The sequence below is a fragment of the Ranitomeya variabilis genome, chromosome 4 (genome assembly GCF_051348905.1).
Source record: "Ranitomeya variabilis isolate aRanVar5 chromosome 4, aRanVar5.hap1, whole genome shotgun sequence".
NCBI classification, from domain to species: Eukaryota; Metazoa; Chordata; class Amphibia; order Anura; family Dendrobatidae; genus Ranitomeya; species Ranitomeya variabilis.
In genome coordinates, this window is record NC_135235.1 from 90,716,229 (window position 1) to 90,838,124 (window position 121,896).

The 121,896-nt window shown below is 42.7% G+C and overlaps 1 protein-coding gene across 3 annotated transcripts; it reads left to right on the forward strand.

The window, feature by feature from the left end:
* The first annotated feature begins 45,461 nt into the window (after nt 1-45,461).
* A1CF (APOBEC1 complementation factor) lies at nt 45,462-120,811 on the forward strand. Of its 3 annotated transcripts, none has more exons than XM_077258878.1 (12): nt 45,481-45,556; nt 76,840-76,983; nt 91,386-91,520; nt 93,735-93,865; nt 96,077-96,315; nt 96,615-96,779; nt 98,809-98,906; nt 99,904-100,180; nt 104,678-104,892; nt 113,581-113,717; nt 116,119-116,243; nt 117,469-120,811. In XM_077258878.1, the coding sequence occupies exons 2-12, from the start codon at nt 76,885-76,887 to the stop codon at nt 117,618-117,620; spliced, it is 1,773 nt and encodes a 590-aa protein (XP_077114993.1). In that variant the 5' UTR covers nt 45,481-45,556; nt 76,840-76,884; the 3' UTR covers nt 117,621-120,811. The 3 variants fall into 3 exon arrangements, with proteins under 3 accessions (XP_077114995.1, XP_077114993.1, XP_077114994.1); XM_077258879.1 differs by having other exon boundaries at nt 104,702-104,892; nt 117,469-119,666; XM_077258880.1 differs by lacking the exon at nt 76,840-76,983 and having other exon boundaries at nt 45,462-45,556; nt 104,702-104,892; nt 117,469-119,666.
* Nucleotides 120,812-121,896: the final 1,085 nt, after the last annotated feature.

Consider the following 121,896-nt stretch of genomic DNA (forward strand, 5'->3'; position numbering starts at 1 on the left):
CTACATGATGTGTTGGTGCTTGGATTGCCATGGCTGCAATCTCATAACCCAGTCCTTGACTGGAAAGCTATGTCTGTGTTAAGCTGGGGATGTAAGGGGACGCATGGGGACGTACCTGTGGTTTCCATTTCATCATCTATTCCCTCTGAGATTCCTGAATTCTTGACTGAATATCGTGACGTTTTTGAAGAACCTAAGCTTGGTTCATTACCTCCGCACCGGGAGTGCGATTGTGCCATAGATTTGATTCCGGGTAGTAAATACCCTAAGGGTCGTTTATTTAATCTGTCTGTGCCTGAACATGCTGCTATGCGAGAATATATAAAGGAGTCCTTGGAAAAGGGACATATTCGTCCTTCGTCATCTCCCTTAGGAGCCGGTTTTTTCTTTGTGGCTAAGAAAGATGGCTCTTTGAGGCCGTGCATTGATTATCGGCTTTTGAATAAAATCACGGTTAAATATCAATATCCGTTGCCACTGCTGACTGATTTGTTTGCTCGCATAAAGGGGGCCAAGTGGTTCTCTAAGATAGATCTTCGTGGGGCGTATAATTTGGTGCGAATTAAGCAGGGGGATGAGTGGAAAACCGCATTTAATACGCCCGAGGGCCACTTTGAGTATTTGGTGATGCCTTTTGGTCTTTCAAATGCCCCTTCAGTCTTTCAGTCCTTTATGCATGACATTTTCCGTGATTATTTGGATAAACTTATGATTGTGTATCTGGATGATATTTTGATTTTTTCGGATGACTGGGACTCTCATGTCCAGCAGGTCAGGAGGGTTTTTCAGGTTTTGCGGTCTAATTCCTTGTGTGTGAAGGGTTCTAAGTGCGTTTTTGGGGTTCAAAAGATTTCCTTTTTGGGATATATTTTTTCCCCCTCTTCCATCGAGATGGATCCTGTCAAGGTTCAGGCTATTTGTGATTGGACGCAACCCTCTTCTCTTAAGAGTCTTCAGAAATTTTTGGGCTTTGCTAACTTTTATCGTCGATTTATTGCTGGTTTTTCTGATGTTGTTAAACCATTGACTGATTTGACTAAGAAGGGTGCTGATGTTGCTGATTGGTCCCCTGCTGCTGTGGAGGCCTTTCGGGAGCTTAAGCGCCGCTTTTCTTCCGTACCTGTGTTGCGTCAGCCTGATGTTGCTCTTCCTTTTCAGGTTGAGGTCGACGCTTCTGAAATCGGAGCTGGGGCGGTTTTGTCGCAGAGAAGTTCCGATTGCTCCGTGATGAGACCTTGTGCTTTTTTCTCGCGTAAATTTTCGCCCGCCGAGCGGAATTATGATGTTGGGAATCGGGAGCTTTTGGCCATGAAGTGGGCTTTTGAGGAGTGGCGTCATTGGCTTGAGGGGGCTAGACATCAGGTGGTGGTATTGATTGACCACAAAAATCTAATTTATCTTGAGTCCGCCAGACGCCTGAATCCTAGACAGGCGCGCTGGTCGTTGTTTTTCTCTCGGTTTAATTTTGTGGTGTCCTACCTGCCGGGTTCTAAGAATGTTAAGGCGGATGCCCTTTCTAGGAGTTTTGAGCCTGACTCCCCTGGTAATTCTGAACCTACAGGTATCCTTAAGGATGGAGTGATATTGTCTGCCGTTTCTCCAGACCTGCGGCGGGCCTTGCAGGAGTTTCAGGCGGATAGACCTGATCGTTGCCCACCTGGTAGACTGTTTGTTCCTGATGATTGGACCAGTAAAGTCATTTCTGAGGTTCATTCTTCTGCGTTGGCAGGTCATCCTGGAATCTTTGGTACCAGGGATTTGGTGGCAAGGTCCTTCTGGTGGCCTTCCCTGTCTCGAGATGTGCGAGGCTTCGTGCAGTCTTGTGACGTTTGTGCTCGGGCCAAGCCTTGTTGTTCTCGGGCTAGTGGATTGTTGTTGCCCTTGCCTATCCTGAAGAGGCCCTGGACACACATCTCGATGGATTTTATTTCGGATCTTCCTGTTTCTCAGAAGATGTCTGTCATCTGGGTGGTGTGTGATCGTTTCTCTAAGATGGTCCATTTGGTTCCCCTGCCTAAGTTGCCTTCTTCTTCCGAGTTGGTTCCTCTGTTTTTTCAAAATGTGGTCCGTTTGCATGGTATTCCGGAGAATATCGTTTCTGACAGAGGTACCCAATTCGTGTCTAGATTTTGGCGAGCATTCTGTGCTAGGATGGGCATAGATTTGTCTTTCTCGTCTGCTTTCCATCCTCAGACTAATGGCCAGACCGAGCTGACGAATCAGACCTTGGAGACATATTTGAGGTGTTTTGTGTCTGCAGATCAGGATGATTGGGTTGCTTTTTTGCCTTTAGCGGAGTTTGCCCTCAATAATCGGGCCAGTTCTGCCACCTTGGTGTCTCCCTTTTTCTGTAATTCGGGGTTTCATCCTCGATTTTCTTCTGGTCAGGTGGAATCTTCGGATTGTCCTGGAGTGGATGCTGTGGTGGAGAGGTTGCATCAGATTTGGGGGCAGGTAGTGGACAATTTGAAGTTGTCCAAGGAGAAGACTCAGCTTTTTGCCAACCGCCGGCGTCGGGTTGGTCCTCGGCTTTGTGTTGGGGACTTGGTGTGGTTGTCTTCTCGTTTTGTCCCTATGAGGGTTTCTTCTCCCAAGTTTAAGCCTCGGTTCATCGGCCCATACAAGATATTGGAGATTCTTAACCCTGTGTCCTTCCGTTTGGACCTCCCTGCATCTTTTTCTATTCATAATGTTTTTCATCGGTCATTATTGCGCAGGTATGAGGTACCGGTTGTGCCTTCCGTTGAGCCTCCTGCTCCGGTGTTGGTTGGGGGCGAGTTGGAGTACGTTGTGGAAAAAATCTTGGACTCCCGTGTTTCCAGACGGAAACTCCAGTATCTGGTCAAATGGAAGGGATACGGTCAGGAGGATAATTCTTGGGTGACTGCCTCTGATGTTCATGCCTCCGATTTGGTCCGTGCCTTTCATAGGGCTCATCCTGATCGCCCTGGTGGTTCTGGTGAGGGTTCGGTGCCCCCTCCTTGAGGGGGGGGTACTGTTGTGAAATTGGATTTTGGGCTCCCCCGGTGGCCACTGGTGGAATTGAACTGGTGTGCATCATCCTCTCTGTTCACCTGTTTCCATCAGGATGTGGGAGTCGCTATTTAGCCTTGCTCCTCTGTCACTTCCATGCCGGTCAACATTGTAATCAGAAGCCTTTCTGTGCATGTTCCTGCTGCTAGTCAACTCCCAGCTAAGTTGGACTTAGTCCTTGTTTGTTTTTGCATTTTGTTCCAGTTCACAGCTGTAGTTTCGTTTCTGTGTCTGGAAAGCTCTTGTGATCTGAAATTGCCACTCTGATGTTATGAGTTAATACTAGAGTCTTAAAGTAATTTCAGGATGGTATTTTGATAGGGTTTTCAGCTGACCATGAAAGTGCCCTTTCTGTCTTCCTGCTATCTAGTAAGCGGACCTCAATTTTGCTAAACCTATTTTCATACTACGTTTGTCATTTCATCTAAAATCACCGCCAATATTTGTGGGGGCCTCTGTCTGCCTTTCGGGGAAATTTCTCTAGAGGTGAGCCAGGACTATATTTTCCTCTGCCAGGATTAGTTAGTCCTCCGGCCGGCGCTGGGCGTCTAGGGATAAAACGCAGGCTACGCTACCCGGCTACTGTTAGTTGTGCGGCAGGTTTAGTTCATGGTCAGTTTAGTTTCCATCCTTCCAAGAGCTAGTTCGTATGTTTGCTGGGCTATGTTCTCTTGCCATTGAGAACCATAACAGCCTCTCCCCTGATGATATTGCCACAAGAAACGCGTTGGGAGAAACTTGGAATGAGGGAAGAATAAGTATTTTGGCGGGATCCACAGGAGTGAGGTTTGGAACGGGCACGCAGAGTGCCACCTCACATATATGGATTTCCAGACCACAATATTCCGTGAAGCAACGTCCATCTTGGGTGAGATTGTTCTGATCATCAATAGCAATTAATGATTACTCCCCTTGATTTAAATTATCCTTTGATGACATGTATTATTTTGGGGGTTTATGAGAAAAGATACCTCCTGCACATTGTCAGTCTTTATGAATAAGGTGGTGGTGTATTTCCACCGTGCTGTGTGGTTTTTTTTTGTTTTTTTTTTTGGAGCGTTTTTATATAGCTCTTTGGTTGTAGCAGCCAGGTGGTGGTGTATTCCCACCGTGCTGTTTTTCGGAGCGTTTTGTATAGCTCATTGTGTCAGTATTCCGGGTTTTCTAAGTTACCTTGTGAATGTTTTTGCCCTTTGTTAAAATGGAGTTTGCTGTCTGCCCTACTTCCTGTTCATTTGTTTAAAACCCGGGTCAGGTGTCAGCCTCACTGCTGGAGTATTCTGCTTGGTTTCTCCATCAGCTCAGCTGCTTGTCTGCTGTACTTCTACCCGTGGCTCTGGACATTCTCTGCCTATGTAAGTTACGCTCTCAGTCTGTTGGCTTGGGGAACTTAACCCTTGGTTCTCTCCTCCGGGTAAGAACTCTGTTTGGAACTGTGTTTGGGGCTTTTGCTGCTGGACTTAGACTGTGTTTGCTACTTAATCCTTATTTACTCCCCCCGGTGGGAGCTACTGGAAATTACACCAGTATAATTCTTTATGTGAACTTGTTTCTGGACTTACCCGTGTTTATGCCACAACTGAGATAAACTTATGAACTTGTTTCTGGACTTACCCGTGTTTATCCCACACCTGGGATTAACTTGTGAACTTGCTTCTGGACTTACCCGTGTTCGTCCCACACCTGGGATTAACCTGAGGACTTGTTTCTGGACTCCCTGTGTTTACTTCATACCCGGATTTGACTCTTTCTGCACCAGCTGTGTTTGGATCTGCACGTCACCCGTCTCACTCACCTTGCCAAGGACTTTGGCTTAAGAACTCTTCTGTTTCGCTGTATATGGCTAAGGGACTTGTGTCATTGCAAGTTATCTATATATTGTTGGTGTGTTTTTGCTGTGTTACAAATACACTATTTTACACTAAAGAAACCCGTCTCTGTCTGTTCATTGCCCCATGCTACCAGAATCTTAAGAGTTCCTACAATAGTATTACAGGATACTCCAGCCTAAAAAAAAGATTCTGCTGGGGCAATGACAGAGACACGGGTAGACAAGATGTTTGCTATGATTAACTCCTTGCAGCAGGAGGTGGCGGCTGTACAAAGTAAAATTAGAGACATGGACTCCCGGGCTAACCACAATGCGCAGGTGTTTGGTCAGGCTCTCCAAGATTTACGTACCTTGATAGACGCCCAGGTTACACCACCTGCTCAGCATACACCACCTGTTCAGCATACACCACCTACCAGTATGCCTAAATTGCCTCCTTTTCGGTTTAATGGTGACCGAAGTCAATTCCGTGGGTTTGTAAATCAATGTATATTATTTTTTGATGTACATGCCTCCTACTATCAGTCTGATAGATCGAAAGTACTATGTATTATTATGTTGTTGACATCACGGGCACTGGCTTGGGCAAATCCTATGGTAGAAAGTCGCGATGTCCGTCTAAATAATTTGGATGATTTTCTGGCAGCTATGGCGCAAATGTTTGATGATCCCAACCGCCGTGCCTCCGCTGAAAAATCCTTGCTTTCCTTACGCCAGGGGAAACGTTCAGTCATAGAGTATATTACGGAATTTAAGAGGTTAGTAGTGGATACCAACTGGGATGAAAATGCTTTGTTACCAATTTTCAGGAAAGGGTTGTCCAGTACAATCAAGGATGAGCTAGCTCGCTCAGAATCTCCACAGGAGTATGAGTTATTCTTACAACACTGTGTGCGTATTGATATCCGCCTAACTGAACGCAGACAGGAGAAATGGGCAGCGGTAAATCGCATTACTAATTTTACTCTTCCGTCTAGGGAAACTACCAGTAAGAACCCGCGGGAAGCTGAGGAGGTGCCGATGCAAGTGGACTCACTACAGAAACGTGAAAGTAATGAACGCCGTGAATATCGCTTTCGAGAACGCTTATGTTTTTACTGTGGCCAATCAGATCATTTTCTTATTAATTGTCCTAAATGTCCCAGGCGACCTAACAAGGTATTGGCGGCAGTAGGGGATTATGACAATACGGACACTGAGTCAGAAGTTTCGGAGACCAGTTTACATCTAGATGCTGTGGTTCCCCTAACAGTGATGTCAACTTCCCCTAAGGATCAAGGGGAGAAATACTCACATTGTTCTCTTCCTATTCAGATTCTGTGGGAGGGACAGTGGATAACAAGTTCTGCTATGATAGATTCTGGAGCAGGTGGAAATTTCATGGATTCTTCTTTTGCCAGGGAACATGGTATTAAGACACAGCTAAGAGCCTCACCAGTCACCATGGAAACGGTGGATGGTTCTCCGTTAGTTTCTGGGCCAGTAGACCGGGAGACGGTGCTTCTGAAGTGTAAGATGGAACCAGACCATCTGGAAACCCTATCATTTATGCTAATATCTTCTCCTCATTTTCCTGTAATTCTAGGAATTCCCTGGTTACGGTCACAGAACCCAAATATCAATTGGGAAACTAAGGAGATATCCTTCCTTCCGAAGTGTAGCTCTACCATCAGTCCACAGGTAATGGCTCCAGTTACCCAGAATTTGGAGGAAACGAAACAGGTATCTACTCTCCCTCTGGTTTACCAGGAATTTTCAGACATTTGTGACAAGAGGAAGGCAGATCAACTCCCTCCACACAGACCATATGACTGCCCCATAGAGCTGCTTCCCGGGGCAGCGATTCCTTTCGGCCATGTTTACCCGTTGGCAGCTCCAGAATTAAAGACTTTACGGGAGTATATAGACGAGAATTTAGCCAAGGGGTTTATCCGACCATCTTCTTCACCAGCGGGCGCTCCCATATTCTTTGTAAAGAAAAAAGATGGCACTCTAAGACCGTGTATTGACTATCGGGAGCTAAACAAGGTAACCATCCGTAACAGGTACCCGTTGCCGTTAATTCCTGAATTGTTGGAGAGAGTTCGCCAAGCTAAAATATTCACCAAACTAGATCTTCGCGGAGCATATAATTTACTCCGTATACGTCCCGGAGATGAATGGAAAACAGCTTTCAGATGTCGGTATGGACATTTTGAATATCTAGTGATGCCATTCGGACTCTGTAATGCTCCTGCTGCTTTCCAACACTTGGCCAACGATATTTTCAGGGATTTACTGGATCATTATGTAGTCATTTACCTGGATGACATCTTGATTTTCTCTGATTCCCTACAGGAACACCAGGAACATGTCAAGACCGTGCTCAGACGTTTGAGAGACAACCATCTGTATATCAAACTTGAAAAGTGTGAATTTCATTGCTCCAAAATTCAATTTTTAGGCTATGTTATTTCTCCCCAGGGATTGAATATGGAGTCCAGCAAGATCCAGGCGATCATAGATTGGCCGGTACCAGGAAACGTCAAAGAGGTACAAAGATTCATTGGCTTTGCTAACTTTTATAGACGTTTCATCCGGAATTTTTCGGAAATTGTCCGTCCCATCACTCTCCTTACTAAGAAGGGGAGGAAGTTTGTATGGTCTTCGCAAGCCCAGGAAGCCTTTGATCGCTTAAAGGTTTGTTTTACCACGGCTCCGATATTGACACACCCGGACCCTGCACTGCCTTTTGTCGTGGAGGTGGACGCTTCTGACTGTGCACTGGGAGCAATCCTCTCACAACGAACCGGAGATAAAGGTTTGCTGCACCCGTGTGCCTTCTTTTCTCGCAGGTTATCATCTGCTGAACTGAACTATGATATTGCAGATAAAGAACTGTTGGCAATCATTTCCGCTTTTAAGGAATGGAGACACCATTTGCAGGGAGCAACTCAACAGGTAGTGGTGCTCACAGACCACCGTAATCTGGAATTCCTCAAGTCCGCCAGATGTCTCTCTCCTCGACAAGCTAGGTGGAGTTTGTTCCTAAACCAGTTTGATTTTGTCATCTCGTACCGCCCAGGTTCACGTAATGGGAAAGCCGATGCGCTATCCCGAATCCACACGATGGACTCCGTGCCTGGGACCCCGTCTAAGACCATCTTGTCGGATGCCAACTTCATAGGAGTGCTCCAGGACCGGGACCTGTGGGAGGAGATCAAGCTGGCCTATGATGGTGACGTATTTCTTGCTACCCCACCTGACAATGTGAATCTTGTCTTACAGAATGGTGTATGGCTTAGAGATCGCTGTATTTATGTCCCTGAGGCTGTGAGACTTCGAATTCTCAAATTGGTCCATGACTCCGTATTGGCTGGTCATCGGGGGGTACAGAAGACGCAGGAATTTTTAACCCGTTTTTTCTGGTGGCCTACCTGTTTGAAGGATGTGAATGACTATGTCCGCTCTTGTGAGGTTTGTGCCCGGTACAAAGTTCCTCGTGTTTCACCTACTGGCCTTCTTAAGCCACTACCCGTACCATCTCGTCCTTGGGGGTCTATTTCGATGGACTTTATTGTGGAGTTACCCACCTCCGGCGGTAAGAATACTATTCTGGTGGTAGTGGACCGTCTAACAAAGGCTGCTCATTTTATTCCTTGCAGTGGTCTTCCCTCAGCCACAGAGACAGTGGATCTGGTTATCCAGAATGTTTTCCGGCTGCATGGGGTACCAGATGAGATCATCTCTGACCGGGGAATACAATTTACCTCTAGGTTTTGGAAAGGATTTTGTTCTGCACTCCACATTAATGTTTGCTTGTCTTCTGCATACCATCCTCAGACCAATGGGCAAACCGAACGAACCAATCAAACCTTGGAGCAATATCTACGCTGTTACGTCAGTCATTTGCAGGATGATTGGCTGAAGCTTCTTCCGTTAGCGGAATTCTCGTATAACAACTCACAGAGCAGTTCCACGAAGGTAACGCCTTTTTTCGCCAATTTGGGATATCATCCAAATATTTTGCCTAGGTCTCCGGTTGCTACTTCGGTACCAGCAGTTCAAGACAGAGTGGCAGTGTTGCAACGTAATCTTGAAGTTTTGAAAGACTCCCTGACCGCAGCACAGGAGCGTTACAAGAAGTCGGCTGATAGATTCCGGAAACCGGCACCCATGTATAAGGTAGGAGACTCGGTTTGGTTGTCTACCAAGAATCTAAAATTGGGTGTTCCTTCGCAGAAGCTGGGGCAGAAGTTCATCGGTCCATTCAAGATCACTGGGATTGTGAGCTCTGTTGCTTGTCGGCTGAAGCTGCCACGAACTCTAAAGGTACACCCAGTATTCCATGTTTCTTTATTAAAACCAGTCTCTCTCAACACATTTCAGGGACGTATCGTACCTCCTCCTCCACCAGTGTTGGTTGATGGCGAAGAACAATTTGTTGTACAGGACATTATCGATTCAAGACTTCATAGGAATCGACTTCAGTATCTGGTTAGATGGCAGGGTTATTCTCCTGAAAACGATTCTTGGGAACCAGTAAGTAACATCAATGCTCCCCTGAAGGTTACTCAATTTCATCGTAGATACCCAGGCAAACCTGGTCCAGGATCGTCCTGAGGCCGTTTCTAGGGGGGGAGTAATGTCAGTATTCCGGGTTTTCTAAGTTACCTTGTGAATGTTTTTGCCCTTTGTTAAAATGGAGTTTGCTGTCTGCCCTACTTCCTGTTCATTTGTTTAAAACCCGGGTCAGGTGTCAGCCTCACTGCTGGAGTATTCTGCTTGGTTTCTCCATCAGCTCAGCTGCTTGTCTGCTGTACTTCTACCCGTGGCTCTGGACATTCTCTGCCTATGTAAGTTACGCTCTCAGTCTGTTGGCTTGGGGAACTTAACCCTTGGTTCTCTCCTCCGGGTAAGAACTCTGTTTGGAACTGTGTTTGGGGCTTTTGCTGCTGGACTTAGACTGTGTTTGCTACTTAATCCTTATTTACTCCCCCCGGTGGGAGCTACTGGAAATTACACCAGTATAATTCTTTATGTGAACTTGTTTCTGGACTTACCCGTGTTTATGCCACAACTGAGATAAACTTATGAACTTGTTTCTGGACTTACCCGTGTTTATCCCACACCTGGGATTAACTTGTGAACTTGCTTCTGGACTTACCCGTGTTCGTCCCACACCTGGGATTAACCTGAGGACTTGTTTCTGGACTCCCTGTGTTTACTTCATACCCGGATTTGACTCTTTCTGCACCAGCTGTGTTTGGATCTGCACGTCACCCGTCTCACTCACCTTGCCAAGGACTTTGGCTTAAGAACTCTTCTGTTTCGCTGTATATGGCTAAGGGACTTGTGTCATTGCAAGTTATCTATATATTGTTGGTGTGTTTTTGCTGTGTTACAAATACACTATTTTACACTAAAGAAACCCGTCTCTGTCTGTTCATTGCCCCATGCTACCAGAATCTTAAGAGTTCCTACAATAGTATTACACATTGGTTGTAGCAGCCAGTATATGTATATGTACGTTGTGATCCATGTCGTTTTATGAGCCTGCTAGGCTCTTTTAATAATATTTATTAAAAGTTATATTTTATTATTTAACTACAGCCTTACCTTGCTAAGAATATATTTAATTTTGATTGGTGGCATTATATTTAGAATTTTTTTCGATCTCAATTCCAGCCAATTCTGCGTTGAAAAAGTAAAACAGTGCTCCTTCCCTTCTGAGCTCTCCTGTGCGCCCAAACAGGGGTTTACCCCAACATATGGGGTATCAGCATACTCAGGACAACTTTCTTTTGGGGTCCAATTTCTTTTGATACCATTGGGAAAATATAAAATTGGGGGCTAAAAAATCATTTTTCGTGGGAAAAAAAGAATTTTTATTTTCATGGCTCTGCGTTATAAGCTGTAGTGAAACACTTGGGGGTTCAAAGTTCTCACAACACATCTAGATAAGTTCCTTGGGGGGTCTAGATTCCAATATGGGGTCACTTGTGGGGGGGTTTCTACTGTTTAGGTACATCAGGGGCTCTGCAAATGAAACGTGACACATGCAGACCAATCCATCTAAGTCTGCATTCCAAACGGCGCTCTTTCCCTTCTGAGCTTTGCCATGCGCCCAAACGGTGGTTACCCCCCACATATGGGGTATCAGCATACTCAGGACAAATTGGACAACAACTTTTGGGGTCCAATTTCTCCTGTTACCCTTGGGAAAATACAAAACTGGGGGCTATAATATAATTTGTGTGGAAAAAAAAAAGAATTTTTATTTCCACGGCTCTGCGTTATAAACTGTAGTGAAATGTTTGGGGGTTCAAAGTTCTCACAACACATCTAAACAATTTCCTTAGGGGGTCTACTTTCCAAAATGGTGTCACTTGTGGGGGGTTTCTACTGTTTAGGCACATCAGGGGCTCTCAAAACGCGACATGTCGCCCTCTCTCAATTCCAGTCAATTTTGCATTGAAAAGTCAAACGGCGCTCCTTCACTTCCGAGCTCTGCCATGAGCCCAAACCGTGGTTTACTGCCACATATGGGATATCAGCGTACTCAGGACAAATTGCACAACAACTTCTGGGGTCCAATTTCTTCGGTTACACTTGGGAAAATAAAAATTGGGGGCGAAAAGATCATTTTTGTGAAAAAATATGATTTTTTATTTTTACGGCTCTACATTATAAACTTCTGTGAAGCACTTGGTGGGTCAAAGTGCTCATCACACATCTAGATAAGTTTCTTAAGGTGTGTCCGCTGGTGTGTCCACCATCAGACTGCACAAAATGGCTATCAGGTATCCTATGGCTGTGGGCCTTAATAAAGGCCATAAATTAACTAAGAATGTTGCAAAGATCAGACACTCCCGCAGGAGAGGGTGCCTGACAAAGCACACCAAATTTGTCCGTGACATGATTCGTGAAGTTTGTGGCTTTGCTCCTTATGAGAGACGTGCCATGGAGTTGCTGAAGGTGTCCAAGGATAAAAGAGCTCTTAAGTTCATTAAGAAAAAGTTTCTTAAGGGGTCTACTTTCCAAAATGGTGTCACTTGTGGGGGATTTCAATGTTTAGGCACATCAGGGGCTCTCCAAACACGACATGGTGTCCAATCTCAATTCCAGTCAATTTTGCATTGAAAAGTCAAACGGCGCTCCTTCCCTTCTGAGCTCTGCCATGCACCCAAACAGTGGTTTACACCCACATATGGGGTATCAGCGTACTCAGGACAAATTGTACAATTTTTTGTGAAAAAAGTTAAATGTTCTTTTTTTTTTTCTTAAACATTCCAAAATTCATGTGAAACACCTGAAGGGTTAATAAACTTATAGAATGTGGTTTTGAGCACCTTGAGGGGTGCAGTTTTTAGAATGGTGTCACACTTGGGTATTTTCTATCATATAGACCCCTCAAAGTTACTTCAAATGTGATGTAGGTCCCTAAAAAAAAATGGTGTTGTAAAAATGAGAAATTGCTTGTCAACTTTTAACCCTTATAACTCCCTAACAAAACAAAAATGTTTGTTCCAAATTGTGCTGATGTAAAGTAGACATGTGGGAAATGTTACTTATTAAGTATTTTGTGTGACACATCTCTGTGGGCATAAAAATTCAAATTTGGAAAATTGCGAAATTTTCAAAATTTTCACCAAATATCCATTTTTTTACAAATAAATGTAGGTAATATCAAAGAAATTTAACCACTATCATGAAGAACAATATGTCACGAGGAAACAGTGTCAGAATCATCAGGATCCGTTCTAGCGTTCCAGAGTTATAACCTCATAAAGGGACAGTGGTCAGAATTGTAAAAATTGGCCGGGTCATTAACGTGCAAACCACCCTTGGGGGTTAAGGGGTTAATGGGCTTACCAGCTGATGTAAGAAAAGCTCTGCTTCTCCAGATAGAGCCATAATCAAGGATAGAAAGAACAACAAAAGAATCAATTTTGAAACAAATTAAGCCAGACATGTCACTCAAAGCAAGGAACACCAAGCTGCGACTTGCCTACTTTGGACGCTTCATATAAAGAGAGCAATCACTAGAAAAGGACAGAATCTTCAGAAGAAAAAGGAACCAGGTGAAGAGGAAGAACTGCAACCTGATGGCTGTGATACTATCAAAATAATGCTGGAGATGACCCTGATGGACCCATCTAGGTTTGCACATTGTAGATTGTAAGCTCTCATGAGCAGGGTCATCTCATTTTGTTTTAATTATTGTATCACTTCGAACGTTGTTACTTATGATTTGTGTATGAATTGCTAAACTGTAAAGTGCTGCGGAATATGTTGGTGCTATATAAATAAAGATTGTTATTATTATTGATCTCCTATTCATCCATCAAGTCACCATGGCTCAACATCGAGCTGAAGACTTAATAAAAAGGATTATATATAATATTTATGGCATTGTATCTTTCAATAATGCATAATTACAGCAAAATTATATGACTCCTACAGTATATAATGTCTATAACTGCAGTATTCATAAACCTATTATAAAAAGAGAATAATGCCATAAATCTTGTGCTTGATTTCACTGTAACTACATGTGACGAGCGTTTTCAACATTCCCACGCGCTAGCAAAATGTAACCATTTATCTTGGTGTCATATAGCTTCGTATGTATAATTAGAGTTTACCGTCCTGATTATCTCAGTAAATGAAACGTGATTTCAATTTTTGAGATATGCAGGTAAGGGTGGTGATAGATATCTTACAGAAAATTATTCTGTATAGAAAAGCCAGGGAGCCCTAATAGGATGTACAGGCAACATGACAAGACAAAGGGAAGGAGTGAAAGGATTAAAGGGGTTATGAAAGGGTCAGAGTTAAGTACATTGTTTTGTGGTGGACATGTCAGGGATTTAATTGGTTAGGGAGATGGAAGGGGTTGGGTTATATTGGACAATGTAAGAAGAGGAGTGAGCAGGTACGTCCTCTTGCCTCTTTGATCCAGCAGGAATTGTCATCATGCCTATAGATGAGCGAACCTTTCAAAGTTCAGTTTGGTTCGGCAAACATCCCATTGTTCGCTGAACATGTTTGCCGAATAATTCATCGGATGTACCGGAAACCCATTAAATTCAATGGGAGGCAAAACCAAACGTATACACAACACCTTAAGGGGTGACATAAAGCTCCCCAAACAGCTTAAGGGCAGAAACTATGAAAAGTGGCATCAATTGACCACAGTAGAAATTTGATAATGGCACAGCAGCAGTCACCCATGGGCCATTCATGAGGTATCAGGGTCTGGCCCAGCATTTACAGCTTGGAATTGAAGTTTCATTTAAGATGTGTGGGTAGGGGTGCAAGTAAGATTTCTTTGCAGGGAGCCAGGATACCTCATGCAACAGTTCAATTTTTTTCCCAGCCACACTCAACTGGCACAAACATCAGTTTCACAGAGTACTATTGGTAGAAAAATGTAAGGATGGTAATACAGGTAGATGAGTGAAAGTCCTGCCGGTCTCGGAGTCCTACTACTACAAGCAACACATAGGAAGGAGACACAACTTGGATTCTCCACATTTCAAAAAATTATTGTCACATGCCACTAAGGCTACTTTCACACTAGCGTCGTGCTCGGCCCGTCGCTGTGCGTCGGGCCGACGTTCCCGACGCTAGCGTTGTCGCCGCCGCACAACGGGGGCAGCGGATGCATTTTTCCAGCGCATCCGCTGCCCCATTGTGAGGTGCGAGGAGGTGGGGGCGGAGTTCTGGCCGCGCATGCGTGGTTGGAAAAGACGTTTATGACGGAGCAAAAAACGTTGCAAGCAACGTTTTTTGCTCCCGACGGTCCGCCACTGCACGACGCATCCGTCGCACGACGGGTGCGACGTGTGGCAATCCGTCACAATGCGTCGCTTAATGTTAATCAATGGTGAAAAAACGCATCCTGCAAACACTTTTGCAGGATGCGTTTTTTCGGCAAAACGACGCATTGTGACGGAATGCAGTTAATGCTAGTCTGAAAGTAGCCGAAAGTGGCATCAATTTCTACTGTATACTAGGCCTCTGACACACCTTACATGACAGGCAACCCACCAGATCGAGTCTCCACATTTCAAAAAATTATTTGCAACATCAGCAGCAGTAGCAACAGCAGGCACAGAAGCCACGATAAAGGTGTCACAGACTGCAATAATGTGAGATCAATACATGACACTAAAAACTACACCATCGCCTAGTCTGCCCAGTCTGCGACTGGGGTGCAAAAGTCATTGGAGATCAATTACATGTACATTTTAATGAAAGTTGATGAAAGTTAAGCAGTCTACGCTTTCAGAGGACAGCTGGATATGCTTATCCAGCTTACCTGGCCTTTGGTGCACTCTACATGGTGGCAAGTATGTGCTATGGTTGGGTTATTTGTTAATCCTATTTTGTTGTATGACTTTATGGATATATTTTTTGATTACCTCATGCACTTTGCACTTTATTTATAGTTTGCCATAACGGATATTTCTTTTCAATGCTTCATCCTTGCCTTCCAAATATTTCCTGCTCATATATCTCTTGAATTATATATATAGTTGAATATATATATATATATATATATATATATATATATATATACTAGATATTGAACCCGTTCTACGCCCGGGTGGCGAGTATTTATATTGGTATATGGTCTCCATTCTGTCATGTGCTGCTCCCATCTTGCTCTCCCATCCTGTCATGTGCTGCTCCATCCTGCGGCCCCATCCTGTTATGTGCTGCTCCATCCTGCGTCCCCATCCTGTCATGTGTGTGCCCCCATTCTGTCATGTGCTGCTCCCATCCTGTCATGTGCTCCCATCCTGCGCCCCATCCTGTCATGTGCTCCCATCCTGCGCCCCATCCTGTCATGTGCTCCCATCCTGCGCCCCATCCTGTCATGTGCTCCCATCCTGCGCCCCATCCTGTCATGTGCTCCCATCCTGCGCCTCATCCTGTCATGTGCTCCCATCCTGCTCCCCATCCTGAGTGCGGGCGGCGGTGCTGAGTGCGAGCGGCGGTGCTGAGTGCGGGCGGCGGTGCTGAGTGTGGGCGGCGGTGCTGAGTGCGGACGGCGGTGCTGAGTGCAGGTGGCTGTGCGTGGCTGTGGTGAGTGCGGGCGGCTGTGCGTGGCTGTGGTGAGTGCGGGCGGCTGTGCGTGGCTGTGGTGAGTGCGGGAGGCTGTGCGTGGCTGTGGTGAGTGCGGGCGGCTGTGCGTGGCTGTGGTGATTGCGGGTGGCTGTGCGTGGCTGTGGTGAGTGCGGGTGGCTGTGCGTGGCTGTAGTGAGTGCGGGCGGCTGTGCGTGGCTGTGGTGAGTGCGGGCGGCTGTGCGTGGCTGTGGTGAGTGCAAGACTTGGGTAGCAGTACCTTGACTGCCTGGCCCCACAGCCACCAGAGGCACCCAGTTGCCAGTCAGCAACATGTAGCGACCCTGCCCATGTTTGCTCATCCAGGTGTCATTAGTGAAATCCACCCTAGCAGACATAGATTTTTTCAAGAAATGAGTGATCTGTGCGACATGCTGGTGTAGTGCAGGCACACTTTCTTAGAGAATAGCGACTAGGCAACTGGTTCTGGGTGACTACATTGGCCATTGACTTTCAGAGACCATCTGTATCCACCAGGTGGAAAGGCAGCATTTCCATGGCCAACAGATTACAGATGGTGGAGTTCAAGCTCTTAGCTTTGGAATGTGTAGGAGGATACATTCTTTTTGTGACAACTGCAGGACCGAAGGGCTGACTGCTGTGCAGAGAGATGGTGGAGTAGGGTGAACAGGACAAACTGCTGGACTGTAAGTGAGGTGCAGGCCAAGATGTTATGGTGGATTGAGAAACATGTGTTGTGCTCAGTGAAACAAAAACAGCAGGTAAGTCCACTTCCATAACAGCTGATGGGCTGTCACACACCCCAACTGTAGGGGGTAGACAAGTAGAGTTTCTGTGGCTGGAGACCTGTGTGAGAACACTTGGCACAGTGACGAAGGAGGAAGAAGCAGCAGATGCAGTTGATGGGATGGCCGGTGGCTGGTGAGGCCCACTAGTCTGCATTTTAGAGCAGTAAAATTCACACACTAAGGCATGTTGATCGCGCATGTGTTGATTCATGCATGTAGTAGTCAAATTATTGCAATTTTTGCCTCTAATGCGTCTTTTTTGCAAATTTGGCATATATCGTGAGTTGGGTCATCCTTTACGATCCCAAAAAGGACCAGGCTAGGCAACCCTTGCCACCCCTGGGAACTGCAGATTCGTGACCGATGCTGGCAACAGATCAGTTTGGCTGAGGATACAGTGCTTGTCGTGATTGGATCACTGTCTGTGCGACAAGCCGCATCGTTACCTCCTCGTCTTCCTCCACCTCATCTGCTGAGCTACACAGCTGTGTGTCACTGGGTTCACACCAAGTGGGATCTAGAACCTCATGCTCTCTGTTCTTCCACTCCTCACCCTGAGAGTCAGTCTCCTCCTCTTCCTGCCCTGACACCCCAGTGCAGTCTGCGTGCACCTATCGTATGTGAGTCTTATTGGAATCACCTTCACTCCAGGGGTTAACGGCTGGTGATGAGGGTCTGGATTCTGCTCTGGCCATACTTCGTCTGGCTCTGGATATAACATAAAAAAGTTTGGGGCATCAGGGCAGATGCTTTCCTCCCATGGATTCTGTGATTCTTCGGAGCAGACCTCTGATGCCCATGAAATAGAATGTGTGAACAGCTCTGCAGAATGGTTCATCTGTGGTTCCCCACAGTCAGTTGGGGTTGGGTTGGAATTGGAAATTTTTGATGTGAGGGGAAACAAGGGTGATTGGGGTGACACCTCTGAGGACTGTACTGTGTGTGATGTTAAGGTGGAGGAAGAGGAGGAGAGGCCACTTTATGCAGCGCTTGTCATCCACTGGAGCACATGCTCTTTCTGAGGCTCATCTACAAGGGGTACCACAAAGAAAGGGAATAGAGTAGCCCATCCAGTAACAGATGTCAGTTGTCTTTGAATAGGACGAGAAGGTGTTTGTTCAGTTGAGCTTTCATTAACATTAACACCTAACCCATGTACATGTCAAACACCAAGCCTATTCCACCTTCCGCCATGACCTTGCATTTTCCCACTTATGTTGTATGTACCCTTCCCCTCTTTTAATTTGCTATTTCACATTTGCTATTAGGATTTATTAAGAGAAGCATAGAATCAAGAATACATGAAGTAATTATCTCCCTCTATTTGTCCTTGGTCAGGCCACATCTGGAATACTGTGTCCAGTTCTGGGCACCACATTTTAAAAAAAGACATTGGAAAACTGGAGCAAGTTCAGAGAAGATCTACCAGGATGGTGATCGGACTGCAAAGTATGTCCTACGAGGAACGATTAAAGAATCTGGGAATGTTTAGCTTGCAAAAAAAGAAGGCTATAAGAAGGCTTAATAGCGGTCTTGAAATATCTGAAGGGATATCACAGTGTAGAGGGGTCATCCTTATTCTCATTTTCACATGGAAGCACAAGAAGAAATGGAATGAAATTGAAAGGGAGAAGAAACAGATAAGATATTAGAAAAAACTTTTTGACAGTGAAAGTGATCAATGAGTGGAACAGGCTACCATGAGAGGTGTCGACTCGAGTTCTCCCTCAATGGAAGTTTTTAAACAGACGCTGGACAGACATCTGTCTAAGATGGTTTAGTGGATCCTGCATTGAGCAGGGGGTTGGACACAATGGTCCTTGAGGTTCCTTCCAACTCTAACATTCTACTATATAGCATATTATACACTGTGTGAACAATTATTAGGCAATTATTATTTTGACAATATCATTGTTGTGCAGATTTTCCAACTCCAAGCTATATAAACTTGAATGCTTACTGGGTGAAGCAGATCAGGTGATGTTTGTGTAATAACGAGGGTGTGGCCAGAGAATATAACATCCTTTATCTAAGTGGGCAGAATAAAAAAGGCAGCTTATTTTCCTCAAGCAAAATAAACCAAAAAGAGATTTAACTGGCTGTAATAAAAATCATGAATTTGTACATGTTTTACAGAGGAATGCAGCACTCTTGAAATTGCTAAGATATTGGGGACTGATCACAGAACCAACAAAAGTTTTGTTGCAAATAATCAACGGGGTCACAAAAAATGTGTTGAGGAAAAAAAGGCGCACATTAAGTGCCAAAGATTTGAGAAGGAACAAACGTAAAACAACCAGGAAGCCATTATTCTCCAGTTCTGCCAAAACCCAGAACACCGCACCCTGAAGAAGCAAACATGAAACGCGCTTTGGGGCTGTATGGCGAGTGTCCTGAACAGTACAGCATGGGTAAGCATTAGGACTTGGGTGATCTAGATCTTTATGGACACGGAGTGCACTGGCATGAGTACTATTTGATACAAAGCAATGTCCAACTGATCGGTCTAGTTCTGCCCCCTCTATTTTGCACTATGCACTTTATGATACAACTAGCGTTGCCTGGGCATAGTAAATATCTGTGGTTTGTTATAGCACCTCACTTTTCTTATTTTCCCATCATGCTTCTCATTTTCCCCCTCACATCTCTCATTTTCTCCCTTACACCTCTCATTTTCCCCCTCACTCCTCTCATTCAACCCCTATCTCTTGTCATTTTGACCTCACATCTGTCATTTTCCGATCACTCCACTATTTTCCCTCACTCCTCTCAATTTGAACTCACACCTTTTCATTTTCACCTCACACCCCTCATTTTCACCTCACACCTCTCATTTTCCCCTCAGTAGATACATATTTGTCATCTCCCTTATATATAGTATACACCTGTATGTCATCTCCTGTATATAGTATATACCTGTATGTCATCTCCCCTGTAAATAGTATATACCTGCTGTATGTCATCTCCTGTATATTGTATATACCTATGTGTCATCTCCTCCTGTATATAGTATACTGTATACCTGTATGTCATCTCTTCTGTATATACTATATACCTGTATGTCATCTCCTCCTATATATAGTATATACCTGTATGTCATCTCCTGTATATAGTATGTACCTGTATGTCATCTCCTGTGTATAGTATGTACCTGTATGTCATCTCCCCTGTATATAGGATAAACCTGTGTGTCATCTCCCCTGTATATAGGATATACCTGTGTGTCATCTCTCCTGTATATAGTATATACCTGTGTGTCATCTTCCCTGTATATAGTATATACCTGTGTGTCATCTCCCCTGTATATAGTATATACCTGTGTGTCATCTACCCTGTATATAGTATATACCTGTGTGTCATCTCCCCTGTATATAGTATATATGTGTGTCATCTCCCCTGTATATAGTATATACCTGTGTGTCATCTCCTCCTGTATATATTATATACCTGTGTGTCATGTCCCCTGTATATATTATATACCTGTGTGTCATCTCCCCTGTATATAGTATATACCTGTGTGTCATCTCCCCTGTATATAGTATGTACCTGTATGTCATCTCCCCTGTATATAGTATATACCAGTGTCATCTCCTCCTGTATATAGCATATACCTGTGTGTAATCTCCCCTGTATATAGTATAGATGTGTGTGTCATCTCCTCCTGTATATAGTATACTAGCTGAAGAGCCCGGCGTTGCCTGGGCATAGTAAATATCTGTGGTTAGTTATAGCACCTCACTTCTCTTATTTTCCCATCACGCCTCTCATTTTCCCCATCACATCTTTCATTTTCCCCCTCACATCTCTCATTTTCTCCCTCACACCTCTCATTTTCCCCCTCACTTCTCTTATTTTCCCCCTCACTCCTCTCATTCCCCCCTAACACTTGTCATTTCGACCTCACATCTGTCATTTTCCGATCACTCCACTATTTTCCCTCACTCCTCTCATTTTGCACTCACACCTTTTCATTTTCACCTCACACCTCTCATTTTCACCTCAGTATATACATGTTTGTCATCTCCCTTATATATAGTATACACCTGTATGTCATCTCCTGTATATACCTGTATGTCATCTCCCCTGTATATAGTATATACCTGCTGTGTGTCATCTCCCCTGTATATAGTATATACCTGTATGTCATCTCCTCCTATATATAGTATATACCTGTATGTAATCTCCTCCTGTATATAGTATATACCTGTGTGTCATCTCACCTATATATAGTATATATCTGTGTGTCTTCTCCTCCTGTATATAGTATATACCTGTATGTCATCTCCTCCTATACATAGCATATACCTGTATGTCATCTCCTCCTGTATATACTATATACCTGTAGGTAATCTGCTCCTGTATATAGTATATACCTGTGTGTCATCTCCTCCTGTATATAGTATATACCTGTATGTCATCTCCTCCTGTATGTAGTATGTACCTGTATGTCATCTCCTCCTCTATATAGTATATACCTGTGTGTCATCTCTCCTGTATATAGTATATATCTGTGTGTCATCTCCTCCTGTATATAGTATATACCTCTTATAGTAAGTGGTATAGTATATACCACTTACTCAGTGGTCCTCCTCAGCGACCCACACAGATGGACACACATTAGACCTGGTCTTCACCCGTTTATGCTCCCTATCTAACGTCACAACCTCCCCTCTTCCTCTATCCGACCACCATCTACTCACTTTCTCATCCCTGCCCTCCTCACCTGTCACCCATGTCCAGCACCATGCGCACCCACGCAGGAACCTCGCACACCTAGACACCCACACACTCTCTGACTCTATCCTACCACTGTCTTCTATATCCTCACTACAAGACACAGACACTGCCACTGCTTTCTACAATGCCACTCTTGCATCAGCTATTGACACGGTTGCCCCTGTCATGCATAGCAGAGCGCGACGAACCAATAGACAACCCTGGCACAATAACATCACTAAAAAGCTTCGGCAAGTGTCCAGAATTGCAGAACGGCGTTGGAAGAAAACGCATTCACAAGATGATTTCACTGCACTCAAACAAGCAACACTGGCATTCAAATCAGCTCTCACCTCTGCTAAACAGGCCTATTTCACAACCCTCGTATCTTCCTTATCCCACAACCCCAAACAGTTGTTCAACACTTTTAACTCCCTCCTCCGCCCACCACTGCCCCCTCCAACTTCCCTAATCGTTGCCGAGGACTTTGCCACGCACTTCAAAAATAAGATAGACCAAACAAGGCAAGTCTTTGTTGTCCAACCACCACTACCCCTTTGTATGAGAGATCAATGCCCAAACCCCATAACTTCACTCTCCAAAATCTCTGAAGGGGAGCTTGCTCATCTTCTCTCCAAATCACACCTCACCACTTGTGCACTTGACCCCATCCCATCCCACCTCCTCCCCAACCTCACCACCACACTAATCCCATCCCTAACCCATCTCTTCAACCTTTCACTAACTTCTGGTACCTTCCCCTCTGCCTTCAAACATGCCACAATCACACCTATCCTCAAAAAGCCATCCCTTGACCCAAGCGCCATGTCCAGCTATCGCCCCATATCTTTGCTCCCATTTGCATCCAAACTCCTTGAGCAGCACGTCCATGCTGAACTTTCCTCTCACTTTGCATCTAACTCTCTCTTCGACAACCTACAATCTGGCTTCCGTCCCCACCATTCCACTGAGACTGCCCTGACCAAAATTACTAACGACTTACTTACAGCCAAAGCTAACAGACAGTTCTCTATTCTCCTCCTCCTAGACCTGTCCTCTGCCTTTGACACAGTTGACCACTGCCTCCTACTACAGATCCTCTCTTCCTTTGGGGTCAAAGACCTCGCCCTATCTTGGATCTCCTCATACCTTGCCAACCGCACATTTAGCGTTTCCTACTCCCATACTACCTCTTCATCTCGCCCCCTCTCTGTTGGTGTCCCTCAAGGCTCTGTCCTAGGACCCTTACTCTTCTCAATCTATACACTCGGCCTGGGACAACTCATAAAGTCCTATGGCTTCCAGTACCATTTATATGCCGATGACACTCAGATCTACCTCTCTGGTCCAGATGTCACCTCCCTGCTCTCCAGAATCCCAAAGTGTCTATCAGCCATATCCTCCTTCTTCTCCTCTCGCTTCCTCAAGCTCAATGTGGACAAATCTGAACTAATTATCTTTCCTCACTCTCGCATATCTTGCCTACCTGATCTATCTATCAAAATAAATGAAATCACACTTTCCCCTGTCCCCAAAATCCGCTGCCTCGGAGAAACCCTTGACTCTGCCCTGTCCTTCAAACCGCACATCCAAGCTCTCGCCACCTCCTGTCGCCTCCAGCTCAAAAATATTTCCAGAATCCGTCCTTTCCTCAACCCACACTCTACCAAAATGCTCGTGCATGCCCTAATCATCTCCCGCCTCGACTACTGCAACATACTCCTCTGTGGCCTACCTTCTAACACTCTCGCACCCCTCCAGTCCATCCTTAACTCTGCTGCCTGTCTAATTAATCTCTCTCCTCGCTACACTCCTGCTTCCCCTCTTTGCAAATCCCTTCACTGGCTCCCAATTTCTCAGCGTATCCAGTTTAAATTACTAACACTGACCTACAAAGCCATCCATAATCTTTCTCCTCCGTATATTTCCACACTAATCTCTCAATATCTTCCCTCACGTAATCTCCGGTCCTCCCAAGACCTCCTCCTTTCCTCCACGCTTATTCGCTCCTCACCCAATCGCATCCAAGACTTCTCCCGAATATCACCCATCCTCTGGAATTCAGTGCCCCAACACATCCGGTTATCCACTACTTTTGGATCCTTCAAAAGAAACCTGAAAACCCATCTCTTCAAAGAAGCTTACAGCCTGTAAAGACTACACGGCCACCTCAACACCACTGGAGCTACTGCAACCCTTGACCTACTGTCTCCTTCCCCACAATCCTGTAGATTGTAAGCCCGCAAGGGCAGGGTCCTCTTCCCGCTGTACCAGTCTGTCATTGTTAGTTTTGTTTACTGTAAGTGATATTTGTATTTTGATGTAACCCCTTCTCATGTACAGCACCATGGAATTAATGGTGCTATATAAATAAACAATAATAATAATAATAATAATAATAATAATATACCTGTGTGTCATCTCCCATGTAAATAGTATATACCTGTATGTCATCTCCTCCTGTATTAGACCTCGTTCACACGTTATTTGGTCAGTATTTTTACCTCAGTATTTGTAAGCTAAATTGGCAGCCTGATAAATCCACAGCCAACAGTTAGCCCACCCCCTGGCAGTGTATATTAGCTCACACATACACATAATAGACTGGTCATGTGACTGACAGCTGCCGGATTCCTATATGGTACATTTGTTGCTCTTGTAGTTTGTCTGCTTATTAATCAGATTTTTATTTTTGAAGGATAATACCAGACTTGTGTGTGTTTTAGGGCGAGTTTCGTGTGTCAAGTTGTGTGTGTTGAGTTGCGTGTGGCGACATGCGTGTAGCAACTTTTTGTGTGTCGAGTTGCATGTGACAGGTTTGTGTAGCAAGTTGTGTGCAGCAAGTTTTGCGCATGGCGAGTTTTGCGCGTGCCGAGTTTTATGTGTGGTGCCTTTTGAGTATGTGCAAGTTTTGTGTGAGGCAACTTTTGCATGTGTTGCAACTTTTGTGCATGTGGCAATTTTTCCGCGTGTGCAAGTTTTGCGTGTGGCGAGTTTTCCATGAGGTGAGTTTTGCACGTGTGGCGAGTTTTGCATGTGGAGAGTTTTGCACGTGGCGAGTTATGAGCGGCGACTTTTGTGTTTCAACTTTTATGTGGCGAGGTTGGTGTATGTGTGGTGAAATGTGCGCTGAGGGTGGTATATGTGTTCGAGCACGTGGTAGTGTGTGGCGCATTTTGTGTGTGTGTTCATATCCCCGTGGTGGTGTGGTGATTATCCCATGTCGGGGCCCCACCTTAGCAACTGTACAGTATATACTCTTTGGCGCCATCGCTCTCATTCTTTAAGTCCCCCTTGTTCACATCTGGCAGCTGTTAATTTGCCTCCAACACTTTTCCTTTCATTTTTTCCCCATTATGTAGATAGGGGCAAAATTGTTTGGTGAATTGGAAAGTGCGGGGTTAAAATTTCACCTCACAACATAGCCTATGACACTCTCGGGGTCCAGACGTGTGACTGTGCAAAATTTTGTGGCTGTAGCTGCGACGGTTCAGATGCCAATCCCGGACATACACACACACACACACACACACACATACACACATTCAGCTTTATATATTAGATACCTGTATGTCATCTCCTGTATATAGTATATATCTGTGTGTCATCTCTCCTGTATATAGTATATATCTGTATGTCATCTCCTCCTGTATTAGACCGCATTCACACGTTATATGCTCAGTATTTTTACCTCATTTTAAGCTAAATTGGCAGCCTGATAAATCCCCAACCAACAGGAATCCCTCCCCCCTGGCAGTATGTATTAGCTCACACATACACATAATAGACAGGTCATGTGACTGACAGCTGCCGTATTTCCTATATGGTACAGTTGTTGCTCTTGTAGTTTGTCTGCTTATTAATCAGATTTTTATTTTTGAAGGATAATGCCAGACTTGTGTTTGTTTTAGGGCGAGTTTCATGTGTCAAGTTGTGTGTGTTGAGTTGCATGTGGCGACATGCATGTAGCAACTTTTGTGAGATGAGTTTTGTGTGGCGACATGCGTGTAGCAACTTTTTGTGTGTCGAGTTGCATGTGACAGGATAGTGTAGCAAGTTGTGTGCAGCAAGTTTTGCGCATGGCGAGTTTTGCGCATGGCGAGTTTTATGTGTGGTGCGTTTTGAGTATGTGCAAGTTTTGTGTGAGGCAACTTTTGCATGTGTTGCAACTTTTGTGCATGTGGCAATTTTTCCGCCTATGCAAGTTTTGCATGTTGCGAGTTGTCCGGTCTCATATTTGGTGGGTATAGTATAGCTCATCTATTTTCATTTGCATCCTCAGCCCTGCCTCCACAGCCGGTCTCATGTTTTCTGTATCACTGTTTCATTTGTGGCTATTTCGGCACATTTATCATAAGGTGCTTGCTAGGCTTTCATGACGTCTCCACGTGTGAGCAACTTACATGGGGCTGGGTGGGCTGGTTATACTTTGTTAGTATGATATTTAGGCCATTTGCACTTATGGGCATGTGTATTTCACTCTGCTTGGGTTTGTGCGGGTTTTTGCCTTATTTTGGGCTTTTGTGAGTATGGGGTTATTTCATATCCCCTTGTTTTAAATGTTTTTATATGTGTTTTGCCTTTTTGTATACATATTTGTCCAATAAAGCTGTGTTTTGGTATTCACTTGGTGGTGACTCCCATTTGTAAGGCCTACCTTTCTTCTTGTCTTATTTTCCTGGTAGTTTTCAGGCCAGGGTTGAGTCCCACAGACCGTGGTGCCCCCATTTTTCTTCTCTTTGGTACATTGTGCAACTTTTGTGCATGTGGCAATTTTTCCGCCTATGCAAGTTTTGCATGTGGCGAGTTTTCCATGAGGTGAGTTTTGCACGTGTGGCGAGTTTTGCGTGAGCCTAGTTTTGCATGTGGCGAGTTTTGCGCATGGCGAGTTTTGAGCGGTGACTTTTGTGTTTCGAATTTTATGTGGCGAGGTTGGTGTATGTGTGGTGAAATGTGTGCTGAGGGTGGTATATGTGTTCAAGCACATAGTAGTGTGTGGCGCATTTTGTGTGTGTGTTCATATCCCCGTGTGTGGTGAGTATCCCATGTCGGGGCCCCACCTTAGCAACTGTACGGTACATATGCAGCGCCCCAGAGTCCTGGTCGTTGCAGTAATGTCGCTCTGCCGCTAAGGGGAGTGATGTTACGTCTGATGGCACTGAAGGAGTTCATCTGACCAGGTATCACAGACACCAATACATTTCACAGTCTGGCCTCCAGGGGGAGCTAAGGGTACTATTCATTAGGCCACTCCTCACAGTCTGGTAAAACTGGGGGTTAGGCAGGAAGTTAGATCAGAAAGCTGACTGGGTTGGAACCAGGCAACACCTTGTGGCAGAGGGTGTTGCAGGGGAAGATTCAGAGGGGTCCCTGTCAGGGGTGTGATCCTGACAGAGGCCTAGCGAACAGAGAGAACGTAACGGGACCGCGCCTGCACGACATAGCGGCGGTGCCCCAAGAAAGGATAAGAAGCGAGATTTATTGTGCTGAGTGAGAAACGAGATCAACGCAATAAGGAGAATACCAGTAGGAGTCGTGCTGTTAGACGAGGCAACATCCTACTGAGGCGCATAACCGGTGGCCGGAACGCCGAGGAAGTACTAAGCTCCAAGCAATACTTCAAACCTATGGCAGGACAGTCAGTTAGAGGCGGGCTGTCTCACCCAATTGACCTAGGAAGACTCAGGGGGGTAACAACAGGAGTGGGGCGACGCTAGAGTCCCGGAAGAGCTCCGAGCCTCCCCGTCATACGGGTGTGTCCTAATCTTAACATCTGGGGACGAAGAAGAACATCAGAATCAGAATCGAGTTGTGAGGGAACACGAGAAACAGACACAACAGTTGTGGGGACTATCCCGTAAGCACAGCAGGGGAGGACCACAACACACTAGCGCTGGAAGGTAGGCACAGATTTCCACCTGTAAAGGGAACTCTGGACGTGCCATTGGACCGGCCGGACTTGCGCAGCCCGGTTAGCCGTATTCTGGACTGAGGATCCAGAAGCCTTCAGTAAAGAGGTAAAGAGACTGCAACCTGGTGTCCTCATTATTCACCGCGACCTGCACCACACCACAGCATCATCACCATTTAGCACCACCTTTCACTGGACGTCCCTCAGCAGGGTCACGGACCGGGTCTAGCCACCGTGACAATCCCAGAACAGAGACCCAGAGGCCCGGTACCGGGTACCCTTCGGCCCTGCAAAAGTGGGGGCGCTCCATTTTGGCGTCACGAACAGGATCTACTTAAGCCTGAAGAATCAGGTCATGTGTGCCTTGGAACTGTGATTTATTGTGCTTGGACTGTGCTTTATTGCAAGGACTGTGTATTGCCATGTACCGCCAAAATCCGCCATTACAGCGCCCTGAGGAGAGCGCAGGAGAAGAAGAGGGGCGTGGAGTGGGCGTAGACAAGCTGGAGAGCGCGAAGGACAATGGCCGCCCAGTCTAAATATTTCTGCACCGTGAGGACGTGTCCGTCAGCAGCCGAGATCCGCCTCCTAATCCTCAATGGAGGGCGGAGACAGAGAAAACGGAACCGCCCACGAAGGAGAGAGCGGGAAAAGGATCAGGAAGTGACCCACGTGGAGGACGCCATGGCCAGCAGCTCGGAACCCGAAAGTGGGGTTGAAGCAGAAGTCTCCCCCAACTACCCGGATGAGCACCGCAGCCAATTCTCCACGGACAGCACTGATCTCTTACAGGCTGAGATGGAGGACTTGATCGACCAGCTCCTCCAGCTGAACGTGAAGGCCCAGGCTCCGCACCAGGTGGCGCCAGAAGAAAGTCCTCTGGCATCGGATCCTGTACCGCTACCGGAGGTGCTGCTGAGGTCCTCGCCGAGACAACCAGCGGAACCCGCCGCGGAGGAGGAGCCTGCATCGGCTGGTAAGTCCGCCGACCCCGTCCTGCTGGCAGAGGACTTGTTAGTAGGCCCCGTTGCGGCACCCCCTCTCCCTGGGACCCATAGACTCCAGCGCCTGTTACCATGGGAAGGGGCAACGGGTATGGAACACTTACTGAAAGCCCGGATTACACCAACTACCCTGCTGTGCGAGGTTCATGCGGAACATACAGTGTGCCACTGGGTGAACCCAGGACCCGACCTCATGGGGTTCCCCGGGGTGAAGACGCAGGAAGGAAAGATGGTGCAGGCCCTGAGCTGGGAGGAATACCAGGCCCAGCTAGAGCAGCAATGGGAGGTGAAAGAGAAGGAATACCAGGCCGGGCTAGAGGCCTACCACCAAAAAGACTTGGCGGTCAAGGACTGGGCCCGCAAGGACCCCACTGCCCACCAGGCCCCGCGCAGGCAGGGCACCGTCATCGCCTTCAAACTCCGCGGAGGCTGGGGCTTTATAAAAGAGCCGGGCTTGTACGCCGAAGTCTTTGTTAACCGGCGGGATGTGGAGTCTCATCTCAGAGAGGGCCACCCAGATCGGGATCTCTACCCGGGGAACGAAGTTACTTACACCAGGCACCTTGGGGAAAAGGGGTGGTTCGCCCTGAATGTCCGAAAGAAGCAGAACCCTGTGACAGCCCCGACTAAGGTGCCGATGAAGCTGTCCCCCATAGCCAAGGTGCCCCCTTGTGGTCAGCCCGTGATCATCACCTCAACCACCGTCGTGGCCAAGGAGGCGCCTCCTCAGGTGGTCAGTGCCCCTGCTGCCCCAGAACTGAAGACAGTGGGTACGCAGACCACCAGATGGGACGACAAACCCCCTTATGCAACACCAGGCGGCGGGCAATTTCCAAAGGGGTTGCCTCCGCTGGTGCTGCCTCCTGAGTGGTTCAAGTAATATTCTAATACTTTGAACATGTATATAGTTCATTTCACTGTTTCCTGCTTTTTGCTGCTAAAACCCGTCCAGGGTTAACTCTTAAAGGGATCCCTTTTGTTGACCCGGGATCCCTATTGCTTTTTGTTTGTTTTCTACTTTTTGCACAAGTTCTCAAAAACTGCTGAATCATGAACAATGCATGATTACAAACTTCTTGTAAATAGTTTGCACCTTCTTAAAGGTGCTCTCTACTGGTTTTACATCAAGAAAGGACTCTGCGAAGAAACTGTTCCTGGAAACAGCATCGGAGTCCTTACTGCGAACGGACTTGCAGCTTGAGAAGTTGCACTACCTCATAGAGACTTGGTCCCCTCTTAAAGGGGATGTTCACATGTTGCGCTTAAGAATGGTATTGCCTTAAGACAGTTAGATGGCAATAATGTCTTAAAAATAAAAAGTAATAATGCTGATATGTAAAAGTTAAATGTAGCCAATTAGTTAATTGTGAGAAATGTTTAATAATGTTACTAGAAGAATGAGGACAGAAAGTGAACCCGTACGGGGTTAGTCAGTGAGTCCTCCTAGGAGCCATACCGAGATGGCTCAGTGATCCCGAAATGAAAGTTGGATGATAAGTTCTATACTGTGTATAGTAGTGGAAAAGGCAGAAGGCCTGGGCGGAAAGGGGCGGTCCTGTACAGAAAGGAGAGGCAGCAGGCCTGGAGCAGTTAGGACAGGCGGTCCTGCAGACTTGAAGTAGGAGAATGCAGAAAAGTTGATTAGTATTATAATGTTTTATAAGAAAGTCTTTAGTGGATTGAGCGTGTACGTCCTTAAAGGCAATGTTAAATTATTATTAAAAGTTTGCACTAAGTAGAATACCCGGTTGGGTAAGAAGTTATTTATAGCATGTTGCTTATAATATTTAACCATGTTTGTAACGTTCAAGTGTCCTCACCTCCCATAAAGGGAAGCTCTGTTCAAATTTGCTTATTGTTACTGCATTTCTAAAATTGTATGTCTTTTTGCTGACATGTATTGTTGTTTTCTTCCCAGTCCAGGAGTACTGGATTTAACCGGGGGGGAGTGCTGCGCCCCAGAGTCCTGGTCGTTGCAGTAATGTCGCTCTGCCGCTAAGGGGAGTGATGTTACATCTGATGGCACTGAAGGAGTTCATCTGACCAGGTATCACAGACACCAATACATTTCACAGTCTGGCCTCCAGGGGGAGCTAAGGGTACTATTCATTAGGCCACTCCTCACAGTCTGGTAAAACTGGGGGTTAGGCAGGAAGTTAGATCAGAAAGCTGACTGGGTTGGAACCAGGCAACACCTTGTGGCAGAGGGTGTTGCAGGGGAAGATTCAGAGGGGTCCCTGTCAGGGGTGTGATCCTGACAGAGGCCTAGCGAACAGAGAGAACGTAACGGGACTGCGCCTGCACGACATAGCGGCGGTGCCCCAAGAAAGGATAAGAAGCGAGATTTATTGTGCTGAGTGAGAAATGAGATCAACGCAATAAGGAGAATACCAGTAGGAGTCGTGCTGTTAGACGAGGCAACATCCTACTGAGGCGCATAACCGGTGGCCGGAACGCCGAGGAAGTACTAAGCTCCAAGCAATACTTCAAACCTACGGCAGGACAGTCAGTTAGAGGCGGGCTGTCTCACCCAATTGACCTAGGAAGACTCAGGGGGGTAACAACAGGAGTGGGGCGACGCTAGAGTCCCGGAAGAGCTCCGAGCCTCCCCGTCATACGGGTGCGTCCTAATCTTAACATCTGGGGACGAAGAAGAACATTAGAATCAGAATCGAGTTGTGAGGGAACACGAGAAACAGACACAACAGTTGTGGGGACTATCCCGTAAGCACAGCAGGGGAGGACCACAACACACTAGCGCTGGAAGGTAGGCAGTAGGCACAGATTTCCACCTGTAAAGGGAACTCTGGACGTGCCATTGGACCGGCCGGACTTGCGCAGCCCGGTTAGCCGTATTCCGGACTGAGGATCCAGAAGCCTTCAGTAAAGAGCTAAAGAGACTGCAACCTGGTGTCCTCATTATTCACCGCGACCTGCACCACACCACAGCATCATCACCATTTAGCACCACCTTTCACTGGACACCCCTCAGCAGGGTCACGGACCGGGTCTAGCCACCGTGACAATCCCAGAACAGAGACCCAGAGGCCCGGTACCGGGTACCCCTCGGCCCTGCGGAAGTGGGGGCGCTCCATATACTCTTTGGCGTCATCGCTCTCACTCTTTAAGTCCCCCTTGTTCACATCTGGCATCTGTCAATTCGCCTCCAACACTTTTCCTTTCACTTTTTCCCCATTATGTAGATAGGGGCAAAATTGTTTGGTGAATTGGAATGCGCGGGGTTAAAAGTTTGCCGCACAACATAGCCTATGACGCTCTCGGGATCCAGACGTGTGACTGTGCAAAATTTTGTGGCTGTAGCTGCGACGGTGCAGATGCCAATCCCGGACATACACACACACATACATACACACACATATACATACACACACACATTCAGCTTTATATACAGTAAAGTCACCAATGACCTACTAACTGCCAGGAGCAAGCGACACTATTCTGTCCTCCTACTCCTGGACCTGTCTTCTGCCTTTGACACTGTAGACCATTCCCTTCTGCTAGAAATCCTCTCATCTCTTGGCATCACAGACTTGTCCCTTTCCTGGATCTCGTCATATCTGACCGACCGTACATTCAGCCTCTCCCTCCCCCACACCACCTCCTCACCTCGCCACTTGTCAGTCGGTGTTCCTCAAGGTTCTGTTCTAGGACCCCTACTCTTCTCCATCTACACCTTTGGTCTGGGACAGCTCATAGAATCCCACGGTATGCAGTACCATCTCTATGCCGACGAAACACAGATCTACCTATCCGGACCTGACCTCCCCTCCTTACTTACCAAAATCCCGCACTGTCTGTCTGCTATTTCAGCCTTCTTTTCTGCTCGCTTTCTACAACTGAACATGGACAAAACAGAATTCATCATCTTTCCCCCATCTCACTCTACCCCTCCACCAGACCTATCCATCAATGTTAATGGCTGCTCACTTTCCCCAGTCCCACACGCCCAGTGCCTCGGGGTGATCCTCGACTCTGCCCTCTCTTTCAAGCCACATATCCAAGCCCTTGCCTCCTCCTGCCGCCTCAAACTCAAAAACATTTCCTGGATTCACGCATTCCTTGATCGCGACACCGCAAAAACACTAGTGCATGCCCTTGTCATCTCCCGCCTCGACTACTGCAACCTCCTACTCTCTGGACTCCCCTCTTGCACTCTGGCACCACTCCAATCCATCCTACACTCTGCTGCCCGACTAATCTACCTGTCTCCCCGCTATTCTCCAGCCTCTCCCCTATGCCAAGCCCTTCACTGGCTTCCTATTGCCCAGAAACTCCAGTTCAAAACCCTCACAATGACCTACAAAGCCATCCACAACCTATCTCCTTTATACATCTGTGACATGATCTCCCGGTACCTACCAACACGCAACCTCCGATCCTCTCAAGACCTCCTTCTCTACTCCGCTCTCATCTCTTCTTCCCACAACCGCATCCAAGACTTCTCCAGTGCTTCCCCCATACTCTGGAACTCTTTACCCCAACACATCAGACTCTCGCCTACCATAGAAACCTTCAAAAAGAAGCTGAAGACTCACCTCTTCCGACAAGCCTACAGCCTGCAGTGATCCTGAACCTACTGAACCGCCGCACAACCAGCTCTACCCTCTCCTAGTGTATCATCACCCATCCCCTGTAGACTGTGAGCCCTCGCGGGCAGGGTCCTCCCTCCTTATGTACCCATGTGCCTTGTTTTTTGCTCATGTTTAATGTATTTGTCTATATTTGCCCCGTATCTCACATGTAAAGCACCATGGAATAAATGGCGCTATTCCAATGTAGATGCAGAGGTCCGGGCAGCGGAGTCCAGCAAAAAAAGCAATTAGTGGAAACTAAAAAAGGGAAAGACAAACACAAGAATTAAAACGTATAATAAACCAGAACTGGACGTGTGTTAACCCCTTAAGCCCCGAGGGTGGTTTGCACGTTAATGACCGGGCCAATTTTTACAATTCTGACCACTGTCCCTTTATGAGGTTATAACTCTGGAACGCTTCAACGGATCTTGGCGATTCTGACATTGTTTTCTCGTGACATATTGTACTTCATGATAGTGGTAAAATTTCTTCGATATAACTTGCGTTTATTTGTGAAAAAAACGAATATTTGGCGAAAATTTTGAAAATTTCGCAATTTTCCAACTTTGAATTTTTATGCCCTTAAATCACAGACATATGTCACACAAAATACTTAATAAATAACATTTCCCACATGTCTACTTTACATAAGCACAATTTTGGAACCAAAATTTTTTTTTGTGACGGAGTTATAAGGGTTAAAAGTTGACCAGCAATTTCTCATTTTTACAACACCATTTTTTTTTAGGGACCACATCTCATTTGAAGTCATTTTGATGGGTCTATATGATAGAAAATACTCAAGTGTGACACCATTCTAAAAACTGCACCCCTCAAGGTACTCAAAACCACTTTCAAGAAGTTTATTAACCCTTCAGGTGTTTCACAGGAATTTTTGGAATGTTTAAATAAAAATGAACATTTAACTTTTTTTCACACAAAATTTATTTCAGCTCCAATTTGTTTTATTTTACCAAGGGTAACAGGAGAAAATAGACCCCAAAAGTTGTTGTACAATTTGTCCTGAGTACGCTGATACCCCATATGTGGGGGTAAACCACAGTTTGGGCGCATGGCAGAGCTTGGAAGCAAAGGAGCGCCATTTGACTTTTCAATGCAAAATTGACTGGAATTGAGATGGGACGCCATGTTGCATTTGGAGAGCCCCTGATGTGCCTAAACATTGAAACCCCCCACAAGTGACACCATTTTGGAAAGTAGACCCCCTAAGGAACTTATCTAGATGTGTGGTGAGCACTTTGACCCAACAAGTGCTTTACAGAAGTTTATAATGCAGAGCCGTAAAAATAAAAAATCATATTTTTTCACAAAAATTATCTTTTCACCCCCAATTTTTTATTTTCCCAAGGGTGAGAGAAGAAATTGGACCCCAAAAATTGTTGTGCAATTTGTCCTGAGTACGCTGATACCCCATATGTGGGTGTAAACCATTGTTTGGGCGCAGGGCAGAGCTCGGAAGGGAAGAAGCGCCATTTGACTTTTCAATGCAAAATTGACTGGAATTGAGATGGGACGCCATGTTGCATTTAGAGAGCCCTTGATGTGCCTAAACATTGAAACCCCTAACAAGTGACACCATTTTGGAAAGTAGACCCCCTAAGGAACTTATCTAGATGTGTGGTGAGCACTTTGACCCAACAAGTGCTTTACAGAAGTTTATAATGCAGAGCCGTAAAAATAAAAAATCATATTTTTTCACAAAAATGATCTTTTCACCCCCAATTTTTTATTTTCCCAAGGGTAAGAGAAGAAATTGGACCCCAAAAATTGTTGTGCAATTTGTCCTGAGTACACTGATACCCCATATGTGGGTGTAAATGCAGCGCCCCAGAGTCCTGGTCGTTGCAGTACTGTGGCTCCGCCACTAAGGGGAGCCATGGTGCGTTCGATGGCACTGAAGGAGTTCCTCCAATCAGGTATCACAGACACCAATATGTTTCACAGCTGGGCCTCCGGGGGGAGCTAAGGGTGCTATTCATTAGGCCACTCCCCACCATAGTGGGTAAACTGGGGGTCAGGCAGGAAGTTAGGGGAGAAAGCTGACTGGATCGAACGAAGCAACACCTAGTGAGAGAGGGTGTTGTGGAGGAAGAGACAGAAGGGTCTCTGCCAGGGGTGGGATCCTGGCAGAGGCTTGGCATTGAAAGAACGTAACGAGACCGTGCCTGCTCAGAATAGCGGCGGTGCCCTAAGAAAGGATTAGAAGCGAGATAGATTGTGCTGAGTGAGAAACGAAATCAAGCAGAAGGAGAATACCAGCAGGGGTTTTGTTGAAAGAGGCAGCACCTTGCTGAGGCGCATTACCGGTGGCCGGAACGCCGAGGGAGTGGAATAATATACAGCTTTAAGCCATACTCCAAACAGCGGCAGGACAGTCAGTCTCAGGCGGGCTGTCTACCACATATCACCTATGAAGTCTTGGGGGGCAATTGCGGGAGAGGGGCGTCTCTAGGGTCCCGGAAGAACTCCAGGCCTACCTGACAAACGGGTGCCGTTCTTACTGTAACATCAGGAAGGGACGGAAGATTAGCAGAAGATCAGTTAATCGAGTTGTGAGGGAACTTAAGAAACAGACACAACAGTTGTGGGGTACTTTCCGTAAGCACAGCAGGGAAGGACTACAACACAAAGCGCTAAGAAGGAAGGCACTGATTTCCACCTGTGAGGAGAACTCTGGAAGTGCCATTGGACCGGCCGGACTTGCGCAGCCTGGTGGACCGGATTCCGGACTGAGGACCGAGAGATCTCCAGTAAAGAGGTAAAGAGACTGCAACCTGGTGTCCTCGTTATTTACCGCGACCTGCACCCCACAACTGCACCGCTACACCACCGTTAAGAGCACCTATTTGCAACGGACGTCCCCCACTGACAGACAGGGCCACGGACCGGGTCTAGCCACCGTGACAACCCCAGGACTGAGATCCCAGAGGCCCGGCTCCGGGTACCCCTCGGCCCTGCGGCGGTGTGGGGGCGCTCCAATTCTTGGTGTCACGAACAGGATCTACTTAAGCCTGAAGAATCAGGTCATGTGTGCCTAGAGACTGTGATTTGTTGTGCATGAACTGTAGCTTTATTGAGAGACTGTGTGCTACCACTGACCAATAGAAGTTCCCGCCAAAAGCCGCCGCCATTGCTACTTTGGAGAAGAAGGAGGGCGTGCTATGGGAGGAGACTACCAGAATGGCGCGAGAAATGGATACCGCCCTCTGCGCTTCGGGCTGCAAGGAGATGACCTGCCCCAAAGCAGAAGACAACCTCCTGATTTGCAACGGCGGGAAGCAGGAGATGGAGAAGCCCGACCTCGGAGAAATGGCGGAGTCAGGTGCATGCACTGCCACCGACTATCAGGCAGCGATGATGAACAGCAAGTGCCTGAGCGAGGAAGGAACAGTCCCGGCTTACCCTCGTTCACTGGAAGTGGACCCGTGTCCTCTACAGCCGGCGGATCCGAAGCCCTTGGAACAGATAGCGGGGCCGAGTTCCCCAATCCTGGCCTCGGAGTCAGCGGAGGAGGAACCACAGCGAGCGGAACAGCGTTCGAGGACCGCATCGGAGGAGCTGCGGTCCGGGCTGCGGCCGACTCCAGCGTTCTCGTCAATGGATCAGATCGACATCGGTGGAACCACATCAGGTGTAGGTACGGAAGATACCCCTGCCTCCCCGCTCGATCCCGCTCCCGCGACCGACCCCCTTCACAACAGTAGCTGCCTCTTGATGGCGGGAATGGTGGCATCATCCCTCGAAGTAATGAAGGGTCTGGTATCCCCGCCACCGACCGCAATGGGAGAGTTCCTAGATGTGAGCTCGGAGGGAGTGATTCTCCGGTGGGAGGCCCCCCGGATTGAGCCGAATGGGGTTTGGAGAAGAGGTCACGCCATTGCCGTGCTCACTTGGGAGCAATATAAGCAGTGCCTGATTTCCCAATGGAAAGACTGGAAAGAGATGGGACAAACCCCCGCCGCATCAGCCGTGAACCAGGGTCTGAAGCCTGTACGGTCAGGAGATACCCGCCATCGGAGTGCCCAGGAAGGGTGTGCCCGTAACGTTCGCCGACGTGGACCTGAGAGAGTGTCATCTACTACTTCGGCTGTGATTGAACCAAATGTAGCAGAGCTTACCAACATTGCCACTGCACATGTCATTGCAGCAACTGAGCTGGCAGCTAGGATCCGTCTTCAGGTTCAGGCATCAAGCGGTCTGACTGCACCGGGAAGACCCACCAGTGACACTGGCGCGACATTAGCCGGGAGCCAGGGGCCAAGGCCACCTGAACAAGAGTAAACCTCGGAAACCTGAAAATGTAAATAGTTATTGTTTGTTCTTTAAGTTGCTGCTAAACCCGTCCAGGGTAAACTTTAAAAAGGTGACCCCTTTGTTGACCCGGGGTCACTATTGTTGTTTTCTTGAAGTTTTGCACAGTTACACAAACTGCGAAATCATGGACTGTGCATGATTTGAACTTTCTTGTAAATAGTTTGCACCTTTTTAAAGGTGCTTCCTACTGGTTTTGTTTAAAGACATTTTGCGAAGATACCATTCCGGAGCCTTTGCATGGACTGGTAGGCTGAGAAGAAGAGCTACCTCAGAAAGACTTGATCTCCTCTTAAAGGGGAGGTTAGAATTGAACTTGAAAGTGATACTGTTTTAGAACAGTAATGTCGAGATAATGCTTTGAAGGAAATGTAACTGTTTTTCATGGAAAAGTTATGTGTGTTTAATTTGTTTAAAATGTGAGACCTAGATAATGTTCTTTGAAGAGAAAGATGCAGAAAGCCCGTAGGGGTAGATGTAGAGTTCCGTTTAACTGAAAGTAAAGAAGTAATAACGAAGGTGAGGATAGAAGGTAAACCCTGCGTCCCCATAGAAAGTTAGTTCGTTACTAAGGACAGAAAGTAGACCCGTAGGGGTTAGTGAGTGAGTCCTTATAGGAGCCAAGCAGAGTGTGCTCCATGCTCTCAAACTGAAAGGAATGTTATGTCTATACTATGTATAGTAGAGAAAGGCAGTAGGCCCTGGCTGAACGGGGCGGTCCTGTAAAAGAAAGGAGAGGCAGTAGGTCTGGTGCCATAGGGACAGGCGGTCCTGCAGGTTCAAAGTAGGAGAATGTGAAGTTACCTTGCCCTGTAATGTGATTATAGGAAGGCCTTTGATAAACTAAGAGTGTATGTTTCTTAAAGGCAATGTTAATTTATTGTTCCAGCATTTGCACTTAGTAGAATACCCGGTTGGGTAATGAGAGTTAATTGTAGCCTGTTGCTATGATATTTGATTATGTTTTGTAACGTTAAAGTGTCCTCACCTCCCATAAAGGGAAGCCTGTTCAAGTATGCTTATTGTTTTGCACTCAACAAATTTGTATGTCTTTTTGCTAACCTGTATTGTTGTTTTCTTCCCAGTCCCGGAGTACTGTGTTTAACCAGGGGGGAGTGCAGCGCCCCAGAGTCCTGGTCGTTGCAGTACTGTGGCTCCGCCACTAAGGGGAGCCATGGTGCGTTCGATGGCACTGAAGGAGTTCCTCCAATCAGGTATCACAGACACCAATATGTTTCACAGCTGGGCCTCTGGGGGGAGCTAAGGGTGCTATTCATTAGGCCACTCCCCACCATAGTGGGTAAACTGGGGGTCAGGCAGGAAGTTAGGGGAGAAAGCTGACTGGATCGAACGAAGCAACACCTAGTGAGAGAGGGTGTTGTGGAGGAAGAGACAGAAGGGTCTCTGCCAGGGGTGGGATCCTGGCAGAGGCTTGGCATTGAAAGAACGTAACGGGACCGTGCCTGCTCAGAATAGCGGCGGTGCCCTAAGAAAGGATTAGAAGCGAGATAGATTGTGCTGAGTGAGAAACGAAATCAAGCAGAAGGAGAATACCAGCAGGGGTTTTGTTGAAAGAGGCAGCACCTTGCTGAGGCGCATTACCGGTGGCCGGAACGCCGAGGGAGTGGAATAATATACAGCTTTAAGCCATACTCCAAACAGCGGCAGGACAGTCAGTCTCAGGCGGGCTGTCTACCACATATCACCTATGAAGTCTTGGGGGGCAATTGCGGGAGAGGGGCGTCTCTAGGGTCCCGGAAGAACTCCAGGCCTACCTGACAAACGGGTGCCGTTCTTACTGTAACATCAGGAAGGGACGGAAGATTAGCAGAAGATCAGTTAATCGAGTTGTGAGGGAACTTAAGAAACAGACACAACAGTTGTGGGGTACTTTCCGTAAGCACAGCAGGGAAGGACTACAACACAAAGCGCTAAGAAGGAAGGCACTGATTTCCACCTGTGAGGAGAACTCTGGAAGTGCCATTGGACCGGCCGGACTTGCGCAGCCTGGTGGACCGGATTCCGGACTGAGGACCGAGAGATCTCCAGTAAAGAGGTAAAGAGACTGCAACCTGGTGTCCTCGTTATTTACCGCGACCTGCACCCCACAACTGCACCGCTACACCACCGTTAACAGCACCTATTTGCAACGGACGTCCCCCACTGACAGACAGGGCCACGGACCGGGTCTAGCCACCGTGACAACCCCAGGACTGAGATCCCAGAGGCCCGGCTCCGGGTACCCCTCGGCCCTGCGGCGGTGTGGGGGCGCTCCATAAACCATTGTTTGGGCGCAGGGCAGAGCTCAGAAGGGAAGGAGCGCCATTTGACTTTTCAATGCAAAATTGACTGGAATTGAGATGGGACGCCATGTTGCGTTTGGAGAGCCCCTAATGTGCCTAAACATTGAAACCCCCACGAGTGACACCATTTTGGAAAGTAGACCCCTTAAGGAACTTATCTAGATGTGTGTTGAGCACTTTGACCCAACAAGTGCTTCACAGAAGTTTATAATGCAGAGCCGTAAAAATAAAAAATCATATTTTTTCACAAAAATGATCTTTTCACCCCCATTTTTTTATTTCCCCAAGGGTAAGAGAAGAAATTAGACCACAAAAGTTGTTGTGCAATTTGTCCTGAGTACGACGATACCCCATATGTGGGTGTAAACCATTGTTTGGGCGCATAGCAGAGCTCAGAAGGGAAGAAGCGCTATTTAACTTTTCAATGCAAAATTGACTGGAATTAAGATGGGATGCCATGTTGCGTTTGGAGAGCCCCTGATGTGCCTAAACATTAAACCCCCCCACAAGTGACACCATTTTGGAAAGTAGACCCCCTAAGGAACTTATCTAGATGTGTTTTGAGAGCTTTGAACCCCCAAGTGTTTCACTACAGTTTATAACGCAGAGCCGTGAAAATAAAAATTATTTTTTTTTTTCACAAAAATGATTTTTTAGCCCCCAGTTTTGTATTTTCACAAGGGTATCAGGATAAATTGGACCCCAAAAGTTGTTGTCCAATTTGTCTGGAGTACGCTGATACCCCATTTGTGGGGAGGGACCACTGTTTGGGCGCATGACAGAGCTCGGAAGGGAAGGAGCGCCATTTGGAATGCAGACTTAAATGGATTGGTCTGCAGGCGTCACGTTGCATTTGCAGAGCCCCTGATGTACCCAAATAGTACAAACCCCCCACAAGTGACCCCATATTGGAAACTAGACCTCCCAAGGAACTTATCTAGATGTGTTGTGAGAACTTTGAACCCCCAAGTGTTTCACTACAGTTTATAACGCAGAGCCGTGAAAATAAAAATTATTTTTCTTTTTCACAAAAATGATTTTTTAGCCCCCAGTTTTGTATTTTCACAAGGGTATCAGGATAAATTGGACCCTAAAAGTTGTTGTCCAATTTGTCCTGAGTACGCTGATACCCCCTATGTGGGGGGGAACCACTGTTTGGGCGCATGACAGAGCTCGGAAGGGAAGGAGCGCCATTTGGAATGCAGACTTAAATGGATTGGTCTGCAGGCGTCACGTTGCATTTGCAGAGCCCCTGATGTACCCAAATAGTACAAACCCCCCACAAGTGACCCCATATTGGAAACTAGACCTCCCAAGGAACTTATCTAGATGTGTTGTGAGAACTTTGAACCCCCAAGTGTTTCACTACAGTTTACAACGCAGAGCCGTGAAAATAAAACATATTTTTTTTCCCACAAAAATGATTTTTAGCCCCCCAAATTTTTATTTTCCCAAGGATAACAAGAGAACTTGGACCCCAGAAGTTGTTGTTCAATTTGTCCCTAGTACGCTGATACCCCATATGTTGGGGTAAACCCCTTTTTGGACGCACGGGAGAGCTCGGAAGGGAAGGAGCACTGTTTTACTTTTTCAACGCAGAATTGGCTGGAATTGAGATTGGACGCCATGTCGCGTTTGGAGAGCCCCTGATGTGCCTGAACAGTGGAAACTCCCCAATTCTACCTGAAACCCTACCCCTAACCGTTTACTGAACATTTTCTGACAGTCATAAGTGCCACGTATATAAGTGCCACGTATATAAGTGCCACGTATATAAGTGCCACGTATATAAGTGCCACGTATTTAAGTGCCACGTATTTAAGTGCCACGTATTTAAGTGCCACGTATTTAAGTGCCACGATATTTCAGTGCCACAATATTTCAGTGCCACGTATTTCAGTGCCACGTATTTCAGTGCCACGTATTTCAGGCACTGAAAAATACGTGTCACGTAAATACTTCAGTGCCACGATATTTCAGTGCCACGATATTTCAGTGCCACGTATTTCAGTGCCACGTATTTCAGGCACTGAAAAATACGTGGCACGTAAATACGTGGCACTTGAATACGTGGCACTTGAATACGTGGCACTTGAATACGTGGCACTTGAATACGTGGCACTTAAATACGTGGCACTTAAATACGTGGCACTTATATACGTGGCCACTGAAATATCGTGGCACTTATATACGTATATACGTATATAAACGTATATTTCAGTGCCACGTATTTCAGTGCCACGTATTTCAGGTTAGGGGTAGGGTTAGGGGTAGGGTTAGGGTTTTTTGTTTTTTTCTTGTTTTCTTGTGTTTTTCTATAAAAACGCATGCGTTTTACCGCGTTTACATGCATTTTTTCACACATGCGGTTTTTTTAAAAAACGCATGCAGATAAAAACGCAAGTGTGAAACCAGACTAAAAGACGCTTTTTATAGCAAAAAAGTTTTTGCGTCTCCACATTTTGAGACCTATAATTTTTCCACATTTTGGTCCACAGAGTCATGTGAGGTCTTGTTTTTTGCGGGACGAGTTGACGTTTTTATTGGTAACATTTTCGGACACGTGACCATTTTTTATCACTTTTTATTCCGATTTTTGTGAGGCAGAATAACCAAAAACCAGCTATTCATGAATTTCTTTTGGGAGAGGCGTTTATACCGTTCTGCGCTTGGTAAAATTGATAAAGCAGTTTTATTCGTCGGGTCAGTACGATTACAGCGATACCTCATTTATATCATTTTTTTATGTTTTGACGCTTTTATACGATAAAAACTATTTTATAGAAAAAATAATTATTTTGGCATCGCTTTATTCTGAGGACTATAACTTTTTTATTTTTTTGCTGATGATGCTGTATGGCGGCTCGTTTTTTGCGGGACAAGATGACGTTTTCAGCGGTAACATGGTTATTTATATCCGTCTTTTTGATCGCGTGTTATTCCACTTTTTGTTCGGCGGTATGGTAATAAAGCGTTGTTTTTTGCCTCGTTTTTTTTTTTTTCTTCTTACGGTGTTTACTGAAGGGGTTAACTAGTGGGCCAGTTTTATAGGTTGGGTCGTTACGGACGCGGCGATACTAAATATGTGTACTTTTATTGTTTTTGTTTGTTTTTTTTAGATAAAGAAATGTATTTATGGGAATAATATTTTTTTTATTATTATTATTTATTTAGGAATTATTATTTTTTTTTTTTACACATGTGGAAATTTTTTTTTTTACTTTTTTACTTTGTCCCAGGGGGGGACATCACAGATCGCAGATCTGATAGTGTGCACAGCACTCTATCAGATCTGCGATCATACTTTCATCGGAGCAGGCTGCAGCTTTCATCTGCAGCCTGCTCCGACCCGGAAGTGCTCCCTGCAGGACCCGGATACAGCCCCTCGGCCATTTTGGATCCGGGGCCTGCAGGGAGAAGACGTTCGGTACGAGGTGAGTACATCACCTTGTACCGATCGTCTCAGGGAAGCCCGCAGGGAGCCCCCTCCCTGCGCGATGCTTCCCTGTACCGCCGGTACACCGCGATCATGTTTGATCGCGGTGTGCCGGGGGTTAATGTGCCGGGGGCGGTCCGTGACCGCTCCTGGCACATAGTGCCGGATGTCAGCTGCGATATGCAGCCGACACCCGGCCGCGATCGGCCGCGCTCCCCCCGTGAGCGCGGCCGATCGCGTATGACGTACTATACCGTCACTGGGAATTAAGGCCCACCCCACCTCGACGGTATAGTACGTCATATGGGATTAAGGGGTTAAATGAAGAAATGGCTGTTGAACACTGGAATATCGCTGCCAAGTGACTGTTCCCAAACCCGTATAGTGATCGCTACATCACATGATACTATATTTATGTATATATATATATACAGTATATATATATATATACACATATACATACACACACACATACACTCATGGCCAAAGGTGCTGGCACCCTTCAAATTGTTCTAGAAAATGAAGTACTCCTCCCAGAAAACTATTACAATTGGGTGCTGTACACATGTTTATTTCCTTTGTGTGTATTGGAAAAACACAAAAAAATTTGATAAAAAAGGCAACTTGGACATAATTTCACATAAAACCTCATAAATGGGTCGAAGAAAATTGTTAGCACCCTCAACTTAATATTTGTTTGAACACCCTTTGGAATAAATAACTGCAATCAATCACTTTCTATAACCATCAACAAGCTTTTTACACATCTCAACAATTTTTGACCACTCTTTTGCAAACTGCACCAGGTCTCTCCAGGGATTTAGATCCAGAACCATTGCTGGCCACATCAAAACTCTCCAGCGCTTTGTTTCCATACATTTCTGGATGCATGGGGTCACTGTCCTGCTGGAAGACCCATGATCTAGGATACAAAATAAGCTTTCTGATACCGAAAACTACATTGTGACTCAAAATCCTTTGCTAATCTTCATATTTCATGATGCTTTGCACAAAGTCAAGGAACCCAGTTCCAGGGGCTGCAAAGCAACCCCAAAACATCTTTGAACCTCCACCATATTTACCTATAGGTACTGTGTTCTTTTCTTTGTAAGCCTCATTCCATTTTTTGTAAACAGTAGAATGATGTGCTTTACCAAAAAGCTCTATCTTACTCTCATCTGTCCATAAGACACTTTTCCAGAAGAATTTTGGATTACTCATATACATTTTGGCAATCTGCAGTCTAGCTTTTTTATGTCTCAATGTCAGTAGTGGGGTCCTCCTGGGTCTCCTGCCATAACCTTTCACATCATTCAAAAGTCGATGGATAGTTCACGATCATACTGATGCACCCTGAGCTTGCAGGGCAGCTTGAATTCATTTGAAACTTGATTGGTGCTTCCTATGCTCTATCACGGCTATCCTGCTTTGCAACCTTTCATCAATTTTTCACTGCTATGAACGTCCATGGAGATTAGCTACAGTGCAATGGGTTGTAAACTTCTTGATTATGTTGCACACCAGGGAGAAAAAACATCAAGATCCCTGGAGATGGACGTGTAACCTTGAGATTGTTGATATTTTCTACAATATTGGATTCTCAAGTCCTCAGACAGTTCTCTTCTTTCTGTTCTCCATGCTTAGTGTGGCACACAGAGACCCACAATGCAAAGATTGAGTCACCTTTTCCCCTTTTTATCTGATTTCAGGTGTGATTTTCATATTGTCCATAACTGTTAATTGCCACAGGTTAGTTTGAAAGAGCATCACATGCTCGAAACAAAGTCTTTTACCCCAATTTCGGAAAGGTGCCAACAATTATATCAGGCCCATTTGGGGGATTTTATGTGAAATTATGTCCAATTTGCCTTTTTTTTCTCTTTTTTTGTGTTGATCCTATACACACATAGGAAATAAACAAAACATGTGTAATTGCTATGATTTTCTGGGAGAAATATTTCATTTTCTGGAACAATTTCAAGAGTGTCAACATTTTCAGCCATGACTATATACCCAGATAAATGTGTGTATTTGTGTGTTTTATAATTGAAGTCGATAATTATAACCTATGTTTGCATTCATATGTACAATATACATTTAGATCATTTTATAGAAGAAAAAAAATTAAGAAAAACCTTTACTTTAACATATAAATTTAGGAGTCTATAGTATTTTGTGAAAGCTTTTTGAACGACAGTCTTGGGCTTATTTAGCAAAATACATTTGAACACAGAAAAGAAATGAAATGACTATATTTATAATATTTTTGTTTTTTTTCCATATGCTACTGTCTTGTCACAGATTTTGCCTCTATGATGATGCTGTGTGTGCTGCAACCTAATTATCTGGTCAAAGGGCTATACAAGCTAAGAGATAGAGGAAGTTAACGTTTAACTTGTAAGGATTGTAAAGCAAACCTAGGGCCAATGAACCTTTGGAGTTTGATATGATTAAGGGATAACCAGAGGTACACGTCTCCTATTCACCATAATCAAGCAAACCTGCTGTTGGTGATCTCTGAAATTGCTCAGGTAAGGTGGGATATATTTTACCTATGGAAATGATTCTGCTATATAATGCTAGTATAGAAGTAGTTACAGTCAGCACATGCACAATAAAAGAAACAATGAAAAAATCTTCCCTGTAGGATCACATATGTTTTATAGCATCCTAATGTGTTTCTAACAAAAACAAAGATGCAAAACCAGATGTGGGTGTTACATTGTATAAGTCTAGAGAAATACAGAGCACAGTAAAAGTATATATCTATAGTTTACATGTGTTATTATATGGTGGAGCCTCATTAGCGTCTGTCTCACTCTATCTAAAACAGCAGCTGTTAATCATTTATATTTCCAGAAACCAGTTGTGGATTTCTTCCATTTATTTTTACCACTGTGTGAAGAACAGTTTTTTTTTATATATGCATTTAATTTGCTATTATTATTATTATTATTATTATTATTATTTGCAGTTCTATTATTATCATTATTATTATTACAACATAAAGCAAATCACTTTAAAATGTGCTGTTATTATTAACATTATTATTAATGTGAGTATTAGTATCATTATTATTCTTGATGTTAGTAGTAGTGCTTGCGTTATTATTACTATATGATGCAAATCACATTTGCTGTTATTATCACTTAATATAAAAGCACAATCTGAATCATGGAGCTTCTTTACATGCAAATAAAATGCAAAATAATGTTTAAGAACAACAATACATTCCATTGTTATTACTTCTATTGTATATAACGGGTCATAAAGAAATACATGGAGCTAATATATTATTATTGATGAAAAATTCAGAATAATTTACAGAACAATTCTACATTTTGGACCAGTAAGTGATTCTGCTCTTCATATAGTAAGTTCACGTCTCAGATTTGTTGCAGACATTTTTACTCTAAAAATCCAATTAATATAGCTACTAATTGGGTTGCTTCTGTTGCATTTGCATGGCTGTTTACATAGCTTCATTTATGTAATAGCCATAAAAATTTGTGTAGCAAGTCTGCTATGTATGAGCTTACTCTACAAGGCTACTTTCAGGCAGGAGAGATAGAATCAGTATTTTGTGTTTGTATATTTATGCAAGAGTGTATTAAAAAGAAGTATAAACCTTTGCAATATGCTTTTTCTAAGTTAGGCTATGTGCCCACGTTACGGATTAGCCTCAGGTATTTTTTGTGCGGATACTGCATCTCTTGGCAGAAAACGCAGGTGCGGATTTATCGCGTTTTTTGTGCAGATTTTGTGCGGATTTCTATAATGGATTGGGTACAAAAACGCTGCAGATCCGCAAAAAAAAAGGGACATGCTACTTCTTTTAATCTGCAACGTTTCCGCACGGAATTTTCCGCACCATTAGGACAGCGTTTTTTCTTTCTCATTGATTTACATTGTACTGTAAATCACTTTCTGCAAGGCAAAAAACGCTGCGGATCCGCAGGAAATCCACAACGTGTGCACATAGCCTTAGGGTATGTTTCCACGGTCAGGAAACGCTGCTTTTTTGACGCTGCGCAGAGCTGCAGCGTCAAAAAAGCAGCGTCCAGATGTTCCTGCATAGTGGAGGGGATTTTATGAAAACCCGTCTCCACTATGCGTGGAAACCCGCACGCGGCGGCCCTGCGACTCCGGACATGCTGCGCGTCTTTTCAGATCGCAGCATGTCCGTACACCTTGCGGGGACGCAGCGTCCCCGCAAGGCATATCACAGGGCCCTATGGGACAGAGCGATCATCCCGGATGTGAAGAGTTAACACATCCGGCATGATCGCGTCCCAGAAAGGGGGCGGGGCTTAGCGCCGAGCGGCTTCGCCGCTGCGGCGATACCGCCGCCCCTCCGGACCGTGGAGCCATACCCTTAAGGTATGTTCATACTTGCAGGTTTTTTTTTCAGCAGCCAAAATTTTCATTCTTGACACTAAAAGCACCGTGCAAAACGCAAAAATGTAATTTTTCAGGTAGATTACTTATGTGATTTGTCTACAGTACATGTTAATAAAGTTATACACAAATGTTATGTTGCATTCTTTCTGCGCTTTTCTTTGCTTTCTATGGGTACAAAATGTTGCAAAAGCCCTGAAAGATTTTTAAAAAACGCTGCAGTGCTCAAATTCAGTCAGGAAAAAACTGTATGTAAGACATTTCTACAATCATATAGCTTTTTCTGGTACTGTAAAACGAGCTTTAAAAAAAGAAAAAAGAAAATAAAAACTGCAAGAAATGCCACATGTGAACATAGCCTAATGGTTCCACTTCTAGATTCCCTAACGGAAACCTCTAGAATATATTCCTGACATCCATCACCCTTAGTTTCCCAAGAAAATTGTAATAAAATGTAGAAGTGCGGTATATCCTTTTATTAGCGGCTGTCTGTCTATGGCATAACGCAGTCTGTTGCCCTATTCTATACACTAAAATATAGTAACCTTGACATATATTGGCCCGGCAGAGCCTTAGCATGTATGATAAAATGACAGGTCCCAGTTAAAAAACACAATATTTATTTGGGCAAGTATCTATGTGTGCTAAATATGCTTAGGCAGGAAAGAGCAATTAATATGACAAATGTTTTCCTCCTTTTCTGTAGAACTTTGTGATCTGTATCAGCTGCTTGTTCAAATACTCTAATTTATATTGATCGGCCTTTTAGGAGTCAGAGTGTTTGTTATATTTAATATTAATTTATCGGAAGTGAATGATGTGGTAGGGTGGAATATTTAACAAGTATTTTTAAAATTCAGCTAAGAAATGTCACAACTTTGCATAATAACGTTGGTTCATAAAACAGAAAGAACACAGCTTAATGTAGTCTGAATATTGATGAAATATTGGGGTAGAATTACTAAAACTGTCTAATTTTAGGCAGTAAAAATTTAAACTAGATAATCTTAAAGTGCAAAATTTTTTTTCATTCTAGTCAAGGCCATATGGCTTCTACATTTATAGCAATTTTTCTCTATTGGGTGTTTTTAAATGAATGCTTAATCATTCACAAAAATGACAAATTTTTTCCCATATATATTTTTAAGCAAGGCTGTATTTACAAACAGTGGTCACATTGCGTTTTACCATTTTTCAAGCTGTTTTCAAAAATTGCGTAAAAAAACGGTAGGGTTTTTTTTACTGTGATAATGGCAAAATAAATTATTACAGGGAAAAATAGTTGATACAGCCTTAGCGCTCAATAAGACGAGCGTTTTATATGTCCCAGTAAAAATCAGCCAGCACACTGACCAATGGGATTCAGCAGAGATGTTAAGATGGGTTATTTTTCACACAGAAACAAAAATCACATCATGCATTGGTCTCTTGCATATATTGGATGAAACTTGCCCATTCAAGTCTATGAAAGGACAAAAAAAAAATACGCGGATGTCACACAGATGTGAAATATGAAAACACGAGTGACACAAAAATGACAATATGGATGAAAATTGTCAGAGTTTTCCGGATGAAAATTGAACGATTTTTCATAAGCTTGTCTGACCGGAGAACGAGGAAGGCAACAAACACCACATCAATGGTGCCCTGTTGGATATATTCTGATGGATTCACCTAACATGCACTTCTAAAAACAAACCTTCGCAAAATAAAAATGTATACTGTGCAATATATTTTTTATGGCTGCCTGTAGCAGACATAAAATACCTATAATCCATCCATAATAAAGACAACGTAGCAAGAAATGCAAAAAATATGCAAAAAAAAAAATGCATCTTTTTTTATAATCCAGTCATTGTGGATTTTTTTTTATTTTTTTTAGAAATAACAAGAAAATATTTTCCTGTCATTTTTACAGAAAACAAAATCTCGACCACAAAAACACAGCATGAAAAAAACATTTTGTAAACAAAATACAGTGGATATAAAAAGTCTACACATCCCTGTTAAAATACCATGTTTTTTATTGTAAAAAAAAAAAAAAAACACAAAAAAATCATTTCAGAACTTTCTCCAGCTTTAATGTCATACACAATCAGAAAACCTATAAAGAATAAGTGCAAGGCAACAATATACCGTACTCAGTAAAATATAGCTTTTATTGGAAAAATAGTTTTAAAAAAGTTTAAAAATGTAAGACACAAGATATCCAAAGCTGATGAGCATAGTTTTGTTAAACAGCTTGATACAGATCTAATCTTTTAATAGATACAGGCTTAATACTGCATGGTAATATGCCAGTAAGTATAATAGTACAGCAAAATATGTAATATGTAATCCCAATATCACAGATGGATAGCAATTAGCATAAGATAGCATAAATAATAGACAGACATGGTATACCAGACTGAAGCGTCATGAAATGGCAAGAGCATAAGGGTGCGTGTCCACGGTCCGTAATGACGGTGCTTTGGATGGAGCGGAAAACCCGCTTCGCCCAAAGTGCCGCCCCCTTCTGTACGCGCGGTGGTTCTGGATGTGTTCCTTGTGTCGCCACAAGGTAAACAGACATGCGGCGTTCTAAAAAGACACACCGCATGTCCGTAAATGCAGGGCCACCGGATGCGTGTTTGCACGCATAATGGAGATGGGATTTCATAAAATCCCCTCCATTATGCTGTAACATCTGGAAGCTGCAGATTGAACGCTGTGGCTGTATGTTCAATCCGCAGCTAATCCGGATCTAATCCAAGTGGGAAATGTAAGTGTGCACAGTAACATAGAAAAGACTCACCAGTCAATAAAAGAACAGCACCCGGCGAGTGTTTCGCACCTAGTTTTGTCAAGGGGTGATGGTAAATAGCACTCCAGACTATTTAAGGCTATAAAGTCAATCAGAAACGGTTGGTGTTATAATTAAATTATCCCACATGTGATGGATAATATGGCATCGTTTGGAGGGCAGACGTGATGTCGACCGTCATCCACAGATGGTCCACCTATCAATCAATGATAAAGACAGAAAGGAATTTAGTATTCAGTAATATGAGTCACACTGTTCTGTATACGAGCATGTGACCGACGTACGTTGGTTGTCCAGTGATGTCACAGTCATGTGACTAATGACGCTTCTGCCACATGAGTGGCAGCGTCACAGCCACATGACTGCTTAGTGCAAGGTATATTGATGCATAATGGTCACTTAGTCTTCATGTCATTGATCACATGCTTCCTTTTTCTGATGATTTGGATTGGTAAATTCCTTTCTGTCTATATCTCATTGGTTGATGGGCGGACCATCTGTGCTTGGCGTTTGACAACACTTCCGCCATCCAAAAGATACCATATTATCCATCACATGTGGGATAATTTAATCATATCACCAATGGTTTCTGATTGTCTTTAATAGCCTAAAATAGTCTGGTTGTGCTATCTACCATCACCCCTTGATGAAGCTAGGTGCAAAACGCGTGTGGGATGCCGTTCTTTCATTGACTGTTGAGTCTCCTCCATGCCGCTGTGCACACTTACATTTCACACTTATGGAACTCACTCTTGCCATTTCTTGATGCTTTCGTCTGACATACCATGTCTGCTTATTATTTATGCTATCTTATGCTAACTTGTATCTGTCTGTAATATTGGGATTACATATTGAACATTTTGCTATACTATTATACTTACCTCCTGCATTTTACCATGCATTATTAAGCCTGTATCTGTTAAAACATTAGATTTTTATCATGTTTACCCAAAACTGTGCTCATCAGCTTTGAATATCTTGTGTCATTTTTAAACTATTTTTTCAATAAAAGTTATATTTTACTGAGTATAATGTTACCTTGCACTTATTTTTTATAGGCTTTCTTGTACCTACGTGTGTTAATTGGCATGCTTACCCTGTGCTCATATTTGTATAGGTTTATGTCATACATAATTAGTACAATGCAACTGGAAAAAGAAAAGGACTAAAACCATGTGGTTGCATAAATATGAACACCTTTTAACTAAAACTTTGTTGATGCACTCTTTGAATTTATGACTGTTTTCAATCTTTTTGGGTAGAAGTCTATCAGCATGGCACATCTAGAATTGACAATCTTTGCCAACTCTTCCTTGCAAGTGTTCCAAATGTAGGACATTGTGAGGGCATCTCCTCTGTACAGCGCCCTATTAAGGTCATTGCACAAATTTTCAAGTAGATTAAAGTCTTGGCTCTGGCTGGGGTATTCCAAAATGTTGATCCTCTGTCAAAGCCATTCTTTTGTTAATTTGGAGGTATTCAGAGGGTCGGTGTTGTGCTGGGAGGTAAAATTCCTATTCATCTTCAGAATTTTATCAGAGGCCCAAAGGTATTGAAGCAAAATTGACTGATATTTGAAACTGTTTATAAATCCTTCCACCTTGATGAAATCTCTAGATGAAATCCAGCTGCCAAAAACAGACCCAATAAATAGTACAGTTTTCACAATGCTTCATTGTGTGTATGATGTTGTTTTGGTTTTTGGTAATGCACAGTCTTGGCTTTGCTCCAGAGGCACAAAGTTCAACCTTGATCTCAGACAATACCATGTTTTCCCACATATTTTTGGCAGACTATTTGAGTATTAGCTTTAGTTTTGCCATTTTAACTCACAGGTTTGACAGAAGAAGAATATGGGAGATTGTTGTGACATACAGTCACAATCAGCAAGTGCCAGACACTCCTGTAGCTCCTTTAATATTACTGTGGGCCTATGGACTAATTTTCTTCTTGTATTTTCATCAATTTTTGAAAGATGTCCAGTTCTAGATAATGCTGCTGTTGTGCCAAATTTAAGCCACACCTTGATGAAAGTCGTCACAGTGTTCCATGTTATATCAAATGGCATAGGAAAAAATGTTTTAAAGGAAGAAAGATGTCCAGCTCAACCGAATCCGTGAAGATAAAAAAATTTTATTCACAAAACTTGTAACAGAGGATACAAATTTCAGCACAAAACCAAATGGGTGTGAATTTCGACGCGTTTCCGGAGACTAAGCTTAACCCATTACTTGCCAAATTAAAATTTTTACAAGTACGGATTTTTCAGAAAAGGGCATCCCAATATTCATTTAAAAATGACAATGACATGATTTCCTATTTTGAAAACATTCATTTTACAAACAAAACACAAAAAATTGGACCCAATTATAAAAATTATAAAATCTTAGTTGCTAGAAGCTAAAGATTAGGCTTCCCAAAAAAAGGACATTGGTAGATAATGGGTTAAAAAAAAGACTGAATACATTATAAAGATCTCTTAGACCTGATGAGTCTAGTGCACTTTCTTTAAAAATCCATATTACCACCCACATAACCCAATGGACAGCTCATCAGCGTCTCTACTCCCTCTTCCCTGCTGAGATCTCACATTGCTCAGTACAAGATGTAGCTGTCAATCAGGTTAGGTTGGAAGAGACTGAACATGCCTGGGCTCATGAGCTCTCACTCTCTTTAGATGGATTTAGAAAGAAGAATTATGCAGCCACAATGATATGGACTCAAAAAAAAAATCAGTCTCACCACGTCTAAGAGATCTATTTAATATTATATACAGTTTGTATTGTAAAATTAGGTGACAGATTAACTTTAGAGAAGAAGGTAAAGGGTAGTACTAAAATTGTACATTCCTAATTACCTGTGCCGAAAATAAGGGAAAAATTATCAGTATAAGGCTATGTTCACAAGTTCATCTGGTCTTGATGCCATGATGACTTTTCACAGCCACAGTTTGTCTCTGTAGACTTCCATCTCCTTAACTCATAGCGCTGCACATCGGGCAGGGAGAAAATCCTGTAAGTGCTGCCGTTCACTCTACATTTAAAGGTGCAAATACAAATGAATGCCAGCATTTCATGCGCTACCTTCCTCACACCCTTGAAAGGCACCGATCCAGTGGAAGAGTTGGGGGGATTTTAAGATTTTTACATTTTTTAAAATCAAGTCCCCCGCCATCCTAAGCATCGGAGCTTCGGTGACTAGTGTAAAATACGGCCCTGATTTTTATCTCGGATTTGACGCTGCAGTTTTCATGTCTTGTTGGTTTGTCATGTTTTATATAAAGTTGCTTTTTTTATTCCTTCATAGTATTTGGCTTTTTTAAAATCAATTTTATTGATACATTCATGTGCGGATTTCATGCCCTTTAGTATACTTCCCCAGTGGAAACGTATTTTCTGCTTGTAGTTCAATTCTATGGAGAAAATTCGCACATAAAAAAGTGAAATTCCCACATTTTGAATTTTTCAAACATGCATCACATGTTAGTTTACATAGCATGAAAAACAAAGCACAGTCGGAACAAGATTTCTAGAAATCCCATACAGTTTGATAGAACTGTAAGAGCATTTAAATAGCACCAAAAACTCATGGTGGGAACATAAAGGGGTTGTCAAATGCTCTGAAAACCCCTTCTCAATCACTATGTTTCACAAAAGTAAAATAATAACACCTATACTCACCTTTGGTGCAGGCGCCATTCCAGCAATGTCAGCGCTGGCTGCCCCTGGGCTCATGTTATCGGCGGCCAATATAGGCTCGTTTCCTTCTCCCCTCCTTTGGATGTAACTGGCATCTGGAGGAGTGGAGCGAGGTGCCACAGCTCTGACTTCCTCTGCATGTCAATTACATCCGATGGAAGGAGAGAAAGGAGGTCCATGATTGGCCGCCGATTGGCTACTCTTCAGCAGAGCCAGTGCCGACATCACTGGAATGGCGCCTGCACCAGAGGTGAGTATAGCTGTTATTATTTTATATTTTGGAGAACATAATGACTGAGAAGGGGTTGTCTGAGTAGTGGGCAACCCCTTTAACCTAACAGAGACTACAAAGGTGTTAGTTTTTAGTTTGTAACCTTGAAGACATAGGCCTGTATAGATCATATTTACAAAAAATAAAAGAATATTTGTAATCAAAACTATTTGATTTTTTTAAATTCATTTTTTATGCATTGATATAATAATAACTATTGGTTGGCAAATAGATTGTAAAACTATGAAAGTATTAGGAAGTCAGTCTGCGGGTAAATGCCCAATAATGAACAATGGTAACCGCATGTCAGAGCTGCTACATAGCAAACACAGCTACAGGGAGTCACAACAATGGCTGGCTATACTCTGTCTTGGCTAGATACACACCTTTTTTCGAGTCTTCCATCAAGTTTTCCAGAAAAAACTTCCAGTATGCTGATCTAATGTTTCCATTAAAATAACTTTTATCATAATGGATATTAAACATACCACACTATTGGCAATAGGGTCTGTCTTGTGTCTGTCAAGGGATAGATGCATTTCCTACCAGAGTCCTGTTGGTTTTGTTGCTATAATGAAAAAGAGAAGTAGAACTCCAAATCACAGTGTGAACTTAACCTTACAAAAAAAGTATATTTTAATTTATAATATGTAAAAAACAGCCACTATGATTTATAGAACAATTTTAACCCCTTAATCCCATTGGACGTACTATTCTGTCAAGGTGACCTGGGACTTAATTCCCAGTGACGGGATAGTACGTCCAGTGCGATCAGCCATGCTCACGGGGGGAGCGCGGCCGAGTGTCAGCAGGACTATCGCAGCTGACATCCAGCACTATGTGCCAAGAGGCACATTAACCCCCAGCACACTGCAATCAAAGATGATCGCAGTGTTCCAGCGGTATAGGGAAGGCCCCTACCTGCGTGCTTCCCTGAGACACTTGGAGCAACGCGATGTGCTTGCGTTGCTCCGAGGGTCTCTTACCTCCTCCTCCCTGCAGGCCCGGATCCAAAATGGCCACGGGGCTGCATCCGGGTCCTGCAGGGAGGTGGCTTACCAGCGCCTGCTCAGAGCAAGCGCTGGTAAGCCTCCCTGCTGTGCCTGTGTGATCGCTGATCTGATACAGTGCACAGCAAAGTGTCAGATCAGCGATCTGTCAATATAATGCCCCCCGGGGCAAAGTAAAAAAGAAAAAAAAAACATTTTACATGTGTAAAAAAAAAAATATATATATTTTTATATATATATATATATATATATATATATATATATATATATATATATATATATATATATATATATATATATATATATATGGTATCAGCGTACTCAGGACAAATTGCACAACAACTTCTGGGGTACAATTTCTTCTAGTACCCTTGGGAAAATAAAAAATTGGGGGCGAAAAGTTCATTTTTGTGAAAAAAAATTATTTTAGTTTTTACGGCTCTACATTATAAACTTCTGTGAAGCATTTTTTGGGTCAAAGTGCTCACCACACATCTAGATAAGTTCCTTAGGGGGTCTACTTTCCAAAATGGTGTCACTTGTGGGGGGTTTCAATGTTTAGGCACATCAGGGGCTCTCCAAATGCAACATGGCATCCCATCTCAATTCCAGCCAATTTTGCATTGAAAAGTCAAATGGCGCTCCTTCCCTTCCGAGCTCTGCCATGCGCCCAAACAGTGGTTTACCCCCACATATGGGGTATCGAGGTACTCATGACAAATTGTACAACTTTTGGGGTCCATTTTCTCCTGTTTCCCTTGGTAAAATAAAACAAATTGGAGCTGAAGTAAATTTTGTGAAAAAAAATTAAATTTTCATTTTTTTAAACATTCCAAAAATTCATGTGAAACACCAGAAGGGTTAATAAACTTCTTGAATGTGGTTTTGAGCACCTTGAGGGGTGCAGTTTTTAGAATGGTGTCACACTTGGGTATTTTCTATCATATAGACCCCTCAAAAAGACTTCAAATGAGATGTGTGTTGCGAACTCTGTTTTTGGGCTCCCTCTAGTGGTCACAAGCGGTACTGTGTAGTGTTGTCTTTCTGCAGGTTGGCAGCATTAGCTGGTTCGTTATCCTTGGTTGGTTTCCTATTTAGTTCACCTGGATACTCAGTTCCTTGCCTGCTCTCAATGTATTCAGTGCTCTTCAGATTCCTTGTGACTACCTTGCTCCCAGTCTCTCCAAGACAAGCTAAGTTTTTGTTTGATCATTTTTTGATTATCAGCATTTATTATGTTTTTAGTCCAGCTCGCTAAAATGTGATTTCCTCGCTTGCTGGTTGCTCTAGGGGACTGAGTTTCTCCCCCCCACACCGTTAGTTGGTGCGGGGGTTCTTGAAATCTCAGTGTGGATATTTTGTAAGGGTTTTTTACTGACCGCACAGACCCCTTTACTATTTTCTGCTATCTAGTATTAGTGGGCCTCATTTGCTAAATCTGTTTTCACCCCTGTGTATGTGCCTTCCTCTTACCTCACTGTTATTATATGTTGGGGGCTTCTATTTCTTTGGGGATTATTTCTCTGGAGGCAAGAGAGGTCTTTCTTTCTCTCTAGGGGTAGTTAGTTCCTCAGGCTGGCTCGAGACGTCTAGGATTTTTAGGCACGTTCACCGGCTACGTCTAGTGTGTTTGGATAGGTTCAGATTTGCGGTCAGTCCAGTTTGCCACCTCCCTAGAGCTTGTCCTATGTATGTTACTTAGCTGGAGTAATTTGTGATCCTCAACCACTAAGGATCATAACAGTAGAGCAGGCCCTAAAGTGTTTAATGCATCGCAGAAGTGGGATAAAAAGAAGACCTGAGTACATTTTTTTTTTTTCCTCCCGCTTTTCCTTTGCTGCAGTCTGTTTAGCTTCTTTCATCCCCTTGAACTCTGGGTGGTTTTGAGCTCAGCTGCAGACATGAATTTTCAGACTCTGACTTTTAGTGTGGATCATCTGACTGCACGGGTGCAAAGTATTCAGGATTTTGTTATTCATAGCCCTATGTCAGAACCAAAAATACCCATTCCTGAATTGTTTTCTGGTGATAGATCTAGGTTTCTAAACTTTAAGAATAATTGTAAGTTATTTCTATCTCTGAGACCTCGTTCCTCTGGTGATTCCGCTCAGCAAGTTAAAATTGTTATCTCCTTGTTGCGTGGCGACCCTCAGGATTGGGCTTTCTCTCTGGCGCCAGGAGATCCTGCATTGCTTAATGTAGATGCATTTTTTCTGGCTCTTGGACTGCTTTATGAGGAGCCTAATCTTGAGAATCAGGCAGAAAAAGCGTTGCTGGCTATCTCTCAAGGTCAGGATGAAGCAGAGGTGTATTGTCAAAAATTTCGGAAATGGTCGGTGCTTACTCAATGGAATGAGTGTGCCTTGGCTGCAAATTTCAGAGGTCTTTCTGAGGCCGTTAAGAATGTTATGGTGGGGTTTCCCACCCCTACAAGTCTGAGTGATTCTATGGCTTTAGCCATTCAGGTTGATCAGCGTTTGCGGGAGTGCAAATCTGCTCATCCTTTGGCGGTATTTTCTGAACAGAGACCTGAGTCTATGCAATGTGACCGAACTCTGACCAGAATTGAGTGACAAAGTCATAGACGTCAAAATGGGTTGTGCTTTTACTGTGGTGATTCTACTCATGTTATCTCAGCATGCTCTAAACGCTTAAAAAAAATCGCTAAACCTGTCACCATTGGTACTATGCAGCCTAAGTTTATTTTGTCTGTTACTTTGATTTGTTCTTTGTCATCCTACCCGGTTATGGCTTTTGTGGATTCGGGTGCTGCCCTGAATCTGATGGATTTGTCGTTTGCCAGGCGCTGTGGTTTTGTCCTGGAGCCTTTGGAATTTCCTATTCCTCTGAGGGGAATTGATGCTACGCCATTGGCTGAGAATAAGCCTCAGTATTGGACGCAAATGACCATGTGCATGACTCCCGTACATCAGGAGGTGATTCGCTTTCTTGTTCTGCATAATTTGCATGATGTTGTCGTTTTGGGTCTGCCATGGCTGCAGGCTCATAATCCAGTTTTAGATTGGAAAGCTATGTCTGTGTCAAGTTGGGGTTGTCAGGGAATTCATGGCGATGTTCCGTTGGTGTCTATTGCTTCTTCCACTCCTTCTGAGGTCCCTGAGTTTTTGTCTGACTACCAGGATGTATTTGATGAACCCAGGTCCAGTGCCCTGCCCCCTCATAGGGATTGTGACTGCTATAAATTTAATTCCTGGTAGTAAATTCCCTAAGGGACGACTTTTTAATCTGTCTATACCAGAGCATGCCGCAATGCGGAGTTATATAAAGGAGTCTTTGGAGAAGGGACATATTCGCCCATCCTCTTCCCCTCTTGGTGCAGGATTTTTTTTTTGTGGCCAAGAAGGACGGTTCGTTGAGACCTTGTATAGATTATCGTCTTCTGAATAAAATCACAGTCAAATTTCAGTATCCTTTACCACTATTGTCTGATTTGTTTGCTCGGATTAAGGGTGCCAGTTGGTTCACCAAGATAGATCTCCATGGTGCGTATAACCTTGTGCGCATTAAGCAGGGAGATGAATGGAAAACAGCATTTAATACGCCTGAAGGCCATTTTGAGTACTTGGTGATGCCTTTTGGACTCTCTAATGCTCCTTCTGTGTTTCAGTCTTTCATGCATGACATCTTCCGAGAATATCTGGATAAATTTATGATTGTTTATCTGGATGACATTTTGGTCTTTTCTGATGATTGGGAGTCCCATGTGAAGCAGGTCAGGATGGTGTTTCAGGTCCTGCGTGCTAATGCTTTATTTGTGAAGGGCTCAAAATGCCTCTTCGGAGTACAGAAGGTCTCCTTTTTGGGTTTTATTTTTTCTCCTTCTACTGTGGAGATGGACCCAGTCAAGGTCCAGGCTATTCATGACTGGACTCAGCCCACGTCTGTTAAGAGTCTTCAGAAGTTCTTGGGTTTTGCTAATTTTTACCGTCATTTCATCGCTAATTTTTCTAGCGTGGTTAAACCTTTGACGGATTTGACCAAGAAGGGTTCTGATGTGACTAATTGGTCTCCTGCGGCCGTGGAGGCCTTTTGGGAGCTGAAGCACCGGTTTTCTTCAGCTCCAGTCTTATGTCAGCCAGATGTTTCTCTCCCCTTCCAGGTCGAGGTTGATGCTTCTGAGATTGGAGCAGGGGCTGTTTTGTCGCAGAGAAGCTCTGATGGCTCTGTGATGAAACCATGTACTTTCTTTTCAAGAAAGTTTTTGCCTGCCGAGCGGAATTATGATGTTGGTAATCGGGAGTTGTTGGCTATGAAGTGGGCATTTGAGGAGTGGCGACATTGGCTCGAAGGAGCTAAACATCGTGTGGTGGTCTTGACTGATCACAAAAATCTGATTTACCTTGAATCTGCCAAGCGCCTGAATCCTAGACAGGCTCGATGGTCGTTGTTTTTCTCCCGTTTCAACTTCGTGGTCTCATATCTGCCTGGTTCGAAGAACGTGAAAGCTGATGCACTTTCTAGGAGTTTTGTGCCTGACTCTCCGGGAGTTTCTGAGCCGGCTGGTATTCTCAGAGAGGGAGTGATTTTGTCTGCCGTTTCCCCAGATTTGCGACGAGTGCTGCAGAAATTTCAGGCGGATAGACCTGACCGTTGTCCACCAGAGAGACTGTTTGTCCCGGATAGATGGACCAGCAGAGTTATTTTGGAGGTTCATTCTTCGGTGTTGGCGGGTCATCCTGGGATTTTTGGTACCAGAGATTTGGTGGCTAGGTCCTTCTGGTGGCCTTCCTTGTCGCGGGATGTTCGTTCCTTTGTGCAGTCTTGTGGGATTTGTGCTCGGGCTAAGCCTTGCTGTTCTCGTGCCAGCGGTTTGCTTTTGCCTTTGCCTATTCCGAAAAGGCCTTGGACGCACATTTCCATGGATTTTATTTCGGATCTTCCGGTATCTCAGAAAATGTCTGTCATCTGGGTGGTGTGTGATCGTTTTTCCAAGATGGTCCATTTGGTGCCCTTGCCTAAGTTGCCTTCTTCCTCCGATTTGGTTCCTCTATTTTTTCAGAATGTGGTTCGCTTGCACGGCATTCCTGAAAATATTGTGTCTGATAGAGGATCCCAGTTTGTGTCCAGGTTTTGGCGGACTTTTTGTGCTAAGATGGGCATTGATTTGTCTTTTTCGTCGGCCTTCCATCCTCAGACAAATGGCCAAACCGAGCGAACTAATCAGACGTTGGAAACTTATTTGAGATGTTTTGTTTCTGCTGATCAGGATGATTGGGTGACTTTTTTGCCATTGGCCGAGTTTGCCCTTAATAATCGGGCTAGTTCTGCTACTTTGGTTTCGCCTTTTTTCTGCAATTCTGGTTTCCATCCTCGTTTTTCCTCGGGTCAGGTTGAGCCTTTTGACTGTCCTGGGGTGGATTCTGTGGTGGATAGGTTGCAGCAGATTTGGAACCATGTGGTGGACAATTTGAGGTTGTCACAAGAGAAGGCTCAGCGCTTTGCCAACCGCCGCCGCGGTGTGGGTCCCCGACTTCGTGTTGGGGATTTGGTGTGGCTGTCTTCTCGGTATGTTCCTATGAAGGTCTCCTCTCCTAAATTCAAGCCTTGCTTCATCGGTCCTTATAAGATCTTGGAAATCCTTAACCCGGTGTCTTTTCGTTTGGATCTCCCAGCATCGTTTGCCATTCATAATGTGTTCCATAGGTCTTTGTTGCAGAGGCATGTGGTACCTGTGGTTCCTTCTGTTGAGCCTCCTGCTCCGGTGCTGGTCGAGGGCGAATTGGAGTGCGTGGTGGAGAAGATTTTGGATTCTCGTATCTCTAGAAGGAGGCTTCAGTATTTGGTGAAGTGGAAGGGCTATGGTCAGGAGGATAATTCCTGGGTTGTCGCCTCTGATGTTCATGCGGCCGATTTGGTTCGTGCCTTCCACGCGGCTCGTCCTGATCGCCCTGGGGGTCTTGATGAGGGTTCGGTGACCCCTCCTCAAGGGGGGGGTACTGTTGTGAACTCTGTTTTTGGGCTCCCTCTAGTGGTCACAAGCGGTACTGTGTAGTGTTGTCTTTCTGCAGGTTGGCAGCATCAGCTGGTTCGTTATCCTTGGTTGGTTTCCTATTTAAATCACCTGGATACTCAGTTCCTTGCCTGCTCTCAATGTATTCAGTGCTCTTCAGATTCCTTGTGACTACCTTGCTCCCAGTCTCTCCAAGACAAGCTAAGTTTTTGTTTGATCATTTTTTGATTATCAGCATTTATTATGTTTTTAGTCCAGCTCGCTAAAATGTGATTTCCTCGCTTGCTGATTGCTCTAGGGGACTGAGTTTCTCCCCCCCCCCCCCCACACCGTTAGTTGGTGCGGGGGTTCTTGAAATCTCAGTGTGGATATTTTGTAAGGGTTTTTTACTGACCGCACAGACCCCTTTACTATTTTCTGCTATCTAGTATTAGTGGGCCTCATTTGCTAAATCTGTTTTCACCCCTGTGTATGTGCCTTCCTCTTACCTCACCGTTATTATATGTTGGGGGCTTCTATTTCTTTGGGGATTATTTCTCTAGAGGCAAGAGAGGTCTTTCTTTCTCTCTAGGGGTAGTTAGTTCCTCAGGCTGGCTCGAGACGTCTAGTATTTTTAGGCACGTTCACCGGCTACTTCTAGTGTGTTTGGATAGGTTCAGATTTGCGGTCAGTCCAGTTTGCCACCTCCCTAGAGCTTGTCCTATGTATGTTACTTAGCTGGAGTAATTTGTGATCCTCAACCACTAAGGATCATAACAGATGTGGTCCCAAAAAAAAAATGAGAAATTGCTGGTCAACTTTTAACCCTTATAACTCCCTAACAAAAAAAAATTTTGGTTCCAAAATTGTGCTGATGTAAAGTAGACATGTGGGAAATGTTACTTATTAAGTATTTTGTGTGACACATCTCTGTGATTTAAGGGCATAAAAATTCAAAGTTGGAAAATTGCAAAATTTTTGCCAAATTTCCACTTTTTTCACAAATAAACCCAAGTTATATCGAAGAAATTGTACCACTATCATAAAGTACAATATGTCACAAGAAAACAATGTCAGAATTACCAGGATCTGTTGAAGCGTTCCAGAGTTAAAACCTCATAAAGGGACAGTGGTCAGAATTGTAAAAATTGACCCGGTCATTAACGTGCAAACCACCCTTGGGGCTTAAGGGGTTAAGGTTCAACAAGATCATGTTTGCTCGCTGCTATAAGCAACCCAGACTGATTCCTACAGCTTGTGCAGATGACTGTAATATGGTCCGAGTGCAATCAAAGTGAGGCCTATGTTATTCCATGGGGCCGGGCACATGTCAGATTTTTACCTCAGATAGAGCCTGTCTGTCTGAGGAGAAAATTGGTGCATGCCCAGGTTTGATCTGATATTCAGATCCCACTTTGCCATGCAAGTCAAGGAGTTTGTGGAAAACATTGGACTGCAGCCGGATTACGTCTGAGTGCGGTTTGATTTCCATGGACTGATCAAATGGAGAGGAAGGAATTTTTTTTCTCCATCTTCTCCTCATCCCAGAGTTTGATCAGCGTGTGTGTAGCAAAATTAATCCTATCTTCTTGGATTAAAAAAAAAAATACCCCTGTCTGGACCTAGCCTTAGACCAGGTTCACACGACTGACTGTATAAAAAAAATCGTTCACAGTTGTATCTAGAGAACTTTTTTCTCACTTGTCATCCGTGTGCAATTGTTTTTTTTTACTTGTTAATTATTTACAAGACATTTAGTTTCCTGTCCTACAAAATAGCTATGTATCTGGAAAAATCGGATGTTTTGCTGGTGTTACAAGGAAAATTGCACATGCTGCGATTTTATTTATTTATTTTTTACCACATGCAGATTGTCAGTGAAAAAAAAATTGCTCATTTGCACTGCTCCACTGAATGACATTACTCCAAGTGCAATCTGCTCTTTTTAACGGATAGCACTTGGGCTGAAAATATGGTCGTGGGCACAAGTCAATAGGAGAGTCCTTATGATTTCTCACTAAATTATCAAAACTGCAAATGTCCCAAAGGCCTCTTAGTAATTCAAGGCATTTAGTGGTTTGTTATGGAACCTGCATCTACTGTAGGTAAAAAAAAAAACCTCAAAACATCCATATGGCAGTGTACTAGAGTCCATTCTGTTTATTCTGTATTTTGTTTTAACTGTATGTATATATGTGGAGAGTCCTACACTTTTATCTTTTTGTACTTTGTGGCACACCTATCAAAAATTACCTCCAATTGCATCTCAACTAAAAATTGTGAAACCATGAGGTCTCCCACACCGTTTTATTGGCATTACAATATACTGTAAATTAGTTTTTCCTATGTTTTTTATTATGGTCTATAAAAAGTATACAAGTTTGGGCACCCTTGGTCAAAATTATTATTGTGAAAAGTTAAGCAAGTTGAAGGTAAAGTGATCTCTAAAGATGACCCATCACCTTTGTATTTTATTTGTGTGTATATATTCATCTTTTACATTTTAAAAAATACATAAAAGGAAAATGGGCCAATGCAAAACTTTGGACACCCTGCATGGTTAGTACCTTTCTGACTCTGCACCCCACCCATCAGCCCAATGGTGTTTGTTTATAATCAACTCTAGTTCCTACCAGCTTACTTTAATGTGCAAGTTTATAACCCAAGAGAGGCCGTGTTTGCCCATACACACTGTAGACTTTTATAGCAAAAGAGAGGCATTTATTAGATGATAGGACCCATCAGGGAAGTGTCACCTGGTCGCGGTTGATGGGCTCACATTAGTTGGCCAATTTATGCGCTAAGAACCTTCACTTTTGTAAGTAATTTAAAAAAAAAGTATACTTTTTATTACAGTTTAATCAGCAATTATGATAGATTTTGTGTTCGCATGTGTATTGGTCTCTACAGAGTGCTGCTGCATTCCTCCTTTTTGCAAGTTATGTATTCATTGCAGTAGGCACCTGTTCATACTATATGGAGTTGCACGTTAGGTTTTTTTGTTATATATGGTTAGTACCTAGTAGCTCCCGTTTTGAAAGAGTCACAGCTTGTAAACGTTTTTTGTAGTCAGCCAAGAGTTTTTCAATTCTTGTTTGAGGGATTTTCATCCATTCATCCTTGGAAAATTCTTCTAGTTCTGTGAGATTCCTGGCTTGTCTTGCATTCTCTGCTATTTTGAGGTCTAGCCACAGATTCTCAATGGTGTTTAGATCAGGCGACTGAGGGCCATTGTAAAACCTTCAACTTGACCTTTTTGTGGATTTTGACTTGTGTTTAGGATAATTTTCCATTTGTAGAAGCCATCCTCTTTTCACTCTAAGCTTTTTTTACAGATGGTTTTATGTTTGCATCAAGAATTTAACATTTCATTGAATTCATTCTTCCCTGTACCTGTAAAATGTTCCCCATGTCATTGGCTGCAGCACAATCCTAAGCATGATTGATCCACCCCTATGCTTAATGGTTGGCGAGTAGCGATGAGCAAGTATACTCATTGCTCGGGTTTTCCCGAACACGTTCAGGTGATCTCCGAGCATTTGGATGTGCTCGGAGATTTAGTTTTCGTCGCCACAGCTGCATGATTTATGGCTGCTAGACAGCTTGAATACATGTGAGGAATGCCTGTTTTTTAAGGAATTCCCACATGTATTCAGGCTGTCCAGCCATAAATCATGCAGCTGAGGATACGAAAACTAAATCTCCAAGCACTAACAAATACTCAGAGATCATCCGAGCATGCTCGGGGAGACCCGAGCAACAATGCTAGTCGCTCATCACTATTGGCGAGATGTTCTTTTCCTGAAATTCGTTTTTTATTTAACCTCATTGGTCCACAGGACATGTTTAGAAAATGCATTAGACTTGTTTAGATGTTCTTTTGCATACGTCGGACGCCGAATTGAAGGTGAGAATGCAGGAGAGGTTTTTCTGATGACTCTTCCATGAAGGCCATATTTGTGCAGGTGTCTCTAAAAAGTAGAACAATTTACCACAACTCCAGAGTCTCCTAAATCTTTCTGAAAGTCTTTTACAATCAGTGGGTTCTGATTTGCCTCTTCAGCAATCCTATTAGCAGCTCTCACTGAAATTTTGCTAGGTCTTCCAAACCTTATCTTGACCTCCAAAGTTCCTGTTAACTGCCATTTATTAATTACATATCGAACTGAGGAAAGGGCAACTTGAAAATGCTTTGCTATCTTCTTATAGCCTACTCCTGCTTTTTGGACCTCCACCATTTTCATTTTCTCAGTGCTAGGCAGCTGCTTAGAAGAAGCCATGGCTGCTGTTTTTTGGCACAAGATTAGAGGAGGCTGGATTTTTATAAAGCTAGGAAATTTGCATCACCTGGCCTTTTCTAACAATGATAGTGAACATGAGAGAACCATAAATGGCTAATTAAGTCTGAAACCTTGATAAAAGTTATCTGAGCACACAAATCTCCAAGGGTGCCCAAACTTTTTTTGCATAGGCCCATTTTCCTTTTTGTATTTTTATAAATAAAAAAAAAAACAGATATAGCTTTGTTGCCTAAAATACAAAGGTAATGTGTCATCTTTAACTTTAGGCCTTTTAAAGATCATTTCATCTTCAACTTTCTTAACTTCTGTCATTGCAGCACTAACAGGTATAATGCATTGCAATGCTGGTGCATTACAATGCGTTATACGAGCGATCAGATTAATAAAAGTTAAAGTCCCATAGAGGGAGTAAATAAAACTTTAAAAAAAGTTTTTAAAAATTGCAAAAAAGCCTTAAAAAATCATAAAATAAACAAAAACATGAGTAAAATATAAAACCTATACTGTCAATAAGTATATTAAAAAAAAATAATAATAATTACACATCTGGTATCGCCACATCCGGCATGTTCAGCTCTATAAAACTGCCACACTATTTAACCCCTTCAGTGAACATCATAAAAAAAGGGAGGGGCAATAAAACATATGCTTTTTATCACATCGCCAAAAAAGTTGACTAAAACACGATCAAAACGTCGAATGTTGAAAAACCCCGGCAGAAGATTCCCTATAATGAGGTAGATGGAGACATTGTGGACGCCATCTGGCCTATGATCCGGCGGTGTCTGTCTTTTTAAGCATGCATAAAAGCACAGTCAGCCACGGTTTTGTGCACATTTGAAACTGAACACAGGCTAGACGGAGTCCAAAGCCACTCTGCTGCCTCATTATAGTGAATGGATCCATTGGGAGTTTCTTCTGAATCACATCACTTGGAGATTTAGTTGGAAACCCCAATGTAAGTGCTCAGCTTAGAGGATAAATGTGATCCAAAATGCAGGGCTGGTTTTAGACAAAGTGGGGACCTGGGCAAAACTTTAAAGTGGGGTCCCAAATTCTCACACGGAAACATTTCTGTTGTATTTACAAGCACCAAATTCAGGCTGCTAAACAAGCGTGGTCAACAATATTGAAGTTGTTCGACACTTGTTTCCCGGCCTCTTTAGGGTAAGTGCACACGTTCAGTAATTGGCAGCGCTTTGGATGGAGCACATGTCCGCTCCATCCAAAGCGCTGCCGGCTACTGAACGCAGGTGAATCCGCATGTGTTCATTGCACCATGCGGATTCACCGCATCCAATACATTGTACGGTGAAATTTATCTTGGAGGCTTGCTTCTCCGCAAGATAGACATGCTACGGTCTGGAGAGATGAGTCGCATGTCCATCTTCGTGGGTGAGCCACGGGCATCTGTGCACACATAGTGGGCATGGGATTTCTTGAAATCCTATCCACTATGCTGTAACATATGGACACTGCACAAGTACACAGCATCCAAACCGCCTCGTTTACTGACCGTGTGCACCTAACCTTACTCTGGCTGAGGAAGAATGATTGGCATGGATAGTCCTCGATACAGTATAATGCAGGTCCTATATAGTACAAATAGTAAAATGCACTCCCCATGGTCCTTGATAGAGTATAATGCAGCCCCCCTCACACAGAGTATAATGCAGCCCCTCACACACACAGTATAATGCAACCCTCTGAGTGCAATACAGCGCCCTTGAGTGACACACAGAATAATGCAGCCCCTCACACACAGTATAATGCAACCCCTTATTTTTTCTTCACTGCCAAATGGCATAAATTTGTGACCTACCTGCGGTTTTTCCGTAGTCTCGTAGATGACTGAGACTGCGGAAAAACCTTATGAACACTCCAGCATTGATACACGGCAACCCAATGTTTAGAGTGTTATCACTGTGATTTGCCAAATATTCTTTTGTCCTACTATGCAATATATTATGTGTATCAAGTCACATTTGCTTATTGTAGAGCTTCACTACAACTAGGAAGTTTCAGAGTTGAGTACCCCTACTACACCACCAGCCTTTATATTGCTTACTGTCACATTGCAGCCACTACTGGTTGCTAACCTTTTCGGATCTCACTATTCATTGCATATTTAACCATAGCGCAAATATCTATTATTTTTAATAAAAATTACCGTAAGTTTGAAAATTGATACATTTTCACAATATTTGCCAAATATTCAATATTTTCACGAATAAACACCAAAAATATTGTCTTAAATTTACAACTGATGTAAAGGACAATGTGTCATGGAAAAACAGAATCACTTGGATACAATGGAGCATTTCCAGAGTTATCACATAAAGTGAGGCTAGTCCAAATGTTAACATTTGGCTTAGTCAGGAAGGTGAAAAGGCAGAGAAGGGGTTAAAGGGAATTTACCACCAGGTTTTTGCAACCTAGTCTGAGAGCAGCATAATGTAGAAGCAAACACCCTGATTAAAGTGATGTGTCACTAATGGGCTGCTTAGTGTTGTTTTTATAAAATCAATTTTTTATCAGCAGAAGATTATCATCCAGTTTGTTCAACCCTGCCACCAACATTGATCGGCAGCATTCTGCCTATGCACAGTGTAGATAGAAAGCTGCTAGCCAGTGTTGTGGGCGAGGTTATACAGAATTTAGCATTCACAGCACTGCTAGATCTTAAGCAGATGAAATAGGGATTTATCAAAATGACAGCAAGGAGCCAAAAAAGAGACACATTCCAAGAATTGAGTCTCTGCCCCTACATTATGCTGGTCTCGGATGGGGTAACCAAAGCTGATGATAGATTCTCTTTAAACATAACCTGTATTTTGATTTTGCTAAAATGTATAAATGTGTTGATACATTTTTAATTAATTAGAAATTTAAACTTTGAAGTTGTATATATGCCATGCAGCCTATTCTACTATGTTGCATCACAGACAGCTATAACAATTCCGGCTGGCGGTACACCTGAGCTTTTTATGCCTCTGGAATTAGCTACAAAGAACTGACATAAAGCACTTTTCTGTCATCAGAAAAACTGTTGCCTGGAAAATTGCACATAACAAGAAATTCATTTTTCTCAGAATTTCTTCTGAAATAAAGGCAAATAAATGAAGAACATTCTCGTCTGACCTGTGATTTAGTAGGAACTTGCTTCTACCTGTGTCCGCAACATCCAAACATTTTCTTAACTAGTGACAATACAGTATACTCATGTCTCAGTACAAGTTGTAACTTGGGTCACAAGGAGTTTTAGTTGCTACATCACATAACACACAATTATCTAGTTTTATATTAACAAAAAGTATAATCATCTGGTTAGTATTATGGAAAAAATATTATGAAAAAAAGGGATGCAGCATTTTTTATTACTGTGACCATGTATCAAGCTGCTCCAGTCATTTTTAAAGCATTTTAGGTGCAGATAAATATTGTTTCCATAAAATTCCTGTAAATATTGGACATGCCACTTTAAACTGTTAGCCATGTTGGTGAGGTTATGAGCGGACTTACCTTGGTTTTGGAAATTTCGGATTTTTTTTAGGCATTTTTGTGATTTTTGACAATTTTATTTTGGTGATTTTTCTTTTTCAACCAGATGTTACTTTAACATATTACAAAATGCACTAGAGACAAACCATTTTGGAATGGGAGATTTTGGAGGTTTTTTTTTCTAATAAATAAAGTAGCATGCTGTGTTTTTCTGCACATGTTTATCATGGCAGGGAAAGTAAATTGAAAAATATATGTTTAAAGTTAAGGGGAAAAAGGCCACTAAATACGCTTGAAAAAAATGATTAAAGGGAATCTGTCAGCAGGTTTTTGCTACTTAATCTGAGAGCAGCGTAATGTAGAGACGGAGACCCTGATTCCAGCGGTGTCACTTACTAGTTTGCTCAGTGTAGTTTTCATATATCATGGTTTTATTAGCAGGATATTATCACTGGAGGACTTCTTGGTCTGTTGCCACACTACCACCACTGACTGGCAGCTTTCTGACTAAGCACAGAGATGTACATGTACACAGAAAGTTGCCAATCTGTGACGTGGGAGTGGTTATATAGAGCTCCGCATTCAGAGAACTGGTAGATCTGCAACAGATAAGTATGTTTTTAATCAAATTTGCAGCACACAGTAAACTAAGTGACACATTGCTGGAATCAGGGTCTGTCTATGCTGCTCCCAGATGGGGTAACAAAAACCTGGTGACAGATATCCTATAAAAATTGTATGTCAAAGTAGGCAAACATAGACCACAAAACCGATTCAAGACACCTACTGTACTTCAATACAAAATGTGACCAACTTAATGTATCTCCAAAAAGACAATAGACAAAATAGAGACAGAATAGGCCAATATAGAAACACTGATACACTCATACATACATTTACTCACCACTTCTAAGATCTTTTCTTGTAGTTGTGAACCCTTGCTGTTCAATTCAAGAGTATGAGAATCTGTAAGGTTAAGTTCCCACCATAAGTTTTTGACTCTTTTTCTGTGCAAAAATAAAGTGTCTTACAACTCCAGTAAAGTGAATGAGATGTATAGAAATCTTGTGAACACTATGCTTTTTTTTTTCTTTTTTCTTTTTTTTTTTAATGCTGTGTAAACTGCTTGTTTCAAATCTGCAACATGTCAATGTCTTTTGTGGATACACGCTAAGTTTAATGTGCGAATTTTCCCCATTGGAATGCATTAGTTGTGGAAAATCTGCAGATGGAAACCCATTTTTTTTATGCATTTCTGCTTTGGAAACGCAATAAAAACATATAAACCACACAGTAAAGTTTTCTCAAAGCCAACTACTGGGAAGTATCGAAAACAAAGCCGCTTGATCGAAAACCTAACAAACAAAAAAAGAGACAAAAACCCCAGTGTGAGAAAGCACAAGTAGCCGAATTTAGTAGAAATGCTGAAGAAAATCTTCCACATTAAGAGTTTAACAAATATTCATCATGGGAACTTTAATCTAAGAGTAGGACTAATGCCCTGCCTTGGAAGCCCCATGTAAAATCAATAAGTGGGTTAGGATCAGAAATAGCAGGTAATACATCCAAGGAATGATTCAGACTTTCAGAAGAATCCTATTTTTTGGATCCTGGCTCAAGAATATAATGTTGTTCACGTGAAGTCGTGACCCAGAGAAGCACTGCTTATTATCGGAGCAGTCACACGGTGCTAGATTTATGGAGATCAGCAGAGTAAACAGTGATCAGAGGGACATGGAGAAGTAATCAGATGGTGACAGCTCGGAGACAGGGCCACATGGATGTATGGTTTAATGGGACCAAACCTTTCTGATAGCAGATAAGATAGAATAGAAATGTAATTCATAAACATGGATTCCCTTATGTCCTATCAGCAGCACAATAACGGGGGCATTTCTGACACTGGTAGGACACAAAAATGGATTAAATAAGCTCTCAGTTCTCTCACATGTTCTTTCTGTACTGTGGGCCTAGGACAGATGGTGTTGTGGTGCACTACACGGCTTCGGTATTAGATTTTAACATGGTTGTCTATGACCAGTGACTTAACCGGCTGCTGTCAAGACTCTCATATGGAGAGCTGTAGTCTCACAAAAGTTAGAGAGCCACCAGCTGACGACTAATGTCGCAATTTAAGCCACATACAAACATGTCCTTCCTCAACTATACTATTAACATATTCCAACATGAGAGGCCTAAAATGGCCAGCTAATAAAAAATAGCCTGCTGGGAGGTGTTTACACTATATGTGGCAATGATGAGAGAAATTGAAGTAATTTTTATCATAAAAATGTGTAACAGCAAATGTAACTGCTATTATAAATGTAACTACTAGTGATGAGCGAGTATACTCGTTGCTCGGGTGGTCTCCGAGTATTTGTAACTGCTCGGAGATTTTGTTTTTGTTGACACAGCTGTATGATTTATGGCTGCTAGCCAGCCTGAGTACATGTGGGGGTTGCCTGGTTGCTAGGGAATCCCCACATATAATCAAGCTGTCTAGTAGCCGCAAATCATGCAGCTGCGGCGAAGAAAACTAAATCTCCGAGCAGTTACAAATACTCAGAGACCACCCGAGCAACGAGTATACTCGCTCATCACTAGTAACTACTATTATACTATTATTAATGTAACTGCCATTATACTACTATTATGAATGTAACTTCTATTATAAGCCCTACTATTATCATTGTAACTACTAGAAGTCCTCTTATTATCAATGTAACTATTATACTACTATTATAAGCACTGTTATTATTGTAACTACTATTAAAAGCACTACTATAAATGTATCTATTATAAGCACTGCTCTTAATGTATCTCCTATTATCAATAAGATTACTATTATAATCACTACTATAATCAATGTAATTACTAGTATAAGCAGTAGTATTATAAATGTATTTGTTAGTAAATGCAATAAAAAAGTCTAATTGTGAGGTTGACTAGATATTGCTGGATTCTAAGGGTACTGTCTCACAGTGGCACTTTTGTCGCTACGACGGTACGATCCGTGACGTTCCAGTGATATCCATACGATATTGCTGTGTCTAACACGCAGCAGCGATCAGGGACCCTGCTAAGAATCGTACGTCGTAGCAGATCGTTTGGAACTTTATTTCGTCGCTGGATCTCCCACTGTCATCGCTGGATCGTTGTGTGTGACAGCGATCCAGCGATGCGTTCGCTTGTAACCAGGGTAAACATCGGGTTACTAAGCGCAGGGCCGCGCTTAGTAACCCGATGTTTACCGTGGTTACCAGCGTAAAAGTAAAAAAAACAAACAGTACATACTAACATTCCGGTGTCTGTGCCCCGGCGTTCTGCTTCTCTGCACTGTGAGCGCCGGCCGGAAAGCGAGCACAGCGTTGACGTCACCGCTGTGCTTTCCGGCTGGCGCAGTTGTAGCGCCCCCACTGCCGCAGGGCCGAGGGGTACCCGGTACCGGGCCTGGGAGTCTATGCTCTGGGGTTGTCACGGCGGCTAGGCCCCCGTCCGTGACCCTGCCGTGGGGCGCTCAGTCTATCATACGTATAGATGACAGTGGTGGTGGTGCGGTGCAGTAAATAACGAGGACACCAGCTTGCAGTCTCTTTACCTCTTTACTGAAGATCTCTGGGTCCTCAGTCCGGAATACGGTTCACCAGGCTGCGCAAGTCCGGCCGGTCCAATGGCACCTCCAGAGTTCTCCTCACAGGTGGAAATCGGTGCCTTCCTTCTAGCGCTATGTGTTGCGGTCCTTCCCTGCTGTGCTTACGGAAAGTCCCCACAACCATTGTGTCTGTTTCTTAAGTTCCCTCACAACTCGATTAGATGATGTTCTTCTAATCCTCCGTCCCTCCCTGATATTCTGGTTGGAACGGCACCCGTTTGACGGGTAGGCTCGGAGCTCTTCCGGGACCCTAGAGTCGCCCCTCTCCACAGGTTGCCCCCCAAGACTTCATAGGTGATATGTGTTAGACAGCCCGCCTTAAACTGACTGTCCTGCCGCTGTTTAGAGTATTGCTTGAAGCTGATTGTTATAATACTCCCTCGGCGTTCCGGCCACCGGTATTGCGCCTCAGTAGGGTGTTGCTCCGGTCTTACAGCATGACCCCTACTGGTATTCTCCTATTGCTTGATCTCGTTTCTCACTCAGCACAATCTATCTCGCTTCTAGTCCTTTCTTGGGTCCCGCCGCTTCCCGGAGCTGGCGCGGACCCGTTACGTTCTTCTCAATGCCAAGCCTCTGTCAGGATCCCACCCCTGACAGAGACCCTACTGTCTCTTCCTCCACAACACCCTCTGCCACCAGGTGTTGCTTCGTCCAATCCAGTCAGCTTTCTGATCTAACTTCCTGCCTGACCCCCAGTTTACCCACTATGGTGGGCAGTGGCCTAATGAATAGCACCCTTAGCTCCCCCCGGAGGCCCAGCTGTGAAATGTATTGGTGTCTGTGATACCTGATCAGATGAACTCCTTCAGTGCCATCGGACACACCATGGCTCCCCATAGTGGCGGAGCCACAGTACTGCAACGACCAGGACTCTGGGGCGCTGCACAGACAGAGTGGAGAGAAGCAGAACGCTGGGGGACAGACACCGGAATGTAAGTATGTAGTGTTTTTTTTTTTTTTACTTTTACTCTGGTAACCACGGTAGACATTGGGTTACTAAGCGCGGCCCTGCGCTTAGTAACCCGATGTTTACCCTGGTTACCCGGGGACTTCGGCATCGTTGGTCGCTGGAGAGCTGCCTGTGTGACAGCTCCCCAGCGACCACACAACCACTTACCAACGATCACGGCCAGGTCGTATCGCTGGTCGTGATCGTTGGTAAATCGTTTAGTGTGACAGTACCCTAAGCATACGTGTAGTGATCTACATTTTTACTGACCTATTGGCATTACCAAATCCACTCAGAACTAAACATTCCATAGATTTGCTAGAACCTGTGTTTACATTGTGGTTAGCCCCACAAATGTTCGTCCTCTGATAATCTATTCATGTATCTAGTTACTGAGTACACATGTAACGAGCGGAGTTCCCCATTGGGTCCTTTTTGAACATCTGGTGGTCACAGTTGACTGGATAATACACATTACGGTTTGATTTGCACTTTCGACTATCACAAATCGTGCTATTCTGTATCTGAGAAGAACCGGACACTTGATTCAAGTCACCTCACTTAAAGGGAATCTGTCACCTCATTTTGCCGCTATAAACTGCGGTCACTGCTATTGGGCTTATCTACAGCATTCTGTAATGTGCAATCCCACACTTGTTCTTTGATTGAATTTTTTGCTAGGTTCACTAAATGCTAAAAGTGACCTGCTATTATGATTCTCCAGGTCAGTACGAGTTCATAGACACCAAACATGTCTAGGTTATTTTTTATTTAAGTGGTGAAAAAAAAATTCCAAACTTAGCTAAAAAAAAAAAAAAAAATCATCATTTTCTGATACCTGTAGAGTCTCTATTTTTCGTGATTTGGGGTTGGGTGAGGGCTTATTTTTTGTGTGCCGAGCTGGCGTTTTTAATGAGACCATCTTGGTGCAGATACATTCTTTTGATCGCCCGTTATTGCATTTTAATGCAATGTCGCAGCGACCAAAACCCGTAGTTCTGGCATTTCCAATTTTTTTCTCGCTATGCCATTTAGCGATCAGGTTAATCCTTTTTTTTTATTGATCGAGCAATTCTGAACGCGGCAATAGCAAATATGTGTAGGTTTGATTTTTTTTATTTTTTTTATTTTGAATGGGGCGAAAGGGGGGTGATTTAAACTTTTATATAATTTTTTGTTTTAATTTTTTTTCATATTTTTAAAACAATTTTTTTTTCACTTTTGCCATGCTTTAATAGCCTTCATGCGAGGCTAGAAGCTAGCACAACTCAATTGCCTCTGCTACATAGGAGAAATTGGAGACGCTATGGGTATCGGAAAATCGCGCAAATTTTTTTTTTAAGCAAACTTTGGAATTTTTTTTCACCACTTAGATAAAAAATAACCTAGACATGTTAGGTGTCTATGAACTCGTAATGACCTGGAGAATCAAAATGGCAGGTTAGTTTTAGCATTCGGTGAACCTAGCAAAAAAGCCAAACAAAAAACAAGTGTGAGATTGCACTTTTTTGCAATTTCATCACACTTGGAATTTTTTCCTGTTTTCTGTTTCACGGCATGGTAAAACCAATGGTATCGTTCAAAAGTACATCTCGTCCTGCAAAAAATAAGCCCTCACATGGCCATATTGACGGAAAAATAAAAAAGTTATGGTTCTGGGAAGGAGGGGAGTGAAAAACGAAAAAACGGAAAAAGCTCCGGGGGTGAAGGGGTTAATGGTGTTGCAGCCTCTCTGGCCTTTCAGAAAAAATGTGTATATACTGACAGACATGTGACACTTAGATTGCGCACAGGGGGACGTCCTGTCACTAAGCATGTGCCATAGGCCGGAGACACACTGGTGCGAGAGACGGCCGAGTCTCGCTGGTTAAAAGCAAGCTGTGGCACCTGCATTCCGGAGCTGAGCGTGCAGCTCCATGTATTGCTATGGAGCCGCACGCTCCGCTCCGGAGTGCAGGTGCCACAGCTTGCTTTTAACCAGCGAGACTCGGCCGTCTCTCGCACCAGTGTGTCTCCGGCCTTATGAAGTGAATTGCTTGCACCAGAAATTTTTACGAGCTTCATGGAAAAAGGGGTGAATACATATGCACATGACAATTTTTAATTATTTGATCCCATAAATTTAGTTTCTGCCTATATTTTTCTTATTTCACCTATTTAGACAATTTTTTAGTGCTAATGCATAACACACAAATCGGATTACCAACAAATTTAAACACTGGTAGTAATGTAACAAAATGGGTAAAAAGCCAGAAGGGGCGACAACTTATTCAAGCCACTGTATGTACTGCCAACAATATGCAAACTTTATAAGGACCAAACATTCCTACTAACTATACTTGACCTGCACCCTACAGTGAATGGTGGATGCTGTGTGTCATTTTAATCCTGGCTGTGAAGATAATGAGACTTCTGAAAAGTCTACTATAATGTCTGAATCTAAAATAATCACAGTGGCCAGTATGAGAAAGGCAAGATTTTGTTTTATACGCACTGCGCCAATTCTTTTTCAAACTAGATTTAACACAAAAACTTAAACAATAGGTCATTTTGTGATAGTTCCTGTTAAAGGGGTTGTCAACTACAGACTTAAGGTGAATATACTCCTTTTTTATTTTTTATCACAAAAAACCACCACAGGACGACCTCTTTAGAAGGATCCTGTCATGGTGCATATACAGTCTGGCAGTATGGTATAGAGAAGTAGAAGCTGAGCAGAATCTTACATGTAAAGCGCCATGGAATAAATGGCGCAATAACAATAAATAATAATAATAATAATAATAATAATGATATATAGTTTTGTGGGAAAAGCCGAGTGGGCAGACCTATTAGTGATTGACAGCTATTGCTGCATGCAAAGTCATACAGGTAAAACTGTCAATAAATGAATAAATAGGACCGCCCACTTGACTTACATGCATACCAACCCCTATGACTTCAATTAATAAAGTGTAAGGTTTACTGAAACTTACCCCAGTAACACTGTCAATCTGTTCAGCTCTGTAACATCCTGATGGCAGATCAGATACCATTTTGAACATGCCAGGTTTACATTTGTGAAAATGTAATGTGTACACCTCTGTATATAATCTCTGATAATGTGTTGTACAATGTATACTGTAATATCTTATCTTCTGTTAATAATATCTATATCAATAAAGACAAACAATTCCTATCTACATGCAGTATGACATACAATAATTTTTTAATTATTTGCAACCTTTTTAATTTTCAGAGATATTAATTCACTTAATTTATCTTAAATTTGATTGCAGTGAGCACCCCTAATTAACCTGATTTTTTGCTGATAATCACTCACAATGGAATCAAATCAAAAATCCGGGGATGGAATGTCCGCCACACAGAAGGAGGCTTCACTGCGCGCTCTGATTCAGCGTACAGGATATAGTTTGACTCAGGTAGGCGCTTTAGCTTTAGGTCTGACGCATAGTCATCTTTCAATAAATGATATCCAATAGTATAAAATAACATGTTGCACAATTTTTCTTGATTATGTACAATAATATATCCCTGAAAAGACTGAAATCTGAACTGCCAGTATAGACAATAGTCTATTGTCTATGAATATATTTTTTTTACATTAAATGTGTGTATACAGTATGTGTATGGCGTGTTGTGTGAATGTATTAATACACTTACCTATCGCTGTCCTCTCCACTGTCCAGCGCCGTACTTCTCCTCTTCTCCGTGATGTCAGCGCTATGCAGACTAGCCGGGTCACGCTGCCCTCTACCTGACCTGGAAATGGCTTTGACAATATAAGTCTATGAACTATCAGAACAAGGCTCCATAGGATAACATTGTAAAAGAAACTTCCAACACATAGCACATAGAGTGATCCAGATAGTCTGAAGAGCGGTATCATCACTGAGAAGAGGAGCGAAACAGCACTGGATCCCGGAGAATGCGGCAGTAGGTGGGTATATTAAAGCTCTCACACTACATTACATGCATACAGTACAGACCAAAAGTTTGGACACACCTTCTCATTTAAAGATTTTTCTGTATTTTCATGACTATGAAAATTGTACATTCACACTGAAGGCATCAAAACTATGAATTAACACATGTGGAATTATATACTTAACAAAAAAGTGTGAAACAACTGAAATTATGTCTTATATTCTAGGTTCTTCAAAGTAGCCACCATTTGCTTTGATGACTGCTTTGCACACTCTTGGCATTCTCTTGATGAGCTTCAAGAGGCAGTCACCGGGAATGGTCTTCCAACAATCTTGAAGGAGTTCCCAGAGATGCTTAGCACTTGTTGGCTCTTTCGCCTTCACTCTGCGGTCCAGCTCACCCCAAACCATCTCAATTGGGTTCAGGTCTGGTGACTGTGAAGGCCAGGTCATCTGGCGTAGCACCCCATCACTCTCCTTCTTGGTCAAATAGCCCTTACACAGCCTGGAGGTGTGTTTGGGTTCATTGTCCTGTTGAAAAATAAATGATGGTCCAACTAAACGCAAACCGGATGGAATAGCATGCAGCTGCAAGATGCTGTGGTAGCCATGCTGGTTCAGTATGCCTTCAATTTTGAATAAATCCCCAACAGTGTCACCAGCAAAGCACAATCATACCTCCTCCTCCATGCTTCACAGTGGGAACCAGGCATGTAAAGTCCATCCGTTCACCTTTTCTGCGTCGCACAAAGACACGGTGGTTGGAACCAAAGATCTCAAATTTGGACTCATCAGACCAAAGCACAGGTTTCCACTGGTCTAATGTTCATTCCTTGTGTTCTTTAGCCCAAACAAGTCTCTTCTGCTTGTTGCCTGTCCTTAGCAGTGATTTCCTAGCAACTATTTTACCATGAAGGCCTGCTGCACAAAGTCTCCTCTTAACAGTTGTTGTAGAGATGTGTCTGCTGCTAGAACTCTGTGTGGCATTGACCTGGTCTCTAATCTGAGCTGCTGTTAACCTGCGATTTCTGAGGCTGGTGACTCGGATAAACCTATCCTCAGAAGCAGAGGTGACTCTTGGTCTTCCTTTCCTGGGGCGGTCCTCAGTGGTTTTTGCCACTGCACTTGGGGACACTCTAAAAGTTTGCCCAATTTTTCAAACTGACTGACCTTCATTTCATAAAGTAATGATAGCCGCTCCTTTCTTTACTTAGCTGCTTTTTTCTTACCATAATACAAATTCTAACAGTCTATTCAGTAGGACTATCAGCTGTGTATCCACCAGACTTCTGCACAACAGAACTGATGGTCCCAACCCCATTTATGAGGCAAGAAATCCCACTTATTAAACCTGACAGGGCTCACCTGTGAAGTGAAAACCATTCCCGGTGACTACCTCTTGAAGCTCATCAAGAGAATGCCAAGAGTGTGCAAAGCAGTCATCAAAGCAAAAAGGTGGCTACTTTGAAGAACCTAGAATATAAGACATAATTTTAGTTGTTTTACACTTTTTTGTTACATATGTAATTCCACATGTGTTAATTCATAGTTTTGATGCCTTCAGTGTGAATGTACAATTTTCATAGTCATGAAAATGCAGAAAAATCTTCAAATGAGAAGGTGTGTCCAAACTTTTGGTCTGTACTGTATATACATATTTAATGTGAAAAAATATTCATGGGAGTGCTTCATTAAAGGGAATATGTCAACAGGTTTTTGCTACTTAATCAGAGAACAGCATGATGTAGGTAGAGAGAAGCGGAATCCAATGATGTATCACTTAGTTTACTGGGTACAATAGTTGTGACACAATCATATTTCTTAGATGGAGAACGCAGCAGAGCTGAGGAAGCTGCCGCCACCCACACCAGGCTCTGTGTGTCTATTGACAGTGTGATGCTTATCAGAGAAAGGGGTGTGGCCGGATAATGTCCTAGTGATAAAATTTTCATTGTAAGTAAACAGCACAAAGCTGTGTATGTGACAGATCGCTGAATTCAGTGTTTTAATCCCTGCTCCATACTGTCCTCAGAATACACAGTAAATACCTGCTGCAAATTCCTTTTAGGGCCTATTCAGATGAGCTAATAATCCGCTCGTGAATTATCAGATTGTTTTAAAAAAAAAAAAATCACTTAACGAGTGAGCAAAAGGCTTGTTCATCAGGTGAATGGATCTTCTATAGTCAATAAAATTGTTATAGGCAGAACATCATTCTGTCTAAACAGGGGATGTGCAATAATGATTAATCTATGCGCACAGGACAATCAAGTTAATAATCGTTCTGTGAGCATTAAATTCTGGTCAATCTGTCTAAACAGGATATTAATGGTATTCCAATCACTTTGTATATAGCTGATTGACAGTCATTTAACAGCCGCAGTCAGCAAGTGTAAATGGGCCTTAATCTGAAGGGGTTGGTCTTGTTTTTTTTTTTCCAGAGCAGTGCCAATCTTATTTTCTTATTTTGGGTATGTCTCTGGTATTGCAACTCAATCATAGTGCACACTTACTTACAGAAATACATACTATGACCCATGGACCAGAGATTCTGAACTCGGACGAGTCCCAATTTATGATAAATTAGAGTTTTTTAGCTACAGAATAACTTTTGAATGTATGGGATAGTATAGTAGACAATCATATTCTATACAAAAATGTACAGTAAAAATGAGTACACCTCATGTACACCTTCTGTTATACAGCTCTGGACGCTTGTAATTCTCTGACTTCACCTGTAATAAACTAACTATAAGATGCTCCACATCATCTTATACTGCAGTTGTTACAGGTGTAAATATAACATATAAAGCACAACTGAGCTAAGCAGGACCCTTCGCCAGTGGCCTTGTCACTAGTCCATGGCCACCATATAGGAGCCCTTCATATGGCTTCTTACCTGCTGGCATTTTCAGTGTCTCTCTCTTGATTTGTAGACCTGTCACAGCATCATCATTGTGACATGTCACAAGCATGGGACGCGCAGGCCCTACTAATAAGCAGAGGAGCCCAGGATGCCATCAGGTATGAGGCGGTTTGTAGGGCTTCTGTCTGGTGGCCATGGACGACTACCGTTGCCACTAGAGCAGGGTCCTGCAAATTGATTCTCTCATCTCCAATAACCAGTTTGGATGGATTTCGAGCCATTTTCAACTCCTTAAGGCTGAGTTACACATAACGATATCGTTAACGATATCGTTGCAACGTCACGCTTCTGGTGACGTAGCAACGATCCCGCTAACAATCTCGTTATGTGTGACAGCGACCAACGATCAGGCCCCTGCTGGGAGATCGTTGGTCATTGGGGAATGATCAGGACCATTTTTTGGTCGCTGATCACCCGCTGTCATCGCTGGATCGGCGTGTGTGACACCGATCCAGCGATGTGTTCACTTGTAACCAGGGTAAATATCGGGTTACTAAGTGCAGGGCCGCGCTTAGTAACCCGATATTTACCCTGGTTACCATTGTAAAAGTTAAAAAAAAAAACAGTACATACTCACATTCTGATGTCTGTCACGTCCCCCGGCGTCCACAGGGTTAAAACTGCTTTCGGCAGGAGCGCTACTAATGCACGCGCTGCTGCCGAGAGCTTCCCTGCACTGACTGTGTCAGCGCCGGCCGTAAAGCAGAGCACAGCAGTGACGTCACCGCTGTTACTGCCGGCGCTGACACATTCAGTGCAGGGAAGCTCTTACTAAGCGCGTGCATTAGCACCCGGGTAACCAGGGTAAACATCGGGTTACTAAGCGCGGCCCTGCGCTTAGTAACCCGATGTTTACCCTGGTTACCCGGGTGCTGCAGGGGGACTTTGGCATCGTTGAAGACAGTTTCAACGATGCCGAAGTCGTTCCCCTGATCGTTGGTCGCTGGAGAGAGCTGTCTGTGTGACAGCTCCCCAGCGACCACACAAACGACTTACCAACGATCATGGCCAGGTCGTATCGCTGGTCGTGATCGTTGGTAAGTCGTTTAGTGTAACGGTACCTTTACACCTCTAGATCCATAGTGTTTTTAGAGAGGTTGTGTAGAACTGAACTACTGCTCTATCTGCAGCTGACTTATCTTATGGATTGGTCATCAATACATTAATTCTGGACACTTCATTTAGATCCTTAATCTAAGATTAAAAAAAATAAAAAACCTTTACAAGTCATGAATGGGCTATTTGTAACCATTAGAAAATAGGAGTGTGTAGACAACGGGCTCCTGATCTATGGTTCTGCATAGCACATTGTGCGCCTGTGTCCTCGCCTTCCCTTAAAGCTGGCATCCTTTATCTCTTTCATCTTATCTCATGTGTCTCATTTGTTGTCTTTGTCAATCCACCCTTATCTCTCTGTGTCTGCAGCCTGTTTCATACCTTGCTTATTGTGGTATCCTTCTTTTTTCTGCATTAGACAATTTATTAATGATCTGAAGAATAGAAGAATAGTTTTCATTAGCAGTCGTTGCAGTAGTTGTTGTGCTGTTGATTGCTTTGATAGCTTTTAAATCTAGGGCACAATTTGGCACATACAGCTGTCATAAGCAGGGCTGGACTGGCCATTTGGCAATTCTGGCAATTGCCAGAAGGGCCTGTCTGGTTGTGGGCTGCCTTGTCTGCAATGTTGTTAACAGAATTAGTATTCACAAGACACCCATACTGCTATACTGCTAAGAATTGTGATGGAGCACAAAGTCGCTGACTCCATCACTTACCCCAGCAGGCCACGGGTATCATTAGTATATTGGTCTTGTAGTAAATCTTACTTTCCTCCATCCAGCTAAATATTAGTAATATATTCCATCTGGTGCTTGGGGATGGGGACAGCATGGGCCTGTGTGATTTCAAATGCCAGGGCTGAATTTCAGCCCCAGTCCATACCTGGTCATAAGCATTGGTAACCCAATGTCCTGAATATCATAGTATTCCTGGACTGAAAGGAGGTTGGCTTTACATAAACCCCAGGTGGGCCAGTTGCATTCCCAGGAGGGAATTAAGAGATAACATATTGCTAGAATAGTCCATTACTTTATGATTTGTAGGAGTCTATGAATTCCCACCAACCATGAAACTGAAAGGGTCTCTTCAAAAAATATAATCAGAAAATTGTCATTAGAACCTGACAAGATTCTTGCAATCTGAACCATGGACGGCATGAATTAGAGACCGGCTGGACAATTACAACTGTGAAAAGCCAGTCGATGACCATGCATCATGGATGACTAGTGTAAAACACAGATCCCCCCCAACTGCTATTCCTATATGTACTCACAAACATAGGGAGAGACCTGTCAGTCATGGCGGACAGAATGGGGAGAAGCTGCAGCGCGGGGCTGGCCTCTTGAAATAGCCATCCAAGACACAAAGGACAAAGGGGACAATTCGGCAAAGCCTTTTTGCCAGATTTTTGTAAAAAAAAAACAGCTTTGAAAACATGCACCATGAGATTGAACAAAAAAATGTTACGCTTGGTGTTTTCACACCTGTCCCCCCCACTCGTAAAATTGATGGCGAACAGCAGCGTTCACTACACTAAATAAAATTTGTGGTGAGGTGCACACAAAGATGCACGGCACTGCACGACTCTTAATAAATCAGGATCATCTGCTCCAACACTCCCCTCATCAAGACCGGAGAGAAACTCTGTAGCTTTACAGAGTAAAATATAATGTCAAATTAATCTTGTCCGAAGTTCCTTTTTTAAACGGTTTTGTTGAAAAAAAAAATTATATATAGCCCCATCTTGATCTAAATGTTTGTCCCCGATTAATTTAATAAAACCTATACTCGCCTCCCATCCTGGCGCGGTTCCAGCAGTGTCTGTGCTCGCTCTCCCAGGGGCTCTCATGCAGTTTTTGTGACACATGACCTCGGCACCCATTCAGTGCTGGTGTCACTGTCCCTGCCCTCAGACAAATCGAACATGAAGAGGAAGTGCGGTCTGCAGCTGATCTAACTTCCTCTTCATGATCAAGTCAACCGGAGGCGGGGACAGTGACGCCAGTGCTGATTGGGCGCCGGGGTCACATGTCACAACGACAGCACAGGATCCCTGGTGAGAGTGCGTACCGACAACGCTGGAACAGTGCCAGCATGGGAGGTGAGTAAAGGCGTTTTTTAAATTGGGAATGAAAAGCAGTTGTGCAAGTAGTGGACAGCTTCTTTAAATCCTCATATTTCTTGTAGACATCCATTTTGCTGTTTTTAGAGAAACCCATAGTTGAAATTGTATATTAATGAGTTGCAAGTGCACTGGGTGTGCCCTGCACTTATCAGTCAGAGACAACAGGCAGCAGGTGGAGAAAAGGCTGCGAATTGAGAGAGCTGTAAGTGCAGTGTCCACCCTTACAATTTCAACATTGGATTTGTCAAAAACAGCAAAACGGATTTCTACAAGAAAGGTAAGAATTTAATCAGTATTAAAGGACCTTTACATACATGTCATCAGTTTGGGGGTTGAGCAAACTCTCATTGGCGCACATATCATAGTGAAGGAAGTGGGGAAGGTGAGCTGTGACATCACATATTGTGATTGGTGATCCTATGATATCTGCTGTGAACAGAGGTGTTGCCTGTCATAATCCTCTCTGAAATGATTATTGCAATCGACTATAAGTCAAGGAAAGTGTTCCAGTGTTTAATGTTATTCGATTTCTGTTTTATTTTACAGTGTAGATAATGATATGGAAACCTGAAAAAAAAAATCAAAATGAAAAAAAATTATTTTGAATGACGGATAAAGTCTAAGGTCCATATACTCAAAATTACGGCTTGCTGTTTCTGATTATATACTGTAGTCACAAGCCTCTATCCTCGGTTCCGATGGAAAAGCTTCTCTCAAGAACAAACTGATGCTTATTAAAAAAAACAAAAAAAAAAACTGTACAGCCTAAGAAAATAATTTAAAGATTCATATTTATAAAAAAATTTAAAAAATGGTGGAACAAGAATGTCAGTGCCTGAAAGCTAAACACAAGCCACTTGTGATAAAATAATAAAACGCTACTAGATTGTAATTAGGGATGAGTAGACCCGTGGAAATTCAGGTTCTCTCTCTTCCGGGGTAAGTCCGTGTTCAGCGTTTAAGTTCGGATTCGCTCATCTCTAATTGGAATCCTGTAAATTGAATGGATTCAAGATCTAAAAACAAAAGACTGGTGTGTTTTACACATAGAGTACATGTATGCATGACTGTGAGAAGTGGACTGTATTTACACACTTCTAAAAGAGATATTAAATGTAACTGATTTACTAATGACTCATCAAATGTTCTCGTCATGTCTCGTATCTCTGGTGCCTGGAACCACTCACCCCATTGTTGAGTATGTTTGGAAGAAGTGACCTGATCATTCTAAAGGCGGCTTCTTCTTGGAAGCCGCCACTATCTTATGTATGAAAAAAAAAAAAACGATGTTGTGACAAAGGTGCCACACAAAAACGACAAAATTAGACTGCAAAGATAACTCTTCAGGAAAAAGCCGGCCGTCGTTTTCCTAAAGAAGTGTTTTCCTTCAAAAACTCTGGATACGTACGCCAATGTCTAAACAACATAGTGTGCACATACCCTAAGGCTGTATGCACACGTTCAGGGTTTTTCGCTATAATATCCTATTATTAGAATGCAATCCGCAATTTTTGTGCACATGTTGCGTTTCTTTACGTGGCGGAATCGCATTCCGGAAAAAAACGCAGCATGTTCATTCTTTCTTCGGAATCGCGGGGACTAAGCACACATAGGAATGCATTGATCTGCTTACTTCCTGCATCGGGCTATGCCCACCATGCCGGAAGTAAGCGGATCATGTGCGGTTGGTACCCAGGGTGGAGGGGAGGAGACTCTCCTCCAGGCCCTGGGAACCATATAATTGTTAAAAAAAAAAATTAAAATAAAAAATCGTGATATTCTCACCTTCCGGCATCACCGACAGTCTTCCCGCTCCTCGCAATGCTCCCATTCCCAATAATGCCTTGCGTCAATGGCCTGTGATGACGTAGCGGTCTTGCGAGACCGCTACATCATCACAAGTCATTCTCGCAATGCATTACTGGAAACGGGAGCATCGCGAGCATCAGGAATGCTGCGAGGGATGCCGAAAGGTGAGAATATCACGATTTTTAATTTTTTTTACTATTTTTAACATTAGATCTTTTTACTATTGATGCTGCATAGGCAGCATCAATAGTAAAAAGTTGGTCACACTTGTCAAACACTATGTTTGACAAGTGTGACCAACCTGTCAATCAGTTTTCCAAGTGATGCTACAGATTGCTTGGAAAACACTAGCATTTTGCAAGCTAATTACGCTTGTAAAATGCTAGTGTTTATTAAGAAAACGCATGCCAATTCCGCATGTGTTTTTCCCGCAGCAGGGAGTTCCAGAATTGCAACGGAAATTTCCGCGGCAATTCTGCACGTGTGCACATAGCCTAAGGGTTTGTGCAGAGGACCATATTTTCAGTCAGAGTGCCATTCAACAAAACATCAGATCACACTAGGACCAATGGTATTCTATGGGGCTGTGCACGTGTCCAGTTTTTTCCGAGGTCTGTGCAAGGAAAAAATTTGCAGCATACATGATTTCCATATGATATTCAGATCGCACTCAACCATTCAAGTCAATAACTCCGTGGAAGAATTCTGATGGCACCCAGATAAAATAAGAGTAAGGTCCGATTTTCATAGATTGGAGATGATGGAGAATTTTTTTCCAAAAAAAAAAAATAAAATTTGATCAGAGTGTAATTGGCATAATCGGCCCGATTTTCTTGGTTGACCCTATCCCAACTGTGCAAGGCATGTTGCTGAAAATCTGAAAAAGTGGTTGTGGCTTAGGAGAGAGATTGGTTTTAATTTTTCAAGCAGAAAATCACTTTCTAGATTTCAAGCAATCCGAAATGTGCCGAATATATTAGGAGATTTGCATTTTCATAGATCAATTCTAATATATTTGGCACCATTCATTACAACTCAATTTTTATAGACCGTCATATATGAAACCCCAAATTAATAATTGTTTTCCAAAGTGTAATGTACAACCACATTGTAATATGCTATATCCTAAAGTCATTACGTTACCTGTATTATATTTTACTGCATGTTATGTATGTTGGTTTCACCTTGTATCATGTAATAGTACGTATGGATATATGGGCATCTCAATTATTTAAGATTTCCCTTCCTGACTTCAATTGTGACCATTCCTCAAAAGGTTTTCAACATCTATTGTATGGAAAAAAAGACGTCAATGTTATCAGTCTAGACATATGTGGAGCGCCCCCAGTAGGGCAGTGGGGTACTCGGTCCCTCGGTTCTCAGCGGAGATGTCACAGTGGCTGACACGGTCTGTGGCCCTAGGGGCGTCCGTATTGAAAGGTCTTTAAAGGGATAGTGTTCGTGACGCCACCTGTGGTATTCGGTCAGGGGGGTGCTTGCTGGCTACCGGAACGCGCACCAGAAGGATGCCGCTTCTATTCGGTCACTATCCTCTCTGGTATCCACTTGTTGCTATGCCTTCATTTCTCACTCACTGCAATACACTTCCTTTCAATGTCTCTTTCTTTGGATGCTGCCGCACGTGGGGCAGGTGCAGCTCCGTGGACCCTCGTCCTCCTCAGACCGCAGTCTGGATCTGACTGGAACTCCCTCCAGCCAGCTCAGTCTGGAGACCTTTCTCTCTCAGTCTCCAGCCAGGAACTCGCTCACTTTCTAACCAACCCACCAGTTTTACCTAACTGTGAGGAGTGGCCTAATGGATAGAACCTTTGCTCCCCCTGGTGGACTGGTGTGTGTAGTGTGCTGTGTGTGGCTGTGATACCTGGACAGAAGATCTCCTTTATTGCCATCAGACGTAATATTGCTCCCCTGGTGGAGGAACAATACTACTGCAGCAACCCGGACTCTGGGGCGCTGCACTCCCGGGCTGGGAAAAGAAAGCATCAATACATTAGCAAAAAGACATACAAAATTTTGAATTGCTTTAGAACAAATTAATATAACAGTGCTACCCTTTATGGGAGGTAAGAACACTTGAACGTTGCAAACAATTAAGAATATATTTACATAGTGCGCGCGACTTTAAATAACAATTATTAATTTAACTAACTATAACCGACTATCACCCATATGGGTATGCTATCTACTAAGTGCAATTACAAAACAGTATTTTCCTTTAAATACCCTCTAAGGGTGTACTATAAAACTACAAAGTGCAAACCAATATGCTATTCTCACTTTCACATATGCAGGACTATCTGTCTACCCCTACGGGCTAACTGCATTTTCCTTTTCTATAACCTCAATTTTATTTAAAGTACATCACTAGCATTTTATTCTCAACATTATCAAACATTTTATCACTATCTAACCTTTTAGCTACATACTATCGACTATGTAACATTATTGCTATCTAACTTCTTAAGGCAACATTATTACTCTCAGAGAAAGTGCAACAACTAGTAAACATTCCCTTTAAGAGGAAATCTCCAGTCTTTTCTGAGGTGGTGCAAACAATCAAAATGCAAGTCAGTTATTAACGATAAAGCAGCAAGAACTTTCACGCTGTCATCAGGAACAGTTTCTTCGCACAGCTCTTCTTTGTAAAACCAGTAGAGAGCACCCTTAAGAAGGTGCAAACTATATACAGGAACAGTTTGTGAACCATTCACCATCCATGATTCAAATGTTCTTTTGGAGAAGTAGAAAACTTGTGTAAACTTGAAACAACAGGGATCCCGGGTAAACAAATGGATCCCTTTAAGAGTTAACCCAGGATGGGTTTTAGTCTTGAAAATGCAGCAAAGCCAAGAACAGTTAACTATTTACATTTTATGGCCAGTTTCTTTGAGGTTTATTAGTGTGATTCAGGGAGTAGTACCGGTGGGGGTAGTCTTCTTGGGTACTGATGACTACCTGGTACTATATAGAGTGCATCTGCGCTCTGAATTGGAGTCTGTGTGCTCACAGTTCTTTGCTCCACTAAGGCACCAGCACATCTGGAGCACAGAACGACAGGTGCTCTTTCAGGAATGGCGGCGGTTGTTGTTTCTCTCACCTGGGCAGACGAGGGCGCTGTTGGGAAATGTGGAGCCTCTAGTGACAACAGCTTCGAGTCTCTAGGTGGCCATGGCAAGGAGTCGATGGGCACCAGGAGGGTCTCATCGGTGGCTGGGGCAGGTTCAGATCGCTTACCTGCTGCTGCGGCATCTCCGGTGCTGGTTTCCTCCACTGCAGGTGGCAGATCCGTCGGCTGGCTGCGCTGCTGCTCTTGGACGCCGACAGCTGCGTGGTACCAGGATTTCCGGAGCTAGTGGCACAGCTCCTCGACTTCCGCGCCAAGGACCTCCGGGTTTGTACATGGCGGCGGGGCCTCTTCACCTTCCGATTGGCGAACAGCACTGCAGGTATTCTCCCCCTCCTCCTCTTCTGGAGGTTGGTTCCTTCTTCCTCCACCATCCCAGACTAGGAGGTGGATTCCTTTGGTTGATGGGCATATTTTTCCGACGTAGTAGTATCTGTGAGGGGCTGGTTCCACTTTCGCGCCGTTCTTCCAGGCTACGCCCATGATGACACGCCCCACTCCTCCTGCACGCCACATGGTGCTGCAATGGCGGCGGTTTTGGTGGGAATCTTTGCGGTAATGGCGATACACAGTCCTTAAGCAAATCACAGTTCTAACACAGTCCTTAGGCACACATGACCCGATTCTTCAGGCTTAAGTACATCCTGTTCGTGACGTCAAGATTTTGGAGCGCCCCCCGTAGGGCAGTGGGGTACTTAGTACCGGGTCCCTCGGTTCTCAGTGGGGATGTCACGGTGGCTGACCCGGTCCGTGGCCCTAGGGGCGTCCGTATTGAAAGGGAAAGGTCTTTAAAGGGATAGTGTTTGTGACGCCACCTGTGGTATTTGGTCAGGGTGACCGACGCTGCTTGGGGGTCCGCTGGGGTGATGTTGTGGCAGCTAGATGGTATACCTTCCCACAGGAGAAGTGTATCCCCAGGGCTTCCCAGAGTGTAGATGGTGGATGGTGTAAGGCGCGGTGAATAACGAGGACACAAGGTTACAGTCTCTTTACCTTTTACTGGAGGCTTCAGTGTCCACAGTTCTGGGCACCGGATCACAGGGTAGGCAGAGTCCGGTTGGTCTGAAGGCAAATCCAGAGTCTCCTTATCCAGGTGGAATGCAATAGCCTTCCTATGCGCACAGCAACACAGTAGGTCCTCACTTGCTTAAGCTCTAATGAGATCCTCACTGTTGTTACTCTTCTCTCTCTGTTCCCCGTGGTCGGATAGAACAAAACCCGTATGACTGATGGCCTGAGGCTTGTTTATAGGGACCCTAGAGATGCCCCGACCCCCACAATTTGCCACCGTGTCTTCTTAGGTATTAAGGTCGAGCAGCCAACTTGGAATTGACTGTCCTGCCAGTCTCTGAAGCAATGGTGTAGAGCACTTTACTCCCTTGGTATTCTGGCTACTGGAACGCGCACCAGAAGGATGCCGCTTCTATTCGGTCACTATCCTCTCTGGTATCCACTTGTTGCTATGCCTTCGTTTCTCACTCACTACAACACACTTCCTTTCAATGTCTCTTTCTTTGGATGCTGCCGCACGTGGGGCAGGCGCAGCTCCGTGGACCCTCGTCCTCCTCAGACCGCAGTCTGGATCTGACTGGAACTCCCTCCAGCCAGCTCAGTCTGGAGACCTTTCTCTCTCAGTCTCCAGCCAGGAACTCGCTCACTTTCTAACCAACCCACCAGTTTTACCTAACTGTGAGGAGTGGCCTAATGGATAGAACCTTTGCTCCCCCTGGTGGACTGGTGTGTGTAGTGTGCTGTGTGTGGCTGTGATACCTGGACAGAAGATCTCCTTTATTGCCATCAGACGTAATATTGCTCCCCTGGTGGAGGAACAATACTACTGCAGCAACCTGTACTCTGGGGCGCTGCATATGTACAGAAAAATATCACCTATTGTAATTTGGATCAACATTGTGACCTTGAATGAACATGGTCTTACCTGTAGGAGCCTTCTGATGTCACATCAGGTAACGCGAGCCATAAAACTGGCGGCACAGTAATCCATGGGACCAGTTTTGCCATCAGTTTGTTTCTAGATAAATGTAATAGGCCAGAGTTAAAAGTACAAAATGAGGTCTATGCCATCCCCTGATTAAACACAGACTAGCTCTATGTAGAAACAGGAAGTCTTTATCCCTGCACAATTCAACATTAGACCTAAAATTCTGCACAATTGCAAAATCCCTAGCATCACAGCTCACCCCGCTTCAGCCCCTGATCCAGCTGTTCTGCTCTTCTCTCTTGCCAGGGGCTTTGCAGTGATTTAGAATTGTAGTTTTAATGATGACTCGTGCAGGGAAAAGAGAAAAAAATATATAATCATTTATTGTCATTTTTTACATTTTAAAAATTACAAAAAGGAAGATGGGTCAATGCAAAAGTTTGAGCACCCTTGCATATTTGTGCGTTCAGATAACTTTGACCAAGGTTTCAGTCCTTAATTAGCCGGATAGGGTTATGGCTCGTTCACTATCATCATTACGAAAGGACAAGTGATGCAAATTTTAAAAATGTAAAAGATGAAAATTATAATTTTTGTTTCCCAAAGTCCAAAGGCAATGTGTCATCTATAACTTTATCCCTTTTAGAGGTCATTTAATCTTCAACTTGCTTAAATGTTCACAATAAGAATAATTTTGACCAGGAGTGCCTAAACTTTTACATGCCACTGTAATATGATGACTGCAATATATTAAGAGGATAAAGATTTTTATGGGAGTGCTTCTTTAAGTTTATCCAGCTAATTGAGCAACTGAAGACTGAAGTAGAAATATGTAGACATAATTCAATATTTTATGCTGCTGGTAACTTACTACTTATTTAATTTAATTCAACAGGAAAATGGGCAAAGAAGATATGGCGGTCCTCCACCTGGGTGGGAAGGACCACCTCCTGAACGAGGATGTGAGATTTTTATAGGCAAACTTCCCCGTGATCTTTTTGAAGATGAACTTATACCATTATGTGAAAAGGTAAAGAAATTATCTATTCACTATGGGCAACCATGTGATCAAAACATCTAGTGCATAGAGAAAAGAACGTACTGGCTGATGTTTTCTTTCTAAAATGGTTTATGGGTTCAATTCTAGTGATGAGCGAGTATACTTATTGCTCGGGTTTTCCCAAGCATGCTTGGGTAGTCTCCGAGTATTTCGGCTTTAGTTTGTCGACGCAGCTGCATGATTTGCGGCTGCTAGACAGAATGAATACATGTGGGGGTTGCCTGTTTGTTAGGGAATCTCCACATGTATTCAAGCTGTCTAGCATTCGCAAATCATGCAGCTGCGTCGACATAAACTAAATCTCCGAGCACGCCAAAATTCTCACAGACCACCGGAGCGTGCTCTGGAAAACCCAAATGAGTATACTCGCTCATCAGTGTTCAATTCCCATGATGCCTGCTTACATTTTGAAGTTGTAAGAATTCTAGTCTAAATTGAGATATCTGTGAAATATGTGATGAGTAAGGATGAGCAGACTCATGGAAGTTCAGGTTCTCCGAGTTCAACCGTAGTTTAGTCCAAAGTTCGGGTATCAGAACTGTACCTGAACCTGAACCCCATAGAAACCAACTTGGACCCGAACTTTGGATCTTGAAAATCTCTCTCCCTCTCCTCCCCAGACTCCCAAACTGTAAATTGAACTTCCGGAAAAAGTCCATGTTCATGCTCAGCAGCAGAAACTAGGTGTCCTATACGAACCCCAACCTTTTATAGTTCGGGTTTGCTCATCTCTAGTGATGAACCAAAGCCTTGTGCTCCAGGATAACTTTCATAGCTCAACACAGATATCTAAATTGGTAATATATGAAGAGAGATCTTACGGACTCGTTAACAGCAGCCTAGTTTTCTTTATTGGTCCCTTTTAAATTGCGAAATGTACAATTATTTGTAAAGATTATCAACATATCAGGCTTGATTCATTAAGTACGACTTATCAAATGCAAGACTAAATGTTGGGCATGCCGGAGTTAAAAGCACCTAATTTATTATGAATCGCATGCCACCGAATGAATTAGGCACATCCTATCACTGCCGTGCGCCTCCGTCCATCTTGGGGACTGTTTTATTGTTTTTTAAAAAACATTTTTTTTTTAAAAGAACTCTCGGTAGCTTGGCAGCGACTCAAACCCCTTGCCATAGACCATTTTTATTTTCCATTTGCATTTTCTCTTTTGCATTAGCTTTTGGGTTTTGTCTTTACGATGCTGATTCTACGGTAAAAATGATCTGAAAAAAAATTCTCTGCATCAGTGCAATTACGGTGATATCAAACTTCCAAATATTTAATTTTTTATCTAAGCAGTGAAAACAAAATTCAGAAATTTAAAAAAAAAAAAAAAATTCCAGTTGTGTTACCATTTTCTGTGTCCTTTTTCAATCTTTTTATCAAGTGATGGCTGATGGTTTTATTGATGCCAAATTGTGGTACATATAAGGTTTGTTATTGCTTTTTTTAGGGAGGTGTGTTGACCGAAAAATAATACTAATGTTTAGATTTTTTTTTCTTTGCAGAGTTTACCATATGGCTAAATTAATTTATATTTTAATATACCAAACTTTTATGAATGCGATGATGCCAAATATGTTTATTAGTTCTTTATTTTAATTGGGGGAAAACTGTTAATTCAAAATTAATTTTATTGCATTTAAATTTTCTCTAATTTTATAAGTGTTTTTAGTCCACTAAGTGGACTTGAATTTGTGAGTCTCATCGTTAATTCTATATAAAGTAGTACAATATCACAATATTGCAGTATTTAGTGAAAAAAATAAATCTTCAATTAAGCTTATCATGAGGATGAGCTTCATAGGACAACCAAATGGCAAAGACATGAGCCTTTAGAAGGCCACCGGCTGCCGTGATGACCAATTGGTGCCCTGTGAACACATAGTAGGGGGCCAATGGGAGTTTGTGCATGCATGCCCTGGTAACTGTTACATTTAAATGCCCCTGTCCAAGATTGACAGCAGCATCTAAATGGCTAACGGCAGCAATCAGAGCTGAGCTCCGGCCACTGGTGTTTGAGACAGATGGCGGTTGTGTAACAAAGCTAGCATCTACCGCATGTTTGGGGGAACTCGGTGGTTAAGTGAATATTAGGACTCTAAGCGGTTTCTTTACAGTGGAGATTAAATGGTTTATTCGTATATGGTGTTTTATGTCATGTAATTTTATTTTGGTAGATAGGAAGAATCTTTGAAATGAGAATGATGATGGACTTTAATGGAAATAATAGGGGATATGCTTTTGTAACATTCACTAACAGACAGGATGCCAGAAATGCAATCAAACAGCTCAATAATTTTGAAATTCGGTAAGTATATTGCTTTTATAATAACTTTGCAAAAACATTTTTTTCATTTGTGAGGGTTTTTTGGTGCAGAGTGGATGCATATTGATTTTGTTTTTATATACATCAAGCACATAAAAAATAATTTGGCCCTTGAACAAGATCATTACTTGGGACCCAAAGACAAAATAGCACATCTGGATCATCAGACCATATATACAGGTCCTTCTCAAAAAATTAGCATATAGTGTTAAATTTCATTATTTACCATAATGTAATGATTACAATTAAACTTTCATATATTATAGATTCATTATCCACCAACTGAAATTTGTCAGGTCTTTTATTGTTTTAATACTGATGATTTTGGCCTACAACTCCTGATAACCCAAAAAACCTGTCTCAATAAATTAGCATATCAAGAAAAGGTTCTCTAAACGACCTATTACCCTAATCTTCTGAATCAACTAATTAACTCTAAACACATGCAAAAGATACCTGAGGCTTTTAAAAACTCCCTGCCTGGTTCATTACTCAAAACCCCCATCATGGGTAAGACTAGCGACCTGACAGATGTCAAGAAGGCCATCATTGACACCCTCAAGCAAGAGGGTAAGACCAAGAAAGAAATTTCTCAACAAATAGGCTGTTCCCAGAGTGCTGTATCAAGGCACCTCAATGGTAAGTCTGTTGGAAGGAAACAATGTGGCAGAAAACGCTGTACAACGAGAAGAGGTGACCGGACCCTGAGGAAGATTGTGGAGAAGGACCGATTCCAGACCTTGGGGAACCTGAGGAAGCAGTGGACTGAGTCTGGTGTGGAAACATCCAGAGCCACCGTGCACAGGCGTGTGCAGGAAATGGGCTACAGGTGCCGCATTCCCCAGGTAAAGCCACTTTTGAACCATAAACAGCGGCAGAAGCGCCTGACCTGGGCTACAGAGAAGCAGCACTGGACTGTTGCTAAGTGGTCCCAAGTACTTTTTTCTGATGAAAGCAAATTTTGCATGTCATTCGGAAATCAAGGTGCCAGAGTCTGGAGGAAGACTGGGGAGAAGGAAATGCCAAAATGCCTGAAGTCCAGTGTCAAGTACCCAGTCAGTGATGGTGTGGGGTGCCATGTCAGCTGCTGGTGTTGGTCCACTGTGTTTCATCAAGGGCAGGGTCAATGCAGCTAGCTATCAGGAGATTTTGGAGCACTTCATGCTTCCTGGCACCTGCTCACAGTGCCAAAACCACTGGTAAATGGTTTACTGACCATGGTATTACTGTGCTCAATTGGCCTGCCAACTCTCCTGACCTGAACCCCATAGAGAATCTGTGGGATATTGTGAAGAGAAAGTTGAGAGACGCAAGACCCAACACTCTGGATGAGCTTAAGGCCGCTATTGAAGCATCCTGGGCCTCCATAACATCTCAGCAGTGTCACAGGCTGATTGCCTCCATGCCACGCCGCATTGAAGCAGTCATTTCTGCCAAAGGATTCCCGACCAAGTATTGAGTGCATAACTGAACATTATTATTTGATGGTTTTTTTGTTTGTTATTAAAAAACACTTTTATTTGATTGGACGGTTGAAATATGCTAATTTATTGAGACAGGTTTTTTGGGTTATCAGGAGTTGTAGGCCAAAATCATCAGTATTAAAACAATAAAAGACCTGACAAATTTCAGTTGGTGGATAATGAATCTATAATATATGAAAGTTTAATTGTAATCATTACATTATGGTAAATAATGAAATTTAACACTATATGCTAATTTTTTGAGAAGGACCTGTATATATATATTATTTTATTTTTTAATAAAATCTATGTAATTTTAACCACTTAATCGCTGGAGAGTTTAACCCATTCCTAGACTTATATTGATAAACTTTTTTTTTGCATTGACAAATCAAAAAGAGCTATAACGTTTTGAAATCCCACTATTTTTGAGACCTAAAACATTTTGTATTTCTGTAATCTGGTATAACGTCTGGCGATCATGTGTTGCACAAGATTTATAGTAAGGGCAACATTACATTAAAACTAGCTTCCTTGAGGTCGTAATGGATTTCTGTGAGTGTCAAACATTGCGGTACCACTATGGTAACTTACTGCATTTGAAAATTATTGATATAAGAGAAAGACACCAAAAAAGTAATTAATCAATAATTAGAGTAATTAATACATTGGATCATTTTACTCTAAATAGTTAAAATAGAATTACTTAAAATAGTAAATTTTTTTGCAGGAACGGGAGATTGCTTGGAGTCTGTGCCAGTGTTGACAACTGTAGATTATTTGTTGGTGGGATCCCAAAGACCAAAAAAAGAGAAGAAATCTTAGTTGAAATGAAGAAGGTCACAGATGGTGTGCTAGATGTTATTGTCTATCCCAGTGCTGCCGATAAAACTAAAAATCGTGGGTTTGCCTTTGTAGAATATGAAAGTCACCGAGCAGCAGCTATGGCAAGACGGAAATTATTACCCGGTAGGAAATGGACCATGTTATTTATACCAATGAAAGAAATGTATTAGTTTAAACATGTACATGAAAGAAAAAAGTAAGACTGGCAATATACTGTATATTATGTTCTATTATGTTTTATATGTCGGAAACAACTGAAGGAGACTAGATCTGTTTAAAATCAAATCTGTCTACCTTACATCTTAAAGGTTATGGACACCTGACATTGTCCAATGCAGCGATGATCTGCCTTGCACAATGTCATCATGTTTAAAATTCCCCAATAATACTCACAAGTGTCATTTTATGGTGTCATTTTTCAGGACGTATTCAGTTATGGGGTCATCCAATAGCAGTGGACTGGGCAGAGCCAGAGGTTGAAGTTGATGAAGATACAATGTCATCAGTTAAAATTTTATATGTACGAAATCTTATGCTCACAACAACAGAAGAGGCAATAGAAAAGGAATTTAATAACCTCAAACCCGGTAATATACTTTCGACAATAATTATTTATAAATGTCCATTAATTTATTATGAATGGTCTTCATTTTCCATTGTCCACCTTAACATCCTAAGGCGCCATTATTTTTCCATACTCCAACTCTGACTAGTAATTACAAAATTACTATAGCATCTGAACATGGACTGCAAGGACTGGGTGAAGCTTATACTATTTCTGTGTAGAATGTACATATTTTGCCAAAGTGAGTTCTAGTGATCTTGCCTAACATCAATGATTGATTGTCTTAAGAGACTGGTGAGAACCTATCTTCGAAGAGATCCATAAACCGAGAACAGATTTAGAGAGATGTCTTGATTTGCAGGATCCTTTATTACTGACCAACAAGTCATTCTGTATAAATCCAACCAAATACTGTTTTAGCATTTAACCTACAACTCTTAAGTTAAAAATGTGGAAACTTTGAACTGTGAACCCTGAAACTTGATAAATCTGTAGGTAATAAAATGGTTATTGACATGCTTTTCGAATCAACTAGAGAGATAGCGATGAAGTCAAAAGCTTTGTAATTCCTGTCTGACTTCAAAGTCCTGTCCTTGTACTTGGCCAAGAAGTTATTTTTACAGCTCTAGAAGGATAAATTCAGCAAATCTAAGCGTTTTGACTGAATGAAGCATATCCAACAGGTTCAATGTATTGAGTGACCGGATCACTTTAACTTCATTTCCCTTTATTGGTGTGCATGTAAGGATGGATCTACAGTGAGTATAGATTGAATGACCCATCAACATAGAAAGAGATGTAGCAGGCAGCGGGTAACTGGTCTATGGGGCTGATTATATTTTAAAGATAAGTTTCTAGATAGCAGAAGTGTTGATATAAGAAGCTCAATGAACTTGGTTTCCTTCCTAGGTTTATTGAAGACCTTGTTAAAATGGATTATTCATAACAGGCTGTAATGCCATATTCATTTAAGTTACATTTGATATTGAATACAGGGTGATTACAAAAAGATGGTGCAAAAGTAATGGCCTCTAGATAAAGTAACATCAATGGTAAAGTGACTGAAAATCAAACCAAAACTTGCCTTTAGCAACCAATCACGACACAGCTTTCATTTTTAAAGAGCCAAATTTAAGATGAACTTACATGAGTGAGATAAGATGACGACATCAAACGGGAAAAATCGGTTTGCACGTTGGACGGGGTCATTAGTGACAGTTGGGCGAAACTTAGAAAACAAATTTTCCAAATATTCTCCGCATAGAAATTGCATGTTGTGTTGGGTGAAGCAAACCATGACATGTTAAAGGATTGGTTTGTGCTACAGACAGAGGAAGATCTGCCAAATTTAGTCTATCAACAGAATGATTAACATCAAATTTTCCATTTGGATGTTTGCCGATACCTGAATGAAACTCTACTAGAATGTTGGATTGGCCACTGTGGAAATGATTCACCAATGTTGTGCTGGTCTCCACAATCATTAGTTCTAACACCCTATGACTTCTTTTTGTGGACTATATCAAGGACTCAGTGTATCTGCCCCCCCTTCCACCCACAGCCATAGCATCTCAACGACCTGAAACAACACATCACTGACACAGTGGAGTCAAAATCTGAGAATATAATGGCAGAACTGGACTACCATCTAAACATCTTCCATGTCACCAAAATAAATCACTTTGAATCTTGGTAGTGTATAGATAAAACTTGGATGGATAGTGAGTATTTTCAAGTTAATAAATTAGTGTTATGTTCTTTGGTTATGATTACAGAGGCTATAATTTTGCACCATCCTTTTTGACTCACCCTGTATAGTGCCAACATACTCAACTAATGTCATCAACTTATTAAATCCCCTTTCGAACAGCCATATTGTGGCCTTCTTGGAAGAGGGAGAGGAAAAAACGTAAACACAAAAATGGAAAATAGTTATGTCGGGAATAGGGCTAACCAAATTATTAGACATGGGATCTTTCATGTCATGCAACACTGTGTTTTGTAACTAACTAAGGATATGTTTTTATTTTAACTCTTTACTACTTTTATAGGAGCAGTTGAACGAGTAAAGAAGATTAGAGATTATGCATTTGTGCATTTTAACAATCGTAATGACGCAGTTGAAGCAATGAATATTTTAAATGGAAAGGTATGATATAAAACACTATAGTATGCATGCTTGTACAGAGGTTGGAATAGATGACATCAGTGCTAGCAGGAAATATTAAGGGTGCAGATGATGAAGTTAAATTTTACTTAGAGCTATGTTCGCGTATCTGCACTCTACTGTCTTCTTACATTCTCATAGCATAAAACTCATACAACAGCTAAGACAGAAATACTCCAGCTGCATCCCCCTCCTCCTCCATTTAGTATTTACTGTTTTACAATACACAGATTTTTTTTTTATGGATTGAGGTAGTTAGTAAGTGTTCATAGAGTTCCTTAAAGAGTTATCCAGGCTTTTTTTTTACTATAGGCCTAAAAACTAACAGTCAGTTAAGAGCAGCTATTCTTCTTCTAGGCTGTTCTTTCAACAGGGCGTGACTGCTGACATCATGCTGATTGACAGCCAGCTTCCCGTAGTTAGGCAGCGGAGAGCTGGTTGTCAACCAGCATGACATTGGCAAAAGTGCAAAGCGGAAGTGAAGCTGCTGCTCTGTTGACGTTGTGTTAATGGACGCCATTGAATTGCCGGCAGAAGCAGTCTGTGAGAGCTTTGGGCTGGCAGAGATTGGTGACGGGCACAACAGGCAGATAGTTAGCAACTACCTGACTGTTAGCTCTTAGGCACATTGCAAAAAAAAAAAAGTCACGGGTAACCCCTCTAATGCAGATCTAGGTTGCTGGAAGGTGTGAAAGGTACAACCTTTCCTGAGAACCAATAGACTATAAATCCATGTATTCACAAGAACTAGTGGTTTATCCCAAGGTTAGCTTTACACTGTGGTAGATATGAAAAAAAGCCATAATTCATATGAGTGCAAGTGTTGCATCCAGTTTGGTTGACCCCCATATAAGTTCCAGGTAGACAGTTTCCATTCAGTTTGATTGCATCCCTATGGCAATTTGATTCAGACCTACAAACTGTATATACTGTACAGTATATAGAAATGTGCAAATGTCTTATAAGTCTGTGTTTGTAGATCATAGATGGCTCTCCCATAGAAGTAAGCTTGGCTAAACCAGTAGACAAGGACAGTTATGTAAGATATACACGAGGAACTGGCGGAAGAGGTGGATCCATACAAGGAGAATATGCCTACACAATAGGCCACGTGTATGACCCAACTACAGCCTATCTTGGAGCGCCGGTATTCTATGCGCCACCCACCTACACTGCGACTATCCCCAGCTTTCACTTTCCACCTGCCAAAGGCTATGTCAGCAACCGTGGCCTCATCCGACCTCCATCTGTTAGAGGTAACAGCGCAGTAACTGAATTCAATGAATCTATATTAAGTGTAATAAATGTCGGCACTTGTTATTAATTGAGAAGGCAGAGCATGACATGACAATTTAGACATTTAATTAGCTGTTTAAAATCCCTCTGCAAGTTAGCTCTGTGTAATTTATTTAATTAGAATCCTAATCGGTCACCCTTGTAATATACAGGGAGCAGTTACTAACCTGAAATCTCGCATAATGCGTGTCCGATACTTACTTTGTAAATAGATTGCAGAGAGTATGAAAAATGACTGCAAATTAATCATTGCTTCTAATACAGAAGAGAATAAATTGCAACCTAGTTTCATATTCTTTATGGAAAACATAATAATATAGCTTGTAATTGCTTTTATTTGGGTTAATTTACACCAATTTATGTAGACACCTACTACGCCAATATAGCAAACTGCAAAGTGATAGAATACTACATACTTCATACTAAAGTCTATTTTACACAAAAATAAAGCAAAAGTTTAATTATTAACCCCTTCCTTTGCGGGCTCCGGTGCTGTGCCCGCATCTATACCCACACATGACAGCGGCTGTTAATCATTGCCGCTGTCAATCACTGCCGATGGGTTGTCTTGACAGTCGGGGGTCTGCAGAAGGCCCCTGTGCCTGTCATTGTGAATTTCTTATGAATGCTCACCCGTATGCGTCCATAGAAGATTGTGATTTCTGCTACACATAGTTCTGAAGCTTTGCTATGTGTAGCACAGGCAATCGGATGATCACAGCTTCAAGTCTCGCAAGAGGACTATTGAAGGCAGTTAAAAAAAAAAAAAAAAAAGTTTGTAAAATATAACGAAAAATAAACAAATGTCTAAATCAACTCACTTTTTCCCAATTCAAAATAAACAATTAAAAGAAATACACATATTTGGTATCACTGCATTCATTAATGTCCAATCTATCAACATATAAAGTAAATAATTTTATCTGTAAACGGCGTAACAAGAAAAAAAATCGAAATGCCAAAATTGCTATTTTGGGGGGCCGCCAAAACATTGCAATGAAAAGGAATGAGGCGATAACATATCAGGGTAGATACAATGTTTTTATCAGCATACATCAGATCAGGGCACAAATAATAAGCCCTCACCCAGCCCCATATCCCGTAAAATAGAGATGCTACTGGTCTCTGAAAATGGCGACATAAGCACTTTATTTCATACAAATTTCTGATTTTTTTTCACCACTTAAATAACTAGAATATACATATTTGGTATCTGCATACTTGTACTGAGCGGGAGAATCATATTTCCATGTTGGTTTTACCATATAGTGAACATGGTAAATAAAAAATCCAAAAAACTATTATGGAATTGCAAATTTTTAGCAATTTCACCACACTTGGAATTTTTTCCCGTTTTCCAGTACACTATATGGTAAAAATAATGATGTAATTCAAAAGTACAACTCCTCCCACAAAAAAATAATAAGCCCTCACATGGCCATAGAGATGGACAAATAAAAAAAAATGAAGGCTCTGGGAAGAAGGGGAGCAAAAAAATCGGGACATAACAAGGTTGTGAAGGGGTTAAGCATCATCCTGGGGTTCCAAAATCCCTATAACAGCGCTTTGTCTTGTGATGTTATAGGTTCCTGGGTGCGCTTGTGCTGCTATTATATGGCTATCACAAGGATTTTAACCCCTTCACCTCCTGACGATTTTCCAATTTTGGGGGTTTTTGATTTCTCCTTCCCTCCTTTCAGGAGTCATAACTTTATTTTTCGATCCACAAAATCATACAAGGGCTTGTTTTTTGTGGTACCAGCTGTGATTTTGAATGCCACCTTACTTTCTGCCACGTTGTGCACTGGAAAAGGGAGGAAAAAAATTTAAAGTCCATTGAAATTGCAAAGAAAGTACAATTCCACAATTGCTTATTTTTGGGGGCGCATACTATGTTTTCATAGCTTCTTATATAATTTTACTGCGATGTTACGCTGGCCAAAAAAATGCTATTCTGCCTTTTTGATTTTTTTTTTTTCTCTTATGCAGTTTACCCATCGGATTAATTTACTTTATGTTTTGATAGATCACACTTTTTGCAAACGCAGCAATACCAATTTTTTTATTTTATTTTTAGTGGTGAAAAAGGGGGGTGATTTGAACTTTTGTGTTTTGTTTTTTTTTTTGTCCACTTTATTTAATAAGCCCCTTATGGAACTTAAAGCTTTGATCATCGTCTGATCACCTGTTCTATACATAGCAGTGCATCAGCCTTGGTCCAGCATGCACAAGAGAATCCTAGTGACTGGCACAGGGGTCATTAGCAGACCCCCGCTGTCCTGGCAACCCATCGGCACCCAGCAATCAATTAACGGGAATGCTGATGGGCAGGTGGAATAACGCGCCCACCTGCGAGTGTGTATTAAATACCATTGTCAGAAATTGACAGCGGCATTTAACAGGGTATCAGCTGCGGTCTGTGCACAGCTCCACCTACGGCTATAGGAGGCACATGATGGCTAATTAAATAAGGCATCATGTGCAGTGAAAGATGCCAGCGTGCAAGCCCGGATCAAAGATAGTGACACGACATATGCCGTAAATGTATGTCAAAGGTCATGAAGGAGTGAAGTTTAGTAATTAAAGAACATCCATCCACAGGCATCCATCTGTATGGGCTGCAGAGAGGATCAACCAGGAACCCATACATTGTAGGCTCAACCACACACAGATAAAATTAGATTTAATCACTACAGTATGCCTATATTTTATATAATTAAACTGCAATTATTGAGCTCTGCACAAGCTCTTAGAACTTTTTCTTTATGCTATATAAAATGAGATTTTGCAGCCAGTAGAGCTAGTCATCCTTGTATCGAAGTATATGCCTTGTCTTGTATTCACACTAAGTCAGGATACATCTTTTGATTTTATTTTTTTTTTAAGGATTTACCTAACTACACACGATGCGGATTTGCTGCGGATCCGCAGCGGATTTTTCCGCGCAGAAACGCTGCAGATCAGCACAGTGATTTACAGTACCATGTAAATCAATGTAAAAAAGCTGTGCAGAAAAATCAGTGCGGAATTGCTGCGGATTTCAAAGAAGTGCATGTCACTACTTTTGTGCGGATCTGCAGCGTTTCTGCACCCCTCCATGATAGAAATCCGCAGTGGCAAAAACTGCATAAAAACCGCGGCAAATCCGCAGCTGCGGATTCTGCCAGGAGATGCGGATTTTGTGCAGAAAATTCTGCACCACATTTCCTACGTGTGCACATAGCCTTAGAGGATCTGTAATTTTTCCTGACCTGTCGGTTTATTAACTATCTATGTAGTTTGGAAAATATTTGTAAATGTCTCTCATCTGTATTGTTCATTCCTTATTTCTTTGGGACAAGTATGATTAAACTGTGACTTTCGCACCGACACTCCTCTTATACAGGGATGTGGCCTACAGTGTTAGACTATATAAGGACATGCCCCTTTAACAAAGGAAAATAGAACATCCAGTTGTCAAATTAATCATACATCCCCAAAAGGAATAGCAGAATACCATACAATGCATATTTTTTAAAACAAAAAGCTTCTCCAGACCTGGTATTGCGTAGGAGGCTTTGTCAGGAGAGCTTACAGTAGCTAGATTAGAGGCTTCTAAATGGCTTTTGTTTCACAATCTTTTCTTTATATGACATTGACCGTGAAAAAATATATTTTTGTGTATGATTGTGTGGAACGTATATGACAGGATTTAGATATTAGCCTAAATAACTTATTCAAGAAGCGAAACACCATTATAAATTCCTTAGGTGACTCGTCATGATCACAGCTCCAATTTATTATAATGCGATCACCTACATTTTGTAATTCATCAGGAGGAGGAATAATATTGGTGATCTACAGCTATCATATACTAATGGTGCTTGTGCATAATTTGGACAGTACTATATGTGTTTAAAGTAATTAAAAGGCTGTAATTTGTGCAATAATTTCATAGAAAGTTGGAACCAGCGCGTGTTAAACATCTTCTGAACAATGGAGGGCCATTATCTGAAGAAAGGCACTACACCTTTATCGTAGAAAACAGGGATCTTCTAATTTCCACAGTTTTTCTACACAACAACTTGATACTTGGCTGACATTTTGTCTGGTTAAGAAGAGGAAGAATATAATCATGGTCATATTGGATTGCTAATAATCTAGTGTTAGTCTGGCCACACGGGGCGCACTTTTTTTTATCGATAGCAGGTAGCATTTTACTGTATGTTGGAAAGTTTTTTCATATGACACCTTACTATGTACCGTGTGAAACAGATAGTGGTGTTTTATCATATATCAAGCTTTTAGATGCTTCTCTTTACCTTTTACAACATATGCATTTTAGTTTAAGGTCACTGACTGTGACTCCATTGTTTCAGGCATGTTTAACGCCCATGGCACCAGCTTCTTCATTATATCGTGAATCTGGGTGATTTTCTGCTGATTTGATTCAGTTTAACGCCTTCTTACATTCCTAGAAATTTACATGAGTGTACCTGTAGGGGCTGCGGGCGTTAGAGGACTGGGAGGACGGGGATACCTGGCATATACTGGTCTGGGCCGAGGATGTCTGGGATACCAGATGAAAGGAGACAAGAGAGAAGAGAAACTCTATGATATTTTACCAGGAATGGAGCTCACACCTATGAGTGCTGTGGCCTTAAAACCACAGGGCATCAAACTGGCGTCACAGGTAAGATGGATTATTTGTGTAGTTTTAAACACATTACTGGAATAGAACTAAGAAAAGGCACATTATACACAGTGTACCTGACTCGGCAGTGTCCGCTTGTTTATTTCATGACGAACAGTGGCATACTTTACATCACAAATCTTACTCCAGTCTACAACTCTACACCTATGACTTCCCCTCACCACCTCATCAAGTCTGGCATGAACAATGCAAGTATTGATGAATTGAGGCAAATGTCTCAAAAGTATTGGGACACCCTTCTTAAAGGGGTTATATGAGACTATTTCCTTTTTTTACTATGGTCCTAAGAACTTACAGGCAGTTAGTTGCTAACTATCTGTGTATTATACCTGGGGCTGATCTCTGCTGGCAAAGAGCGGTCATAGATCACTCTTGCCTTCAATTCAGCAGCTTCCACTGATGTCACTTTGACAGAGCAGTGGCTTCTCTTCCGCTCTGCTCCGTTGACAGGGCGTGATTGCTGACGTCATAATTGACAGCTTGCTCCCCGCTGCCTAACTGCAGGGAGCCAGATGTCAATCAGCATGACATTGCCAGTCATGCCCCATCGACAGAGTAGCCCGGAAGGGGAAGAGCTGATGTGGAGCAGCTGAATCACCAGCAGAAGCTGTCGGTAACTGACCTGAGACGGTGCCGGGCAGAACAGGCAGGTAGTTAGCAATTACCTGCCTGTTCATTTTTAGGCCCATAATAAAAAAATATATATATATAATTATAAAAATAATAAAATAGTCTTGGATAACTTTCTTAATCATTGATTTAAGTTTTCCATTAAGTTGCAATTCCACAGGTGTATAAAATCCATCCCCTAGCCAGGCAGACTGCCGTTACATACTGTACATGTGTGAAGAATGAATAGTAAAAGGGGAAATTGCCAGGTTTTCTCTCTTCATCTGAACTCAACCCAAACCAAATAAAAGAATATGTTCTATTCAAGCAAATATTAAAATAAACAGTTCTGCAAGTTCAATTAAAGAGGGTTTTAAAGTTATTTTGCCTAGAGGGGATGTATATTTTAGACATATTTCATTTAATCCTACCATGTTTTCTAATGACAGAAAATACTACAAATACCGTAACTGCACAAAACAATCACTGAACCAGACCACTGTACCGCTAACCTGTGCGCTATGAAGAATTATAACATTGAAAAAAATTACATATACTTTCTACATGTAAAGCCTGTATTGGCCGTGATAACCTCACTGGAGTATTGTTTTAACTATTTGCTATGCAACCTAGATTTACAAAGCCATACAACTTCATGCTTCTCTGCTAGGGATTTGTCACCGTGATTTTTGATCTAAAGATACCCACACTCTTTCAATATATGTGAGCCATAAGTTATCATTCATAACCTACACATACACATAAACACTCAGAGTGGCTCGCCATAGAGCTCTGGCAAAGAGACCACTGCACAGTTTTATAAAAATCACCATCTCTACATGTCTGACAGCCATTCCATTCCATTCCAGTGTCAGTTGAATTCCAACCAGAGTACACCTCATTCTACTTAAAGTGCTTCAGATTAGGTGATCACCTGAGCCAAATCTTATTTAATGAAGGAAAGTATAAAAAAAAAACCCTGCTGTGATGTTCACGATCCTCTTGCAATAGGACAAGCTGGACGGCAAAACAAGTGCTCGTAATATCCCAAAAGTAATAGGAATGAAAAAATAACCTTTATCCATGGCAAAGGAGTTGAAAAAAAAGTCTTGAGTGAGGAAAAGAGCTCAATTCTGGCATTACTAGCAGAGGGACACAGTAAGCGTCATGTTGCCTCCATCTTTAAAATTTCTAAGACGGCAGTCCATTACAACAAGGTCCAGCAGCAGATATTGGGGACAACAAAGCTACAGACCGGCTGAGAGCGAAAACGACTCTCCACTGACCGGGATGACAGTCATCTTATTTGAATGTCACTCAGCAACCGCAGGATGACATCAAGTGACCTACAAAAGGAATGGCAAAAGGCAGCTGGGGTGTAGTGCATGGCAAGAACAGTTTGTAACAGGCTCCTAGAGGCAGAACTCAAGTCATGTAAAGGTAGAAAAAAACCTTTCATCAATGAGAAGCAAAGGAGGGCCAGGCTGAAGTTTGCCAAAGACCATAAGTATTGGACTATAGAGGACTGGAGTAAGGTAATCTTCTCTGATGAGTCTTATTTTCAGCTTTGCCCAACATCTGGTCGTCTAATGGTTAGACGTAGACCTGGAGAGGTGTACAAGCCACAGTGTCTTGCACCCACTTTGAAATTTGGTGGTGGATCGGTGCTAATCTGTAGATGCTTCAGCAAGGCTGGAATTGGGCAGGTTAATCTTTGTGAAGGACGTATGAATGAAGCCACATACAAGGTTATCCTGGAAAAACAGTTTATTCCTTCTGCTCAGGCAATGTTCCCCAACTCTGAGGACTGGTTTTTCCAGCAGGACAATGCGCCATGCCACACAGCTAGGCCAATCAAGGTGTGGATGAAGGACCACCACATCAAATCCCTGTCATGGCCAGCCCAGTCTCCAGACCTGAACCCCATTGAAAACCTCTGGAATGTAATCAAGAGGAAGATGGATAGTCACAAGCCATCAAACAAAGAAGAACTGCTTAAATTTTTGTACCAGGAATGGCATAAGGTCACCCAGAAGCAGTGTGAAAGACTGGTGGAAAGCATGCCAAGACGCATGAAAGCTGTGATTAAAAATCATGGTTATTCCACAAAATATTGATTTCTGGACTCTTCCAGAGTTAAAACATTAGTATTGTTGTTTCATTATTATTATTAACTTGTTTTCTTTGCATTATTTGAGGTCTGCAAGCAATGCATTTTTTTTTTGACCATTCTTCATTTTCAGAAAATAAATACATTTTGTCAGTAGTTTATACAATAAAAGAACTATTTTTATATTTTACTCGAAAATATACCTATAAAGAGAAAAATCAGACAAACTGAAAATTTTGCAGTGGTCTCTTAATTTTTGCCAGAGCTGTATGTATGTTTTCAATAGGGAGAAAGAGATCTGATCCTGCCAAACACTTGAAACAACGGATTTTCTCCCGGAGAACAAAAAGCCCCAATTCATCAAGGCCAGCGATCTTCACATTGGTCTTGATGAATATTGGAGTCAGATGCTCCTGATTCATTAAGAAAGCATACACCTAGAAATCAGGAGCATCAGACAATTGGCGTGAGTCTTGCCACAAATCTTACTCCAGTCAGGAATTGAAGTAAGGTTTCTGTCATAAGGCATGCCACAGCTCTTCATGAACTAGACGAGCTATGGTGTCCTGCCCCTTTTGTGCTCCTGCCCAACAAGAAAAGGCCAAAACTTCACTGAAAAGTCACAAAACTCTGAATTGGGGCCTAAACATTTTATTCAGCTGTACATAATCTGTTAAGAGAAATGGTAATGTACTCACTATGTTGTAGAGTGTTTGAGTGCAGGCTTATGATCCTCTCATCAAGCTGCCCTTTAAAGTTACGTATTTAATATGTACAATACTCTGCAAAGGTTTAGACAGTAGTGGAAAAAATGCTTCGAAGTAAGGATGTTTTCTAATATAGAAGTGTTAATAGTTTATTTCTTAGCAATTAACAAAATGCAAAGTGAGCAAACAAAATAAATAAAAACAATATTTGGGGAGATCGCCTTTTGCCTTCAAAACATTATGAAGGTATCAATTCTTCTAGGTGCACATGCACACGGTCTTTGAAGAACTAGGCAGAGATGTGTTATGAGCTGGTGGTTTAGGAGCAACATGGGACGTGCTCTGGAGGAGGTGGTACCTGTACTGACCGCAGTTCCTGAGCTTAACACAACACTAGAAGTAGCCGTGGGATGTTCCTGTCACTTCCTAGACACCTCGTCACAGCCGGAGGACTAACTACCCCTAAAGATAGAATCAGGAAAGCTATCTTGCCTCAGAGAAAATCCCCAAAGGGTAGGACAGCCCCAAACAAATATTGACTGTGAGTGGAGAGGGAAATGACATACGCAGAATGAAACCAGGATGTAGCAAAGGAGGCCAGTCTAACTAGATAAATAGAACAGGAAAGAATACTGTGCGGACAGTATTAAAAACTAGAAAAATCCACCACAGAGTTTACAAAAATCTCCACACCTGACTAAAGGTGTGGAGGGTAAATCTGCTTCCCAGAGCTTCCAGCTTAACTGAATAAATCCATACTGACAAGCTGGACTACAAAAAACATAGAAAGTGCAGAAAGATTAAGTCCACAACAAGTGGACTGCAAAAGAACAAAGCAAGGACTTATCTTTGCTGAACTGGTCAGAATATCACGGAAATCCAAGCAGAGATGTGAATCCAACCAGGAACCATTGACAACTGGCACAGGCTGAAGGATAGAACCAGGCTAAATAGTCGAGCCAGAAAGATAATCAGTGGAAGCAGCTGCTGACTACTAAATCCAAGGAGCAGCAGTACCACTTAAAACCACAGGAGGGAGCCCAAGAGCAGAACTCGCAAAAATGCCACTTACAACCACCGGAGGGAGCCCAAGAGCGGAATTCACAACAGAGATGGTTCCAAACATCTTAGAAGACTGACCACTGATCTTCTGTGGATCTTGGCTTGTGTAAATCCTTCTGTCTCTTTATGTAGTCTCAGACAGACGCTATGATGATGTCAGATCTCTGTGGGGCCGCATCATCACCTCTAGGACTGCTTGTCCTTCTTTACACTCAAGATAGTTTTTAACAATATTGGTTCCATGTTTTAAGGAAATTTTGGAGCCAATCAGACTATGCTCTAAAACAGTTCTTTATTTGATCACTTTCCATATTCTAGAATTAGAATCTGTTGTTTATTAGGCCCAATGCAAAGTACACATTACGTCCAATTGTGAAGCACCACTCCAGCATCATTTTATTTCACAGCTGGGGTGGTGCCTAAAATCCAAGTCCCCTGCTGCCTGTCTGATGTTCACCTTCCGGCATTTTCATCAGTTTTCACCACCGCTCCTGTCCATCTTCTGCAGTTTGTCACCTGGCTGCTCCAGTGTTTTATGGAGCGACCCGGAGGTCACTAATCAATGTTCTATGCTCTGTTATAGAGTTTTCAATCCTGTGCTCCATGCCTAGGAAAGTGGCCACCTTTGATGCACTACAGAGGTGGCCGGTAATCTTGGCACAGTAGACAATTGAATGAAAATGCTGTTTCCATACAATGAGGGTTTTATGACCAGGAGATTCTCGCTGCTGGACTACAGCTCCCTTAAGCCCTGGTCCAACCACGCCCCCTCCACTTATAAGCAGCTCACTGTCATTAGACAATGTACATAGAGAGCCTGGTGTGGGCAGGGTTAGCTTTAAGCTCTGCTGCATGCTACATCTAAAAGCTAGGATTGTGTCACAATTGCTGTACCCAATAGACTTAGTGATACATCACATGAGTTAGGGTCTCTTTTTCAATATTCTCCTGCTCTCAGGTGACCTGGCAAAAACCTGCTGACATATTCCCTTTAATTACAGGAGGATATAAACTTTTCAGTTAATAGTGACATTTACAATAGACCAGCAATGGGTTTAAAGGGCCACTGTCACCCCCTTCAGCCGTTATAAACTAAAAGAGCCACCTTGTGCAGCAGTAATGCTGCATTCTAACAAGGTGGCTCTTTTAGTTTTAGGTTTAAGTATACCCAAAATAAAGCGATTTGATACTTAGCCACAATTCCTGTCTCTAGCCAGGTAGGCGGGTCCTCACTCCCCAGCTCGAACCGCTCCTCTGCCGTCACTCCAATCTTCAGTGGCTTTCGGCGCCGCCCCCTCAGCGCTGTTTACGTTTCAAAACCGGCGCCTGCGCTGTGTACTACTGTGCTGCACAGGCGCTGTAAGCTCTGGCCGTCTGACGTCCCAGCCAGGCTTGCAGACTGCGCCTGTGCGGGCAGTGCGGCCACCCACCTTTGGAATCCCAGCCCCGCAGTGTGTTATGCATTATGCAGAGTGCGGGGCTGGGATTCACAAGCAGGGCGGCCGTACAGGCGCAGTCTGCAAGCCTGGCTGGGACGTCAGACGGCCAGAGCTTACAGCGCCTGAGCAGCACAGTAGTACACAGCGCAAGCGCCGGTTTTGAAACATAAACAGAGCTGAGGGGGCGGCGCCGAAAGACCATGAAGATTGGAGTGACGGCAGAGTAGCGGTTCGAGCTGGGGAGTGAGGACCCGCCTCCCTGTCTAGAGACCGGAATTGTGGCTAAGTATCAAATCGCTTTATTTTGGGTATACTTGAACCTAAAACTAAAAGAGCCACCTTGTTAGAATGCAGCATTACTGCTGCACAAGGTGGCTCTTTTAGTTTATAACGGCTGGAGGGGGTGACAGTGGCCCTTTAAATATTTATAGTACCCATTCATATTCTACATTAGTCAGTTCCATATGATTGGTTTTTGAGATTTTATTAACGATGAATAGTCATAGCCTACCCAAAAAGGAAACTAATAGCTGACAAGTTATAGTTTGCATATTTTGGTCCCCATTATCAGGGTTGCTAACATAGGACACTTATTTTTTATTTTTTTTGCCCTCACCATAAAAAGAATTGTCTGATTTTTTTTTTTGATTTTTTTTTTAAGCTGAAGGAACATACAGATTATTTTATGCTATATAATTATCGGCATTTTGAAGTTTACAATGAATGTAGCTTAATATCTGAATTATTGACTATAAGCATGGAACACTGATAATCATAATGGTTTATTATGATTTCCCAAAGTGTCCGTAAAAAATATTCTGTCCATGATTTTTTTTTTTTTTTCATAACCTGTTCAGAAAAATTAAAATGTCAAGTTGGCAACCCTACACCAGATTACAAATATTCATTAGGTTTTTATGTAATTTAATTTTCTGATGTAGATCTAAGGGGTAAGGTTCCTCATTGTGGAGAGTGACATTCCAGGTCTGGCATGCCAGTGTGAGGAGACTTAAAAGCCTTGTATGCTCCTCTGGGAAATGAAATATGCAAACTGTCTCTCCAGAGAGGAAGTGGACTTTCTGAAGAAACAATTTACTCGTTTTCTGACATAAAGACTCATATAAACCGTTTAGTCGTTACTATTCCTGCTGATATAATATTGTGTGTCATTAGAACAGTAAAAAATGATACTCCTAATAGTCTAATAAAAGATGTTGCTTCCTGAAAAGCATTTAGAACACATAGTCTAAATGACTTTTATCAAATACAACATTTCCATTATGTAATTTATCCAACCACAACTACATCTGCCGAGAAGCTTTTTACCTTAATTTGCAGATTAGGGAATGCATCATTAGATAAAGAAAAGAACCTTGTGTTCTGTCTGCTGGAATAAGGCTGCCAATGCCAGAAACATCGGTTCTCACGTGTAAATGACAGGGAACTAATGGGGATTGAAATCTTCACTGTAACCTGGTATTCTTCCAAATACTTCTTAGGCTAAATATCAATATTATCTACAGAAATGAAAGTTTCATTCTTCAGAGTAGCTATTAATCAGGAAAACCTATCTCAATTGTGAATGCTGCTCCTTCTGCCATCAAACACCAAGAAAGCAAAACTAATGAGCATAATAAGTTCAGCAGGTGTAGGGGACACATCCGCTCTCCTGACTGCTTCACTAAATACTTTTATTTATTTCTTATTAAATATATAATTTTATAACAAAGGAGTTATCAGTAATTTTTGCAGAAATGGATCGTTTGAAAATGACCAACTCACTCCAGAGACCTGCTACTGCTCTGCACCACTGCAGCCTGTGTTTGGCTGCAGCGGTCAGGTGACTAGAAGACAACCCCTGTTGTGTCATTCTTACAGACCTCTTATAAAAGTAGACATATTCCTTGTTTTAGCCAAGAAACTCTTTTGAAGAAAACCGTAAAAAAATAGGTATCTGTACCAGTACTGAATGAAGGTCCATAGTCCTAGCGGCCTGTGTCCTCTAGAAGTCAGAAGAAACACATCATGATGTCAATTTAGAAGGGCTACGTGTGATCCCCCATATATACAGCATGCGTTATTGCACCTTCTGGCATTATTTAATTGACCCTGTAAATGTGAACTCCTTTGGGGGCAATTTCTTTATTTAATAACATGTATTTTGGGCTAAAAATAATTTATTCATGAAAACTTTTGCACCATTTAGCTTTTATGTGCCGTCTGCAAAATGAGTGAACTTAAATTCCACCAGTGAGCTTCTTGATACTAGGAGTCTGAAACTCTATAATGTCTTTTTCTAATATAGCCTTGCAGGAAATGAAACAATCCTAGCCGACTACCATAATCTGTCCTTGATGTTCTCTGCTTCCTTTTTATCTTCACCATTAATCTGTAGAGGGCAGCTTTTTAAGTTGCACTCTATACATATGAGTTCTTGTTCGGGCCACTAATAAATCACTGTATGTACAGAACCGGTAATGGACGTTCTATGATCTACTAGATATAACAAAATATTGCAGCTCTTCGAAAAAGATGCTTGTTTCAGGCTCTTTCCACTCCTTACAAAAGCCCAAGAAATCATCCAGGATATGAAACCTCCATAAAAGAACAATAATCACCTTGGGTTTGCTTTGTGTGCACTGATAGACATGATTAGGGAGTCACCAAATACGTGATATTCATTTAAAATGAATGTAAAATGAATATGAATAGGTTTTATATCGACCTTTCCATTTTTAAGATTCTGGAAGAAATCTGCCAAAAAAACAGTTGGGGACAACCAGTTTATCAGCTGCACTCGGCAATTGGTTCAGACCAAAGACAGCTGTTTCTGTATAAGATTACGATTCCCGTCCTGGCGAGCCAGAACCCTGCCATGTGAGTAGGTGTATTATCTCCGTCTTCTGTTTGCTCTTTAAGCTTTGCTGCTCATATGAGGCCAATAATTCGGCTAAATAAGCACCGAACTATATTTTCTTGAAGTGCTAATTTTAAGGGGTAGAAGACAAAATGAAAGAAAGTTGAAAGGAAGGGGTTTTTGTGTTTGTTTGTTTTTTTTTGTTTGTTTTTTGTTAAATGTTGGCTATTTTTTTTTCATATCACAATCTGTAAATCTGCCAATTTTCCTCCTGACCACTGGAGCTATTTAAGACTCATACTTCCTGTTCTTTTCAGAAAACGTTTCAGCAGTCTCATTATCATCTCAGGCAGGATTCAAGCATCAAGTAACAACTCTATACACAGCTGATAACACAGGATCCACCATTCACTATAGGTGATGTCACAATTCCCTCTCTTCCTCCTTCGTTCACATTTTCCTTTGCGCACTCTCAATAGATTTTTCAATGCAAGAGACAGGATATGCTTCAGTCTGATGCTGTTAGTGTACATGTAGATTTTCTGAACGAACAGGAAGTATCCGTCTAGAATAGCTCTGGTGGCAAGTGTGAAAACTAGAAGATGTTTAATCCTATTTAGTACAAATTCTGCTATGAAAACAAAAAAATGCTAAAAAATGTAATAAAATGCATTTAACATAAAACTGGATATACCATATTTTTCAGACTAGAAGTCACACTGGGCCACAAGACGCACCCCAAATTTTCAGAAGGAAAAATAGGGAAAAAAAATGAATGCATCAAGTCAAATGGGCATCCATCTTACAGACCAAATTCGGCTTACTGGGGGGCTGATCAGCAGCGCTAGTGTAGTGGGGTTACCGGAGGTGTTCGGTGGTCCGGCGATGATCTGACTCCCATCCCAGACTGGTGTAGCAGGTTTGGAGGTGCTTGGTGGTGCAGGGGCTCCACCAACATTTTATGAAACCTGGAGCTTCCGCACATCCACTGCTGCAATGTAGTGGCCTCCAGGAAATCCCATCCCAGGCTGATTCGGTGGTGCTGGGATCCACTGACATTTTGTGAAAGCCCAGAGCCCCCTCACTCCTATTGCTGCAATGCGATGGCCGCCGGAGGCAGCGTATGTGCAGATTGAGATCTTGGCAATGAGATCTCTTCCCAAGATCTCAGGAGACGAGATCTCAATCTGCACTGGCTCCGCCTCCAGCGGCCATTTTCCCGGAGGCCACCGCATTGTGGCATCGAGCACTGGTGAACCAGCCTGGGATGGGAGTCAGATCATTGCACTGCAGCGTCGGACCACCGAACACCCCCTGTTCCCAGCCCAGGGCCACAGGATCGCCCGACTCCTGCTGCCACCACTCTCCTGGTAAGCACATTTGGACTATAAGACGCACCCCCATTTTCCCCAAAAAAATTTTGGGAAAAAAGTGCATATTAAAATCCTAAAAATACAGTAAGAAGTAGGTCAATTTCTGAAGACACACTTCCTACAGATCTCACCTCGATGCTCCCCAGCACCACTTGTTAATGGTCACTGCACCTCTATAATAGAAAATACTGTAAACTATACCCAATATTATTGACTTAGGGCAGGTGCAGATGAGCTTATTTGCTGTCCAAGTGTGATCCAACAAATCATCTGATCGCACCCAGACCAATGTTGTACTATGGGACCTTGCACATGCCCGAGTGTGATCTGATATTTGGTTCACACTCAGCCATGCAAGTAAAGGAGTGCATGGGGAACATTGGACTGTACTTGGATGACCTCTGAGGTCAATCTGATTTCTGCGGCCTCACAGACTGGTGAGATGGTCACATTTTTTTCTCCATCTTCTCCACATCTGAGACCATCATTTCGCACTGTGCTCACACTCGGTTTGATCAGTGTGATTTGCACAATGGACCCGATTCTCTCAGGTGAGACCAGCTACCGCCGTCTGCAACTTCCCTTAGGGTATGTGTCCACGTTCAGGTTTGCTTCAGGCTTTGGTCAGGATTTTATGCAGGTAAAATCCTGACCAAAAATGCACCTGAGGTCACTGGCAGGTCACCTGCGGTGTTCCTGCGTGTTTTGCTCATTGTAGCAACATGCTGCGTTCTGAAAAAACGCACCGCATGTGCGTTTTTGCGGGAAAAACGCATGCGTTTTTTAATGCACAGTGGAGACGGGATTTCATTAAATCCCCTCCACTACGCTGTAACATCTGGACGCTGCGTTTTTCACGCTGCGGCTCAGCGCTGCGTCAAAAACGCAGCGTTTCCTGAACGTGGACACATACCCTTAAAGTGCATCGGTATAAGCCTCTAAATAATAACCCAGCTGCCCCTGATATTCTGCTGCCCTAGATGATCCCTTTATTTCTTTTTCTCAAACAAGGGTCTTTTTAATTTGTTTTGATTGTTGTTTTTTGCAGACTCCCATTCACACCTCCTAAACTCTGTATATCAGTGGATGAAGCAAAAAACTATGCAGCAGAGTACACGCTTCAGACCTTGGGGATTCCAACTGAAACGGCAGATACCGCGACAGCCTTTGCAGGTAACTTTTACACAAACATGAAAAAAATAAAGAAACATCTTATTTTATATTTATATGTAAAAAAAAGTTTACAGAATAAGGCTGCTTTCACACATCAGATTTTTGCGTCAGGCTCAATCCGGCAAATTTTGAAAAAAGGATCTGTCGCAAATTGTGAAAAACTGATGCGATGGATCCGTTTTTTCACCAGATCCGACTAGCTTATCCGGTCCGCAGCTGTATAGCTGGTCAAGAGAGAGAGAGACACACACCCCAGAATGGAAAATGCATTCTTAGTTTAAAAAAAACAGAATCCATCGCCGGATTCCATCATTTGATGGATCTGGTGCCATAGAGTTCCATTATAGCAAACTATGGACGGCGACGGATCCGTCGCTGTTTGTATTTTCGCCGGACACAAAAAAACCGACATAATAACTTTTTTGTGTCCAGCGAGAAAATGGTCGGCAACGGATCTGGTGAAAAACAGATAAATGTGAGGCCATCCGTCGCTAATACAAGTCTATGAGAAAAAAACTGATCTGGCCACAATTTTTGCCTGATCAATTTTTTTCAAAATTCACCGGATTGCGCCTGACTGCAAAAAACTGATATGTAAAAGCAGCCTTAGGCTACTTTCACACTAGCGTTTTTTGCAATCCGTCGCAATGCGTCGTTTGGCCGAAAAAACGCATCCTGCAAGAGTGCTTGCAGGATGCGTTTTTTCCCCATAGACTAACATTAAGCGACATATTGCGACGGATTGACACACGTCGCAACCGTCGTGCAACGGTTGCGCCGTGTTGTGGCGGACCGTCGGCACAAAAAAACGCTACATGTAACGTTTTTTGCCACTGACGGTCAGCTTTTTCCAACCGCGCATGCGTGGCTGGAACTCCGCCCCCACCTCCCCGCACTTCCCCGCACCTCACAATGGGGCGGCGGATGCGCTGGAAAAATGCATCCGCTGCCCCCGTTGTGCGGCGCAGAGAACGCTAGCGTCGGTGACCTCGGCCCGACGCACTGCGACGGGACGAGCCCGACGCTAGTGTGAAAGTAGCCTAGGGATCAGACATGTTTAAAACTAACATGCCCAATCCACACATGAGGTTGTCAGCAAATCCCAGCTGAATTTTAACTGATTATTATTAGATTGGTCATCTCATCATCTTTTCATCTGTTTGTCAAAGTATCAAACACCATGTCACATATTAATTACTGCGGCGTCTGTGATTTATTACTGTAGGATATGCCATAGCCACCACCCCAGCAGCAGTGGCCGCCACGCAACTGAAACAAGCTGTAGCCTTGGGACAAGACCTTGCAGCCTATGCAGCTTATGAAGCCTATCCCGCTTTTGCTGTGGCGGCTCGAGGCGACGCATATGGAACATTCTAAACAAACCATCCTGTGACCGCTGAATGTGAACGAGAGATCGAGATTTTATTTTTATTTTATTGTATTTTATTCCATTTCATTGTCTTTTTTTCATGAAGAAGGTAATGAGTTGTTTAGGCCATAGCTTTTTTTTTCTTTTTTTTTATAGCAGGTTTTTATCTCGGATTTGGAGGTCCTTTTTCTCAATGTTGACATTATTGACTTTTTTAATATATTCTGCATGCTCAGCCTCAAAGGCTACAGAGGACTTTAAGCATTTGTCAAAAGTCAATTATAAGGACACATCTTTTTAATTATTAGATTCATATACATATAGCCAATAAAGTAGACTTCATTGTAGGAAGGTAAAAAAAGTAAGTTTTTATCCTCTTAATATATTGCAATCATCATATTATATAGCACTCTGTACTTACAATTGCTCATTTTTCCTTCTACTCAGTTAATTCTTCTCTTTTCCATTAGGTCTGACATCATGTGATTGTCAGAATCCTGTTAAGCTACATGTAGAAACAGGAAGTCTCTTTTCCCTGCATGAGTCATCATTAGAACTTCAATACTACATTGCTGCAAAGTTCCTGGCAGCTCAGTTCCACCTCCTCTTCAACTCCTGACTTAGCTGCTCCACTCCTCCCCCCCTGCCAGTGAATTAGCAGTGATGTAGGATTGTAGATCTAATGATGACTCATGCAGAAAAGAGACTTTCTGCTTCTACATAGAGCTTAGATGGATTCAGCTAGTCTGTTCTTAATCACGTGATAGACCTAAAGGAAAAAAGAAGACTTTACTGGGTAGAAAAGCAAAATGAATAATTGTAAGCACACAGTGCCATAAAATATAACTCAAACATATTCTGAGGTTAAAAACTTTGAGTGTTTCTTTAAGGTTTACCTACTTTTTTTCTAAAAGATCTTCTCTTGATTTTAGCACTTCTTTGAAGGTAAAATGTGGACCAGAAATCAGTGTGAATAGTGTGCACTATGAGAGGCCTTATGGCACTGTGATGTAATGTACCCTTTAATGGGCTCTAACGTAGCACTATATGGCTGCAATGTCTTGCCATAACATGGGCATATTCTTAAATTAAAGCATTGCACCTAGGGCGAAAATATCTTAAAAGGCTACTGACATCCTTAACAGGAAAACTGATATTAACATATGATAGTTAAACTCGCCCTAAGTTTCAGTTCTCCATCTTCATTCCTTTGTTCATTTTCAGGCAGTTTGCAGTGTGCTCAAAGTTTCAAATTTTACTCTTGAGAGTGGCTTTATCAGTAAGATAGGCTGGATGGGAGCTCTGTGTGTTTGCAGAGTGCTGCGGTCTTCACTTGCTTTTATGTATAAGCACAGCTCCAATACTGTACCTATTCCCATTCTGTGCACATTCCTCCTTGTCTATAGCCTGTTTTCTGCGCCATCCCTTACATGCTCTCTTCCCTCTCTGCTGCAGATCTGTGTACAAAAGCCTCTTTCCCTCCCTCCCTCTGTCCCTCCAGCCATCTCTAACACTGAAAGGAGGGAAGTTTCAGACACTCTGCACTAGCAAAATGATAGAAAATGATAAGAGAAAGCCACAGTGAACTCTGAGCCAGGGTCTACTTTCCTGCCTACATCTCTGCCACATGCCTAAGGCCTAATAACTGTTTCTCTAAAAGTTTGGCACACCTGTTAGAAATAAAAAACACTACAAAATCTTAAAGTGTATAAAATAGGTAAATAGATATTGATTATTCTTATTGTTATGTTTTTATCAACCTGCCCTGTTTCTGGCTTGGGAAATATATTGAGCAATTAATATGAACTTGACCAGACAATGACCAGACAAAGTTTTAAGGTTTAAGCAAAGTTTAAAAAAAAAAAAAAAAAGTAAAAATCTATTGATTTTTAAGGCCTGGGACTTAACATTGTTATTGGTTGATTTTTCTTTTTGCATTTGGAAAATAAGAGCAAAGGCAGCAGTATTATGTTGTGCATGAAGCACTTATGTTTGTATAGCTATTTGTAAAGAACTGTCATACTGTGAATAAAAGCTTCTATCATCAAATGAAAGATTCTGTAGTTATCATCAAGATACAGTCCTATCATAGAATGATCAGTAATGTAGCATTATGGCTGCATTCACACAGAGCAGTCACATTGCGGATGAAATCTTCGACAGCCGTGCACAATCGCTTTATCCTGCAGGTAAAACAAGAGATTCCCTGCAAGATTAGGTGACCAGAATGGTACAGGGCTTCCGTGGTTGTCAGCCGTAGAGTGAAAAAGTAGCCTAAATAAAATATTTTTGATTTTTAATTAATTTTATTTGTGGCGTATAACTACAATCCGAGCAAATATTGCATCTGGACTGATAAAATAATGTCATAAGATAACCTGGTTTATTTGTAAAACCAGAGGCGATTTTTAGTGTGAGTAGGTGCACACGACCGTTTTCTCCCCATCTGAGAAACTGTCTGATTATTCTGACCAGAGTTTGATAAAAAGTGGCATCAGTTTTTATTAAACATGGAGAGAAAAAAATAAAGGTTTTTCCACCTTGTCCATTATGTCAGTCCTTGAAAATCGGACCTCACCCATAGACTTGCATTGCCGATTTTCATCCACCACTTGGACATCTCTAATTGTTTTTTCTTGGACCGCTCGACACAATAGAATATCATGCGTATGAGAGCTACCAATCTAAATCACAAACAGCACTCGTCTGATATAATCGGTCGTGTGGACAAGCCCTGATACTGAGAATCATGCTGAATCTTCAGGAGGACACTATTCCCGGCTTCCATTTGGGCTAGTGTCATGATGGCTGCACTACTAATCCAAACTTTCAGGCTACTAGTAGAGACCGCTTTGCCTCGGCAGCAATGGAGAAACAAGTGGGAACTAAAGCTGGCCTGATCCAGCTATCCGAGCAACACAAGCAGGCTCTAAAGTTTAGTACCTACTTGTGGCCAGTGCTCCTTGCCTAGAAAAGTGGACCAACCTGGGACTGCAGGGCAGCTGCTAAGCTAGGCAATGAGCTGCACACGAGAAAATTCCAAATCCCTCCATTCTCGAGAACAGAGAGGATTTTAATAAGGTGTAAAATGCTAATTTGCTTGCTTTTACAAACGCTTTGTATTTTTAACCTACTTAAGAATTTGAAACAACCCCTGTAAAAGCAGACAGGAATGGGTAATGTCAGATATAAGTATTATTATGGAGTTTATTTGAAAAACGTGTCTTGATGATAGCTGACATATAGCCACAAGCAGGAGTCACAAGATATTTACAGACACCTCTTGTGGGATATTTCATTTGCAGAAAATGGATTTTAATTATCTTGGTATCTGGAGAAACTCTCCAAGGAATAAATAAAATTGGTGCCCTATATATCAAATGCAGATGTAAATACTAGTTGACAAATGTACTAATTAACTGAGATATTGATTACTGTATCTTTAATAAACTTGTATATACAACCAATAACCCTGAGTGATTACGATTTTTGTTTATTGAAAAAATGTTCATACATTTTCGGAAAATCATTATTTAGAATTTGTAGGGTGAAGTTCTAAAACACATTACAAATTACTGATCTGGATTCGGGTTGTAAATAAAAATATGACTCCTCTTGTCTAAAAACAGCGATGCATGCATGACATTTCATCTCTAAGAAAGCAACCATATTTTTCAAATCCTGGGCAACTCCTTAAATGGTTGGTCAGGTACCTAAAATGTCCTTTTTAAATCACCCTAACCACTTTTGTAATTTATTTTTCCCTGTCAGCTTACTGTGGCACGCCCTCGTGTGGCTGTGCGCATCGCACTGCGTGCGGGCGGTCTCGACGTGTGGGTAGGTGTCTAATTACCCTGTGCGCGGGTCCGGGACCTTATTCTGGACATGCGCACTTGGGTTGACGCCTGGCTCTTACTCCGGACCTTCCTGCCGCAGTGCGCATGCACCGCCAGGGCCATTGCGATTGGTTGGTGCCGGACATGTGATAGGGGTCAGGGGAGGTTATTAGCAGGTCCTGGTCACCCTTCTTCATATCCCCTTGAGGAAGCGGTGTTTTAACGCCGCGAAACGCACGTCGGGGTCATTCGACCGGCGGGATTCCCCCCTTCCACCTCCCTCTCTATCGGTAAGCCCTTTTGTTTACAGTTACTGTTGTGGTATGGGGTTCTTTATTATTTGGCATGGCACACTTGCTGGCACGTATTTAGCCGACCGCATGCAACAATGATTACCCAGCTTACCGTGCTATTAGTGTGTTGCACATGGAGCTGTTTCTCCTTGCTC

Excerpts from the sequence above, each read along its gene's own strand:
- A1CF (XM_077258878.1), top strand. The coding sequence starts at position 76,885 with ATGGAATCAAATCAAAAATCCGGGGATGGAATGTCCGCCACACAGAAG. Across the intron at positions 96,316-96,614 it reads AAGACGGAAATTATTACCCG|GACGTATTCAGTTATGGGGT; the intron begins GTAGGAAATGGA and ends GTCATTTTTCAG. Across the intron at positions 104,893-113,580 it reads GCATCAAACTGGCGTCACAG|ATTCTGGAAGAAATCTGCCA; the intron begins GTAAGATGGATT and ends TCCATTTTTAAG.